This window comes from Cryptotermes secundus, unplaced genomic scaffold (assembly GCF_002891405.2).
Source record: "Cryptotermes secundus unplaced genomic scaffold, Csec_1.0 scaffold180, whole genome shotgun sequence".
NCBI classification, from domain to species: domain Eukaryota; kingdom Metazoa; phylum Arthropoda; class Insecta; order Blattodea; family Kalotermitidae; genus Cryptotermes; species Cryptotermes secundus.
The window spans coordinates 1,348,540-1,492,718 of NW_019718619.1; positions in this window are offsets into that span (position 1 = coordinate 1,348,540).

Consider the following 144,179-nt stretch of genomic DNA (forward strand, 5'->3'; position numbering starts at 1 on the left):
GGTTTTTCTGAGTAATTCGGTTTCCCTGCAATTTCACCAATTGCTGCACGTTCATTAATCATCCTGTCACTCGACACTATATGCCTGTGGTCTCGATATTAACAGTCTTTAAATAACCAACTTAAAACAAAACCATGACTAGTTACAATCACGTCCAGTGACCGAGACTAACGCTCTATAGTGAGCTTATCGGGGTAGGAATCTCTCAGATTTTAACCTTAATGATGGCAACGGAATTTCTTTCCGAAATGTCGTGGTCTGAAAAAATCCCAAGACAATGGGAAATCTCAAAATAATAGACCTCCTTATGGTTGTATACTGCGTGCAATAAATTCGCTATATCAAATAAGGAGTGAAGTTACTTGTCGCGTGACATACACCCAACACGTGACAATATTATCGTCAGAAACATTTAAACAAGTAATTTCCGGAGGTTAATATTGTATTCAGTTTCTTTGTTTCTCTTCGTTATCGTACAGTCAAATATAAAAACTCAGTGAGTTTAAGTAGAACCCGAAACCTACAATCCAGAATCGAAAGTGTCTAGTTCAACTTAGGCTACACGTATGAGAGTCCTATTTAATATTGTCAGTATGTAAATAAATAAGGATATATAATTCTTCCACACACATTTAGGAGTCGGAAATTAAATAGTGATACAAGATACATACCCCGTATGATCCATTGCTCGTAAATTTATAAAGTCGTCAGTATATGCTGTACTGAAACAGAGCTGGACTAGATTAAACACGTGGATCTGTTGTGGACACGTACAGACTATGCAGAGATTAATTATACTCAAATACATGTCCCTACTGGAAATGTGGCTGTTGATACTGACAACATTGTCGATAATGTGGAATAGAATATCTCAGGCGGTAAAGTGACTTGTTATTGGCTCGAATCGGGGTTCGATTTCCAGCAGAGGCAGTAATGATTCTCGCTGTTGCAGCCTGATAATCCGCGTTAGGGCTTCAACCTTCCTCGTATCTAACGCGCAGGTTCGTGGAAAGCAATTTGAGTGTGACATTCATCTCCCATGTTCACCCCATGCTAGCTTTAAAAATGTGTGGAACTTTACCTCCACTCTCCTATGCGTCTTCAGAACGTGATATTTCCTTACAGTGAAAGTTTTGTCTATATAATCATATACATACACGCCCTCCAAACTAACAGAAACATAATCTGGAATATTTTAATAACCCACTGAAATTTACTGTACTATTAAATAGTTCTGTACTAAAAAGACTGAAAAAACTGCCTGATTAAATTGAGCTTATGGAAATGTTTTTGTACAAAGACGGGGTTTTGCTAATAAAATGTGTAATTAATTTTCATCATCCTCTTCCCGATCATGTCGGTCACGGTAGCCAAGCGGTCTAGAGCATGCAATGTCTTCGCTCGCTCGGAAGCAGGGATCTTGGGTTCGAATCCCATTCAGGGCATGGATGTTTAGTGTTTGCATGTGTGTCTTTTCTGTGTTTGTGTACAGAAAGAGAGGCCTTGCGACGAGCTGATCACCCGCCCAAGGAGTCCTACCGAATGTCTAAAATCTAGTAAACAGAAGTGGAAAGAAGAGTTTCTTGGAGGCAGGCCAAGGCCCACATTGGGGCTGTAGCAGCAAAGGAAAAAAGTCCCCATGATAAAGCTTTTGGCAGGAGGAGCTAGACGAAGTTGAGATGCGGATCTATACCTCCACTTCCCACAGGTCTTCATGTTGTGGGGTTTAACTGAAGTACAAGGACAGCGTTTCGTCATTACAATATTATTCACGTTTCTGTGATGACCTCAGAAGATAACTAAAACATCTGTGACCTGTTATGTGAAATGGTAACTTATACTAAAATATGTTAATTTTCACGTGCTAGATATTTAACACCTACAGGTAGATTGGAATATAATATAAAAGAAAATATAAAACTATCCCCGTAAGAAGCCATGGAGGCACATGGGGTTATGAGACGTCGGGGGTCCCACATTATCTAGACAGTTGACTCACAGATGGCGGTAAGGTTGTCAGCCTTACGCGCCGGCCAGTCAGGAAGATTCCTGGTACTCATTTCTGTTAGAGGTTGAGTCGATCCTAGGAAAATAACACGCCTGGAAGGATTAGGTCAATTTAAAAGGACAATGCTCTCATCGGAAATCGAACCTGCGACCTTGCGGCTTGTAGTACAGAGCATCAACCAACTACGTTACCGCATGTTCCCAGATAATATTAGAACAGGTTTTAAAGAAATAGGATGAGAGGATGTTTTCTTGAGTAATCTGTCTTAGGGTAGAACGAAGTAATCAACATCTGATTTCACAAAATAGTGGGAAATTCTTGATCAGTGAAGCAATTATGTCTTTCTGAATAATGATTCTATTCTATAGAGTTAGTAATAAATATGAACCGCAAGACTAATAATAAATGAACATGAAATTGTCTCATGTATGATGAACATTAATATGAAAATACCGTTGCATCTATGTCTGTTTTGAGGGCTATGAGAAGATGGCGTCAAGCTGATTTTGAGGTAGAGCCTAGGTAAAAGGAAATGACGTCACGCTTAACTTGAAGTAGAGCCTAGGTAAAAGGAAATGACGTCACGCTTATCTTGAAGTAGAGCCTAGGTAAAAGGAAATGACGTCACGCTTATCTTGAAGTAGAGCCTAACTGAAAGGAAATGACGTCACGCTTATCTTCAAGTAGGGCCTAGGTAAAAGGTAAAGCTATCCCTGTAATAGGCCGTGAAGGTCCATAGGATTGTGAGACGTCGAGGCCCTCATATTCTCTCTAGAGAGTAGGCTCACAGATGGCTGTAAAGTTGTCAACCTTACGTGCCGGCCGCCCTTTAACCCCCACGAAGATTCCTGGTACTCATTTCTGTTAGAGGCTGAGTCGACCCCAGAGCCACAGTGCACCTGGAAGGAATAGGTAAATTGAAAAATGTAATGGCCTTGTCGGAAATCGAACCCGCGACCTTCCGGCTTGTAGCATAGTGCCTCAAGCAACAACGCTACCGCGTACTCCGAAGTATAGCCTATAGACCTAAAATATACCTTTGACTTTCCGAGAGTATTAATTATTTATGATGCAGCTGTCCTGCTCACATTCATAAGATTTCGTTCACTGACAGGCTGTTCTTCACTGTCTCTCCTGAATATATCCGCGAAATAATCCCCTCTTCTAGCCAATCACAGTGATCGCGAGGTCCTAATCATGAACCGTTTTCGACTGCTCGAACACTGGAATCGTGGGTTCGAATCTCACTGAGGTCATGGATGTCTGTCTGCCTTTATTCTGTATTTGTGTTGTTCTGTGTGTAGGTAGCGACTTTGCGGAGGGCTGATCCCCCGTCCAAAGAGTCTTACGGACTATGTTTAGATTAAGAAACTGAACAAGGGGCCAAGGTCCACAAGGGCTGCAGAGCCATAGAGAAAACAAATTGATATTAACCTATCATATTTATAAAAATAAAATTTATCTTACGCATTAAAATATGCAGTACGTCGAGCATAGTACGAGTTGTTTGAAGCAATAGGACTAAAGGTACTGACTTAGGGGTTTCTTGGTTTTCTTCAGTTCCCTTAGGAAGATTCAAGAATAGTGCCTCTAATTAAGTCACGAATACTTCCTTTCGATTCCTCTCGAATTAATTATTTACTTATATTACCACTGACGCTATGCAGTCTGTGATGCTTATTGCTAAACGAGCCGTTAATTATAGTAAAAAGACAGGAATATGCTTTAATATTTTAATATTGGAAATAGTACTCTTTTAGCCATACTTGAATTTTTAATCACTCATCATGAAAAGTTTGTTAGTATTTTTTTCTTGCTATCGAATTATTGGGGAACACCTCATTCATTCATTCACTCATTCGTTCATTCGTCAATGGCTCTACAGCCCGGTGTTGGACTCTGGCCGTGTTTCAGTTTCGTAATCCTATACGCCGTCGCAAGGTCGCTACCTACACACAGGAAACACAAACACAGAATAAGAACACAGTCATGCATGTCTCGAGTAGGATTCGAACCCACGATCCCAGCGTTCGAGCGGGCAAATAGATATTATGCCTTAGATCCCGCGGCCACTGTGATCCGCACTGGGAACACCTACATCTATGTATGACATCTACTTCTGTCTGTTAACCGCATTATGTTTCTACATGTATAAACTGTTTTCAATTTTGAATTTTCTTACTTTAAAAAAGAATTGAACAGAAATATAAATAATGTTCTTGGTGAAAGCAGGACAAGTCAGCAATCAAGACATTTATCCTACGTAAAATGGCGAAGATATTTAAATAAAAGGAGCCCAATCAAATAATTAAATATATTATCTAATACACCCTTTCAATATTTTTAACATTTTAATTTTATTTTTGCATATTCTACTCTCATTATTAGGCTGTACCTGAGTAAATTGTACAGGAGATATTAATAATTGTTCTACACAAAATTACTAATCACGTGTCTATTAGTAAACAAACTATTTTCTGTAGAAAAATGAAGATTTTGTCTACAAAGCATTTTGTTTGTACCCCATAATGGCGTCCTTAAGATGAATTTTGCTTCTGCATATAAAGGGAAGCGTGCTGCCACCTATCGGTAAAGCCGAAAACTAAATCAAGGTGGTAAGTGTTGAAGAGCGACCCTAGATATCGCCCATCTGCCAGAGGGAGTGTATTTAGAACTTTCATTGTTCTCTTCCCTTCCTCTAACCTCTCCCCTTCTTCCTCTGGATGTAAACGCCAATATCTTTCAGTCTGTCTGTTGCCTCCCATCTTTCTCTTTTCTAAGAAATTTCCCACCTATTATTTTTCGCTGTAGTAACGCGGAACAAAATAAAATCAATAATAGTAATTTTCTGGCACATCTCTTTTCTAAAATAAAAGATCTTATAAGTAGCGTCACAGGAATGCGAATGAATTTTCTTTATTCCTTGTCTGAAAATTGTCACATTCAATTTAGTTATACCTTATGATTAAAGTGGACAGGTCACACGAGGTTTGAGATATCTGAAACTGGAGACGATTTAAGATCCAATTTATATGCTGCATAGTACAAAAGTATCATGGATCTGCCAAGAATGAGGGTACTAATTTAACTGTTGACTTCGTTGTAGGTAAAAATTTATTCAAAATATACCTTCCATTTTTTCTTTATGTTCTTCGACGAATCGCTCGATTAGGAAAATATCAGGATTTTTATTTTCTGAAATATAACAGCGTTTAGTCCTTCGAAGTCAGTCGACGTTTCTGAGGAACATGTCTCCTGCACCTTCAGGGTCGAATTATGAGCCAAGTAAGGAACCAGCATGAAGGCGCCAGCAAGAATAAATTCATGCCGGTTTGTTGCTTGGCTATTTCCGACTTTAAAGATGGAGGCGGTATATTTCTCAGAAACATCGATTGACTTTCAACGGACTACACGGCGTTATATCCTACAAGATAGGACTCTTCATAACCACTTCTGTGAGAATCTCAAATCCTACAAATGTTACTGGCCTGTTGTATATTCTTGTACATTTTGTCGAACCGTCTGAAGTTTGATACAGATCGGCATACTAGAAATGGCGGCTTACACAAGAGCCTAAAGATGGACGGAGAGGAATAGGCCGATCCCTTGGGTCTATCTCCTCTGCAGCCCTGAACGTTTAGGCAGAACACCAAATTTTAAAACGCACAAACTGTAATAAAGACATGAGTGTCCCAAGATTGTTACTCCACACAAACATTTCCTGACTAGTTAATAGGACGAGAAACGGAATTCGACAAAGTGCTCAGGAAATGGCGAACAAATGGGCAAAAGAGTGAGTACTGACTGGAACATTTTGGACTTGACTAAGACAGTGACGAACAAACATGATATAGGCTTGCATATTAAGAACTTATTTCTGTCTACACCGACAGAACAATACATATCGTATAAGCTAGAATGTAAGACGACCCCCCTCCCATTTTCCCAGAAATAAAATCAGATACAGCTGTTCTTTTTAATAAAATTGAACGTGCAATTTAGTTAAGAGTTTTTTACGAAAAATAAATAAAATCTCTACTATTAAGAAGCAACAAATTCAAAATACAACACTTTAAATAAAATCGTAGGTATTTTCACAAATATCATTAGAATTAGCAATTATCACTCCTCATAATCATCTTCCTCATATGTATTCTTAAGGGTCCAAAAATAAACCACCCTCATTTTCTAAGAAGCAGTAGTTCAAAAAACTCTTTATGTTCGATGCACAAGGAATGTTGTCATACCTCAGACAATTCTTCTTCTATATCTGCTCTCACGTCAGATATTAGGTGCTATATGTGACGTGTTAGTGAAGACAGATGTTTGGAATCTTGCTGCCGTCTCTGTTTCACTTATTGATATATTCATTATCTCACGAATTCCAGGCTTGTATATCCGTCATCCATTTACAGAGGGTAGTGAAGGACTGTAATGTCTAGGAGAAAGCCGTTAGCACACTGACCTGCACCAATGATGTCGTTATAGCCGGCAAGAAACATTCATCATTGCTCGGAGAGTCATTAGGCAGAGTGGGCTAGGTCAAGGAACTGTGGCAAGGGCATAGTGTCTCCTGGGACCAATTCCTTAATGTGAAATGCTACAGCAGGTATTAAACACAGAATTACTGGGTTTGGGGACTTTTTCCATTGTCCGGTATTCTAGAGAATAGAAATACGTTTCGGAAACTGGATCTGTTTCCGTCTTCAGGTGAAGGAGAAAGAGGACACCTACTCAATTGGGCCCTTTAGAAACGGTTAATCTCAATCACCGGACCTCTTTCTAAGGGGTCAATAGATTAGATGTCCTCTTCCATCTTCACCTGAGGACAGAAACAGATCCAATTTCCGAAACGTCGTGTTTTCTACTCTATAGAATACCGGACGATGGAAAAAGTCCAAAAATTCCACTAATTCTCTGTGTTATACACAGTATGTCCAGGTTCTGTTAGGACTGTGTTCATTAAAAAATACAAGACGTGAATTGTATTTTCAAAATTTCACTCTCTTTATTCAAAATGGTCTCCTTCTGAATCAATACATAGCTGGAATCGATTGAAAAGTTTTCGAGAACAGTCACTGTACTCCTTTTGTGGAATCGCATTTAAAACTGCGGTACATTCTCTTTGGATGTCCTGGATGGTGTCCCCTTTCATTGCCAACTTAACTTTTGGGAACAACCAGAAATCTGCTGGAGCCAAATCTGGCGAATACGGAGGATGATCAAGGACTGTGATCCCTTTTCTGGCCAAAACATCGCGCACGATCTCTGCTTTGTGGGGTGGGGCATTGACTTTGAGGAGGGACCAGGAACCTTGCTCTCGATATTCAGGTCGAATTCGAAGAATTCTCGCCCACAAACGATTGAGGACTCCGAGATAATAATCAGAATTCATTGTTTGATCTTCTGGCAGAAATTCCTTATGAATGATTCCTTTTGAATCGAAGAAAACTGTTAGCAGTGTCTTTACTCGATTTTTTTTGCATGCGCACTTTCTTTGGTTGCGCCTTCTTTGGGCTCAACCACGCTCCACTCTGCCGCTTTGTGAGATGCTCATATTGAAAACATCATGTCTCGTCACAGGTAACAATCGATTTTGTTAATTTTGTATCACTTTGGGCCGACCGTAACATGTCTTTGCTGTGTTCCACTATGACATGTTTTTCATTACCTGACAGCGCTTGCGGTACAAACCGCGCACAGACCTTCCGTTTGCCCAAATCCTAGGTCAAAATTTGATGCACAGTACTTTTTGGTATTCCCGAAAGCTCCTCAATGAGCCTCGCAGAAACACAACTGTCTGATGCAAGGATATTGGTCACTTTTTTCACATTTTCTTCAGTGCGACTTGTTCTCGGCTTTGATGCAGGTGAAGCGGAGCGTCTTCAATGTCCTCCCTGCAGTCATGAAATACAGCATACCATCGAAAAATATTCGAGCGACTCAAACAATCACTACCGTATACACTTTTCATCATTTCGTACGCTTCTCCGGCTGTTTTGCCCAACTTCAAACAAAATTTGATGTTTTCTCTCTGTTCAAACGCCATTTTCCGACGAGCGTCAGAACAGCACTATTACGTTCAAGGTCAGAACACATGATGCAGCGATGCTTGCGCTTTGAAATTATAGACAGCCACAGCTGAAACTTCAGGAATCTTAATGCCACAACTCGCCAACAGATGGCATTGCAGGACAAAATAATAATAAAAAAAATGAGTCCTAACGGATCCTGGACACACCGTGAACACCATCGCAAGAACCCGAGTCTAAAGATATTAAACATTTTGCTTTGTGCAATTCGCCATATCATAAACAATTGGAGAATGTCAGTTGTTGGGGAAAGTACATTATCCCTAGTCAGTGTCTTTCAGTATACAATTAGGCACCCCTTTTATGGAACCTGAAGGTTCCTTATCGGTCTATAAAACCGAAATTAACTGCCGTGGGGATTCATTGCGCTGACCACGAGACACCCTCTATCCGCTAAATTTGGCACTAACTTCGCAGACAAGCGGCGGACGCTCGGTCGGTATAGTTCGCTTGCGGACTAAAACCACTGAGTTTGTTTTTGTTTTGAAGGTTCCTTGCACTGTTCACAAATGCTTATCTTCAGACATCTGATTCAAATGACATCATCCTATTCTATTTCTTTAAGATCATTTTAATATTATATTCCCATTGACTCAAGCGATCGCTTCCATCCAGATTTATCGACTAGAAATTCATTTGGACTTTCGATTTCGCTTATTCGTGTCACGTGTCACACCCACCTCAATCTTCGTGGTCTGTTACCTCGAGCAATAATTTGGAACATTAAACTTAAAAATGAACACAATTGTTAGTTCTTTTCGTCATACAGTACTTCCTCTCTCTTCAGTACAAATATTTGTCAATGTGAAGATAATATTAAAATGATCTTAAAGAAATAGAATAGGACGATGCCATTTAAGTCAGATGCCTGAAGATAGGCATCTGTGAACAGTGTAAGGAACCTTAAAAACCAAAACAAATATTCAGTACAGTACTCTCCTCAAAATTCTTTTCGCAAATACTTTCCGTGATCATCTTTTAGTGTGAAAGACTAAGTTTCGTAACTCTATAAAACAATAATTAACCTGAAGAATGTCGTTTTTTTGGCGGGGGATGTGGCGCCATCTAGATCTTGTGCGGACCTACGTTTTGGAGGAAATTATTATCTACATCCTCAGGGTAGGAATATCCGCGAGGGAGGAACTAGCGTGAGCAGATAACGCCGTCAGACTTTTCTTGCAACTCTGTTATAGTTACTTGTTGCACCATAAATCTCGGTGAAGTTTTCTATTATTTTTTTTCCGAATGCGAGCTGGTTTCTGCTCTACTCGGAGCTACTCTAAGAACTGACAGGTCTCCAAGTCCAAGTCCAAGTTACATTGCGACTGACGGTCAGTCAGTCTGTCTGTCTTGGTGTCGAGACCCGGCTGAGGCTCATGACCAGATTTTTTTGCTGCCCCCCCATTATGAAAGTTACTGTCCTGTCCATATGGGGTGCCCTCTCTGACGAGAGGTCGGGTCTGTCATTTGTCAGTCATAGTCCTCCGTATTAGTAAGTCCATTGTCAGTATTTACATATATTTACAAATTTATTCTTAATTCCTACTTCTATGTACAATATATACAAGGCCTCTGTCAATGCAGGCATTGTACAGCAGATTATGCCCTATTTCTAGTATAATTCGCTACCACGGCAGTCTAGTCACTTCAACGGTCGTATGCCCGACCGCCGCCATGTTTAAGCCTCTTATTCTTTCTGTGTCGGGCTTCAAGTCAAAGTCAAAGTTACATTGTGACTGATGGTCAGTCAGTCAGTAAGTCTTTGTGTCGAGCCCCATTTGGGGCTTATGACCAGATATGAATTATTACCGTTTGACTGTTACGGTCTTGTTTCTGTGGGCGCCTTCTCTGACGAGAGGACGGGTCTGTCTTTTGTGTATGCTGCTGGCCCTTGCCAGCGCAGTCTTTCTCAGGTCCGAGTCCCTTGGGACTCGCGACCATATTTTACTGTCTCAGAATTGAGACTTCCTTTTTCGTCGCCTCCTACGACTCGTAGGGTCACGGTGGAGGCATTCGACCCCGCCTCCACACAGGATCGTCGGGCTTCGCGTCGAAGCTGGGCTTCTATAGCCTCGGCTGCTGCTAAGCAATGAACTTTCTGTTGTCATTCACCGCTTCGAACAATTCGTTTCCTTTCATCTCTGAGGGAAAGTGTTTGTTGTCCCAGGCATTGGCCCACTGTAATTGCGTTTGTCGCTGTGGGAACTCTCCATGTATTCGTTGTAACCGTGGAGACTCACTGTTAGCTGTTAACTTCCTATTGTAGCCGTTGTGCAGAGATGACCGTAAGATAGCACGTTACAATTTGTTGTTCATCTCACCCATGAGTTCTAAACGTGCCTCCCATGTTATCCTACTTATTTATTACAACCAAACTGACAATTGAAGGCTCCCTTGTACCTTTATTGGTACGACGGCCTCGCCTAGTGACCCGACTCATGTAACTACAAGGTTATCAGAATAAGGAGACGTATACCAGGGATGGGCTCATTGTGTCCATTCCGATTGTACTGCAAAATTTACTGCGCTTATGGAAAATTTAATAAAGTGCAGCAAAACATTTAGCTAATTTTTCTCTATGTAATAAGATTTAAACTCAGTTATAGTTCAGTTATTGTCTACAAAATTTATGATTTCTACTCTTTTATTCTAGTTTATTGCTTTCTCCCCCTCATTCCATGACAAAGCTGAATTGTAATAGAGAGGAAATATCATTGTATACAGAAAAATTCGCCTTTCATTCTGATAACTTTAAAAGGAAGTGACGTTTTGTAGAGGAACGGCGAAGACAGATGGATATGTATCTGACAAAGAGCAGAGAGGCGATGGAATGTTGGGGTAAATTCTTAGGGGGAAATAAAGGGATAAAAATGACAGGTTAGATAAAGGGAATAGAATTGAAAAGCGAAAATGGGAGATAAAAATAGTATAAATATTACAGTAAGTCTAAACGTAATGGAAATAATATTGCAACGTGTTTTGCCACTGAAGACGCCGTTCGGATTGTTAATTGGTTTATTTAACAACCTACAAACAGTAACTACAATTATTTATAACACAGTTGCGGGTTTACCCAATTTACAAACCCTACACGATAATCTTGTCACTCTGTCTTCACGTATTTATAACGCGGGAGCTATACTCGTACAAGTCTCTCCCAATATAACTGTACTACAGCACACACAGTCTTTCAGTGACACAACAAGTCTTCACTGGCTGACTTCTCAGTTATCGCACATTATAAAAAAACTCCTAACCACGTGGTCGGGTCTTCTTCCCGCGACTGCTGCTATATTCCACCTGTCTTCGGCGGCTGCTACATTTTCACTGACTTCGTAGGCAATGCAGTTCTCTTATAAACCCTCCGCCAGACAACGGGAAAACGCCTCGCTTCCTTGTTGCCTAGTCATGTTTACCGATTGCCTACCAACAGTCGTTGCACGGGCTCGCCTGTTGCGTGACGTCACAGTGGGAAGCGCTACCATGTCACCGGGGGGGAGGGGGCGGAGCATTGACCGGCCCTTTGCCGTAGTAGCGGCAGCGCTGTTAAGGCACCGCTGGAGGGGGAGTCCTGCATAGCGCAAATACGTCACAATATTTTAACCTACAAATAAAGAAGTACAGATCCATTAAATCAGCGTATGCATCATTGATTTAGTCCTGCGTTATTATTTTGACGCGTGTGTAATTACGTGCTTTATGTAGCCTCGAGTGGCTGGATTAATGCCTGGAAAGCAGAGCGTGTGGATGAAGTTATTATCTATTCTATGGCGACATTCCCAACACTTCTGGTGTAGGTAGCACTAAATACTCGTACATCTGTTGGGATGAGCTGCCTCGTATAATCTAAATAGGCCGTGCCATACATCATGAAGTTACTAGCCTGTTTTCTACCACGGAAGCCCTTACTCAGTCTCAGGACATATTATGTGGGATTTGTGATGAACTCAGCGGCACTGGGGCAGGTTCTCCCCGAATTCTTTATTATCCCCACTCGACCATCATTTCATCAACAGTTTTACGTTTATTAATCGTCAGATAACCGACTTGAATTTAAGATTGAAAACCCCGAATAAAAAGTAGGAGAGTTTTCCACGACTTCTTTGCTAGTGAATATAAAATAAAAAGCTAAAGGCATCTCTGTGCTTAATTAATTAAGCAATATTCCATAAAGACAATTGGGGAAGTGGTGATGATTGTCCAACATCACGGCTCTGCCGCTCTACCCGTGGGGAAAGAGCCCCCGGTACCCATTTTATAAGAGGCTGTGTGAGCCCCAAAACCAATCTTGACGTTATGGAGAACATAAAGATTTCCTTCCCATACAGGGAATCGAAACACGAACCCTCAGTTGTCCAGTCAGCACCTCAGACGCTATACCGACTGAGCTATCGTGTCTCCTCCGAGCATGTTTATAGGAATGTTTAAATAAGAAGTAATATTACAGATACGTTCTTTTATTACGAAGCGGAAAGTCAAAACTTTCATTACTATTACAAGAAATGCAATTGAAAGACAGTCTTTAGGAGAGACTGTGACGATGTGTACTGGGTGTGTCAAATTCTGAAGAGCGAGCAATGGGGATTCTTTTGGGCACGACAATGAACTTTCGGTTTCCTTAAAAGGCAATCAATTCTTTGAAAAACAAAAAATTAGATTTTCAAGTAAGGTTTTGTTGCGTGGAATTAAGTAAACAAATTTATCTGCACGTTTTGGATGATGCATTTTAAGCGAGCTTAACATTTAAGAGACGGGCTATTTGAATTGTAGTAGTTGTAACAGGCCGGAGTTTATTTAAATGCCCGCCGCTCTAGAGGATTAAATTTGTGATCGTGTTGCTGAAAATGCTGTAACTTAAACAATTTTTGTGATAAACGAACGAAATTAAAGTTTCTTTTATCTAGAAAGAATACAGAATCAGATATTGTAATTGGCAGGTTTTAAAATCTGTAAAAATTCACACACTGGGTTTTTTTTTCTTTGGCGTTTGCCTATAATTCTGCTTATACCTCCTGCACAATACGTTTCAGCAGTATCAATGTTGGTTCCTAGCTTATCAGTTAGTGGGAAGGGGAGTTTATATTTGTTTCTGCTTAATCATATTCTCAGATTAGAGACGTTGCCGGTTCGTTGTAGCTTACTTCGTAAATTCTTTGGACGTTACATCACAGGCTTTTACTGTTCACGTTGTACGCTCTGACCTGAGTCGTCTCTACGTACTTTCAATGGTCTCAATTCGTTTGGAAGATGACCTTGACAGGCAGTTGTGTGATACAGATACGGACTGCGGTACAGATGATTTTGACAGTGGTCACGACGGAAGCTCCGAAAGTGAAGTCGACGAAGAACCATTATCTTCGTCGACAACCTGGGGATCACCACACCATCATGACAGGAGGGGTGTGAATAATTTGTCCGATGGAGCATTGGGGATAATCTCAATGAAGCTCCACACGTAAAAAAGGATTCCTCCCAAGTCTGCGTTTTCATCCTTTACTTCGCAGGAATTATCCAGCTGCTGGTGGAAGAGGCTAACAGATGTTATCACCAGGACCTAGACAGACTTGAAGACGAACCTTCTCCACGCCCCGATGTAACAGACTCCGAGATGTTTCTGTTTCTAGGAATCATCATTCAATTGGGACATAATATAAGGGACAGATTAAAGGATTGCTGGTCAACTGCTGAGCAATTTTGCAAGCCTTTCTACAGCAACACAATGAAATGTGACCGTTTTCTTCACATTCTTTGTTTCATTCATTTTGCAGATAACAATACAGAAATTGACAGGAATGCCGACAGTTATGACCGACTATGGAAAATTCGGACCATCTTCGATACTCTAAATGACGCATATCAAAAATACTGTAATCCTTCTGAACATTTATCTGTTGATGAAATAATTGTCATATTCAAAGGGAGGGTGGTTTTCAGACAGTACGATGCTGAACAGTTTCATCGTGTTGTCATGCTGTGGTGCGAAACTGTCACATCGAGAATTTCATCTCGCCGTTGTGCGAAATATTCTGGAACATGCTGCAAGGGGTCCACCTCGCCCACAACGGCCCATAGGTCGACCTCCTGCTCTGTCATCTACAATATGTCGGTTAGAGGAAGCCAATCGACATCACTGGCCAACTTCCTCAACCACGAGACTAAACTGTCGAGTGTGCTCTTCACGTACAAAGAGGAGACATATCCGAACAAAATGCATAAAACACGACGTTGGACTCTGCATTTTCGGGTGTTTCCAGGAGCACCACACGAAGGCTAGATTCAGTTAGATGATGCACGAGTGAAGCCTGTTTATTTATCAAGCTGATGCCAAAAAAGAATATAAGTAAAACGAAGATTTCTATCTTAAAATTAGTTTTTCAAAACACTGTCCACGCGCATGGACTACACGTCCCATATGGCGCACTTCGACTACACTTTAAATGTCCAATACGGCATACTTCGTCTCTGAAAGGTTAAGGATATATAAAGCCATATAGTCGTATCTGCCCCCACTCTCACGGCTTAGAAATTATTGAATTCAACATAGAAAAAATGTTTGCCTTTACTATTATAAATGTGGTGGCGAACAGTACCTTGTTGATTGAGGGCGGTGTCATAGCTCAGGTGGTTAGTAGCCGACTCTCCATCGCTGCAGCCCGGGTTCGATTAGAGATTGTGCGGGATTTCTAGTGGACCAAATGGCAGCAGGGAAGCTTTCCTGCAAGTAATTTGATTACCGCTGATAATTCTCATTTCACCAACTGTTCCATATCCATTAACCATCCTACAATCGACGCAATGTAGCTGCGTTTTTGGCAGCATTGTTAAACAAGCAACCTAAAAAAGAATAGAAACCAAGAAAATGGGTGAAACGTATTAAAAGATCATTTTAGTTTTGTGTCTTATATTTTTTTAGGTTAGCTTATTACGTTGAGAATATTTGGACCGAAGAGGGATGAAGTGATAGGAGGTTGGAGAAAGCTGCATAATGTGGAGCTTCATAACTTGTACTCTTCTCCAAGTATAATTAGAATGATCAAGTCAAGGACAATGTAGTGTGCAGGGCATGTAGCACGAATGAGGGAGAAGAGGACTGCATATAGGATATTGGTGGGAAAGCCAGAAGGAAAGAGACCAGTGGGAAGACCAAGGCGTAGGTGGGTGGACTATTAAAATGGATCTTAGAGAGATAGGATTGGAAGGTATGGATTGGATTGATCTGGCTCAGGGTAGGGACCAGTGGGGTGCTCTTGCGAACACGGTAATGAACCTTCGGGTTCCATAAAATGCTGGGAAATTCTTGAGTAGCTGCAGATTTGGCTTCTCCTCAAGAAGGGCTCAGCTCCATGAGTAAGTAATAAGTTTGTTAAGTTGGAATCGTCATATTAACCCTTGTTTGTGCTTCTAATGATAACAACTTAAACACAGAAAGCAAGAAAAATTAGGTCTACTCCTATGGAAAACGTTAATATAGTAGAGTAAAAGTTTCATATGAAATAGTGAATAGTGATGTCAGCAACAGAGCACAGAAGTTCAGAAAAAAATCTGTTCATTTTTACGTTAGGAACTCCCAACATATTTATTGATAATAATCTTGAGATTCTGTTAGAATTTTTTTGGAATGGCTATCATGATAATATTATGAAGTATGGTCTCTTACATTTACGTTTACAAACAACAAGCCTTCCACTGATTCTATTATAAACAACTTCCTTATTTAAAAATATGTTCTAATTAATTTCATGAATCAATGTCATTCTTTAGAAGGTAGCAGTCATTCAGGTAGTCAAATATTCCCCTCCATTTGCATAGTCCGAAGGTTAATTCCCATGTACACAAAAACCTACAACTGATCCCTATTCTGAACCAGATGAACCCACTCCACGTACTTACTTACTTACTTACTCATGGAGCTGAGCCCTTCTGGAGGAGCCGCCAATTCTGCAGATACTCAAGAATTTCCCAGGATTTTATGGAACCCGAAGGTTCATTACCGTGTTCACAAGAGCCCTCCACTGGCCCTATCCTGAGCCAGATCTATTCAATCCATACCATCCCATCCTATTTCTCTAAGATCCATTCTAATATTGTCCACCCACCTACGCCTTGGTCTTCCCAGTGGTCTCTTTCTTTCTGGCTTTCCCACCAGTATCCTATACGTATTCCTCGTCTCCCCCATTCGTGCTACATGACCTGCCCACCTCATCCTCCTTGACTTCACCTCCTGCTTCATCATTTTCGGCTAAATATTTTTAATTATTTCTTATATTCTCGGTTCATCCTGCATGACCCCATTCATTATTTTTGATAATGAAAAGCAGAAATTGCGAAACTCATCTTTACGAAATTTTCTCCGTCCTCCCTTATTTCCCCAGAAATAATATATTTCCTTATTACGGTTTAACTAGTGGAAAGCAGTTGTCATTACGACTCAATTTTTATAGCTGAGACGGAGTACAGATGCAAGTTAACAAGACCGAAATTATAAATTGTTAAATATTTCATTGCATGAAATTCATCAGAAGAATATGAAAGACTCATAAAGCCTTAGGTCACTGGTGTGGAGGAATATTTTAAGATATGTGAAAATATACTATCAGAGATGACCTGTTGAATTTCAGTGGGGAATCATTCCTTTCATAACTTCATCCTTCGCTTCTTAACTTCTCTTCCTTTCTCTCCTTCATACTTTTACTTCCTTCTTTTCTCTATTAAAACAGAGAATTTAGGTTATATTTTTGTCCTTCTGATGGCGCAGTTTCGAACATACAGCTGCAACCGACGTAAATCCGTGAACATCACTATTTCGGGGATAGGAATGAGAGCCACGTGACATACTCGTACACATATTTAACCATGACAATTTTCATTTTTTTTTAATTATCTCTGTACGTAACTGCGAGTGAGGAAGTAATGAGAAGTGGAAGTATAGCCTTAACGTTCTTAGCCTCGGGGTTTGATGGAATGGAAAGGTCAGCTTCACGCCCTGGCTACTTTACCTCCAGTTAAGGAGCCTCCCATACTCAAAGCATTGTCGGCTGGGAAGGCCCCAAATTCGGTCTGGACCTGATGAAGATGTGAAGAATCTCCTGCCCCCGTCAGCAATTGAACTTCGATTCCTCGGTCGTCTAGCTGCTTGTCTAGTCGCTACACCGACTGAGATTTACGTTATGTTTCATAATATTTCTCAGAGAGCCATAATTTTCGAAATCAGTAGTCATGTTTCTGTAATGTTCGCCATGCGAACTTACCTTCAAAATAGTTTATTAATTTACAGGAAATATAAAATATTTGTTGAATTTGTTTATTATCATCTTCATTATTGAAACACAATTTGGCTGAAATTCAAGTTAGGTGAATGCAGATCCCTTGTTTTATCCCTTATCTTCAAGTGTAATCAATTAATAATAATAATAATAATAACAATTACAATAACAGTCATTATTTTAGTCTAATTAAAGTTTAAAGTATATTGTTGTTCCTGTGTTTAACTAATTTAGCTCTAGGCCAAAAAGACCTATGGGGGAGTGGATGTATAGATCCATATTTTCTTGAACTCGGCACTAGTTGGGGGTGAGTGGTCAGATTCACGCCCCGGTCGCTTTACCCCTGGGGAAAGAGACCCCAGTACCCATTCTTTAGGATTGTTCAGGAAGGTAGGCAGGCTCTAGAGCCGGCCTGGACAAGGTGGAGAAGTGAACATTTTTTACTGTACCGAGACTCGAACTCCGGCCTCGACCGTCCAGCTCGTACCCAGTCGCTATATCGACTTCGCTATCTCTGCTCTCCCAATTAGAGTTTGCAAATATTTGTTTCTTTCCTTGCTCCTTCTGTTCCATTTTATAGTTCGTTTTTCTTTCTTTCTTGTTTCACTTTTGCCTTTCTTTGTTCAATTCTCTCTCCCAGCGAGCAGTTTCGGTCTAGCGGTAACGCTCCGGACTTGTATTGTGGACAGTTTTCTTGCATTTACCCAGTCTCTCGAAACAAATGCCTGGATAGCACCTCGATCAGGACACAACCGCTTCATTCCGAATTATTTTCAATTCAGTTTTCACCAATAATTCGCTTCATAACTTGTACTCTTCTCCAAGTATAATTAGAATGATCAAGTCAAGTAGGATGGGGTGGGCAGGGCATGTAGCACGAATGGGGGAGACGAGGATTGCGTATAGGATATTGGTGAGAGAGCCAGAAGGAAAGAGACCACTGGGAAGACCAAGGCGTAGGAGGGTGAACAATATTAGAAGGGATCTTAGAGAGATATGATGGGATGATATTGATTTGACTGATCTGGCTCATGATAGGGACCAGTGGAGGGCTCTTTTGAGCAAGGTAAAGAACCTTCGGGTTCCATAAAATTTTGGGAAATTCTTGAGTAGCTGCAAAATTGGCGGCTCCTTTAAAAGGGATCAGCTCCATGAATAAGTAAGTAAATTCTACAATTCCATGCTTTATATTCTGAGACACTGAGAGCGCCGTGAAGTGAACAATTGAACTCACACTGCTTCCTTCTTCTGTTTGTTTCTGTCTTCTTCCTGTCCTTCTGTGTCTTTGTTATGTGCACCGAACGTATCACACTCCAAACCGCCTGCAGACTCAAGCAAACGCCAGCCTGAAAACCAAGCAGGATTTTTTTTTTAGATTTGCTGCTATCCCGTCCCTCTGAGCTGCAGTGTGCAGTTCTGCAGCACAACGAGTCATTAATCAAAAAAGTAACTCTGAGCGGGAGACCGAGACACTGCAGAATTGTGAAGCAGCCAACTAACCTCTAAGTCTTTTCTGTTGGGGATGTTTTTTCGTTCCCTTTCACGGCCTGTTTACAATTCTCCCAGTGGTCATTATGACTTTCAGACACCCTCTTGGATCTTTTCCTAACCTGATCTTACATCCACATTGGAGCTCTTCTCCTTCTGACATCCCTTTCTGTAATCGAATTTCTTTCCTATTTTTTTTTGTGTCTGTTAACTATAACCAGCGCAGTGTACGTTGTTTTACGGTACCTGATATAAAAAGAGTGACAGAAGATATGCCTAACAGTGGAGCAGCACATCCATCTACGTATCTATGGCTCTACAGCCCTTGTGTACCTTTGCCGCTTTTTCAGTTTCTTAAACCCTTACAGTCGATTGGACTCCTTGGACGGGGATCAGCCAGTCACAAGGCCGTTACCTACAAGCAGAACAACACAAACACAGAATAACCCCACACAGACGTCCATGCCTCGCGTGGGATTCGAAATCACGGTCCCAGTGTTCGAGAGGGCGAAGACGGTTCATGCCTTAGACCGAGCGATCAATGTGATTGGTGGAGCAGCATATTCACTTTTCAAATTTCATTCTTTCTGGATTTACACTACTGTTTGATAGCCGTTTTACTCCAAGAAAGTAGGTCAGTAAGTTTTCTTTAGGGAATTTATCCGTTATTGATTTTCAGTGTAATCGTACTTGAATCGAAACATAACATATGCTTACATATATAGTTCCTGTCTAAAATATTTTCGAGGGTACGTTCATGTCGGATAGTAACGTAGATCCTTATATAGTCATTAAATATTTACTAGATTCTATTCGTAACACATGGTTAGAGACCAAATCGCTAACAGGAGGTCTCATTGAACAGACAGGTTTTTCCTTCCTTAATTTTGCCTACTCATGGTGTAATATACACCCAAAGGTGTTTCATACACCATATGTACACACACACACGTACATATATACTTACATAAATACAGACACCCTCAATCATACATGTTGTCACGTGTAGGGGGGGTAGGAGTGACTGATATTGTGTGTTATAGATTTGATTTATTGCGTTTATTAGGCGTCTCTATTACAATTTCACTTGATTACAACTGTTCACACATTTGACTCCTGTATAAAGAATCTCTCACTGTTGTCTGTATCTTGCACTAGCCTCTAATCTTCTCTTCTTTATCCTCCTGTATTCTTCTGTCGTATTCTGTCCTCTTTCGGACAGTTATCTCCTTGAGGTAGGTTCTGGTAGAACCGTATGGAGATCGCCTCCTTGAAGGGTTCTCTTTTTGCGTTTCCGATGTAAGTGCAAGTTTCTATATCCGTTGCCTAGGAGATGTCTCCAACAGTTCATCTGTTGTCGTGATTATTGAGGCCTCCGCGAAGAAGTAACAGAAATTCTACTGTTGATCTTGTTACACTGGTTTTCTAGTTCCATATCTTAAAGTTCTGAGCAACCTGTCACATGATATATATTCTTACAAACATACGCAAGTTCATGTATGCTTACATACGTACATAATGACTGGTTACAACTTCTCTTCCCTTTTTCTGTCTCTTCTCTTACAGAGTAAGAACCCCGACATGTAATGTTATGAAAGGCTATGACGGTTCTAAAAGATAAAAAAGAAAGGTAATAGGTAAGGTTATCCCTGTAACAGGCCGTGGAGGCCCATAGGGTTGCGAGACGTCGATGTTCCCACATCTTCTAGTTAATCGGCTCACAGATGGCGGTAAGGTTGTCAGTCTTAAATGGCCGCCGGCCTTTAACCCACAGGAAAATTCCTGGTATTCACTTCTGTTAGAGGTTGAGTCAATCCCAGAGACATAATGCAGCTGGAAATATTAGGTCAACTGATGAAATCCAGTGACCTCATCGGGATTCGAACCCGCGACCTTCCGGCTTGTGGCATAATGCGTCAACCAACTACGCTACCGCGTGCTCCTATGACGGTTGTAACCTAATCTAACAGAACCTTGACTGAAAAACTGACATCTTGCCGCCCATATACACAAAGAGTTAGAACCCTTTCATGGAACCAGGAAGCTCATCGCAAGAACCACCACCTATCCCATTTTAACATTACCTTCACATCTACATCTAGGTCTCCCGAGAAGTTTTCCGTTCAGATTTTTCAACAAAATTATCATTTCTCCTGTATGTGCTACATGTCATACCCATCTTGAATTCCTGAATCGAATATAATGTGTGGGGAAGAATATAAATACCAAATTTCCAATTTCTACCCCCCCCCCCCCCTCCCAGTCTCTTGTAACTTCCTGTCTCGTACGTCCTAAGTTCCTTGGAACTCAATGCGAAAGAAACATCCTCTTCATCCTCAACAAATCACTTTTACTTGAGACCATTCTCATATTTATTATTCTTTCACAATTAGAGTCCTTCCTGTGCTTAAGTACGCCAAGAAGACATATGGGGAAGACGAGGTACAGATCCACGAATTCTTGAGCTCGGCATTAGTGGGAGGTTTACAGTCAGCTTCACGCCCCAGTCGCTTTACCTCCGGGGAAAGAGCTCCCGGTACCCATTGGAGAGTCGGCTGGGTGGGCCTCATACCCGGTTGGACGACTTGGAGAGGAGAAAAATTTTGCTCTTATCGGAACTTGAACTCTGACATCTAGGGCCATCAAGCCTATAAGTCGATTGCTCTACCTCGGCTTCTTACTTTTCTTACATTAGACTCAATAAAGAAATACTTTCGGCACATACTCGTATATTACAGTATCTTCCTCAAGTCCTTTGACATATCTTCGTCCTAAAGATATGGATTACCATTGTCAGTGAAGAACTACTTTCATATGAAACTAAAGAGACTTTAAATATTGTACTTATGAGGGTGTGTGTTTGCTAACTTTGTCTCCCATTTATTTACTTAAACTCTCCTAAGAGTATTAAAAAGCTGCCGAGCCAGAAGTGTAGGTTTATGTTTGTTTGAATATGGTATATTAACATTTGCTGTGAGTTTGAAGCCATTAAAAAGTGGACCTTGGTACTTATTTGTTTAGTAGAGGAAACAGACAAGTGACTCGGGGAATGCTAGACTTAGAAACTTATCCTTTCATCAGTGCAAGTCTAACAAGCACGTACGAGTGGAATAGATGGCGTTTTAACTTACATCGAAATGAAAAGCATTTAACGCAGTTTTTATGGATTTAATCAAATGTGTTGTGATTATTTACGAATGTGAATTTTGACAGAGGTACAAAATTGTGGATTTTCTCTGTGGATTACTGAATTGGACTAATTTTGCCATTAATTTCCTGGTTCTTTCCTATGTGTTGGACATCGCTTTTTGGGATGCCTGAGGAAACACTAATGTAAGTTACTGTTCCATCTGATCTCTGCTCCATTTTAGTATTTATACATGCGCACTTTTAATTATTCGTGGCGGAATGTAAAGGCTGCCGATCAGAGTGGCCGCGCGGTCTAAGGCCTGAACCGTCTTCCCTCTCTCGTATGCTGGGATAGTGGGTTCCAATCCCTCTCTAGGCACGAACGCCTGTGTGCGTTTACGCTGTTTTTGTGTTGTTTTTTGTGAAAGCAGAGGCCTTGCGATGGGCTGATCTCTCATCTAAGCGGTCCAACCTCTGTGTATAGATTAAGAAACTGAAGAAAACGGCCAAGATCCTCAAGGGCTGTACAGCCGTAGATAGAGATCCTAATTGTTTACTAACTGTTATTACAAGTACTTTATAAATGTTTCCAGTAAGTACGACTTATAGCCAAATTTCTCTATTCCATGAGGAAAGACAATTTTATTACAGGATTTGAGGTTCTCAGCGCCGTGGTTATGAAAAATTCTGTCTCCTGGGATATAACGTTGTACAGATCATTGAAATTCAACTGGAGTTTTGGAGAAATATATCGTCTCCATCTTCAGGGTCGAAAAGAAATCCACATAAGAAACCAAGGTGAATGAGACAGCAAACATAGCACGGCGTTATGTCGCAGAAAAGAGTACTTGACATCATTCTTGTTTAGTAAGTCCAAAATATCTAGCTGATGATTTAAATTGTATATATTAAAGCATACAACATTTAAGAAGGCTTTAATTCACATATTCAAGGCATTTAACTGCGTAGTTGTTGAGGAAATTCTATTTTCCCCTTCCATTATCTCTTGCAAAAGATTTCTCAGTGGCCTAGTCACAGCCATTGGTTAAAATCAGTCTCATTAACGTGTTTTATCGCATGGATATTATTCGCATAATCCTATACAGTGTCGCGTCCTTTGTCTCGGTTCTTCATCCCATGTTGAATTTATTTAACAAAAAATAATTATGTCCTTTGTAATTTCCACTGCGACGTAGATCAGATTATGAAAATTTGTAAATTGTGAAAGATATTTCTGCTGATAGTGCCAAATGCTTCGGACACTCAGACAGTAGAGATCGCTCCCAGATGGGACATATATGTAAAAGTGTATAAAACGTAGCAAGGAAAATGGGGTGGTTCAGTCAAAGATTATAAGATGTACGGGGCATGTGGCACTCATGGGAACGATGATAAATGTGTATAAAAATGTATTCAGAGAAACTGAGGAGCCTTAGAACTGGCTACACTTGTATATGGGAGTAAACCGAAGCATGATAATTTAATTTATATTAAGGAAACTGGGTGTCAGGTTGTTCCCTAAGCTGTTGTAAAATTTTTGATCAACTGAGTCACCATCGGGATTCTGCAGCATGTAGGTAGAATGGACGGGTGATGGGGCGGTGAGAGGAGTACTTGGATGTAAGAATGGGGAAAAAAGAAGGCCGAAGGAAATTACAAAATGAGGAGTTTCAAACTTCATACTCATTTTCAAAATTAGTAAGATGAACAAATTAAGAAGAATTAAATGGGTGGGGCACGTAAATCACATGCATATATAGTTTTGTTATGAGATCCTGAAGGAGAAATCACTTGATATAACTGAGCGCAGATGGGCGATATTATTAAAATGGATCTTAAAACAAAATCAGAAGATGTGGAATAAATTTATTTGGTTTAGGATAGCGACCAGAGAATGCCTCCTAAAACGGTAAATAACATTTAGAATTTGTAGAATTTGAGAGTTGTCACCTGCTTTCACTCCGATATCTTCTTTGGAATATTCGACCGTAAAGATGGGGGCAAAATGTTCCTCCGAAAAGTCTGTTGACTGTCAACGGACTACATGGTTTTATTTCCCAGAAGGAGCATTCTTCAGCTCTAAGCTTCTGAAGAAAGCGCAAGCGCCGTAGACTTAGATAGAATAGAGAGTGTTAAAACCGATTTTAGTGGCAATGATAAAATGGGACAGGTTACATGTCGTATAATTGCTTAACTTTGTTTTCTTTATTGCCAGTGGGTGGGACTAAGTCCTTGTACTGCGGCCACTTCTGACCTATTGTACCAGCCCCAGATGTTAGGTGAGGGTGATTGTGGAGCAATTGGTGGGATGAAGATTGGCAAGGGAAACCGAAGTACTCGTAGAAAACCTGCCTCAGCGTCACTTTGTCCACCACAAATCCTATTTGACCAGACCCTAGATCAACCCTGGCCGCCGCGGTGGGAAACCAGCGACTAACCGCTTGAGCTAAGGCGCGGCCATTGTATAATTCCTTAACTTTGCTTTCATCGTTGGAGAATTCCGCCAGTTCTGTATATGGCACAAATCAGAACACCAACCCGAGGGTAACTGATTCGAACATTTCTGTGACATCGTAAGCATGAGTAAGGATATCAACCAATAGTTCTATCTTCTGGGATATAACGCCGTGTAGTCCATTCTAGGACAACAGACGTTTCGGAGTAACATGTATCCTTCTTGAGGGTTTAAGAATAAGAGCTCTTTGTTACCTGCTTCACGAAGTATTCTTGCTTGGCTTATTCTTTTAACTTTAAACTGGGGGCGGTACATTTCTCCGAAACGTCGGTTAACTTGTAGCATACTACATGAAGTTGCACCACGTAGAGCTCTTCATAATCAGAGCTGTGAGAACTTCAAATCCTACAAGGATATCGCGTGACATATCTGGAGTTTTTGCTTTTTCCTGATCGATTTAACGTCTTATCAAATACAATCTATACTAAGTAGCGTATAAGTATAGGAAGATGTTAACTCTTTGAAGACTGACTGAGAGATTGACTGCTAAATTTCTGCTGGCACTCGTCAGCGCAGTGATTCTTTGCGCCGAGGCCCACGGGTCTCATGACCATATTGCAGCATGTAGAATTTTTGCTAGGCAACGACCGCGATACAAATCAGACAAACAACCGTTGCTAAGCACCACCAGGTAGCCAATGGCCTTTCTGAGTAACGTCCACGTGTCAACCCTAACAGACACAAAAGCAACAATTGTATAATAGAGGAGTGGTGTTTTCTACGTTGTCCGTGCCGAGATGTTATAACTGGGGCGGTTTGGAGCAACGAGGTCAGTGCTCAGTTGAAAGTCAGGCTGTGAAGAAAAGACTTTATGTGTGCTAGAGTTACCGGCGACTAACCGCCGAAGAGTGTTAAGAGTATTTTCATGCATATTTGAGGATCCTACGTTGATTTGTGAGTACTGCTTCAATCCCATCATAGAATCTTACTATTATGCATTATAAAATAAGATGCCTTCGACTGTATTAATTTGCCAAGCTTCACGAAAGTAGCCAATTTCCTTTAAAAGAATTTTCGGAACATAAAACACAGTCTCTTGTCTTGCAAACCAAGTAATTATAAAGTAGATTTGTCCTTGAACTTAATTAATTACACACAACGCCATGAAGACACATGGAGGAAAGGAGGTATAACTCCACCGTTCTTGACAATTTCTCTAAATGGTTGTGAGCGGCAATCTTCACGCCCTGACTGCTTTACCTCGGGGAAAATTTCTCCGGTACCCTTTGTATGGGAGGCTGGGGGGAAACCAGAGGCGAACTGTGGGGCACAGAAAAATTACTTCTTCATACCGGGAATCGAACAGTGGTCATCAAGCCCATAGCTTATTACTATACGGACTGAGCTATTCCAAAAACTTTTAAACCGGACTAAATTAAAATAAAAAATATTCAAGTGATCTGGTCGGAAGTATAAATCTAGTTGACTTTCTAAAATAACATTTTAGAACAGTTGTGTGAACAGTGACATCACATCACATCATGATCCGTCTATTCGCGTCTGTCAATGGACATTTCATTTTGACACCGTTAACAAGCTTCCCAGACTCCTATGGACCCGTCCATTGAATACTTCAGCTTGATCAATACTCCGAGCAGAGCGGACGAGGGCGCATCGCCACGCGCCGAGACGCCAGACCGACGTCCGGGTCGAAAAAAATACTTTCATGTAGAGATGAAGAGAAAAGAGAGACAAGAGTGGGAATGGTGAGATTCACAGCAAAAATACGCTTGGGAATCGAAGAGACGATGTTCCTACAAGGAAAGAGATGACCAAGAAGAATTGTTTTTCTCCGTGAGAATCTTGATGGTCAAAACCGATCTCAAGACAGTTTCATTGACGTTGCTTGTAGTACGGTCTGATTTAAAGTGTCCACACTTTATGAGACAACGAAAATACATCATAATTACTATTACTTTTTTATATCTATATAACCGTCATTTGGGTTTCTGAGACCGCAGTTAAATTAATGCAGAATTTAACTGAATAGTTAATAGCGCTATTCTCAATTTTACAGTTTGGTTTCAAATACATGTAATCTTGCTCGGGCAGTTGTCAATAATGCAGTATGATAATTATTTAATATACAAGAGAAAACCGAACAAGCTGGTCTAGAAGTACGATTCTAGGCTCGTAATTGGAAAATGGCTGGTAATTCTAATTGAAAATATTGTGGATTTCCTCAATCCTTAAGGACACATGCTGGGATGATACTTAAATTAGGCCAAGACAGCTTACTTCCTAATCATTTCTTGTTCATCATGAAGCCCATCATCCAACGATGTATAGACTCGATACTGAAAGCTTTACTAATTAACGCACAGGAGAAAAAACAAGGAAAATCATTTATCAGTATTGAATGTCTCGAAAAAGCAAATGCCTGTGTGGCATAAAGTGATGTCTGCATTTATACCTGTAATCAGAGGCGGCTTAAGACTTTGCTGGACCCCAAGACCAATGCTCAATGCGGGGACTCAGGACGTTGAATAATGTGGCGGGATGTGGGTCTGTGTTAGGCGCTTTATTAATTACTAGTACCACTGAAGATGAGGTCATTGCATTTTTCAATTTACCTAATCCTTCCAGCCGCACTATGGCCCTGGATTCAACTCAGCCTCTAACAGAAATGAGTACCAGGAATCTTCCTGGGGGTAACGGTCTGCCGGCGTGTGAGGCTGACTACATCACCGCCATCTATGAACGGATTGTTTATAAAATACGAGAACCTCGACATCTCACAGTCCTATAGGACTCCAAGGCCTAAAGGATAGCTTTATCTTTCCACTGAAGACAAGGGGCGTGAAACACGTTGCTTCTTTTTGCATCTAAAACTGTTATCTGGTATTGGCTTCTAAAGGTGAAGTCTCCCCTTTTCTCTGGGTTTCTGCACTATCCCCGCGCCTCAGCTACCGGCTTCTAACAGCAACAGCTCACAATGATTCAACTGCAGAAGTCTTCTGACTGACCGACTCACTCACTCACTCTCTCACCAACCTACTCGCTCCCCTTCACCCAGTTCAACTGCACCAACTGAACTCGGTTGGTCGCGTGATATAGCCTCGGAGCCGACCACATGGGAAACATCGCAAAACACTGCGTTTCAGAAATTTATTCTGTTATCGTCTTCAGGTGAAAGGATATGAAGGAAACCTACCATATTCCATGTTTTGACAGTATTTGTTTGTCTAATGGGGTGAGACTGAGTCCTCTTGGTACTGCGGCCACTGTTTGGCCTGTTCTACCAGCCCCAGATGATATATGATAGATGAATGCGGGTGGAATCCGAATTGATAGGGGAAACAGAAGTACTCAGAGAAAACCTGCCCCAGTGCCACTTTGACCACCCCAAATCCCACATGACCGGATCCGAACTGGAACCCGGGCCGCCGCGGGGAGGAGCCGGTGACTAACCGCCTGAGCTATATGGCACGGCCTTGGTTCCACAGTAAATTTACCGAAGGCCCAACAGAGTAACTTTCCTTCTGTATTCAGGTAACGTGGAGACGGAAATAGAACCAATTTTAAAAATTAATGACTCTAATGAACATAGACGGATGGATAAAATAAAGAGTAATATATTTAGCAAGAATTATTGTTGTAAAACACAAAAACATTCTGCATTCTTATTGTTATACCCTAATATATGTAGTATGTTCGGCAGGAAAGAAATTTATGCAAAGAAAGTATTTACATGAACGTTCCATAAAATATGTCCAGTTTGAAAGTTTTGGAATGTTGTAAAGTTATAAGGAGAATGGTAACATCTAATTTTAGGACATATGACGTCTGTAGATGCGTACGTCTTGTCACCGTTAATAACTACTTTTTTTCTTAACAAAAAGACGATTCAAATTTGAAACGTACGAATAACAATGAAATTAATTGTAACTGGCTTATAGCGGAAACGCTTTCCGTCCGAGATAATTAAGTCTAAATGTGCGTTAAGGTAGCCGACGGACGACCGTTGTGGCCGAAAGAGGATTCTTCTAAATACAATCTGCAAGTTTATTTGTATGCCTGTTACCTATTGTCCTACAGTCATGATCTTGATGCGTGTGTTTTAGTGCCTCAATTTATGACTATATCCATTGTAAAATTCCTGAACGCTTGGTGTGATGATAGTGTCTTGTGTTTTTGATACCAGAAATTATCTGCAGCTCAAATATTCCCATTGGGTGAAACCAGAGAACATAGCTTGTTTCTGTTTTAATTACCATAACATCCGTAACATTTCAATTACGACAAGGAATCAAATTGGGAACTCAGCAGGCGTACACAAGGCAAGGAAAGCATATCTGAAGAAACGTCTTGAAAAAGAACATACTAAGATATAGCGATGGGATACCAGATGGACAGCCCGGGTTCGAATCTCGATAGTGAAATATTTTTCTCATATCTACAGCGTCCTATCCTATCTATTGGATACCTGGTGCTCTTTCCCCGGGGGTAATGCGGCAGGGGCGTGAAGCTGACCACTCACCTCCACCTAATGCCGAGCTCAAGAAAAGTTGGAGCAATACCCCTACTTACACATACTTCATGGAGTACTGCTTAACTAATTAAGCACAGGGACAACTTTGTCTTTTACCATACCAAAGACAGCAACATAAATAACCAGTAATGCAGTAGTATACATAAGAAATAAACGAGAAATTAAATGATTTTGTGTGTTCGGATTTGATCGGGGTATGTTTCAGGAATTCCAGAGTCTTACACAAAATAGTGATTTTGTGTATAGACGTGAACCAATTATCGAATGAAGGATACAGTTTTGTGATAATTCTTTGGTTAGTGCCGACATCTGTATTCAGAGCAAACTCAGCTTCTAGTTTCTGGATTTTTATTGCATGTAGAACATAATATTTTCCAAATATGTATTTGTAACCGAAGGCAAAGTGTTTTTATTGCTAGTAGGGTGGGACTAAGTCCCTTGTACTGCGGCCACTTCTAGCCTATTGTACCAGCCCAAGATGATAGGTGAGAGTGATTGTGGAGCAATTGGTGGAATGAAGATTGGCAGGGGAAACCGAAGTACTCGGAGCAAACCTGCCCCAGAGTCACTTTGTCCACCCCAATCCCGTTTGGCCAGACCCGAGATCGAACCCGTGCCTGAAGGCAAAGTTAAAATTAAAGCTGTCCCTGTGCTTAATTAATTAAGCATCACGCCTTAAAGACAAATGGGTGAGGAGTCCATCTTGCTTGAACTGGTCACTAGGGAAAGTTGAGCGATCAGCTTCACGCGCCGGCCGCTTTAGCTCCAGGGAAAGAGCCTCCGGTATCCATTTGAAGTAGATTGGATGGGTACTTAGAGTCAATCTGGACGCTGTAGAGAAGATAAAAACTTCTTACCTCTGCCAGGAATCAAACTTCGGCCCTCCAGCCCGTAGCTAAACGCTTTACTAACTGAGCTACCCCGCCATTTTTACGATGGAAAGTGAATATAAGTTATTTTATTTTGCGTTTTATTAGAACTAGGAGCTCCGCTTCCCGTACCCTGAATCCAGTCATAGAAAACAAACACACACACACACACATACACATAAGAACAAGTTTAAATAATCTGTTATAAATAAGCATTTTTCATGAAAATTGCAGCAGATAATGACAGAAAGACTCAATGTCAGACCCACTTGGCGACAGAATTAGTATGAATACTAGTTCCTACCATCGCATGCGTACTCATAATATCAGGCAGCACCATTACGATTTTATGATCTGCAGATACATAGAAAAGTATCGAGAATAAGAAAATATAATTCCTAAATTTGTATATTAAGTATGAGTAGATGTGCGGTGATCAAACATATTTTTGTCCGGCGTGCTCTGTTAATCAGGAACGCACTTTGTGAGAATGAAACACATTTTTGTAGCTTCAGCACTACTGAAAGATATCTCTGACTTATTTGGCCAGGATCCTTGTCTCTGTAGGTTGAACTGTCAACTGTCAAAACAAGACGAGATAGAGAAGGATATAAACCATAAAGACGAGACGAAACTTAAGAGGTCAGGTAGAAAGAGATAGAAAACGACAGGAAATGAAAGACACCCAAAATGACTTTGAAGAAAACTGGATTCAGGCAGTTACGGCAGATGTCAATACGAAGAGAGGAAGATAGAAAACGGAATTCATTTTACGGTACTTGAACATCACAAAAAAAGGGAACTTCAAAAAAAGAATGTTATGCTATTCGGTGAAAAAAAAATGTTTGAAATAAACGAACAGGATTGTGTTTTGTTCACATAAAGTTCAAAAACCAAACATTACGACGTAAGAAATATTCTTAGATATACAGGCAATTCCATGTTGATAACTTAAAGAAACTGAACTGTAGCACTTCTTTGTTATTTAAGAATCCAGATCGGTTCTGGGGCCCACCTATCCTAAGGGTACAGGGAGTTCTTTCACCGAGGGTAAAGCGACAGGGATGTGAAAGTAATCACTTACTTCCATCTAGTACCAAGGTTAAGAATAATAGAGCTACACCTCCACTCTCCACAAGCGAACATAACAGTGTTTATCTACTCATCTGTATCTTTACATATAAAGGAATTTTGCTGCTTTTGGGGACAGCATTATCCACCCTATCTATAAAGGAGAATGATCTAATAGGACCTACTCTGTACATAGCATATAATAATTGTAACTTAATATAAGTATTTCATTTTATTTTAAAATTTTTATTCCTTTATGGAAATAAAAATCGTTTTAATTAGTAGATGTTCTATTATTCCTGATTTATATGCTTGCAGGTCAGGCTTAAGTATGCACTGAATAAAAATGTTACTCTTCCTTAGACAACTGAACTCATAATCAGCTTTCCACACAGTTTTATATGTTCTGTCCATTGCAAGATCTTTCTCAATAATATAGATGTATTCTCTGTGTAACTTCTTGACCCTAACCATGTCGCAACCCAGCTTAATCCATTTTGCATCACGGTAAAGTAAAAAGTAAGTAAAGGTATCCTTATAACAGGTAGTGGAGGCCCATAGGGTTGTGAGATATTGAGGCTCCCACATTTTCTAGACAATCGGCTCACAGATGGCGATGAGGTTGTCAGCCCTACGCGCCGGCCGCCGTTTACCATCAGGAATATTCCTGGTACTCATTTCTGTTAGAAGCCGAGTCGACCCCAAGACCATAGTGCGGATGGAAGGATTATGTAATTGAAAAATTCTACCTCATCGGGATTCCCTTACTAATCCGAAATTGGTATGAATGAATTTCTGTAGGTACTTTTTAGTTACTTTGAAGTAAAATGGAACCTAGATTATTCTGCAGAATTAATTAGATTTTTGAGACAACAGTGAGTAGGAAAAATAACGAAGTTAACGGATTGTGGACAAGAATTCTATTCTATCACATTTATGAAATTCAATATGGGGAACTAATTTCTTTTAGTATGTGATAATATACCTTAAAATACTATATTTCGTGGCCAACTAGAATATTTTATATGCATATGAAATATATTTTATCATAATACCTTACGTACAAATATAAATAATCATAGGAAGCCAGCTGTTTAATAACTTATCAATTCTAACCTCCTTAATTTTCTTGAGAATCCGAAATGTACTCTTGATCGAGTAATACAATATTCGTGGAGGAATATTTTTTAGACTACTGTGAATACAGAGGGTGCATGAGGTAGCGTAGTTGGTTGAGGCACTGTGCTACAAGCCGGAAGGTCGCTGATTCGAGTACCGATGCGGTGGATTTTTTTCAATTTACCGAATCCTTCCAGCCTCACAATGGCCCTAGGGTCGACTCCGACTCCAACAGAAATGAATACCAGGAATTTTCCTGTGGGTAAAGGGCGGCCGGCATGTAAGGCTTGATTTCACGTTGGTATCTTACTTGGATGATTCGATCCTGAAGATGGAAGCAATATATTCCCCCGAAATGTCGGTTGGCTTTCAACGGATTTCACGGTGTTATATCCGACAGATAGTACACTTCATAACCACCGTTGTGAGAACCTCATATCCTACACACTCATATAATACTAGACTCCAGTGTAACAGTCGCAATGGAAATTGCTTCCTGTCCTCGACAGCACAGTCATCCTTGGTTCTGAGTCCCGCGGGACTCATGACCATAATTTATTTTCCCACGATTTTGGAGACGTGCAACTCATCAGTGTAACGGTTTATGTAGATCATTTTATATACCTGAAGATGGACCTGTGTGGACGAAACCTGTCGTAGACTAAGTGGTGATTTCGACAAAGACTGTGTATATCTGTATGTATATATATATATATCAATTGATCAAAATGGTGCAGCATGATGCTTAAATACAAAACCACAAAAGTAATTCAACCACGTTAAAATCCAAGATTTATATTATATCCTAACTTACAGATATAGATATAGAATATATTTATATGAATGCGGTAAATTTTCAGACATCTGATAATCATTAAATGATCAAGGGAAGAATTATTTGATTCTTTATAACCATCACATATTGCAGTACTTCAAGGTATTTAATAATTATAAGGAGTTTAAGATATAAGATCTAAAAGTTCGTAACAATGACATTTTAAGTAGTTACTATAGGATTCTGACGATGGTGTAGAACACACTGATATGTTGGGATTTTGGACTTTATCCATCGTCCTGGTTTTTAAGATAACAAATAAAAACACGACGTTTCGGAAACTGGATCTGTTTCCGTCCTCAGGTGAAGGAAAACGCCTATTCAGTTGGGTCCCTTAGAAAGAGCTAGCCTCAATCACTGAACCAGTGAACCCAACAGGCAAGATATCTCACCTGAGGACGGAGAGAAGAGTCCAGATTCCAAACTTCGTTTCGAGTGAACGAAATTAAGAACATAGATAGTGTTCAGGAAATTCGAACATTGTAGCATAAATTCTATTTAGATTTAAAAGAAGTAACATCAGTGTATAAACTGAATGCCAATCTTTGTGGCCGTGCGGTCTATGGCAGTGGGGGTCTAACTTTATTAGACCGCTGTCCGGTAAATTCTTTTTTTCTATAAGACTAGGGCCTAGTACGATTGATAGATAGATAGATAGATAGATAGATAGACAGACAGACACAATTACAATAAAGGCTCATCACAAATGGCGCAAGATGTTTATTACTTTTTTCAACCAATACGCTATCGGATCTGAGAACACAACTACCCATAATTATTTTGAATCCATTTACCGACAGAATTTTTACCAAATATAATTTTTTTAAATACGTAGTGAAAAAATGTAAATAATAGCCTTCCAAAGTATTTAGAAATTTCGTCTGTATCCCTCAACTTTGTCATAGAATTTCCCCATAAATGATTAGAGGCGTTTCTTTCTCCATTGTCTCCATCTGTTACCAATGTCTTGAAGTGCCTAGTTTCATACGACCCTGAAAGTACATCTTTTTTAACAGGCTCCGGATCTGACACGTTGAGTGACGTAATGCCTTACGACAGCGAGAGCAAGAGCCTGGTAGCAATTCGTTGGGAACTTGTCTTCAACTGAAACTTGGCATCTGGAAAGTCTTAATCCTGATTTTGAATCTTGCTACATTTCTAACCACCAACGAGTATTTTTGGAGTGTTTCTCGTTAATTTGGAGTACTCTGTATTCTTCTCTTATGTCCTGCAGAATCTCTTGGCCATATGCATGTTCTCTATGCATGTTCTGCTGTGTTCACTCCTGAACAAATTTGTTAAGAGACGCAGAACTTCATGAAATGCAGTCATTCTTGAGAAGCTTGCAGGATTAACCCCTTAGATGGTTAAGAATACCTCCACCTTTTATGGAAGGCGATGGTTCGTTACCCTGTTTTCAAGTATCTGACACTGTCCTTTAATTTGAGCAACTTGAATCCAGTCCATAATCTTATACCTTTAAGTGCTTTTATAATCTTCCAACACCTTCAAGGTTTAAGACTGAAATTTCGAATCATTTCTCACCTCACACAATTGAGAGGATATTAAAATGGACCACACAGGTTGTGACGAAGTTTCTTGGGTTCAAATGGCTCAGGATAGGATCCAGTGAAGAGTTTTGCGAAAATAACAATAAAAAATAAACCCATGGACTCCAGGAAATTTTGGACAAGAGGTGTAGTTGTGAGGTTCTCGTGAAATAGTCCCCTCCATGAAGTCATTTACTTTGGAATTCTGATGAGATCACATCTTTTTAGGTCTCTGTCTTGACTAAATTTATTCTTCAATTGAATTTGAAATTGTAAAATATGATTATTTTACATTATTCATTTTTTCTATGAAGTAAGAGAATCCAGGCTCTACAAATAGTATCTTAACAGAACTGAAATGTTTTTTCTGTGCGAGTCGAAGTGGCAATAAATCTGAGATAAATTATTCCCTACCCATTAAAGTCGTGGAGGAGATTGTTTCTTCAGAAGCTGATAGTCGCTCTGGTGTTCAATAAATTCCACGTCTCGTACGAAGATTTAAGGTTCATTTTTCGCGTCCAGGTGAGCCCACCCGCAATTGCATTCCGAATCAAACGGATTCAGCCGACAATTCAACGATTTCATTCTTGTTCTTATTTCTAACCTACGCCTCATTTTCCTAAATTTCTTGAGTTTATGGCACGATGAACTTATACAGTTTTTACCGTCAAAGGAACAATGATTTATTATTTATTTATTTACAAATAATAAATAATTATTACGCCTCAGTTTCCTAATCAATTTCTTTAATTTATGTCACGATGAACATATACAATTTTACCGAAAACACAACGTTTTATTATTTATTTAATTGTATAATATATATTTTATTTATAAACAAATAAATAATAAATTATTGTTGCGTTGACAGTAAAAATTATACATGTTCACTGTATGTACGCAACAGGATACAGTCCTTAAAAATATTATTGTACGATACAATTGTAATCCATGATTTCCTAGATAACTTAAGTTAAAACAAATTAAACAGCTTAAAATGATAGACTCCAATATTAACATCGACAATTTATACTTTCGGAAAGACCCTTTATATTTTAAACACCCCATAAACCTAAATATGATGGGGATTATTGCAGATCCATTTTGTATTGTACATGTGAGTACGAAATCAGACAACTCTCCATTCCTGTTCACAGCAGCAGCAGCAGCAGCAGCGTAGCTTGCTGTGCCGTTGTCTGTCTCTCTTCCTCGCGTCTCTCTAACTCTCTCACGAAAGGGCGCGCGTCCAATCACCGCTGGACTATGTTGGATCCATACAGCATCCCAGCTGCACAAGACGCCGGGCGTCAACCCACCCCTCTACTCCTCTAAAGACGACGACGAGGAGGGGCGTCGACCGACGACGTCTCCAAACTACTGTGCTTCTATCTGACGCCACAGCCGATGCGGCGCTTATCTCTCGACAGTAAGAATTCAGTTTATATTTAGACACACTCTTGGATAAAATTGTCAATAACAGAGAAGAGCATAACTTCTCCAGGGTGTTGCAAATATAGTTTGGTCTTCTGTATGGTTAATAGGGTGGTCGAAACCATATGGTTGTGGTCATTTTCCAACGTGTGTGTTTCAGTGATGTGCTATTTGCAATGAAAATTTGACAATTGTTTTAGATTTCAAAACTTAATTTTATTGAAGTATATGCGATTGTTTATCAAGTAGGTATGTTACAAATTGACAAGGAGCTCATTACATTTTCATCTGGCAGAAGCAGCCATCTTGGACATCTCTAACTTCAACGCTGGATTCTCTTAAGCAGGCCAAATAAATGAAATATTTAATCAAATATGTGTTAATTATAATTTCGAAAGAAACATAATATTTTGCATTATTTCTTGCTTATATGCGATTTATTTTACGCACAAATTAAATTTGATTACTTACGATTAATGTCATAAATATTTATGATATGAAATGGAAGTTTTGCATGTTCTTTCTTTATCGTTTTTTATGTATATGTTATTTTAAATTTATCAGTTTTGTAGTTGCTTGATTCGAGTATCGATTTAGTGAGAGTGCATCTATTCTGCATGCTGACAGCGCCCTTCCGTTTTCTCGTTTATGCAATATTTTTGCTTACTTATTTTGTTTAAAATGTTTCATATATATGTATGAATATAAAATTATTTATTTTAGATATTTTTAATTTCCCATTTCCTTTATAATCGTATTTTTCCATGTAGTGTTTTATGTACATCGGCTTATTTAGGGCGTATTATAATCCTTCCTTCAGACATTTTTCACCTTACTGGCTTTGCTAGTTTTTAAGCACACCCTTCCTTCCTGTTCCTATAATGTATATATTATACCTGTAAATATTTTTATGTCATAATAAAATGCACTAGGAATATTTTTGAACAAAATTTCATCATTGTTTCAATTAGTTCAGTTTTTATGTTAATTACTATTCCGTATGGATTTTACCACGTAAATTACAGATTAATTATGAAGCAAAGAGTACAGGAAACACCTTTCCACAACACCTTGCAAAATAATTTGTTAGAGGGGCATGTATGTATGTATATAAATAAATAAATAAATATATTAAAATGTTAATACTAATGAAATCCGTTTTGTAAGAAATATATTGATGTGTTTATATGATAGCTGCAACTAAAGAAGCCGCTCCACAGATCTTAATCATTTCGAAGTATAATGAAATAAAATCGAGGATTTTTTTCCCTTGGCACTACAGCTCCAGTGGGTCTAGGCCTACCTCTATGAACTTCTCCGTTTACTTCTGTTTTTCTAGATCTTAGACATTCGGTAGGACTCTTTGGGCGGGTGATCAGCTCGTCGCAAGGCCTCTACCTGTACACAAACACAGAAAAACGCACACACACAAACTAAACACCCATGATGTGAGTGGGATTCGAACCCACGATCCCGGTTTCCAAGTGAGCGAAGACTGTACATGCCTTAGACCGCTCGGCTACCGGCAAAATCGAGGATTAGGGTGCTAAAATTTCAGTTCTGTGCCCTGATACTAATTGTTCTCTATTTGTCCCTTACAGCGCATGCTCAGAACGTGTTTCTGCACACAGTCTCTGCTGTTTGAACAGACCTACACTCTACAGGCACGCGAAGATTAAACAAGTGTGAATTTGCATGTCGTTTCAAGGTTATTTTGCTTCCGTTTTGAAGAGATCTTTCTTGTCGTTCTTACAATTTTCACTTCAGCTGTAGAGCGTGCGCCATAAATAGGAATTGTTTTATATTGTACTCTTCTCGGTTAAACGTCATGCATGTCTGGCAAAAGGCACCAACGTTCAAACACACTACCCCCATCGAGAGGCCTGAAGATATTGTAGACAAAATTTTCTTGGTTAAAACACGGAGACCAGGTCCGTGAACACTGACAGAGTCTGTTTTTGGTAGCCATTTACCAGACTACATGGAGTCATAACCGAGAAAACTACGTTATGAAAGTTCACCTATATGAAAGCCTCAGATTTTGTAGAAACTATTTATAACGTACAACTTTACATGGGCTGCTTCAATAACTTCCCATCAAGCCGGTTCAGTATAGAAGAAGCTTTGCGAAGAACTCCCGTATGGTACGTGCCTTGCTTGAAATGTTTCATTCTATATGGTGAGGTTTCTTTTATTGCTAGTGGGGTGGAACTAAGTCCCTTGTACTGCGGCCACTTCTGGCCTATTATATCAGCCCCAGATGATAGGTGAGGGTGATTGTGGAGCAATTGGTGGAATGAAGATTGACAAGGGAAACCGAAGTACTCGGATAAAACCTGCCCCATCGCCAATTTGTCCACCATAAATCCCACTTGACTAGACCCGGGATCGAACCCGGACCGCCGCGGTGAGAAGCCAGCGACTATATGGTGAGGTCAGAAAGTACTGATATTAAAATTATTATCGGCAGTTGCCACTTTCTATTCACAATTTACACCAGAACAGATTCTGGATATACACCTATACATTCAGTCAGACATGACCTTAAGTTTTCTCACTGTTTCAGAATTTGTTATAATAGTTTGCAGGTTAACAATATGTCATACAAATTTTGAAGTACAGAAAGCTAATATTTTTAGAAGATCTCTTAGCATGCAAGATGCCAGGACCCTGAATTAAGCACAGTGCTGTGTTGTTCCTATCTCGGAAAATCATACGATCACCATATTATAATTATTTAATAGGAAATTAAGAAGACTTTGAAGATGCGGTTGTCTCTAGTGGCATGATGTTCGAACCAAATTTCATGAAAATAGTTTAATCAGTTCCGAAATTATCAGCAGAACCACATGAACGGTACTAAAGACTCAAGTCTATATTTCCTTAAGGAATATAAGTTATAGTTTATAAATCAGAATTTGCTAATTTTTGCGGAAAAAAAATGACAATCAGGAAGCAATTGTTATAGAGAAGAAGGAAATGCTTAGATTTAATTATCAGAATTAAATTGATTGAAGGAGCTGAGATAGTAACGAGACTGAGGATGCAGGACAGCAAATCGATTCCTAGCAGAAACGCTAACCTTTTTATTATTCAGCACATCCAGCCACGGTCTGGAGGCACATCGACCACAGATTCAATGAGTTTCATGGGCTCTTTTCTCGGATGTAAAGCGAGTGGAGCGTGAAGCTGACGACCACTTCCATCTAAATGTTCGAGTTAAGAATGTGTGCTCGTGTCCATCACAAAGTTGTGATGTGCAAAGGGAGAGATTACTGCAAAAATTTCAACTTTCACATTCGAACTAACATCGAAAGATTGGGTGGAAATTCATCATCACCATCAAGTTACCACCTCACCATCACGTGGTCCTCGTGTGCGTTTCACGTTGCAGTCTTGCCTACTTACAAAGGAAACTCAAGGCACTTGAATATTTTAATCATTCCAGAAGTTTTTAAATTAGTAGGGGTACGTCTAGGATTTCAGAGGCACGTGGTAGCGTAGTTGGTTGAGGGGCTATGCTACAAGCCGGAAGGTAGCAGGTTCAAGTCCCGATGAGGTCATTGGATTTTTTCAATTGACTAGTCCTTCCAGCCGTACTATGGCCCTGGGGTCGACTCAGCCTCTAAGAGAACTGGGTACCAGGAATTAATTAAATAATTTTCCTGGGGAGTAAAGCGCGGCCGGCGCGTAAGACTGACAACCTCACCGCCATCTTTGAGCCGATTGTGTAGATAATGTGGGACCCTCAACGTCTCACAACCCTATGGGCCTCCTCGGCCTTGCACCGCGACCTACAGTGGTCTATTGTGCTTTTCACGGCCTCTTTCAAGGATAGCTTTACTTTTTACTTTACATCCAGGTTTTCGACGGGTAGGGCAAGAATTTGTACTTCTCCGTATCGTCTAGAATGGCTCTGGAGCCCACTCAGCCTCCTACCCAATAGGTGCTGCGTGTATTGTTGCGTGCGGGCATTACCTAGCAGCGACTGTTTCTATGGCTCCACCGTTCTTGCTTTGAGCCCATACACCACAATATTAATAACATTAACCTCCTTGTCCATCTCTAGACACGTATAACTCTGCTCTGAATGAAAGCTTTGAAGTTCCTTACTCAGTCAAGTGCGTAAGTTGTAAGAGATGGAATTTTGAGAGGTTTTGTGTTCTCCCGGCGATTTCTGTGAAGCCAGAAAGTGACACAGTGCAATCTGGTAGGTATCTACCGCACAAGAAAGCAGCAATATTCAGAAGATATTTTGATCTAAATTGGACAGCACGGACTACAGTTCTACATGAAGAACTAAATGACAATTTTGTTCACTCCTACAACCTGGCGCCAATTTATGCAAAAGAGCCAACGAGTCTAGGAATATTCATCCTCAATATGGCGACTTCTTTCTGTGAAGAAATGTCTCTAGTGGTCTCTACTTCTGATAGAAACCACTAGGAAGACCAAGACATAGATGTTGGTTAATAATAAAATGGATCATAGCGGGATAGGATGGGATGGTTGGGACTGGACTGATTTGGCCTAGGATAGGGACCAGTAGAGGGCTCTTGTGAACACTGTAATGAACCTACGGGCTCCTTAAAATGCTGTGAATTTCTTGAATAGATGAGCGACTAGTGGCATCTCAAGAAGAGCTCAGTTTCGTGAAGTTAGTTTGTTAGGGCTACTTCTAGACAGTCCCAAGTCAAAGCTACAAAATAGACACCGGCCCCAGAAATCCATTATAAAAAATTATAAAATGCATTTTCAATAAATTAAAATAGTGACCTAACCAAAAGATAGAAGTACGAAAAACATGTTATCCATTGTTTTCATATGACGTGTTTTATTGAGATGTTGAAGTGAAATATTTAATTGGATTTGTAGGTATGATCCTACCTCTTTGTAATACGTTCGACACTAATTTTGTTCTTGCTAACGTATTCATGTCTTATATACTTCATGAGCCAAACATTGGTAGTAATTCGCTTAGTGGGGGATGGAGTCCAACTGGGGCCAATCGGCACGGCGGCCACTGATTGGCCTGCTGTAGCCTGCCCCGGGTGATTATGATGGAGAATTTGGTGGAATGAAAATTGGCAGGGGAAACCGAAGCACTCGGAGGAATTCCGTCCCAGCGCCACTTTGTCCACCACAAATCCCACTTGACCAGACCCGGGATCGTACCCTGGCCACCGCGGTGGGAAGCCAGCTACTAACCGCTTGAGTTATGGCGCGGCCTAACATTGGTAGTAAGCAGCAGAAGTATTCCATAACATGTCCATTATCTGTAGTAAGTTAAGGTTAATTTGTCCTTGCGCTGAATTAATTAAGTACCACGACATGAAAAGGTATGGGGGAGTGGAGGTAACGCTCCATCATTCTTGAACTCTGCACTAAATAGAGAAAAGTGGTCAGGTTCACGCGTCGGCCGCTCTACTCCTGGGAAAAGAGTTTCAAGTACTTATTGAATAAGGAGATGGGTGAGCCCCAGGGCCGGTTTGGACGCTGTGGAGGAGGGCTTGATTGCAGTAGAATCCCGGGCGTTCGGCCCGTACGTCATCGCTATAGAGACTGAGTTATCCCTTCCCATGTTATCTAATGAATAAATAAAATATATATGCACTAAATAAAATCTGCTGATAGTGGCTTCATGATTTTTGCTATTACGAATATTTTCCTAAACTCGAAGTCGGTGGCTGACATCGCAACATGTACAATTACTCTTCATACCGGACTAGCTTTATGGAGAGCAATTTACAGAACTAATTTGGGCCTTGTCCCTTTACCCCTTTCAATTACCTGTTGAAGAAGATAATTTTTGTTGTTTTATTCGCTGTTCCAATTGAAAAATCAGTATACATTTTATCGATATATTTGTGAAATATTTTTTCATAGCGATATAGTTTTAATCTTGTTACACATTTTCAATCTGTTGTTTTCTATAAATATATCAATATTTCTAACTTCTCGGAGAATACTTATCTGGAACCTAATAGTTCCTCAGCTGTAAAGAAAATTCGAATATTCATTATTGTATCCATAATGGCCTTGCTGCCAAATCCTAGGCCAGTTTGTAAAAATTTATATGCAGTGTGGGTTTCCTCCTAACACAAACCCTAACCTAGAGAAACACCCCTTATCGGCTGTTCATGACTACTTCTTCAATATATTCGCAGCTACACTCCATGTACGAAGGCCGTCACCTTCGTCTTGAACCTGAGAATGTTAAACGCCGTGGTAACAAGGCACCTACTTACCGTTTATTTTATGTAGGTCTATCGAACACAGGCTGTTCGGCTCATCGTAAAGAATTATGATGATTAGCCCACTCTTAATTATGGTTATGGTTATAATGGTCGTGCACGGATCTGAAATAAAACATTTAATTTATATTCCTTGGGAACTGGTAAAAAGCACAATTTATGATAAAAGCAGTATTGTCTTGTTTCAAGGAATTTATGACTATTCTATATCTATTTATTTGTTCAAGAAGTTACTGACAGGTCCTCTATTAGACCAAAAGAACAGATTTTAGGAAAGTTTATTGGCAGATCTTTCAGCTGTTTTGCGGCGCTCTAAGGTCGCATGAAAAACTCCGTGGTATTAGTCCGCAAGCGAACTATACCGACCGAGCTACCGCCGCTTGTCAGCGAAGTTAGTACAAGCTTTTGCGGATAGAGGGTGTCGCGTGGTAAACGCAACGAATCCCCACGGCGGTAATTTCGGTTTTCCAAACCGGAACCGCTATTTCCTTGAAACAGTTCCTCAATTATCCTCACGAAGCTGAGTGGACCCCGTTCCAGACCCACTACTTCTCAGAAAAAATCTGGTAGCTCCGGGAATAAAACCCGGGACCTTTGAATCTGTAGCCAGGAATTCTGACCATTAGGCCACAGAGGCGGTCTGTAATATCGCGTTAAGGATAAATAATTTGTTATATTGCTTATGGACGATAGGATGGGGAAAGGCGGGAGGCTGTAGTTGTCAGCAACTTGAAGCCACTCTTTCTTCATATGCCTGGAATACATGAGGAAATTATTGTAAGACTTTAGTCACATTAATCAGATCCCCGGCCACGAACTGAACCCCTAACTCCCAAGTGCTACTGGGACGCAACACCGCTGAACTAACTACCTTATTCGGTGCAATAACTCGCTATGACCTTGATGATTGCTCACAGGAGGGGAGATTTCCTTCTCGTACACCGCCTCCAGATTCAGTTTGGGGCCCGCCTTCTTGTGAGACAGATGAATCCAGTCCACATATGCTTTTCTTTAAGATTAATTTTAATGTTATTATTTCATCAATGCCTAGGATACCCAAGTGACCTCTCTTGTCACACTTCCTCACCATAATTTTGTATGTCTTTCTCATCCTTCTCCCAGCATCACTTTGTCCACCACAAATCACACTTGAGCAGACTCGGGATCGAAGTGGGAAGCCAGCTGCTATAACCGCTTGAGCTATGGCGCGGCCTTTCAACCCAATAACATCTGATGAAGGAGTACAAATTATGAAGCTCTTCGTTAAGCAGTTTTTCCTGTTACGCCCTTGCTCTTACGTCCAAATATTCTCCAATGCATCCTGTTCTCAAACACCTTCAATCAACGGCCCCCTCTGCCAGTCAGAGGCACAAGAGATGTGGACTCTTGTCGTTACGATGTCCTCACAACACAGGATGAGCCGACAAACTTCCAGCCTGCAATTACGGATGGTCCAGAACCAGAGAATCCGTAAGAATTTAACGCCAGATGTCAGTCGAAGTACTGATACAAGGGACGTAGCCCATCTAGAGAGAACATACATGTGAAGCGGGCACAAACATGGACGCCGCAAAGAGAAAAAAGCGGAGAGAACAGAGAGTTTCGTTCCCAAACAAACGTATTTTAGTGTGAACAACGATAATGCAACAACACGGAAATATATTAATTTAAGATCTAGTGCAGTGGGACGGTTTCAAAAAGTGAATATTTACTGAAAATGGCCAATTATGGCTGAAATATGTAGCAATTGATGTGATTTAATATTATTTTAATTAAAATAAATTGCGAACATGTTTAATTTGCATTAAAGATAGGGGTGAATGATTGAAAGAAGTACTGATAATTTCGCCGTTGTACGAGTATAATTACTCGTGGTAGGGCTGCAATCTATAGGAATCCAAGTTCATTTTGCTATTAACTCTCGCATTACAAACCATGCACACCGTACGTAAGCATAAACTCACATGACGCCTTATTTTACGTACGGGGGAGCGTCACTTCTTCAGAAGCATCAGAGTTGCTAATTGACTATATTGGATATGAATGTTGGGATAAGTTTTCTGTCATTCATGATTCAATTCAGGGCTGTCTAACTTGAAAGCTCTTATGGGCCACATCGTACATTGAGTACTTACCTATGGGTTGCATTTTACAAGAAAATATATATAACCTCTAGGTAAAGACAAATTTGTCCCTGTATTTAATTAATTAAGTACCATGCCATGAAGAGGAATGGGGGAGTGGAGGTCTAGTTCCCTCTGTTATCTGCACAGCCGTCATCAGATAGATGAAGTACCAACGCATGAACGACAATTAGATTCTAAATAAATTGCGTCATATTGCTCCGTGTGTACGTCGGTACTTCGAGTTCTTATCTCCTGCGTAGAACGCAAATGAATATTCCCTTGTTTCTTATACATGTATGATACAGCAGTCGCTATAGCGACTGGCTACGGACTGGACTGCCGAGGGTCGAAGTTCGAGTCCTTGTAGGGGCTGGATTTTTCTCCTCTCTCCTTTGTCCAGACCTGTTCTGGGTCCCACTCTACCTCCTATTCAGTGGGTACCGGTGCTCTTTCTCCGTGGGTAATGCGGCTGGGGCTTGAAGCTGACCTCTCACTTCCAAATAGTGTCTAGGTCAAGAAGACATGGATCTATAATCTACTCCCCATACGCCTACGTGGAATAGAACTTAATTAATTAACCAAAGGACAATGTAAGTTTTGAGGTTTTCACGGCGATGACAATGAAGAAAGTCGTCTTCTGGGTTTAGGCGCCGTATATTCTTCGTTTTGGCCGACGTTTCGGAGGAACGTATCGCCTCCATCTTCAGAGCAGTTGAATGGCTGCTACTGCTGCTGCTCTCTGCAGTCCAAGCCATTCAACTGCTCTGAAGATGGAGGCGATACGTTCCTCCGAAACGTTGGCCAAAACGAAGAATACACGGCGCCTAAACCCAGAAGACGACTTTCTTCGACCAAAGGACAAGTTTATCTTATTACAATTTCATCTTCTTAGCCCCTTTAATTTTGCTAAATTATATCACCATTGCATAATGTCATGTATCCACACTAATTCCATGCTTTTATAAGTAATTTAATAGATTCTTTGTGAAACCAGTTGACAAATTACGTGGAATATTTTTAAAACACATTTCTTAAAATATTTCGGTATATTTCGGCTCCGTTTTTAAAGAGGATCAAAGAGTTAACACACACGCATACTCATGTGTGTGTGTGTGTGTGTTTGGAAAGGGACAATAATCTTGTGGCCAGCATAAAACTAACTGGCGGGCCTCATGCGGCCCAGGTGATCAGTTAATTGACTCTGATTTAGAAGCACGAAAAGGGTGAACTGTGTGTAAATGTTATACACAGTTGCAGTTAATTTGTGGCATGTCTGTACCCACAGCAGTGAGTCTAGTCGGTACTCCCAAGTTGCACGGTGTCTGTGAGCCCGCGTCATGTGCGTGGAGATTAATGATGTGAGAACTTCATCCTTGTGTCAGTCTGTCCATCACGCACAACACAGGTCAGGTTTCCAACTTCTCAGTAACAAGGGACTTGTTTGCTGTGTTTCTCCCTTCCTACTGACTTCCTAAATGCTTTCGTCTCTTCTCCTCTCCTCATCTCTCCCTCCCAAGAATGTATATTGGCGCACCCTAAATTCCTTCTTCATAAATGGAGCGAAAGAGCACACGCACACCGACTAATATTAATCTTAGCAAACAGAAGAAATGAAAAGCTTTCTCCAAAGAACAAACCTACCCTCTCATATTTGTTCTTGCAGATGATTTTATGCATTAGATATATAGCTTATACGCGCACAATAATTAAAAGATAAAGTTGTTCCTGTGCTTAGTTAATTAAGCATTAAGTCATGAAGATATAAGCGCGAGTGGAGGCATAGCTCGACCATTCATGAACTCGGCACTAGCGGGAGGTAAGTGGTCAGTTTAACGCCCCGGCTGCTTCACCCCCAGTGAAATAACCGCGCATATGCATTGAATAGGAGGCAGGGTGGGCACCAGAGCCAGTCTGGACTCTTTGGAGTAGAGAAAAATCGCTTATCCCTGTCGAGAATTGAACCGCGGTCGTCTAACCCTTAGCCCGTCTCACCGACTGAGCTATCCGGCTCCGTATAACAAATAAATTAATACATAATTAAATAAATATGAAATGTGTATGTACACTATGTGTGTATGAAATATATTTAAGTATCTCGGCATGGCAATGAAAATAAGCAGAAAAAGAAACGAGACAAAATCTTCTAGTGGAAGTGATTAAAAAGATTACTAACTTCTAACTTCTGGGATGTGGTGCTGTGTAGTCCCGCAGTTCGTTACCAACGTCTTGGAAGAAGGTGCCGCTTCCATCTTCAGGGTGGGTAACGATCTATAGATCTACCAAATAGCATGGCGTCACATTTCAGAGGACAGTTTTGTCAAGCATGTAACAAAATAGAGAAAATAATGTATTCAAGGAATCCTTGTTATAATCAACGCAAAATATTATTATCATTACTCCTATTTATCGGAACACTACAGATTAAGACACAGAGAAAAATAGTTTGTTTTGTGTGATTATGAAACTTGTGTCTTATATTGAAAGAAGAGTGTAAGTAACTTTCATTATTAGTAGAGCTGTCTGCCCGCAAGTTAGTATCAACAGCATCCTCATACCCATCAAACAGGAAGTTAAGTATTTAGGACTCCACCTTGACGAAAAACTAACGTGGAGAAAGCATATAAAAGCTAAGAGAAGACAACTAGAGCTCAAAACCAGAAATATGAATTGGCTAATCGACAAAAAATCACAGCTATCTCTTAAATACAAAATAATCCTATACAAAACAATAATCAAACCAGTCTGGACACACAGGATAGAGTTATGGGGATGCAAACCTTCCAACACAAAAATTCTCCAAACGTTCCAATCCAAAACACTAAGAAAACTAGTTAATGCTTCCTGGTACGTATCAAACGCTACCTTACACAATGATCTAAGCATACCATATGTAACAGAAGTCATCAGAGCATACGCGGAGGAACACAAAAACCGGACAACTCAAAGCAAGAACCAACTAATAAAAACTTCTTCAACCAACCAGCAATAGAAAGAAGACTAAATAGAATGTGGCCAGAGGATCTCTTTAGATAGCACCAGAGAATCATCGGAGGATGATACCTGCTTCAGTACTACACACATCCATCCCTTTTACTAATTACTCTATGTATAATGAGTAGATTGTAAAAAAAATTGAAAAAAAGAAACTTTCATTAAAGAAAATTCTGGGAGAAATATTTGGAGTCGTAATGGAAGATATTACGTAAAAGGGTTTCTTTGCTTAAATGGGACATCTAATACACCCCCCACTGTTATCAGAATGAAACAAAGGGGATTATGATAACAGGACGTAAAGGTATCTGCAATGGGAAACGAAGTACGTACAGACTTCTGCCTGTGAACTACCTTAAAAGTGGTCATGTAGAAGGAAGGAAAGCGAAGGATAATCATAGTAATGATTTATACGAAACAGTTCATGAGGAGAGGCAGTAGCGACGGGCTACAGACTGAAAGGCCTGGATTCGATTCTCTGCAGACGGAACTGATATTCAACTACTCCGCAGCGTTCAGGCTGACCCTTAGGCCTACCCAGCCTCCTACTCAATGGGTACCGGGGGCTCATTCCCTGAGGCTAAAGGTGTCGGTGCATGAAGCTGACTACTCACCTCCATCTAGTGCCGAAGTGAAGAATGATGAGCCTATACCTTCACTTCGCCATACATCTTCATGTCATGGTGCTTAATTATTCAAGCACACGGACAACTTCGCCTTTTCTTGCTTTTAAAAATAGGTGGAACGGGCCCCGAATTATTTCTCACTAATGGGCATTCTCTTAATAGGGTTGGACCCTCACGTTCTGCCGCAGCAGAAAAAGGTAAAGCTATCCCTGTAAAAGGCCGGGGAGACTCGCAGGGTTGTGACACGTCGAGGCTCCCATATTTTGTAGACAATCGGCTCAAAGATGGCGGTGAGATTCTCAGCCTTACACCCCCAGGAGGTTTAGTGATATTAATTTCTACAGGGTGAATCTTATAGAACCGGCCCGATGAATTTGCTAATAATTCCGCAGGAGATGCATATAACCGCTCACAATTACGACATAATAATCCGTGGGCCGTGCTGAGTCGAATGGTGTGCTCATGATCCGGCAAGAGGCAGCCCTTATGCTGTAAGTTCAAGGACAATCCCGAAACGTGTCTGCAGTGCGCAGGCGAGAGTCATGGAGTTCACTGTTGAAGAGCGAGTGCTTCTAGTGCCTACTTGAAAACGGCGGACACTTTCAACACCTGCTCTGATCACGGCACACGATCCAAGATAAGATATGTGTAAATTACTTTAATATCTGTATGGTATATTTTATATTACACCTCATTTCGTCGGGCAGGTTCTATATGAATCACCCTGTATTAGAGTCTAAGTCAATCACAGGGCCATATTGCAGCTGGAAGGATTAAGTCAATTGAAGAGAAACCAATGGCCTTATGAGGAGCCTAACCCGTGACCTTCCGGCTTGTAACACAGGGCCTCGGCCAATATCAGTACCGCGTGTCCCAGTTCTGCTGCAGTATATTTTGGTAATTTATTACTTAGTTATATTTTTAGTCTCTGTGTGAATATCTTTTTGGATAGGCAGACGTAAAAGGAGCATAAATTTATAGCTGTAATTTTTAACCAGAAAATTATTAAGAAATGAATATTTTGTTCCGATCCAATTCCGCGTGACGTAAGATCTGCAATAATATGTCTTGATTCTGCTCTAAAGGCCCATATGGACGTCTTGTTACGTCCCACTCTTTCAGCCGTTACCTTGTGCTTTTTTTTTTTTTTTTAAGAATTAAAATGTTTTAAAAATCCACCGACTCATGACTGATCTGTATTTTCCTCCTCACTGTATTACTGGACCCATTCGTTAAGACAGTTAATATAAGATCGAACCTTCCTTACATTCCAGAAATTACAGCTCTTGAATTCTTAGGGACAACACGTCTGCTTTCATCACAAATAGGATACTTACGTGCATTCAAATATAGGAAGACAGCGTCGAGTCTTCTGGGACATAGGACTAACAGAATCCAAAGTAATCCTCTAAACTGTCAAGATATACCACATGAGGTAGCAAATAATACTGTGTGAGTATGATAAGCATTTACATTTCAATGGCAGAATATGTACTCCCTTTCGTAATCTTACACGAAACTCACATCTGCAAACGTGTGGGGGGGGATTAGCATTGCAGCTTCGTATGTGGCGGTCCATATTTGAATCTCAACAGAGAGACCACATAACCTCATTGAGGTTTTCCGTAAATTTCATCAATTTCATAGACAAATATTTATTCAATCGATCAATCGCTTTCATTGCACTAATCGATCCTACAACCCATAAGAAGGAAATGTATCATTAAATAACCTCAGAATCAAACAACCATTAATTCACTCACTCACTCACTCACTCACTCACTCATGGAGCTGAGCCCTTCTTGAGAAGCCACAAATTGTGCAGCTACTCAAGAACTTCCCAGCACTTTATGGAACCCGAAAGTTCATTGCCGTGTTCACAAGAGCCCTCCACTGGTCCCTGTCCTGAGTCAGATCGATCCAGTCCATACCATCCCATTCTATCTCTCTAAGATCCATTTCAATAATGCTCGCCCATCTAGGTCTTGGTCTTCCAAGTGGTCTCCTTCCTTCCTTCCTTCCTTCCTTCCTTACTTCCGGCTTTCCAACCTATATCTTATATGCATTCCCCTTCTAGCCCATTCGTAATACATGCAATGAATTTCCTTCCTTCTTAATCTTTCATTAAATGCCACCTCCAGCTGTCCCATGACATATACAGGGAGGCATGGTCACAGTTTGATGGCGTCTTGTGCTCAGTATTCGAAGCACAGTCGTCATCCTGACTATATCTTATTTCTTTCGTTTTGCAATTTAAAGTTAACAAATAGTTTCTCTTTGCACCAAATTTCACTGTTTTTCTTGTTGCCCATGTACGTGATGTGTTCAAAAAGTATCGAACCTTCTTTTTTTCCTGGGTAAACCAATTAAGCGCGGGAGGCTCCCTTCGGTGGAGATGTGGAGGGGACATTCATGTGCAGTCGTGAATTTTTTTCCGCCCGCAGAAAGCGTCAATCGCTGGCAGTCGGCCTATGAATGAGGATCTGTAGTGAGTGCTCGTCGGATTCCAGTAAGGTGTAAAATGACGGAACAACATGAGCAGCGATATTGCATCAAATTCTGCCGAAAGCTTGGCGATACCAAGTGGAAACCATTCGCAAGATTCATTAGGCTTTGTCAAGGTCATGTTGGCCCTTTTCTTCGACTCCCGTGGGGTTGTGCATCATGAGTACGCACCACAAGGCCAAACCAGCACAAAGGAATACTACCAGGAGCTCCTTCATCGCCTTCGTGATGGTGTGCGGCGCAAACGACCGGATCTGTGGGCAGCAAAATCTTGGCAGCTCCATCATGATAACGCACCCGCCAATTCTGCGCATCTGATTCAGACTTTCGTCGCCAAACACAACATCCCTGCGGTTCGTCAGGCTCCCTACTCCCCAGACATGGCTCTGTGTGACTTTTGGCTATTTCCCAAGCTGAAAATGCCGCTGAAAGGAACCCGATTTGAGTCAAGAGAAGACATCATGCGGAATGCGACGGTCCGGCTGATCACCATTCCAAAAGACGCGTTCCAGAAGTGTTTCCAACAATGGCGGAAGCGCTAGGAGAAGTGTGTGCATTACCAAGGAGACTACTTCGAAGGGGATTAGGGTTTTGTACCTCCAAATCAATAAATGCCTTTCTGCCGACCAAAGGTTCGATACTTTTTTAACACACCACCTATACTGCCTCAGATCTGCTCCCGTGTTTACTCTTAGTTTAACTGTATCTATTGTTCACAACTGAGAATGAACGCCTTCCAATTAATGAACTGTAGTTAACATTTCGAACTGAGTATCCTGACTGTTTTCTTCAGTAACTCTAGATATACTAGCATACTGAGGACCTTCATATTATCTACTCTTCGCTATATATAATTAGAGTCAAGTCAAGGAGGGTGAGATGAGTAGGCCATGTAGCAAACATGGGGTTGAGATGACTGAATAAAGGTTTCTGATAGGAAAGCCAGAAGAAAAGAGGCCATTAGGAAGACCAAGGCGTCGGTGAGAACTTAACGTTAAGAAGTACCCTAGAGAAATAGGGTGGCATAGTATGGACTGAATTCATCTGGCTTGGTATATGGATCGGTGGAGAGCTCATGTAAACACGGTAAGGAACTTTGAGGTTCCTAAAATATTGAAGAATTCTTGAATACCCAAGCGACTACCGGCTTCTCAAGAAGTACACAGCTATATGGAGTTAGCTAAATAACTCACTGAATATTCCAAGAAATGCCGATCACGGTGGTCGCGCGGTCTAAGGCATGAACTGCCATCGCCCGCTTGTACATTGGGTTCGTGGGTTCGAATCGTACTGGAGTCATGGGTGTCTGTGTGCGTTTATTCTGTGTGTAGGTAGTCGCCTTGCGACGGGCTTATCCCTCATCCAAAGAGTCCTACAGACACTGCATAGGATTAAGAAAATGAAAAAGGAGCTTAGGTCCAAAGGGCTGTAAAACCATAGAGAGAGAGAGAGAGAGAATCCAGAATATAATTGTGAAAGTATGTTACGATCACTACTTCAAAAATTAAGACTCAGTATGAAGATCATGGTAAGAAATCTTAAGAAAATTACAGGTCTTGAAGTCACAGAAATAACTTTTGTATTGCATTCAAATGGGGTAAATTGCACGTATCAAGATGAATGCAATGCATCACAGGTGTACTCTTTTTTCACCTTATCTCGAAATCAATATTGACCATTTTAAAATGCAATACACTAAGATGTTCCTTGTTAGGGAATGATTGTTTTATAAAGCCGTCATCAGTAACAGTTTATAAACGCAGTCCAGCCAGAATTATAGGCCTGTATACACCGCCAAACACAATTCTCGGTTCTTACTCTGTCCACTTTTAAGTGTTCAAACACTTACTTGTATAGGCGATTAACAGCCTAGGTCCCTTATATTTCTGAAACATTTAGCCATCATATCTTCAACGGTTATTTGTACGTGATGACACATAAATTTAAAAATCGTTAAACAATCTAAGGGCTTTAAATGGCGTTGTGCTTAATTTGTTAAGCACAGGAACAACTTTAGCTCTTTATATACTGTTTATGTTTCCTATAAACTTTAAAGGCAGACGAATCACATCTTATAGGTCTAAAGTAATCTTGTTCTTAACGAGTCTAAGAATTTAAAATTGATGCAGTATCTAAGTATATTAATATGAATATATGTCTATATAGTATATTATTTACCGAAATTTCAACGTAGAGTGGATATACGAGTAATTCCTGTTTCATATTCGTGAGATCCTAGGTCACAGTCTCAGTCCCGACAGAGAGTATCCAAACAGGTTCTTCATTGTAAGTTTTGAGGTTTTCACGGCGATGACTATGAAGAAAGTCGTCTTCTGGGTTTAGGCGCCGTGTATTCTTTGTTTTGGCCGACGTTTCGGAGGTACGTATCGCCTCCATCTTCAGAGCAGTTGAATGGCTTGGAATGCAGAGAGCAGTAGCTGTAGCCATTCAACTGCTCTGAAGATGGAGGCGATACGTACCTCCGAAACGTCGGCCAAAACAAAGAATACACGGCGCCTAAACCCAGAAGACGACTTTCTTCAGGTTCTTCATTGTTTTCCTGTGCATTCCCAAACAGACGCGGTAGTTCCACAAATTAGGTTGCAATCTCTTCGGCATCCCTCTCGGTTCATTGTTAACTAGTCAACCGTCATGCAACGCAATAAAGTTTGAACTTCTGCCAGCATTGTTGAATAAATTATAAATAAACAGATGAGAAGAATTACTGAGATGAACTAACCGCCTACTTGTGCGACATAAGCCGCATAGAAAAGGAAGGAGAACCAATGAGTGGCTTAACCTTGACGCTGGTCATTCTGAGCCCTTATTTATTCGGATGATTATAGATGACCATGAAATTTATTTCTAATTAATTCTCGGTAATTTTAATTTCAAAAGTCTTATGTTTCGATATTACTGGAACTTTATTGTGATCTTTAATATCGTATTTCACTGTCTGGGACGTGCAATACGGTGTTTATGTTGAAATTTTCTAGATTCTGGCAGAACCAAGAAGTCCGGAGTTATGACATTTACGAGCAGTCATAAATTTAGCTCGGGTACAGGGAACCTGACGCGCCTAAAAGGAAGGTCAGTGAGGACAGGTCACAACTTGTTACAGTTGCCTGTGAATTAGGGCCAATTTGATTGAGTTGCCTCGTTCAAGCTTCCTACGGAAGATGGAATGAAATGTATATGTCCACACCATGTAGAATTCGAATTCTTTCGAATTCCAGGCGTGGGGTGTGCAAGCCATTCCACAAAAGGGAGACTTTCACCATATTCCGAAGTGAACGGACGTGACCCTTGCACACTCCGAGACCTAGCTTGCAGATCATGTAACGCTATAACTCAAAGCAAAACGATACATAAAGTTAACAGTGGTTTGGAGAACAAAAGGTGAATAAACGTCAATTGGATCAACTCCCAGAGTACCGCTTTCTTCGGCATCGCTACCCTGATACTCATGCAAATCGACCCAGCTAGTTTCCCGTACCTATACCGATCTTCCTTAGTTTGATCTGTGAGGACAACTTACAGTGGCCATCATAGAGTGTCCTAAGGTAGAAACAGGTGTAGCAGGGATAACACCATTCCGACTGAGCTGAAATTCTGACAAATGCGGGTTGGAGAAGAGCGGTGTTGACCTGGATACATGGAGTAACATCAGCTGCTATCACTCACTTCAGAATCTTTGTCTTCCCTTCAGCTCTTTAAAAACGAAAATATTAACACATAAAAAACTGAAATTTTGCCTGTAGTTTTGTTTGGGTATGAAACTTGATCTCTGAAATTAAAGGAAGAACATAGACTGAGGGTGTTTGAGAACGGGATGTCGAGGAGAATATTTGGACCGAAGAGAGTTGAAGTCACAGGAGGTTGGAGAAACCTGAATAATGAAGGACTTCATAACTTGTACTCTTCGCTCAGTTTAATTAGAATGATCAAGACAACGAGGTTAGAGCATGTGGCATGAATGGGGGAGAAGCGGAACGTACTGGCAGGCGAGCTAGAAGGAAAGAGACCACTAGGAAGACCTAGACATATGTGGAAAGATAATATAAAAATTTACTTTAGAGAGATAGCATGGGATGGTATGGACTGTATGCATCTGGCTCAGGATAGGGACGAGTGCAGGGATCTTGTGAGCATGGTAATGAACATCGGGTTCCATGGAATGTTGACATTTTTTGAGTTGCTGAGCGATTGGCGGCTTCTCAAGAATGGTTCAGCTCTCTGGAGTTAGTTAGTTAGAAAGTAATCGAAACTGTTGGACATCAGTTCGTACTAAATGCAACTTCACAGAAATTGCATTGCAGTAAGTTAGCAGAGCAGGAGACTTAGATCATAAATGCTGCATAAAATTACAACGCTATGATGTGATTAGCTCGTCTGCTTCATAGTTGGAATATCCGGGACTGAATTTTTGACACGGAAGTTAGCTATTTTAACAGAGATTTTTCGTGTTTTTTTTTTACCTCCACTAAAGAAATTCAGGGTAGCAGGCTACCTCTAATTAGGCAATGATTGCGTCCGTTTATATCCTTTCAAAATCACTACCTGCTAAATATTCTAATTTCGATCCAGTGTAACCCGAGTTAGTGAAATCATCGTTAAACAAACAAGGTTTATATAAAGAAGTAAAACGACGTTAATTTGGCTTATTTGATTGATAATTTTTCATGGCTCCTCAGCAGCTCCAGAGAAATTCCGGAAATGAGTTATCTTATATTTGGCCACGACCACTTCCTTCCTCACCCTTTCAAATTGATTACAAGGTAATCATTCTATTAAAAGACATGTAAGATTTGAGGTTCTCATAGCGGTGGCTACGAAGAGTTCCATCTTATGGGAAATAATGCCGTGTAGTCTGTTGAAAGACAGCTGATGTTTCGGAGGAACATGTCGCCTCCATCTTCAAGTCGAAGAGTAATGCAAGCAAGAAACAAACGTGAAGCAGGAAGAGAGCAGTGCTTATTCCTTGAACCTGAAGTTGGAGGCGAAATGTTCTTCCGAAACGTCGCCAGACATTCAACGGACTACACAGCGTTATATAACAGAAGATAGAACATTTCATTAGAAGCCCTGTTAAGAGACCCATGGATGAATAAACATGAACGATGGTAATTTAGTTGTAACGTTACCCATATGCGTATATATCTGGCTCTTATTCTAACGAGATTGTTTACATTTCAGTCCAGTTTCGTTTCGCAAGACAACTCACTGCTGACGTCATTATGTCGTGGTGACAAGAGGACAGCCACCACAAGTTCTGCACAAGTGAACTATGCACAGCTGAAGATAGCAACTACAGCTTGCCGCTCAAGACGTCGAGAAATGAGCCTGGAACAGTAGAGGTGATCTGGAAACAAGAAAGGAGGGTTCCATGTAGAAAGTTCTGCATCACATCACTATAAAGTAGTTAATAATAAAGTACGGGGCAGGTGGTAAAGTAGTTGGTTGAGACACTATGCTACAAGCCGAAAAGTCGCTGGTTCGATTCACGATGAGGTTATTGGACAACCTCACGGCCATCTGTAAGCCGATTGTCTAGAAAATGTGGGAACCTCGACGTCTCACAACCCTATGGATCTCCACGTCCTGTTACAGGAGTAGCTTTACCTTTACCTAATTCTGTTAGACATATTTCCCTTGCGTTTGGACCTTCCCTCTCAATTTACGAACTGTGAATTAGCACTGCATGTACATATTACGTAATTGAAATGATAAAAATTACTATTGAAAGAACGTGTATTCGAAGGTATTCGGTTCGAATCTCGATCAGATATGGACTATCCTCAATAATGTTTACATAGTTTTTCTTAATCTCTCCAGCAAATGTCAGGATGCTGACTCGATCAGGACACTTCACTTTCTTCGAAATTCCTTCCAGCTCTTCATTTAGCATTCAAACCGTCGTCCGACGCAGTGCAATTTGAGTACCAACAGCGTCGCTGAGTAACCTACTAATGAAACTCACGAAGAAAGCCCCGTTCACTGGAAACTATTGCTACATTATATATTATTATTATTATTATATTGCTCGGTACATCAGAGATTTTGCATTGTTCAATGTTTGCCCTTTATTTAAGAATTGTCCCTCTGCTAGGTGTGCAGCAGCTGCTAATGCTGTCTGCAGGGAGGTTGACGTATTCAGAGCCAGGAATGTTCTACCCAAACAAATTTTAAATACAGTATAACTGTTAGTATTTTTATTATTTGCATGTTCAGTAAANATGTAATGTAATTCAGTCATCTACACTGTGCTGAGTCTGTAATTGGCCTTGCGGCTGTTGACTCGGCACATTAATAATAAAGAATTGAATTGAATTGAATTATTATTATTACTTAACTGTGGTCTAGTTTTTCTTTTTGCCTCGTACATATTTGGGGTTCCGTAAAAATTTTGCGAGTTTGAAAGGATTCCGTGCCCAATTTAATTTTGAGAAAGTTTTGTATGTTGGCATAATGGTTTTATTAAAATCCGTCCAGATGTTTTTAAGCTGAAATATACGAATAGACAGACAGACAGACGGACAGACAGAGAGACAAGGCCAGAATTATGCGTGTTCACTTCTTGCACATCGTGCAAACAACTCATAATGGGAGATATTATGGATAACTTATCAATAAATGACATGTGAATTTGAGTAGAACTTGTTTCTAAGCGCATCCGCAGTTCCGTAGTCCCAGAGTATTTCCAGAAGTCGCTCTCTTCTGCTGTTTAATTAATGGTTCTATCCAGGAAAGAAATTGTGAAGAATTCGGCTGTCTTGTACATTGCATCCGGCCGGTCCTAAAGGTGTTACAAGGTTCATCAGAAAGTCATCCCCTTTGTTAGAAATCTGAATTAGGTTTTCATGCATACTGATCCTATTATACTCGTAGACACACCTGTCGAATCCAACGTAGCTTCACACTAGACGATATTCCGAAGAGATAACTTCAACACGTCACTGATTCCCGACTTTTAGGGCACCTTTTATAGTGTAAATACTCATAGTTAACGTGTGCCCCGTTGCCTTGAAAACTGTCTTCTCTCTAACCTTATTCAGTTCTACTGACTCATGCGGTACACACCATGCTAAGAGTTACACATGTCGCTACAGTACGTCTGTTTCTATGCTACATCAATATAATGCAACCACAATCGGTCTCTACACAAGTTTCAGGGGAAGGTGAATGCAGAATGATATATCCTATATGAAGTATGGTATGCACCGTCTGCACAACAACAATCAGTGTTCAAAACAAAGAAGATACTACTCATCAACATATGCTTTTATTGTGTTTATTAAAGACGCAATATGTTTCGACCTTTTCATTGGTCATCATCAGGCATACAAAGCCCTAGTCTAAGCTGTTGAGTTGCAATCAATTGTCTTTTATTCATCGAATAAGGATTGCAACTCAGCAGCTTAGACTAGTGCTTTGTATGTCTGATGATGACCAATGAAAAGGTCGAAACATGTTGCGTCTTTAATAAACACAATAAAAGCAAATGTTAATGGGTAGTGTCTTCTTTGTTTTGAACACTGATTGTTGTTGTGCAGACGGTGTATTCCATATTTTTTGTATCTTACTTATGACACACAACAGGATGCACAATATTAAGATGATATATCCTTTTTAGATTATCATTATCATTATCATCATCTCGTTCTTCTTACTCATGATAACTTTCTAATTTGCTTCTAAGATCTTAAGTTTGCACGAAAATAAATAAGAATTTAAATGAATTACTAGGGCCTTTGGGCTGTTAAGTTTATACGTAAATGACTAAGAACTTAATTATTATTATACATATAATTTTATATAGAGATATTGTTTCCTTGTGCATGTTACATTGCTTATCAAACCTGTACAGAGACTTTCATTTATCGTGATAAATGCATGAATATTGCTTACGTTCAATTAAAATGTCCTCCCCTGTTTTCCGACATCGAACTCAAGTAACTTGTTCGAGTGTTTATTATTTAGTATCCTGTAATTCTTCTGCTATGTTCCGAAAGCAGTTTTTGAAAATATTTTTGTCTGAAAGAGAATTGTGATCAGGTTTCAAACAAATAGATTCTAAAGGGTCTGACAATTGTCTATAACACTTGGAATTACCGGGTTTTTGGTCTTTGCCCACCGTCCAGTATTCTAGAAAATAGAAAACACAGCGTTTCGGAAACTGAACCCGTTTCCGTCCTCAAGGGGTGAGGGAAGGCATCTATTATGTAGGGTCCCTAAGAGAGAGCTAACCTCAATCACTGGACAACCTATATCAGTTTAACTACAGCTACATATTCTTATTTTCAGGTTTGTGCACAATTTATCACAATGTTTATCGTACCGTTTTCCGGTTATCTCCCACTGACAAACCCTGGTCTCAGGTGTTGTAGTTGTTGTACTATACTGACATAAGTTTTCCAGTGACTGAGGTTAGCTCTTTTTAATGGGGCCCAACAGAGTAGGTGTTTGCTGCTTCACCAGAAGACGGAAATATACAGTTTCCGAAAAGGTGTGTTCTCTAGTGTTTTTTTAGAATACCGGCCGATGGACAAAATTCAAAACCATAGTAATTCTAAGATTTTAAAGAACACTTTAGGGGACACTGCATTTATATATCAAGGGTTATTAAATACTTAAGTGGTGCTGTCTTCTCGTCTCTATGGGATTATTCTTTTCTTTGTAATTGCAGCTAATTTATATATGTAGTTCTGAAATATAGTTTCCCGAAGAAAATTTAAATTAATGAATTATTTGTTAAAATTAAATCAATTTCGATGAGGTAACTGTATTAATGTAGTAATGCATTACGTGTGTCAGTTACTACAACAAGAAGAACAACAGGAATAATTTAATAACATTCTTATTTTCCGAAATCATCTGTTGCATATCACAGAAAATTATCAATCTACTCTCCTAACTTCAAAAGATCAGAAGGCAGTTTTGTTATAACTAATTACATATTATTTATATCTCCTAATATGTTTAATTTATACTGAATTTATGTAGAAATAATGTCTTCATTTTCGTGCTGAAATTTGTAGTTAAGCTATTTATCTTTCCTGAGCACCAAGGCCATACATGTGTTTACTGCTCTAATGTTTTTTGCTATCACGCCACAGTATTGTGTGAAAATACAAGTGATTTCGCACTTAAATGTCATTTTGTAATAGATATCGAGTTATTTTAACATTGTATTGGAGTGTCGTGTTATGGAAATTAATGTGTTCCGTAAACACAACATAGTATAAAATTAATCAATTTGGTGAATGTACAAAATTTATTAACTTTATTCCACCTTTTTTGAGTGACCCTCTAAAACTATAAATTGTATTTGGTCTATTATTGTTTCGTTTTTTAAATCAAATACAACAACAATTTTATGTTATGAAATTATATTACAGTACAGGATTTAATTAGGATTGATCAACATATGTACGTAGCTTGTTAAATTTTTATGTAGGCCTAATGCAAATACATACGTGACAAATAGCATTTAAGAATACTAAGAGTTGAATTTTCTATCTTAATATGATTATATCAAATAATATGAGATATTTTGAAGATTCTGTTTGTGAGGTATAATATATTATGCATAAACATCTATACTTAGTCGGCCTTTTGATAATGTGACAAATACAATTACAGTTTGTTCAAGCAGAATGGTCTAAAATTACATATACATCATTAAGTTTGTCGAGTAAAAAATGACATGAACGTATATTAATATGTCAGTTAAATGAATTGGAATAAATGTAATTGTGGATTAGATTATACTAAGTAGCAACTGAGTTTTCATTCCTTTTTTCGTGTTACCACGTAATTTTAGAACACTCTGTAAAATTGTACGAGTTCTTAGAAAAATCTTAGCTATTAATATTATTCAATAATGATAATAACAATAACTCCAGATTTGTTACATGTTTCTACTGTAACATATCCATTTACTATGCAAACATATAAATAAGGCACATTCGTAATCTACCCTGTAGATCCGGGCTTTTGTAGAACCCATGTAGATATCAGAAGCTCGTCTCTACAGGTATCTTACGGATGGGAGACCTCACACCTGCGATGGAAATCTTGGTCATCTGGAAGCAGAAGAAAAGGCACAACTTTGAAAATAGATACAACCGTCAGACCATTGGCCTCACCTTTGTAGAATACAGAGACTGGATAATAGTAGAAATTATCTTAAGATAAATTTTCATTTATGTATATTTGTAAAGTGTAAAATTTAAAGATAGTAAATTTAATGCAAATGATTTCCCCTCAATCGCACCAAAATTACTTTCAGTGTTTTCTTATTATTCTATTGTGGAAGGGGAATATTTTGAAGATTCTAGAAGGGTTATGGGATGGTGATAATTATATTTAGGGAAGCAAAAATAAATATGTATTGCTTGCTGCAACCATTAAGATTTTACATGTACATGCACACACATAGTGACAAAAATCATAAAATGTCTGACATAGAAATGTAGATCATTTCAAATTTCTTATCGCATGGCTAAATAAATTCTGTTTCATGCTTATAACTTTGAAAGAACACCCTGTAAGTTCTTAATAAGCCATTATTTTATTACATATATCGCTGTGGAAATTTCAGGTCTTACATGAGGAAATTTTGTAAATAATATTTAAAAAAACCGAAGAAAATTTATAAAATGTCAGTAATCTTAAATGCATAATGATATGTGTGTGGCAATTTTCTTCTATTTCTTGAGCCATAAAAATGAGCCTGAAATCAATGAATATGAATATTAAGATATTATAAAGGTACTAATCAGGTTATGATTTGCACATCTAAATCCGACGACATAGGCTGATAATGTTATTGAAGAGTGCATACCTTGCATGTAAGTCTGCTATTGCGAAATCTAAAACAAATAAAGTAAACAGATTCAATTTTTTGCTTGTAGTTAATTGGACCTTAAAACTGTGTTGGTGAACAAAATATCACAAACTGCTCCGCAGCGATATTAATGTGCAAAATGTAACAATGATTTCTAGGAAAATGAATATAAAGATCTAAATAAATTATTGTTCAATGTCACTTCAGCATTTATGATACATTGTAGTAATACAACATACTAATACTGAATGTGATACAAGAAGCTTTTTTATATACTGATGTTGGTATAATTTTGCTAACTCTGTAATTGACTCTTGTAGTTGTTGAATTAGCGCATAAAGGCTGTTATTCTATAAATATTTTAGATTTAGAAGCTGTAGATAGTGTCTCGGCTATATTACTTTAAGACTCATATTACAGAAAATATTAATTTTTAAAAGGCGATATTATAATAACTGGAAAGTGTGTACTTGATGTACGAAGCCTTCAACAATCTTTCTTACTTATAATTACTTTTCCCCTTGCCTTTATTGTGACCCGAACATGAGAAATCTGTTTATAATGTTAAACGTAAAGTTCACTGAAGGTCAGCTTCTCAGTGGTTTGTTTTTAACCAGACTATAATTTCATTATGCCATCTCATATTGAGCGGTCATTCTCATTAAGTATGTCAATATATCTATAGATTACTACATGTGAACCTTTCATTAGAAATTTAAATTTAATAAAAAACAAAACAAACTACTCGGCTTTAGTCCGCAAGCGAACTATACCTACCGAGCGACCGCCGCTCGTCGGCGAAGTTAGTGCCAGCTTTAGTGGATAGAAGGTGTCAGCTCAACGAATCCCCACGGTCGTTAATTTCGGTTTTCTAGATCTGAGCCGCTACTATTTTCATTCAAGTATCTCCTCACTTATCCTCACGAGGCTGAGTGGACCCCGTTCCAGGCCCACTACTTCTCAGAAAATCTGGTAGCGCCGGGAATCGAAACCGGGACTTCTGGATCTGTAACCAGGAACTCTGACCACTAGACTATTATCTTTTTTTTTATTATTCTTAGTGAGGTGAGAGCGAGTCCCTTGTACTGTGGCCACTACTGGCCTGTTGTACCAGCCACGGATGACAGATGATGGTGATTGTGGAGCAATTGATGGATAGAAGATTGGCAGGGGAAACCGAAGTACTCGAAGAAAAACTGCCCCAGCGCCACTCTGTCCACCAGAAATCCCAAATGACCAGACCCGGGCTCGAAATCGGGCAGTGGCGGTGGGAAACCAGCGACTAACCGCCTGAGCTATGGTGCGGCATAAGTACCTGTATTATTTAAGTCTCGGTGTTGTGTTGTTGATAGCGCATGCTCTTGCTTTTTCTTTTAATTAAACATTTTAACGATCACCATTGTTCACTACTTAACTTCAATCGTAAGACGCAGTTTGCTCAGAAATCCACCAGAGTCTCGTAATCGGTACGTTCCCTTCTAATGGCATTTCTTACGGCAGACAAATGAAGTAGGTTTCTCTGTCTTGGACGTGTAACACTGAAGAAACACAAAAGAAAGAAATACAGAGATTTTGTTGGGAAATTTACCGAAAAGCAACCACTTGAAATGAAATACAAGGAAGACATTGAAAAATAATCTCATTTAATAAAGTGACTGGGCAGCGGACTGGAAGACTGACGAATCTGGGTTCAGTTCCCAGGAGCGTTCAGATATTTTTCTCTTCTCCACAACATCCAGACAATCTCTAGGGCCGAGTTAATGAGCTATTCAATAGACACCAGTTGGCTGGTTGTGAAAAACACTCATCTCCATGTGGTGCAGTATTTACGAATGCGTGGAGCTGTACCTCCAGTACCTCTTATGTTCTCAGGACCTGTTGCTTAATTAAGCACAGTAACAGCTTTACGTCTGTCTTTATATTAGCAAGGGAGTCGGGATAGCGCAGTCGGTATAGCTACTGGCTATGGGCTGGACGACCGAGGGGTCGGAGTTCGGGTCCCGGTAAGGTGAAAAATTTTCTCTTCTTCACGTCATCCAGATCGACGCTTGGGTCCACCCAACCTCCTATCCAATGGGTAACAGAGGCTCTTTCCTCGGGGGTAAAGCAGTTGGGACGTTAAGCTGACTACTCTCCTCCAGTTAATGCCGAAGTCAAGAAAATATGGATGTATATGTCAACTCCCCCATACGCCTTCATGGCGTAGTGCTTAATTAGGTTAGCGCAGGAACAACTTTACCTTTTACCTTTATCTTTAAAGGAGCATAACATTGAAGCTGAACCTATTCAAATAGGGCCAGAATATAAACCGGAATGCTCTGGTTTTAATGGCTGCAGTGGGAGCCCTTTTTGTAGGTACAGTTGAACCTTTCGAGAAAATTATGATCTGTGAGGTTTTCTGCATATATTTCCCTTTCCTAAACAGGCAGAATATTTCGTAGTCATTTATGAAGCCATAGAAACAAACTAAACGTCACAATATTAATAAATATATCACCGGTGGGCTAATAACTTATTATAACCTGTACAGTTAAAGCTGTCTTTATGCTTACAAAATTAATCATTACTTAATAAAGACATTTGGGGAAGCGGAGCTATATCTGCACATTCTTGATGTCGGCACTAGCTGGAGTTGAGTGGTCAGCTTCACGCCCCGGCCTCTTTAGCCCCAGGCTTCGGCACCCGATGGATGGAAGGCCGTCGCAACTCAGTAGGTATTGCAACTAGGCCATGGGCTGGACGACCAAAACGTCGGAGTTTGATTCCGAAAAAAGACCTCTATCCTCCACGGAGTCCAAATCGTCTCTGGAGCCCACCCAGCCTCCTATACAAAGTGTGCCGGAAGCCATTTGCCAGGGGTTAAAGCGGTAGGGGCGGGAAGCTGGCCACTCAGCTCCATCTAGTGCCGAGGTTAAGAAATGGTACAGCTATACCTTCACTTCCCCATACATCTTCAGTGTTGTGGTGTTTAATCGATTAAAAATAATAACTTTATTTTCATGCATTATAACAAGTAGCCATGTTAAAGTTATGTTTTGTTCTCGTTAATCAGATCTCATTCAAGTAGACGAGGAGTCCAGCTGCATAATTGTTGCCCTCACCCGAGCTATTAGGCTCAAAGCAATCACATTATTGAGGAAATGTGTACATGTTACTGAGTGTGACTGTACGCAATCCATTTCTTCGCTGTCATATTATACAGCTGATCAGTCATCCAGTTGTCACACAAGTGATGTTAAGATTAACATGACTCCAAATGTACTCATACTTCTGATGTCTATTGTTGTAATATAAACACACCAATTCAACAATACTCAACAAAGATCATTAACCGTTAAGTTTACATAATCAATTGACGGTGTCAAATTTCGTTGGGTATGTTGAAGTGTTCTGACGAACTCTTTATGATATGTGTATATGTGTGTGTGTGTGTGTGTGTGTGTGTGTGTGTACAGACAGAGATGCCAGAGTGAAAGCTATACGGCATTAACACCTGGGGAGAGATATAGGCTATGTTATGTGCTTCATTATTCCTAGTGTTTAGAACCTGTCCCAGATGGAATTACTTTGTTTTTTCATAAGGTTCAACTCTCATTTTTGTAATATTAAGATATGTTCCCTAAGTTACCAAGAGAACGCCAATGTGGCATACCCCATTTTCTACATAACCTGAATGGAGTGTATTGATTTTTAAATTGAACAATTACAGAATAAACAATTTTCATTATTAATATTATCACAATTGCATTGTAAAAAGACATTGTTGTTAATGTGTTGCTTGATATTTTAATTAAATATTCAGAAATTAATACAGTTCATTGTTTTGGTAGACTAGTGTCAGAAAATCTTGTATATTTGATCGTGTTTACTAAACTACGTTTATGCTAACTAAGGCTATATAACACCGTATAATGGCATACTTTGTGAATAATGAATTAAGAGTGATGTGGTAGAAACGGGACCGCCTCTGTGGTCTAGTGGCCGGAGTTTCCGGGTAGAGATCCAGAGGTCCGGGGTTCGATTCTCGGCACTACAAGATTCTCTGAGAAGTAGTGGGTTTGAAACGGGGTCCACTCAGCCTCATTAGGATAATTGAGGAGCTATTTCAAGGAAATAGCGGCTCCGGTCTAGAAAACTAAAATTAACGACCGTGGGGATTCGTTCCGCTGATCATGCGACACCCTCTATCCGCTAAAGTTGGCAATAACTTCTCCGAGAAGTGGCGATCGTTCGGTCGGTATAGTTCGTTTGCAGACTTAAGTCACGGAATCTTTTTGTGTGGAAACGGTCTTATAGTTTGAGGTACTATACTGACATTTACTGGGTGTCTACGAATCTACGAAGAACTACAGTCAGAATAGTTTCTTCCGAAGTGAGAAATGAAATCGAGACCTCCCGGATACGAAGCTCGATACTGAACACTCTTACAGCCACATTAGATTACGAATACACTCGTCCACAAACACTCACTAATACACCAGTGAGGGTTCCTCCTGTACTTCGAAACCTACCAGCACAGACACCAACCCGAGACTCGGGTATATTTCATTGCATCACCCAAATTCCAAGCACACATATACTTCACTACACTACACAATCGACCTCTAAACATCAATAGTTCAATTGCTAACTCCACTGTGACTGAACATGATTCCAGAACGTGAATTCGGATGCGAGAGTAACTGGACAAATATTTGTGTCGTAATATTTCCTTTTTTTTTAGTGGGGTGGGCCTAAGTCCCTTGTACTGCTGCCACTTCTGGCCTATTGTACCAGCCCCAGATGATAGGTGAGGGTGATTGTGGAGCAATTGGTGAAATGAAGATTGGCAGGGGAAACCGAAGTACTCGGAGAAAATCTGCCCTAGCGCCACTTTGTACACCACAAATCCCACTTGACCAAACCCGGGATCAAACCAGGGCCGCAGAGGTGGGAAGACAGCGACTAACCGCTTGAGCTATGTCGCGGTCCTTTAACTTATATAGCCCAACATGTTATTACACACAGACTTAACATAATAACTGGATCGGATGGTTGTGTTGTTCTGTGTATAGGTAGAGGCCTTGTGGCGGGCTGATGCTCCGTCCAAGGCGCCCTACCGACTGTGTATGTAGAATTAAGGAACTTACAAGGGGCCAAGGATCAACAAAGGGCTGTAGAGCCATAGACAGATAGATAGATAGATAGCTATTTAGCCAGCCAGCCAGAGAGACAGACAGACAGACAGACATAGATAGATAGACAGGCAGTTTTTGCAGTAGTATACAATACGTATTTGTGTTTCACTTGATTATGACCGCATGCGGTCGAAACATATAGCGGGAAGAAAAAAAAGTTCCCTGTTGCACGCTTATGAGACAATGGTTGTGATATACATAGGCCTTTATCTTATAGAAGACAAGCAGAATACAATCCTACAAAGTGGCATGCATGTTTGTGTTATGTAATTTGTTTAATAACCAGTAATTTATACGGCCCCGAATTTCCTGTATAAGTAGAAAAATAGTCTCATAGTGAGCCCCGTCACCAATTTCCAGAGTGAGATAACATTTCCTACTGTGTTTCCTTGATTGATTAGGCTTATCTAGCGTATTGCTGGTTTTGTCCTGTATCCTACTCGTAGGACGTACTACACTGTGAATAGAGTGGATTATGTTAGGTATTCAGTATTGTTTAGCAGTGAAATTATAGGTTTATCTTTGTATTAACTTAATAACTGCCGTTATAATGGAACGTATTCAAGTGAAAGAAATCCGGTCTCAAGTTATGTTACGTAACTGAAAATATTATTAAAAATATATCTTGTATAGTAATTATTAAATATCTTGATTACAAATGGTGAAAGTTGAAATTATGGTAAATGCAGGCCTGTTCTCCTGATCCTATGTTGTCTCACGTATATACCTCGAAAACTTTGTGCCATATCAGATGGTATCTGAAAATATTTAAAAATACAAAAATAATATTAATAGGTAATAATAGCCGATATTAATTAGTGTTCTAGTGATCAGAGTGTTTGGTTACACATCCAGAGGTCCCGGGTTCGATTCCTGGCGCTACCAGATTTTCTGAGAAGTAGTGGGTCAGAAACGGGGTCCACTCAGCCTCGTGAGGATAACTGAGGAGCTATTTCAAAGGAAATAGCATAACGGTCTAGAAAACCGAGATTAACGGCCATGGGGATCCGTTGTGCTGCCCACAAGACACCCTCTATCGGCAAATGTTGCCACTAACTTCGCCGAAAAGCGGCGGTCTCTCGATGGGTATAGTTCGCTTGAGTACTAGAGGCCACGGAGTTTTTTTTTTGTTTCATCCCGACGTTTCAGGAGGAAAGGTTTTGTAAAAATGAAGCAACTATATCTCTACACATTCTTGAAAATTATGATGCAAATTGCATCTGTTGTAAATCACCCCTCTTCCAATTTACATTATACAAAAAAACTTGTGAATCAATTTCAGATAATAAATATCCTTTCTTGTGGGAAGGAAACACCAATATTAATTGTCAAATGAAATTAAAATTGAACCATAGTTTTGCGCAAGCTAGAAGAGAAATATACTGGAAATATGTAATTAGGCCTATAAGAATTTTAAAAGTATCAAATAGCATATATGCAATCTGTAACAATTCCTTCATTTGGCAAAATATTTAGAAATTAGCTACACTAACTGAACGATGAACCTAAAATATAAAAGCAAATATCTTTATAACTAGGTATTCCATGGAATATCTAATCTAAAGCAATTCGTGTGTCTAATTAAATTATGTTTTATGCATTTTGTCTTACCTAACTTCACCTACTATAGAACGATAGTATAATTAAGACCTAAAAATTTTTGATGATGGTACATTAGTACAATTATTATGTTTCTGAATATTTTCCATCGTCCTATTTCTATCTAAATCACCACACTGTTTATATTTAAACACAACGTTTCAGACACTGGATTTTGTCTTGGTCTTCAGATAAAACCTACTCAGCTGGGCCAAGTCAATAGAGCTAGTCCCTCTCTCAGGAGTGGGATAGTCTTACAAAAGTGTTAGAGACACCGGACATTCTGAGACGGTAGAGGGGGACCGGATCAACAGCCATTGACAACTTCTATATTGCTGGCGACCGTACGTCTTTTGAAACTTCTGTGGTATATTTTACACCCGTGACCAACAAATCATTTTTTGCCACAGGGCTTTCTAAATGTGTTTAATCTAGTCATAATTTCAATTAGGTTATATTTGTCGAAATAAATTAACGATTTACGAAATACTGCAAGCCGGAAGGTGGCGCGTTCGATTTCAGTTAGGTTCACTGGATTTTTCAATTAACCAAATCCTCCTAGCAGCAAGACGGCCTTGAGGTCGACTTATCATCTAACAGAAATGAGTACCAGCAATCATCCTTGTGGTAAAGGACTGTCGACGAGTAAGGCTGACACCTCACCGCCATCTGTGAGTCAATTTTTCAGAAAATGCGGGAGCCTCGAGGTCTCACAATCATATGGGCCTCCACGGCCTGTTGCAGGGATAAATTTACTTGTATAATATTTTAAAATATTTTTCGCATAGAGAAATGCAGTTGTTTTTATTTACGACTTAATGCACTTCCCGCAATTAATATGCCTCAGTGGTTTGTTTCACAATCTTAATTAACCAGGCTTTATTAGTTAAGTGTTCAGGAACCAGGCTTTATTAGTTAAGTGTTCAGGTAGACATTCTTATTAAAATTTGTGTCTTGAATTGAAAGCTATTTCGAATTTGAGCACCTTCTTATATTACTTATGGAAATGGCGTTATTAATTATAAGGACCAAGTTGACGTGTCTTATAAATTGGTATTGTCAGTTTGGAATTTGCACACAGGTTTTGCAAAATAAATAAGAATTGGTACCACTTAAGCGAAACAGACAAGAAAGGAAGAATTTCAGGGATCTCTGGTGTGTGGTAAACTCGATGGGGGTTTTGAAGGACACTTTCAATTGTGCTATTTGATGGAAACAAGTGTGAGGTACAACTGCAGTTGGCGCCGTGCATTTTTCTTTGTCGTGTGTAAAGAACTGAAAGAAAAATTACGGAGTCACTTGTAGCAAGGTTGTTTTGGTCTACAAATGGCGTAAGAGGCCCTGGGATAGCTTTAGTGGTATCAGGGTTAACCTGAATGTGTCCTCTTAGATTGAAATCGAATAAGTTATGGACATGAAGTTCAAAGTGACGAGATACATTCTGGGGGCAAAAAAAAAAAGCACACACACACGAGGTGCTACAGTGAACCAAGGTAAGAATCGTGATTACTCTGTCCTGTTGCATGTTTATCTTTTATTTCTCTACGTTACTATCCACGTCTCGTCTCTCCGAGGCGATGTTGCAACAGATTTTCCATTTACAGGTAACCGTAAATTGTTTCTCTCTGTGTTGTGTTCCTGTAGTCTATAACAATTATTTATATTTTAAAGAGAATTAGTAAGTAGAAAAATCAGTATATATTGAAAATTTAATTTTTCCTGTTTTGAAGGCTCACAGGCAGTGCCAACTCGTCCTTGTGGTAGACGTACTTTTGAGGTAGGGTAAAGCTTTAGGAAGTGAAAAAGGTAAAGATTTAGAATATGGACCTTTTACGAACAGAGGAGAGAAGTTGAATAAAGGCTTTATTGTGTGTGTTTGGAAATAATTTGATATAATCTTTGGAAGGGATGCATTGTAGCGTAATTTTAATTTAAAATTGGGAGTGCTATATGAGGGCAACACCAATCACAGTGGCCCCACGCCTAAGGCATGCACCGTCTTCGTTCGTTCAAACACTGGGTTCGAAAACGGGAGGCATGGATATCTGTCTGCTTTTATTCTGTGTTTGTGCTCTTCTGTGTGTAGGTAGCGGCCTTGCGATGAGCTGATCCCCCCTCCAAGGAGTCATCCGACTGTGCAAAGAAGATCAAGAAATTGAAAAAGCGGCCAGGATCCAACAAAGGGCTATAGAGACATAGATAGTTACAGAGATAGAATTCAACCAGTTTTCACAATGTGTGATCAGCGACTCACTGGTGGTCCGTTGTATTTCAGAGTCCATATAGCATTGTATGACATGACACAAATAAACTAATTTAGTGATTAACTGTCAAGGAGGATTAAATTGGAATGGAATTTAGCACGCATGGGGAGAAGCGGAATGGTATAGGATTTTGAGGGGAAAACCAAAATGAAAGTGACAGCTGGGAAGACCTAGACGTAGGTGGGAGGATAATAATAAAATTATAATATTAGAATTAAAGAGATACGATGGTGTGATTTGGGTTCGATTAATCTGGCTGCTGTGAGGTTGTAAACACGAAAATGAGGTTTCGGGTTCTGTAAAATTCTGGGAAATTCTTGAGTAGGTGAGCGACTGGCGGCTTCTCAAAAAGGACTGAGATCTATGGAGTTAGTTAGTGACGAAAAATTGTTTAAAAATGCTTTAAATCGGCGTATAAAAACAAGAGGTGTATGGCCATTTGAAGAGTATTTTTTCTCTTATACACAGAGAACAAGAGTGATTCATGCTCTTTACGTCTAAGGAGAATGTTATGGTAACTGTGTGGCCAGCGTGTGTGCTGATCGCCCATTTTGGGGACTGCAGCTGCCGAATATTTGTGAAACATATGGAACATGTAATCTGCATTTAAACCTGTACCAAACAAAAGAGGAAACTATTACTTCTTGAAGTGTCCTCGGCGTTACACATATGATTTTGGTTGATGATGCCTCAAGCTTGGAGAGGTTGGATGACAGAATGAAATAACATTAAGGTATAAATAACGCACGAGTGCGTATACAAACACACAAGTATACCTAACTGCATATATATATTAGCAATTAGAATTAAATACATTCTTTAAGCTAATTTGCTAATTTAACACCGTCCTCGTGTGCTTATTGTATCGTAATGAGGGCTCCTCTTACGAGAGATCCTCTTAAACCATCAAGTAGATCTGCGGGCCATAATTTCTTTAGCCTTCTTCGTTGTTGTTGTTCCAGTAGGGGCTGCAGTAATGTATTGCTATGGTGTCCTAGTTTATCGTGATGTTTTATGCTTTTTTCTTGGATGACTTCTTTGATGAATGGTATATTGAGATCATCATGTAGGGTCTGATTAGTCACATACCAGGGTGTATTTGTAATCATCCGCAGTATTTAGTGCATATATATACATGTATATATATGTACATGCAGACAATCATAAATATATTGTCACGTGTATTAGTGACTATAAACGGGGTTTGGGTCGGTGAATAGATTTATTGACCACTTGTAGGTCGTAGCTACAAATAGCTATAAGAACATTGCTGATTCCCACACTTCAAATCACTCCACACCAAATCTTCTCACCCTACTTCTACTAGTCTTTGCTTGGTAACAGCTATCCACAACGTTTTTTCCTCTGCATTGTCTTCACTAGAATTTTCTCGGTTGAGATTCTTCGGCTTCCGTTACCCGCTGGTTAAAATTCCACAACTTGAAGCTTCAATTTCTTATAGAGTCTACTGACTTCAAGATTACTCATCGGGGCGGATCACACGGAAAACACAGCCTCGGTGTGCAGAGCCAAAACTAGGCACTGACATTGATTGTGTTGTGAGGGTTTTAATAAAGAAGTTATACAGACTCTGCTGTTAAGGAGGCGTTCTTACTGATTCATTGCCTAGCAATGGACGTCCTATACTTGCGCGCGTTGGCTCGCAAGGGAATGTGACTGCCGAGTCGTCGCCTAACAATGGGTGTACACGTCACAATACACATAAACTTGATTGTCAGTGCCGAAAAATATGACACGGAATTATACACATTATATGACCAAATAACGAAGAAAATTGACCTTGGTAGTTGTTGAGGGAGAAACAGTTCCTGAACAGGACAACTCAAACTTGCGTTTAGCTGTAAGCATCATGAACCGAAGCAACAAATATTTTTGTGAGGATGTGACTTATTCTTTACCAATTCAACACGCAGTATCTGGTATTCTGTTTACTAACTGCTTTTCTTTACAAGAATATCTTAATGTAGAAACTGGAGAAAACACCATTCAACATCATACGTGTATATTTAATACATTTATCGTATCTCAATCCGTCAGTGACTCAATATTATGTAACTAGTTACCCGGAAGCCGGTCACGGTAGCCGAGCGGTCTAAGGCATGTACTGTCTTCGCTCACTTGGAAACCGGGATCATGGGTTCGAATCCCACTCAGGGCATGGATGTTATTTTGTGTGTGTGCGTTTTTCTGTGTTTGTCTACAGGTAGAGGCTTGCGACGAGCTGATCACCCGCCCAAAGAGTCCTACCGTATGTGTAAGATCTAGAAAAACCGAAGTGAACGGAGACGTTCATGGAGGTAGGCCTAGGCCCACTGGGGCTGTAGTGCCAAGGGGGGAAAAAGTTACCCGCAAAGCAGAAAATATCACTGAATCCTTTTCTGTATTGGTGACTAGGTCTAGGAAGGAAGAAGTTACGTAAGGATGGAAAAAAATGCACAGTGACTGGATTCACAGTTGTCCTTATTCACAAGATGTTGTTAGGGCAAAGAAATAAAGACAAATTGAGATGGGAGGTGTATTTTTTGGCCTACCGCCCATGAAGGAGAAGTATGGGAGGTAAACAACTTGTTGTTTACCTCCCATACATTAAGTACAATTCTCCGTATGATGAGGCTCCAACTATTCCATTAATTATTGGGCCTCCTATACAATTTTATAATGAAACATTGAAATTTGTTATTTATCGACGGATACGTATGTAAAGTGGAACCAACTACTGATTCGATGTTAAAAAAATCAATCAAATTTTAATTCTGTTTTTATATATGACTTTTATTGGTTTTAAATAACCTACTTGTTGTATTCTTATTGCAAATTATCTTAAATGATTTATGACATTGTATCAAATTTTGCGTACTGCAGTTCAGTGGTGTACGTTTGTTGAAGTGTGTTTGCCTGATGATGGACACTAGTGGCCGAAACATGTGGCAGAACTCTATCTGGGCAATGTCCTTGAAGTTCTTTTATTGTTGTGTTGTGACGGTCAAATAAACAAGATGTATATATATTGTAACACAGCAGGATGCATGAAATAAAAATCATAATTATATAAGCTAGAGTCATATAAAATTGCAAAATTGAAAAGCTATAAATCGCCAGGTAGTGATCAAATTCCGGCAGAACTTATTCAAGCAGGAGGCGAAATATTACGTTCTAAGATCCACAATCTAATTACTTCTATTTGGCATAAGGAAAAATTGCCTGATCAGTGGAAGGAGTCTATTATTTTACTAGTGCACAAGGAGGGTGATAAAACTGACTGTAGTTATTATCGGGGGATATCACTGCTATCAACTTCGTATAAAATTTTGTCCAATATTCTTCTCTCAAGGTTAAGTCCATATATACATGAAATTATTGGGGGTCATCAGTGTCGGTTTCGACATAACAGATCCACTACAGATCAGATCTTTTGCATTCGTCAGATACTGGAGAAAAAATAGGAGTACGATGAGACAGTACATCAGCTATTCATAGACTTCAAGAAAGCCTATGATTCAGTTATGAGGGAAGTATTGTACAATATTCTGATAGAGGTTTGGATACCCATGGAACTAGTTAGGTTGATTAAAATGTGTTTAAACGAAACGTATAGTAAAGTCCTTGTAGGTAAACAATTGTCTGATAAATTTCCTATCCAGAATGGTTTAAAGCAAGGAGATGCCTCATCACCACTCCTTTTCAACTTTGCTATAGAATATGCCATTAGGAAGGTCCAGGGAAACCAGGTGGGACTGAAATTAAATGGGACACATCAGCTGTTGGCCTATGCCGATGATGTGAATCTACTGTCTGATAATGCAGATACCATAAAGAAAAACACACAAACTTTAATTGACGCAAGTAAAGAGGTTGGTCTAGAAGTAAACACAGAGAAAATTAAGTATATTGTAACGTAGAAGTACCTGCCTCCCCAACAAGGATGCATGAAGAATGAAAGTGAGGGATGAATGTGAAACAACGAGATTACGAATTCTGGACCACGGGAGTGCTCGGGACGAGCACGACTGAAGAGAGGGGCGGATGCGGTGAAGTGGACGGCGCAATAAGACGCGCAAAGGACACCAAGGCCGAATGCAGACGTTGCCAACAGAACACCGCGGAATCGAAACCGAGGGAGAACCTTTAGGCTGTTCGGGGATGAACAACCTTTAGAAGGGAGCNTCAAGATGAAATTAAGAGGAGATTGAACTCGGGTAATGCTTGCTACCCTCAGTCCAGAACCTTTTGTCTTCTCGTCTGCTGTCCAAAAACATAAAAATTAGAATATACAAAGTTATAATTTTGCCTATGGTTCTGTGTGGGTGTGAAACTTGGTCTCTGACATTAAGGGAGGAACATAGACTGAAGGTGTCAAGGCCGCGCCATAGCTCAAGCGGTTAGTCACTGGTTTCCCACCGCGGCGACCGGGGTTCGATTCAGTGTCTGGTCAAGTGGGATTTGTGGTGAACAAAATGGCGCTGGGGAGGGTTTACCTCAAGTACTTCGGTTTCCCCTGCCAATATTCATCCAATCAAATTCTCCATCATCATAATCACCCGGGGCAAATACAATAGGTCAATTAGTGTCCGCCGTGCCGAGTGGACCCAGTTGGACTCCACCCCCCACTAAGCGAATTAGACTGAGGGTGTTTGAGAACAGGGTGTTGAGGAGAATATTTTGACCCAAGAGGGATGAAGTGACAGGAGGCTGGAGAAAACTGCATAATGAGAAGCTTCATGACTTGTACTCTTCTCCAGGTATAATTAGAATTATGAAGTCAAGGAAGATGAGGTGGGCAGGGCATGTAGCACGAATGGGGGAGAAAAGGAATGTATATAGGATATTGGTGGGAAAGCCAGAAGGAAAGAGATCACTGGGAAGACCAAGACGTAGGTGGGTGGACATTATTATAATAGATCTTAAAGAGATAGGCTGAGATGGTATGGATTGGATTGATCTGGCTCAGGATAGGTACCAGTGGACGGCTCTTGTGAACACGTTAATGAACCTTCGAGTTTCACAAAACGCTAGGACTTTTTTGAGTAGTTGCAGATTTGGCTTCTTCTCAAGAAGGGATCAGCTCCATAAGTAAGTAAGTAAGAGTCACATACAAGGTCAGGCAAATACGTTCCGAGACAAATTTTATAAAAAAATTGCTTTAAGAGCTGCAGGCAATATTCACCTAGATTCTTTCAATGTAATCTCACTTCAGTTATTTATAATGTTCCTAGCGCTTCGGCCTTATTTCAAAACAGTTTCTAAGAAACCTAAAGAGAAATGTCTGTCAAAATATTTTCACAGATGATTTAATGTCCTCAACGTCTGAGAAACGCTTCCCTTTCAGCACGCTCCTCAGTTTTGGAAATAGCCAGAAGTCAGCTGAAGCCAAGTTAGGGGAATATGGCGGACTATCCATTGCGGAGGTACTTTTCCTGCTGAAAACTGCTACACCCGAAGCGAGGAACGTGCCGGCGCCTTGTCGTGTTGAAGAAACAACGAGTGATCTCTCCACAGCTCCACTTGCTTGCGCCTCACAGCATCAATAAGCCTTTTCAACATCTCCACGTAAAATGTTTGATTAACAGTGTTCTCTTCGGGTAAAAATTTAAAGTGGATGATATTCCCGATGTCGAAAAAGCAGATCAATATTATTTTGGTCTTGTACTTTGACATCCGTGGCATCTTTGGCCTTTTGATTCACCATAAATTGATTTCATTTTAACATCTATAACCTTTTACTTGTTAATTTCTGCAGTTTGATACAAAAATTCACATTCCCTCTCTGTTCTAGCTTACTCTCCATTTTCACGTCTGGACAGGGATGAGAGGCGACAATGATCTAACGGGTACTGCTCAGTGAATAATGAAAGCAGCTTACCCAGACTTCCCACATGAGCTCTGTCTCGTTGTGTCACCTAACAATCCAAATAACAATAACCCGGCAAGAAACAAAAATGAGTCTCGAAACTTATTTGTCCTGCCTTGTATAACAGGACAGAGACAAATTGGCTGTTGTGAAGAAGGCAATATAAATTTTTAGTAGATTATCATAGTCTCCAGACCGAATCTATTCCAAGACGCTAGCGATTAGTCAGTTAATATTGTTGCACTTTACAAGGACTGGAGCATACGGAGATTCAGCATACTGTTATAAATGCTGTTGCTTTAAAATTGGGTGTCAAGTGTAAGTAGACATTTCTGTGTAGCATTCTCATTTTCAGTGCTGCGGTTTCGCACAGCTATAGTGCTTCGCTCATTATCCCTGCTAAATGGCGCATAACAATGGCTCTTGTGCGGTTTGTTTACAGTGTTCAGTCTTCAGAGTAGGCAGACATTCACTGACTGCAAGGACGTTTTATGGACTGAAGCAATGAAGTATCCCGAAATGGGCTTGTTATGTGCTAACCTGCAAGAACTTGGCTTAAGTTGTAAGCTTGTAAATTGTACACAATAATAACTTGTTTTCCCACTTTAGGAATCTTCTTGAATGGCCAGAGAGACCTTTTCCAAACAGCCTCAAGAGGATATTGTTGGCTCAAATTTTTCATTAAGAATGACATTGTGTACTTGGGTTTTAACTATTGTGCTTTTTACTTAGGACAAAAAATTATCTCCGTTTATGCGGAGCGATTTCATTATAAGATTTGCGGTTTTCACGGCAGTGACTATGAATAACGCCTTCTTCTGGGATGTGGCGCCGTGTAGATCTTGTGTAAACCGATGTTCCTCCAGCGCCACATCCCAAAAGATGGCATCAATCGATTCGATTTCCTTTTGCATTAGTTCGCGAAGATAGGCACGAAATATAATTTAGTCTCCTAGTATTAACTTTCCAGTTTGCTAAAATGCTCCATGTAATGGTTACCAAGGAATTTTTCTCGGGTTGTAAAGTGGAATGTATATTTGACCACACATCCATGCCTACTACAGTGGTTTAGAATACGTGGATCTGTACGACCACACATCCACGCGTCTTGAGATCATTGTGCTTAACCACATTAACAAATGTATCTTTACCTTATCCTGTCAAAACTATTCCAAAATTAATTTATACATGAAGTTCTGTGGAGAACTAATCGCCTATATTTTTTAATGCGAGAAGGACCGCATATAAAACGATGCGTCCAACAATTCGTCCACTGTTGCTAGGGCATTCCTTCCCATGGAAACATTGTTATCGAGCCGTTGCCTAGTAATTATAAGGGGTTACACACACAGACACAAAGATAGCAAGATGATACCATAATCCTACTTCTATTTATTACAAAATAGAGAAAGTGGCATAAAAATGAACGTTCCTAATAGAGACTGTCACGTGTTTGGTGTTGGTAACGCGACAAATAAATTCACGCCGTTTTGGATCAAGCGAATTTATTCCACATTCGCTCTTACACTTACACAATTCACAGTCTCACAACTACTGCCATCTGCAGTATCACAGATACTTCTCCTGCTGGAGTCATTTCCATTCACTCGATACAACTCAACTCGTAGCTGCTGCATTTGAATTCATTCTGGATACTAGTAACTAGCTCAATATTCACTTCTTTCTCTCTTATTTTCTCTCCTCTCTGAGTCTGGCAGAAATTAACATACTCTGTAAATTTTAGGAACTGTAACGTACAATCTACTCATGGGTGTTAAAATTAATTCCAATCTAATTTAAGTACACATATGCACATATTTCATTCAAATATCTCCAGTGTGGAGACTTCTATATTCTGGGATATAACGCCGTGTAGTCCGTTGAAGTTCAATCAATATTTCGGAGGAACGTAAACTTCCAACGGACTACACGGCGTTATATCCCAGAATATAGAAGTCTCCATAACCACCTCTGTGAGAACCTCAAATTTGTTTCACTAGGATTCCCTCCAATATTGATTTTATACTAAATTTTCTATGATGTTTGGTAATTGGTTTAAATGAATTGTAGAGCCTATTAAGTTCGAGAATCATATTGTGAGCACACTCTTTACAAAATAATCCATTTCATCACTTCCCAAGTATTTCATTTTTTCAGAATATTTATTTTAAACTAAAGGACATGTACTTCAATCGACATCCTCTTGTAAGGTCTTGCACAAACACAGTTGACGTGAAACATTAGGTATTCACGGAGAGAACCATGTTTTAGGTTAACACATGACATAACGCAAATCTATACAGACTTTCATGGTTCATTGAGGTATGCACGAGAACCAGTCACAACACCGAGTCCTGAGATAGTTTCATCTGGTTTAATTCTTGTCATCATAGAAAATAAGAACTAATTTGAGTAATATCGTAAGCAGACTGTGGAAAGAAAATATAACAAAAATATACCTTCAAGAGCAGTAACAATAATAAAAAAAAAAAAAAATTCTGGGTCGGAGTTATAATGAATGTATGACGGGAGGGTAGTTGCCCCGGCGGGTTATTTCCCCTTCAAAGTTCTCTCTCGCATGTCTCCCGCGCCGTGTGTTCTTCCTGCATTGTGTTCTTTCCGAATGATTTATGATCCAAACAAAGACAGAAAAGGAGGAAAATATCTTTTTGAGTGGCGAAAATAAGAGCTGTGGGTATCTGGGGACCTCCCTTGACGTTTCTTTTGGTCACCGCTTTTATTCTTTTATCTTCATATTATTTCCCTTTATCATCTTTCTTCTCTTTTCACCAGGCGCATCAGCTACATGTTCATATCCCTACTTACTGATTCATTTCTGAAAGTAAACGGAACGAATATTTACGTATTTATAAAAAGTGGCGCATTCGAAGTTGCGAGGAGGAGGTCCAAGTTTTTAAAGCTTTAATATTTAGCGATGTAATCAGTCATGCCTCAGTGAAAGAAGGCGAGGATGAGTCCTATTCTTTCTGTTAAGTACCTTATATCTCCATTTCACCCAATGCATGAAGAATATTTTCCAGACTACAACAATATTACTCTCATATTCATCCCCATGAAAGATAATTTATATGCAATAGTCTACTTACTTTTTATTATTTTGCATTTACATTGTAGTAAATAGTATTTTACACAACGATATATTTTATATAGCTAAATTAGACCTCACAGAATAACTGGGTTTTTGGACTTTTTCCATCGTCCGAAATTCTAAGAAATAGAAAACACGACGTTTCGGAAACTGGATCTGTTTCCGTCTTCAGATGAGGAAGGAAGACACCAACTCAGTTGAGTCCCTTAGGAAGAGCTAATCTCAATCAATGAAACGTCGTGTTTTCTATTCCCTAGAATTCCAGACAATGGAAAAGAAAAAAAAAAACAGTAATTCTGTGTTATCCACCATTGCCAGAACCCTTTAGAATCTAAAGTAAGCCTATTGGATAATTAATTTAAATACAATTGCAGGTTGTTATTCCTTCTATGTATGATATTGAAACAAATTTTGCCCTCTACACAAGCACTGAATTTACAGGGGAAGTTGAAGTATAACTCCATAGATTCTTAACCTCTGTACCAGATAATTTACCACAAGTGCTGAAATCAAAATTAACACCACTTTTATGTTAAGCTGACAGATATACTGGCATGGATACTGGAAGGGGCTGGAAAACCAGGCACTTATCCCCTTCTCCTGGATTACAAAACAAAAACAAAACAAAAAAAACCTGAAACCGAGAAAGGAAGAAAATATACCTAAATATTAATAACAAAACTTATCGAATATTTTGTGGTTTGATTAAACGGGCACACATCACCGAAGGAGTTACGTAAAATCATACCTAAACAGTTTAAGCGTTAAATTCTTATGCAAATTTTTTGAGTGCTCCTTTGTGGAAGAAATCCTGGCAGCCCGCCATTACAGATTGTCCTGTGTGTCTTTTTTGTTGGGCGATGGAGAATGTCCGGCGCACATGTTAACTTAATAACACACCTTAGTAATAAAGGTCTGAATTTATTTTTCTATTTAATAATTATAAATATATTAAAGTGATCCGTAATGCTTATGTAATGTTTTATCGAATAAGATCGGCTTGGTCGTTTAGCAAAGTATGTTGCAATGAAGGAACAGTTCTGTTCACACGTGCGCATGCTTACAAGCCATGTGATTATCACTCAGTTTGCAGGCTCAATGAGTGATTAGGCTAGTGTCATTTGCACAACCGACTTCAGGAACAAGGTGGCTGTTTTGCTATATTTCGCACCTGGCTTCGTGGGATAATTTTTAGACTTTCCGTAGTCTCCTTTTCGCCGCAGTGCATGAAAGTGGAAATGCAATACACTCGGAATATTTAAATATCCACTAATATGAAGCGTTCAATACTAACAAATGTTCAACACATACGAATGTAATGTACTCGTATAACACAGAACAACTAACGCATAAAATGCTAACATCTAAAACACATTTACTCAGAAAACTTGTTTCTGTCTCGAGATAAAAAAGCTGTCGCATAGTAACCACTGGTAGACTCAGGCGAAACTTGTAGTGTAATATTAAAAAGAACATTAAGAAGCATGGTACGGGGATCTGGATTGAATTCAAGTGTCTCACTATAGGATTCAGTGGTCGGCTTTTACAAACAGAGTGGTTAAGTTTTCGGGTCTGTACAAGGCGCTAAATTATGTTGTCCAAGCGAATGATTTGCAGGTTTTGAAGACGAAATCTACTGCACACAGTATGCATGATCTGTTGTTTATTTCATGACCCTGTCAATATTTCACATTATACAGCATCCAATTGTAAGATGATTGGCGAACAAGGAATTGGAAAGGATTTAGAAGGAAACAACTATGGCCTAATTTGTTACTATCCCGTCATTTAATTCAGGATCGTTGGTGTTTCCTTCGAGATTCAAACTCAGCACCTCGCAAATAAACGTCTGGAACGTTACTTCTACACTAGTCTGTCCGGTGTATCTGGGAAATGATCACACTTTTTTTGCAGATATAATATTGTGCCCATATCTGATTCTCTTCTGGGAGTGCGAACCAAATGATCAAGTGATTCGCAAGAAATGTAAGCTTGGTTACAATACGCAGCCTCTCAATGGTCACGTTCAGCAAGTTCAGGGAAACGACCCAGTTTTACAGACGGCCGAGACCAATACCAATCAGACATAATGAGATGAATTCTCAGTTCTTTCTACGAATGCCGGAGAATCTCAAGATTGGACACGAAATCTATTCAACAAAAAAATTAAAATTTTCTGGCATTATAAGGCCTGCAAAGATACTTAAAAGAAGAATTGAAAGGAAAATAGAGGATGTACTTAGAGAAGATCAGTTTGGGTTTAGAAGAGGAAAAGGAACCAGGGATGCAATTGGGATGATGAGAATTATAGCGGAACGAACTTTGGAGATAGATGAAGAACTGTGTGTTTGCTTCATAGACTGGCAGAAGGCATTTGACCCGGTAAACTGGACCAAATTAATGCAGATCCTAAAAGAAACAGGTATCGATTGGCATGAAAGAAGATTGATTAGCAAATTGTACATGGATCAGAAAGTTAGAGTACGACTGGACAGAGGGGAGACAGGAAGTGTGCAGATTGGAAGAGGAGTTCGACAAGGATGCTGTTTATCACCAATTCTGTTCAACTTGTACAGCGAATGCCTTACCAAGGAAGCTCTGGATGGGCTCGGTGACTTCAAAGTAGGAGGGCAAATTATTCAAACTGTGAAATATGCAGATGACCTTGTGTTAATGGCTAAGGAAGAAACTGTGCTACAGGGCATGATTGATAGACTAATTGAAATTGGAAGGTGCTATGGCATGGAAATGAATGTGGAGAAAACAAAAGTAATGAAAATTTCGAGACAACCAACCCCAGTCACAATAAAGATAGACCAAAAACAACTGGAGAATGTGAAATGTTTTAAATATTTGGGTAGCTTGTTAACAGATGATGGAAGGTGTACTAGTGAAATTAAATCCAGGATTGCCATGGCAAAAGCTGCATTTAGCAAGAAGAAGAATCTTTTTACCAGCAAATTGGACTTAAATTTGAGGAAGAAACTAGTGAAATGCTACATTTGGAGCATAGCTCTGTATGGGGCTGAAACATGGACACTTAGGGCAGTAGATCAGAAACATCTGGAAAGTTTCGAAATGTGGTGTTGGAGAAGGATGGAGAAGATCAGTTGGACCGAGTGTGTGATAAATGAAGAAGTGTTAATTAGAGTCAGTGAGCAGAGGAATATCCTACACGAAATAAGAAAATGGAAGGCTAATTGGATTGGTCATGTTTTGCGCAGAAACTGCCTTCTAAAAGAAGTTATTGGAGAAAAGATAGATGGGCGGATAGAAGTGACAAGAAGACGTAAGAAGATGCTGGATGACCTTGGGGACAGAAGAGGATACTGTCATTTGATGGAGAAAGCTCTAGATCGCATTAAGTGGAGGAATTGTTTTGGAAGAGACTGTGGACCTGTCGTCTTGACAGATTACTGATGATGATGATGATGATGACAAGGCCTAAGGATTGTGAACTAAAACACGGCGAGTCTGAAAACTCCACTCGAAGCAATACGAGTCAGATATCAGCTGCTTTCATTCAGTAGTAACAAAATAAACATTTTTTAATGTAATACAAAATATATCTTTGAATATGTACAGGTAAGTGTAAGGTAAGTTAAAAGTATAGTCACTCCTGTGTTTGACTAATTAAGCACTACGCCATGAAGGCTATGCGAGAGTGGATGACTCCAGATTCACTTCACCTCGGCACTATCTGGGGATGAGTGGTCAACTTCACGCTCCGGCCGCTTTACCACGGGGGGGAAAGGTCCCCGCTATCCATTGGATAGGAGGTTGGGTGGACCTCAGAGCCGATCTGGACGACGTGGAGGAGAGAAAATTCTTGATCTTACCAGGATTCGAACTCCGACCCGTCAGTCGTCCAGCCCGTAGCTAGTCATTTATATGAACTAAACTATTCCCGCTCCGGATAAGCAGGTGTAAACCTGCAATTTTTTCAGTGCTTATCAGAGTGGGATATTTCAACAAGCTCTGGCATCTGACATGTAACTCCAGCTTTCTTTATATTCTACAAAATTATTATCTGAGCGAAAGTTATAATTTCTTCGTGGCTCTGTTATCACACAATGTTTTTCTGGATCTTAGACGAAATGGCCCTAGCATCGCTCCATCTCACGATTTTACACTGTAGCTATGTCGATATTATTAACCTAAACTATAGAGATGATTCCTTCTTGAGAGGCTCATCATAATCGTTTAGTTGGCCAATAAATTCCTCTGTTGTTAATGCAATGGCAACAATCGGTACAAGGCTGTGGCGTCTTTTGGTGGTATGTTATTCATACCAATTATCATGAAAATTCGCCAGCTGGTTCAAAGTTTCCAAGAGGGAGAGACGTGTAGATGGATAACCTAAACCCATCTCAGCTTATAAAATACGCATGAATTGTTAAGTTACTTTTGGGCTCAATTAATTAAAAACCACAACATGAAGACGTATGGGAGAATGGAGGCGCAGCTCCACCATTTCTAACGTCGACAGTAGGGAGACATAAGCGACCAGCTTTACGGCCCTATGCTCTATCTCCAGGGAAATATTTCACAGAGTCCATTTCATTGGAGGCTGAGCGAACTTCAGAGCCGGTATGGACGTTACGAAGGAGAGAAAGATTTCGTTTGCCGAGAATCGATATAATAAGCAAACTATGTTAAAGCCGATGAGAACAGCCGTGTTTCAACATCTTATATGACATTAGAGAACCATAAATTTCGAGGTTGGAAGCCCGAACGGGGGGGGGGCAAGACGGGCATCTGTGCTTGCTGGGTTTTTCAGGAAAAAGTCAAAGTTAAAAAAAAGACAGAATGCCCAGTATAAACAACACTCTTTGGCTTAAACGTAGGTTTGTAAGTATATCCCCGTTTGAAAGGAATCCTAGCAGTGCCCAAAGATTCAAAGTCGCCCGTTTACCCGGTTTCGGAACTTTTATGCACATTTGACAGTGTGCAATGGGAGGATCATGCAGTCGCAAGGACCCTACCTCCACAGGATAACACAAACACAGAAAAATGCAGACATACAGCGAAACTTCTCCAACAAAAGATCGTTCCGCCTATAAGCGGTCTCTTAAAAGGGTGGTCTCTGAATAAGGGGTTCGTCGATGTGGGGATGGGTGAGAATCTGAACAGTACGTTATAGTAAACGTCACATGTAAGTATTACATAACATTGTAACGCAAGTATTAATTGTCTTTGATATTACTTTACATGGATATGCAATAAGACACTTCAGCCAAGAAGCAACAATTAAATAGGCATGTACAGTTGGTCGTCGACTTACGTCCTATACGACTTACGACCGGCCGCTCTTACGACCTCAAAAAATGAAAAATAAAAGATGATTAAAATGTAAAAGTTTTTAAAAATAAATTATAAAGATGATAAAATGATTCGAAAGGTTAAAAAATACTGTTAATAAATATTTGGGCAACATGCGACCAGACCGACTTACAACCTGTCAGACAGAATTGAAGTAGATCGGAAGTCGACGACCAAGTGTATGTACGTAATACATTTACTGCACGATTAGTGTGTTGGCTTAAAATATACCCTAATGTTTTTGGGTTGCAGTTTTAATGCTGTTTTCTACAGCTGTATTTTCACATTTTCACGGCCAGAGGCCGTAATTTCTGTTGAGAGGTTATCTTTCTAGAAGGGCTTGGTGGGATACGAGATACTTAGTTGAGGCACTGTGCTACAAGCCGGAAGATCTTGGAATCGATTCCCGTTCGGGTCATAGGATTCTTCAATTGATCTACTCTTTCCAGCCGCACTTTGGTCCTGATGCCGACTCAGACTCTAACATATATGTGTACTAAGAACCTTCCTGGAGTTGAAAAGCGGCCGGAGCCTAAGGCTGACATCACCGCCATCTGTTTCAGGGATAACTTTACCTTTTTAGAAGGATTTTGTAGATACCAGGCATGGTCAATCGTCGGGGGATGAAGGTGGATTCTGAATAGGGGTTACATTACACTAAATTGTCCTAAACCGTAATCTGTGTTACACAAGTACTCTCTCTTAAAGGGGTAGTCTTCAAAGAAGTTACATGTACATCCATACTCCGAATTGAATCTGAACTATGATCCAAATGCTCAGGCACTCGCCTTAGACCATGTGTTCAGTGTGATCGACCGTATTCCAGTATGCTATAACATAGATTAATAAACACTGCCTTCGGGTGAAGTTGGGATAGTTCAGTCGGTATAGCGAGAGGCTACGGCGTAAACTGCCTAGGTTCGATTCCCATCAGTGAAGGATTTCTCTCTTCTCCATAGCGTCCAGACCGCACCTTGGGTCCACCCAGTCCCTTCCCAATGTGTACCGGAGTCTCTTCCTCTGGGGGTAAAAGCGACAGGAGAGTGAAGCTAACCATTAACCTCCATCTAGTGGCGAGGTCAAGAAACGCTGGAGATATACCTCCACTCCCCCGTATGTCTTCATGGTGTAGTGCTTAACTAATTAAGAGTAGGGAAAACTTGCCTTGGGGTAAGGGAAACATGTCAGATAATGAATGCTTGAACGGTAAGGGAGGCCACAAAGACACAACTTTGGTTTACAATTTTCCTAAAATATTAAAGCTGCTAAATGCCCAGGATTCAGTCTGTTGCTTCCCGTTGCGCCGTCTCACACTCGTGCACGGCACACACGTAATTAGATTCCTCTCGTGAGCGGTCAAAGCCTCTGCGTGATAGTACGCACTCCAAACGGTGACGTCACTGCACTCTAATTTCATATCAAGATTGATGATGTTCTCTGCCGGCTGATCTCCATCGCAGTACCAACCTTTGAAAACGCACGCCATCTGTCGCATTTCAAACGTCTGTCCATGAAACAAGCCTGACTCTCTCATTTCCTTCAGGTGAATAATGGTCTAGTTCCTAAATTCAGTGTTGTATAACTTCTCATGGGGGGCACGCGGTAGCGTAGTTGGTTGAGGCGTTATGCTACGAACCGGAAGATCTCGGGTTCGATTCCCGAAGAGGTAATTGAATTTTTTCAGTTAACCTAATCCTTCCAGCCGCTCTATGACCCTGGGGTCGACTCAGTCTCTAACAGAAATGAGTACCAGGAATCTTCTTGGAGAGTAAAAGGCGGCCGGCGCTTAAGACTGACAACCTTACCACCATCTGCGAACCGCTTGGCTAGGAAATGTGGGAGCCTCGACGTCTCGCAGCCCTATGAGCCTTCATGGACTGTTACAGGGGTCGCGTTATCATTTTATATAAAATTTTCAGGAAGAAAGAAGAAATATTTTGAACCTAAATCAGTTTTGCAAACGGTAAACAAACAACGTGAATTTTAATGTTTAAATGTGTTCATGATGTACTTCATGAAGCTCTTCAACTTGAAGATATATGAGGGAGTGAAGGAATAGGCTTCACGTATTCTGAACCGCGGCTCTACTAGATGTAAGTAGTGAGCTTCACGCCCCGACAGCATTACTCCAGGAAAAGTAATCTCTGGTACAGCTTGGAAAGGTGGGCCCATCTGAAAGCTGTGCAGAAAAGAAAAAATCTAAAGCACTTGCTGGAAACCTAAGTCCAATATCTCGACTGCCAAACCCTTAGTGCAACTTTGAAACAGGCTGAGCTATATGATTCATGTTTTATATTCTTTAAATGCAGATCTTTCCCTTTCTGTCTTATTTTCCAATTCAGATGCTGTACTGTATGCAAAGTTTTGCACTGAGTCCTTAAATTAACAAACACCGTAAATCGGAGTCACTAAGATAATTAGGAAATATCTCGTCTTAACGAGAACAGGAGGTTCGTACCGAATTCACAAGAGCCCGCCACATGTTCTTTTTTCCTGAGCCCGGTGAATCCATTTCACATCCGCACAAACCATTTATTTAAGATCAATTTTGATATTACATATTCTTCCACCTCTGGGCCTCGAAATAGATGCGTTCATAATTATCGTCTCTCACATACGCTCTGCATTCCTCTCCAATCCGGCCCCTTTTGATTTGATTACTCTGTTACTTTATGAACAGTGCCAATTATGAACCATTCATTATTATATAACACAAATAATATTAACACTTTGTACCTAATAAAAATACACGATCCTGCAGTGCGAATGTAAATAAATGCGCGACTCTTTGTGAGACATCTAGTGGCGAAAAGGAGGAATCAGTAATCGCAGTTACTCAGCATCATCTTCCTCTCGTAGAACAGCACCTCTTTAGCACCCCATCTACCTCAACAGGGATAAATTAGTCCCTTGCGCCTCATTGACTTCGTAGCTCGAGATTTCGCCGCTAGAGTGCAGTAGCGTGCAGATCCTGTTCAGTACCACAGCATCCAACAGCCCATACTCCTCGCATCGGGCGCCCAGTACTGAATCAGCCTCGAGCGGTTGGTTGTCTTTCCTTCCTCATGGGGTAGTCAGCATTAATTTCTCAGTATCGGAATACTGTTTGGGCCACTTGCGGTAAAATGTAACAGAAGTTTTGGGAAGAACCAATCTCCTACTTTCACCTCACCAAAATTCGTATATATGAATGAAATAATAGCCTTATTTCCTTGATACGACGCGGACCGCAGCGAAAATGACGTGTCCAACAATTCTATTTTAAGTGTGCATTCGTTGCCGTGGTAACATTTTTACCGAGCCGTTGCGTAACAGCGATATGGGGATACACATATAGACACACAGACTGATGCGAGGGATTTAGGAAGTACGCTGTTGAAACTAGGGCAGGCGTCGTAGTATGCATACCAAGTTTCATAAAGATTGTTTCAGATATTCAGAAGTTAAGAATGGGAACTCTGAGATACACAGAGGGCATGGAAACAGCAGAAGCTTACTTTAAGACATTAGGCCAAAACACTAAACATTTATGTATAAGGAAGTTCATAGAAGAATATTAAAATATGATGATATTAATGAATGGAGGTATTCGATGAAAGTGTCTCATGTGGCATTATTTTCATTTCATTCACTTTGTCCACCACAAATCCCACTTTACCAGACCCCGGGATCGAACCCGGGCCACTGCGATGGGAAGCCAGCGACTAACCGCTTGAGCTATGGCGCGGCCTTCATGGCAACCGGTTCACGCAATCAAGAAATATTAAGGTTACTGCCTTGAAGTTACAGAGGCTGCAGTGTTTGTGTTGCAGATGGGAGACATTTATAAAGTACGCCGCTGAGATTGCCTCATATGGTACAGACCTACCAAGTTTCATGACGTCGGATTCAATTATTCAAGTGATAATAAGGTTATTTCCTCAACAATTTGTGACTGTGTAGTGTTGATATTACCGATGGGGGGATTCATGAAATATGCCGTTGAGTTTTCCTCAAACCGAGTTTTAATGATGATCGGTACAGATTTTCGAAATATGTTAGAGGAGGATACACACAGAGATACACTGCAAAATATTTTCATAAGCACAATTTAGTTTTTTTTAAGATAATATAATTAATGTGCAAAAGGTGAATTCACTATTGCACTTTAGTGGTTAGCTTCACGCTTCGTTCACTTATCTCCGGGAAAACTGTTTTTGATACCTATTGGATAAAAAACGGGGCACGCGGTAGCGTGGTTGGTTGAGGCACTATGCTACAAGCCGTAAGGTCGTGGGTTCAAGTCACGATGAGCTCATTTATTTTTTTTTTTCAATTAGCCTAATCCTTCCAGCCGCACTATTGCCGTGGGGACGACTCAACCTCTAACAGAAATGAGTACCAGGAATTAATTAAATAATTTTCCTGGGGAGTAAAGAGCGGCCGGCGCGTAAGGCTGACAACCTTACAGCCACCTCTGAGCCGATTGTCTAGAAAATGTGGGACCCTCAACATCTCACAACCCTATGGGCCTTCACGGCCTGTTATAGGGGTAGCTTTACTTTACTATTTTTATGTTGGATAAAAAACTGGATGGGTCCCAGGGACGGTTTGGCAGGCGGTGTGAAGAGAAAAATTACCCCCTAACCGGAAATAAAATTCTGAATAATAATTCTGAAGGCTTATATCGCGGTATTATCGAGGCACTGTCGTACTCTTCGACCGAGGAAGATCCCGAAAACCTCAGGCACGATGGCCGATGTCCTGTCCGAAAGTCGAACCCAACACCTCCCTATTATAAATGTAGGTAGAGAGAGATACTGTTAAGCCAACCCAATGTAGAAATATTTATAGTGATATTCTGATATAAGACTATTACGTTTATTGGTTGCGTGGTGATTTATAATCAGCGATAAATTTATATCCAATTAATCTTATGTTTCGCCATTCATATCAAAATACAAATGGTAAAACCATCTCCAAACGTGGACTATATTTACTGTTTTCGCTGTATGTAATCCAATTATCTACATGCCCTATTAATTCTTAAATTATAATCTCAGAACCTGCCCTAGCACGCGATTCTCTGCCTGACTGGAAACTAGCGTGAGTAAGTGGCTGGTCGGTTCACACAAGATCTACAAGGGGGCCGCATTCCAGTAGACGGCATTCTTCCTAGTCAACGCCTTGAAAACCTTAAATCTCACATAAAACTGATTTGTCTCTATACTAGGCTATTACATAATAGAATTCCCAAATTATATGAAATATGGAAATGAATATGTTCATATGCCGGTCACGGTAGCCGAGCGGTCTAAGACATGCATTGTCTTCGCTCGTTAGGGAACCGGGATCGTGGGTTCGAATCCCACTCAGGGCATGGATGTTAATTTTTGTGTGTGCGATTTTCTGTGTTCGTGTACAGGTAGAGGCCTTGCGACGAGCTGATCACCGGCCCAAGGAGTCCTACCGCATATGTAAGATTTAGAAAAACCGAAGTGAACGGAGAAGTTCATGGAGGTAGGCCTAGGCCCACTGGGGCTGTAGTGGCATTTAATATATATATGTATATATATATATAGTGCTGAAAAAGGCACAAGAACATTCATATATTGGGCGGGACTCGAATCCAACTTTCAGTCATTAGAAGACCTTCGACGTCTTAAAAATTTGGCAAATCAGATGTTGATCAGAAATGTATTATTAATTTACAAAGACTGCTAAAGTTGACTAATTTATAATCAATAAAAATTTCTTGCGGTTAACACAATGCACAAATGCATATGGAAACTCGACTCACCATGCTCCGTCTGTTCTCTGTTATCAGTTAGAAACGAGGGCATCAATAAACTTTCGTAAATGAATATAATTAAAATCAATTTGAAGAGTACTATATTCTGAAATGGGTCGCCATGTAGTTCCGATAGAAGTTCATCGACGTTTCGGAGGAATTTACTGTTCCATTCCTCAGGATTTAAGAGCGTGTCAAGCAAGCAAATGTAAAAAAGAGCTCTCTGATTTCTGCTTGATTCTTGTTGGTTACTTTTTGTCTCCGACTCTAAAAATGGAGGTACTTGTTCCTCCGAAACGTCCGTAAATTTCTCCCTGTCTGCATGGGACCACATCCCAGAAGATCAAAGTCACTGGAGTGAGAACATGAACTCCAATTTGTCTTTTGTTTTCATACAGCCGTGACACACAACGGAACTTAGTACCTTGCGACTATGAGCAGATGAGCTCAGCGATAAGGCTTTTACTCTAGACGTACCCAGTCCAAATATTTCCGGTATATCGTTAGATTCTAGGAGAATGCCGAACTAAATTCATGATTATCTTCACATTCTCTCTGATGCTACATTACCACCTCAATTATAGAAGTAGTACACAGACTCGACCTAGAATCATCCGCTTGTCGCCTCTTACAAGTTTTCAGCGTTAGACAGGACTTATCCTCGTGCATAAGAATCCCAAACAGATATCTCATTGAACAAAAATAACACTGGGATATATAAATAACTCAGTCGTTATAGTGACTGGGCTATAGACTGGAATACGGGGGATCGGGGGTTCGATTCATGGCAAGGACAAGAGTCTGTCCTCTTCTCCTCAGAGGTCAACCCAGCATCCTATTTAACGGGTATTGGTGGCTCTTTCCCTGGGGGTAAAGCGGTATGGACGTGGAGCTGACCACACACTTCCATATACTGCAGAGGGCAAGAAAGTTGGAGCTGTACCTTCACTCCCTCCTACTTCTTCATAGCCTGGTGCCTAATACAACAAAGGCACAGCTTTTACAATAACAAATAAATAAATGATCAGGACTTTGTCTTTGTAATTTGAGAGTAGCTTTTTAACTAAATTCATTTTGGATCTTGACCAGACAAACCCATATGTTTCACAACACTTGGCTGGATTAAATTTCTGTGAGGTATTAACGGCTATGGGGATTCGTTGCGCTGACCACGCGACACACTCTATCTGCAAAAGTTGGCACTAAACTTCGCCGAAAAGCGGCGGTCGCTCGGTCGGTATAGTTCGCTTGTGGACTAAAATCACGGAGATAGTTTGTTTTGTATTCCAGTTTCACCTTCCCACTGAAAACTTGTTTCACAGTCATTGTAGCTAGATAATTTCCCAGCTGATACACTGTCACTCAGGCCAACGCACCTCAGGAAGAAGAAAGGTGAAACAAAGGAAATGTGTGAAGTGAACAAATAGTGTGTGTTCAGTGATGTACATTCGCATTAAATATTCGAAAACTATAAATTAAGAAAACTAACTACAAAGTTGACCAATAGATAAAATGACAGTCCATGTAATACGGCAAAGGAAAATATGTTCCTGTGCTTCATTAAACATCAAGTCATGAAAATGTGTAGTGAACTGGAGCCTCTCGTATGGATCCACCATTCATGACCTCGTCGCTAGATGGAAGTGAATTTTTAGCTTCAATTCCTGGGAGAAAAATCCCGTGGAACCCATTGCAAAGGAAATTGTGTGAGCCCCAGAGACAGTCTGGATGCTGTCGAGTAGAGAAAAATTTCTTGCCCCTGCCAGGAATCGAATGCCGGCAGTCCAACCTGTATTCCTTTCGCATAAAATTACTGGATTTTTGGACTTTTTCCGTAATCCGAAATTCTGAAATAAAGAAAACACAACATTTCGGAAACTGGATCTGTTTCCATCCTCAGATGAGGGGGGGAAGACACCTACTCAGTTGGGTCCCTTAGAAAGAGCTAATCTCAATCTTTCTAAGGCATCAAACTGAGTAAGTCTCTCTCCACCTCGCCTGAGGACGGAAAAAGATCCAGTTTCTGAAATGTTGTGTTTTCTTTATTTTAGATTTTCGGATTATGGAAAAAGTAAAGTAATTCAGTAATTTTGTATGTTATACTCGTACACCAATGTTGGAACCTTTTAGAATCTACTGTATCCCTTCGTTATAGAGACTGAACTATCCCGGTTCGTACATAAAAGAATATATATATATATTAAATAACACAAGTGGATCATTTCGGCCTATATGTATATTAACGCAAAGTACAAGATAAAATTGTAATTAAAAATCTGACCTGAAGATGGCACACGTGTGTCGAAACATGTCTTAGACAAGTAATACACTTGCTGAAAGTAATGTTGTGTTGACAGGAATATTATTAATATTGTCAGTTTTGTATGACGAACGTTACAGAGTGTACAGGTGTCGCTTGAGGAACGCAATTGCGCTTCAATCACGTAAAATACACAGGCCTACATTTTGTTAGGCATATGACTGTACTTTTCCGACCAAATGCTATATCCTGCCTGTCTTTCAACGATCTCGCAATGACGGAAGAACAATTGAACGAAGCTGTCAACGTGGAAATGTGCACGTGAAAACTTTTTGTGTTGCTTTTTTCATTATTATTTTTTGATGTCGGAACAGTATATATCTAGATACATATACATTCCCTCAGTTGCACATATGCGTATGAACCTTTCTAAGCCCAGTTGATCGTTTGCCTAACATTTCGAGCGTCAGAACATGAACTAAACAATAGACTGCAGTGGCAGGTGGTTTTGTTGGCTGAAAAAAAGGAGTAAACAAAATGTAGTACAGAAAAAATGTGCTACCTCTTTTTTGGGGTGGGCAAAATACAAAAATAATGAAAAGATGAGCTTCTGTAACAATCATGTGATGAAACCCGGGCTAGGGGAAGCCCAGCACTGTACATTCTCATACCTCTGCCACTGTAATATTTTGAATTGAATCCGTCCATAGCAGAAGGCATGGCCAGCCTGTCGATGTGACCATAAATAAACACAATGCAACTAACTTCGAAATGATCGGATTAAAAGTCAATGATTAATAACACATTCACATATTCACATATTTATCTGTTTATTTGTGATCTATATTTACTAACAACACGGATAAATATCTCATACAATTTTAGAAATAAGATAATATTTGACTTCAAAATTTAAAAGCTTTGTTTTATTTTAGCAAATATTTTGCAACTCATACACGCGAGCTAATATATTTTGAACCTGTTTGCAATAATACTAAATTCAATTCAACTGCAGGAGAAAAACTGCAATGAAATAAACTAATTACTTAACTCCAGGGAGCTGAGTCCATTTGAAGAAGCCTACGGTCTCTTAGTTACTCAAGAATATCTCAATATTTTAAGGAACCCTAAAGCAGAAGGGTTTATTACCATGTTCACAAGAGCCCTCTAGTGGTACTTATCCTGAGCCAATAATTCCAGTCCATACTACCCAATCCTATTTTCCTAAAGTCCATTTTAATATTGTGACATGACGCATGAAACCCGGATGTTTCGGGCGGCCTGTGCAGCACGCGTTGCTATGCAACGGCGCTGTAAATATTTCTCTGTAGTAGAGAATTTAGTTGAGTTCCAGAATTTCAAGCGAACAGTTGTCAAGAATTGAGCCGAGTTCCGCCGTTGGCAGGTGCAGCAGAGAATTGAGGGTCTCTGCAGTTGGCAGGTCCAGCAGAGAATTGAGGGTCTCTGCAGTTGGCAGTTTGCAGAATAATTGAGAAGAAATGACATGAAAAGGAATTAGGTTGAGCAAAGAAGACTTCGTAGTGTGCTGCAATTACAGTGATACTGTTATAAATCCTTTGCTAGGAAACGGAGTGGAGTGTGTGATAGACTGAGGACACTACTGTGCAATAGTGAACTGTAAAGTGTAGAAATAGCGAGAGCGCTATAATTAATTGTAGTTACGAGTTGAGTGTATAACGTGTCAATAAATCCAATCATTCAGTCCTAACCCCGTCTATTTAGTCACCCACACCTAATTCGTGACAATATTATCCTCCCACTGACCTTAGGTCTTTGTAGTGGTATCTAATCTTCTGATATTTCCACCAAAACCCTATATGCATTCGTCTTCTCCCCGTATGTGCTACATGTCCTACCCATCTCATAATCTTTGGCGTAGTCATTCTAATTATACTTGAAGAAAAGTACAAGTAATGAAGGTCCTCATTGTGCAGTTTTCTCAAACCTCCGGTCACTTCATCCCTCTTCGGTCCAAATATTCCCCTCAACATAATGTCCTAAAAAACCCTCAGTCTCTGTTCCTCCCTTAATGTCAGAACGCGAGAAGGTACGAGTAGAAAGAGGAATGAAAACTAGAATTGTTAACTACTGATTGTGCCGACTGTTCGTCTTAATTCTTGATTTTACTTATGGTTTACTTAACGACTATGTATGAGGCACAACAGATCACTGTGGTCGCGGTGCAAGGGCCAAGAAGGCCCACCCCTTATACATACATTCATTCATTCATTCATTCATTCATTCATTCATATCGACTATGTCGGGAAAGCAGATCGCAGTGGTTCTAACAGTGGATTATTAGCGAGTAGTAATGAAATAAGAAAGAAGAGGAAGAAATTTGCTGCAGGTTAATTTCAGGTACTGAAGAATAGTACCTGAAGGCAGAGACAGAATCCAGCCTCCGGAACGTCGTTGTGTGAAATATGAAGGGGACTATGTTTTCGATAAAAGCAGGACGATGGATAATGTTCAGAAACTTAATAAGTATACATTTATTTATTACTTACATCCGTGATACCAGAAACTAATCGCTTTATGCATTGCGCAGTTGCCAAGATCGGTGAACATGAATCGATTTATGTACGTATACTATAACAACCCGTTATTGTGTTCTTCTAACTTCCTACCGTGCTGGCCCAAGTCCTTTCCCACGTCCAGTCGTTTGGTATTTTTGGTGGACTTAGTGGCACTGGGGCAGTTTACCCTAAGTACTTCGGTTGGAAGCACCAGTTTTCATTCTTGCGAATGCTTCGTACTCATCTGTCTTCCGGAGCTGCTACAATTCGCCCGCCTGTGGCCAACGTAACAAGTGGACTCAGTCTCACCCAAAGGCATGAATAAAAATAGATTATGGACTTTTCTGAACTAAATCACAAATGGGCAAATAGAGAAAACTTCGGGGACCAAAGTCCAAAAATAATAGAACTTAACTAAATCTAAACAGTAATCTAAACTAATCTAAACTAAATCTAAACAGTAACTAGACAATAATCTCTTCTGGGTTGTAACGCCGTAGAGTTCAGAAAAATCCCGACGTTTCGGATCATCATATCGTCGCCATGTTGTTTCTACTGGATTTCTGCTTGAGTTATAAGGAAGGTAAGCAATTGGAAGGGAGCCGCCATTCAGAAAAACTTGAGGTTGGAAGCAGAGGAATAGTCAGTATTAGAAGATGTTACCAGGCAACTACTGCTGAAGACACGGAGGGTTGGAAAAGACTTAGCGTGTGCTCTGGTAAATTTTGAAGTTTGAAATTAACAACAGCGCTTTAATTAAGTGCAATTACGATTTGTGTGTTAAAAGCCGCCAATAAATCCAATAGCCAATCCAAAATCCCTCCGAGAATCACACTCATACATCTGACACTATTATCGTTGGTAATTTATGTTTATGTTTGGGTAACATTAATTAATTTAGCTTCCTTTGGTTATGTTATATTTTAGTGTCCTGTTGCACTGACTCATGTCCATGATTTATGCTAACCGTCTTACAGTGCATACACTTTTTTCACCTTACTCTTCTCTTTTGCCCTACATGTTTCAGCACTAATGTGCCATCTTCAGGTGCGTTTTCTCTACGTAAGTCGAACTACTGCATTGCATGCCATGATGTCTTCATACTAAAATTACTAAAATATATATTCGTCATATATAATAATAGATTTTAAAAATTAAAACTTTTCAGGATTCATCATCCTTACGTCGTATCTCAATACGTGAATCATGCCAAACCACCTCTGTAGGAGCACTCTTCCTACATTCATGCGTATCTGTAATGTGAAATTGTTTTTATTAATACCACATTCTGACTTTTATCTATTACGTGTGGTTTTATAGTGTTTAATACTCACTGAGCTCTTTGTTGTGTCTTGCTCCTGTGACTGCATGCGTTATACTACAGCATATGTGTATGTGTGCTGTCTTCGTTTTGATTGAGTTATGATGTTGTGGGGGTAGATGTGGTGGGGGTAGGTGGTGGGGTGTTGTTATGTTGTTCTGTGTAGATAGTGTGTAATTCGTGGTATATTGGGTTATATATTTCTTTATTTATATTGTTCATATGCGTGTTTTTCTTTGTAGTTCTGTATATATGATAGTTCTCCAATGTGTTCTAGTATTGCCCCTTCCTACCTGTTGCTATGATATTCATAGTGTTTCTATAGTACCACATGCATGTCCTGTGTGTAATATGTGTTCTGAGTATCCTGTATTGCTGTTATTGTGTCTTATGTCATGTATGTGTTCTTTATATCTTGTATTAAATTTCCTCCCAGTTTGTCCTATATATTCCAGGGGGGCAATCTAGGTATTTCATACTATATATGCCACTATTATTATATTTATTTATTCGTGGTCTTGATTTTAATATATGTTGTAAATTGTTCTTAGTTCTAAATGCTATTTTTAATTTTGTGTCTCGAAATATTTTTGTTATATTTCTTGTTTTTTCCCTATGTATGTGAATGTTGGTTTGCTTTTGTTCCCATGTTTATTTGTATTGTTGTTCAGTGTGTGTGCTGACTCTGGAATTTTCCCCTGCCTGTTGAATTTAGCAGGTACATCATTATGTTATTAATATTGTGGTTTTTAATATTCAAAATTAAAAACTATTTATGTAACTCATGTAAGAACACGAGAATCACGTTTTCTATTTTCAAGATAAAATTGGCATAGGAAGTTATATTAAACCTAAGCTATGGGAAATTCATTACAATACCTTCTTTGTCATACTTAGAGGGCTTCAGGTTTCTACGTATTTTAACTTCATACCATAATTATTTAGGAATATCCAGACGGATTTGTGCTAGGACACTCAGCAGACTACCAAGTAAGGGGAACGAGAAGACGTCCTAATGTCTAGGATTTTGTTGGCAGCAGGACTCTGATATCAGCGCAACTCATCTCGGAGTGCGAATCGAGAAGTGCAATTCCGAGAACGTGTTGTAAGGAAAGAAACCAACCCCTCCAGGAGCCAGAATACACAGTAGAAGATCTGACGTGCTGGAGAGAGAAGAGGGATTAACCTACAAGAGAAACAAAGAGGGGTGCTTGCTTGTGGGTAGAGGCGACGTCGTCTTGTAAGACGTCGGGCGTCGTCACAACCTCCACACTAGCGCTTCACCTCGCCCCCTCCCCCCCCGCCACACTCCGGGCTGTCTGTGTCACCATACACACAGACAGAGAGACTGCCACCGTCTCCAGAACATAATCCAACAGAAATCTCACGAGATGGGCTTGTTTGTAAAAACCCATATCACCAGTACACGGGCAACAAATAGAACTAACGTAAGATGATTTGGCTTGTCAGAATTTCACCTGAAGTTTGGTGGGACTTACTTTACAGCAGCACCCATTCAGTATAGTGACGGTTTACGGCCCGGACGACCGGGGTTCAATTACCGGGAGGGAAAGGAATTTTTCTGCCTCCAAGGCATCCAGATGAGCTCTGGGGCCCACCCAGTCTCCTAATCAATGGATACTGGGGGCTAATTCTCCGGGAATAAAGCGGTCAGAGCTTAAAGCTGAGCACTGACCTACATCTAATTCTTCAAGAAGTGGTGTTTAAATGGTTACGTAGAGTAAAATCTTTAACTCTTATCTCACAGTTCCTGCGGTACGAATATCTCATTGCACGGCGCAGAATTTCTGTTCGAGAACCCAGCAGTCACTCAGCTATTTAGTGGTACCCGATGGTACCCGAAATGTACTGCAGGAGCCCACTACTGATCCATATACAGAACCAGGCGTATCTAGTCTCCCATGGGGCGTAATTTTTATTACGTAGTAAATTTCTCTCTCTCTCTCTCTCTCTCGTCTGTTGAGTTGATTTACTTTTGAGAAACATAATGAAAAGAGATTTTTACTAACTCACCTGAATCATTACTAACTTGCGTAAGAAGTAAAATAGCCGATCACAGCGGCCGCTCGGTTGGAGGCATGAACTGTCTTCTCTCGCTCGAAAGCTGGGATCGTGGGCTCGAATCCCAATCAGAGCATGGATGTTTGTCTGCGTTTATTCTGTGTTTATGTTGTCCTGTGTGTAGCTAGGGGCCTTGCGACGGGCTGATCACTCGTCCAAGGTGTTCTACCGTCTCTGTAAAAAAGATTGCCAAACTTAAGAAGAGACCAGGACCACTGTGATCGGCGCCTTCTATAACAGTCTCCTTAAGAATACAGGCCATAGTGAAACAATGAAAGTAATTTTGATTGCATAACCATACATCTAGTAATGGTATTTTGTCCTGCTCTATACTTTTCTTTACTTTTCATTCCTGCTCGGTATACAGATCGGAAGGCGTCTCACTGTACCATCCCCGAGTGATAGACGAGAGAACGGGAGATTGATGGAATAATAACTGATAGAAAAAAACTGAAGCACCCCAAGAGAAACCTGACCCAGTGCCACTCTTTCAACTACAATTCCCACATGCGCTGAGACTGAACCATGTACTCGCTTGTGGGAAGATGTCTGAGCTATGGTGCGGCCTTCTGTCAGCTTCGGACAGACAGAAGAACTAAGCATGCGGCTGTTGATTCCTCACTGTCCATCTTCCAAAACAATCATAAATATATCGTAGAGTGTAAGAAACTGCTGTTAAAATGTTTCTTAATAGTGAGCTTATAACTCGTGTTTAACAGGGTTGTGGACTGTTTTATTCATAAAATAAATTGTGTTCATATAAATATACATAGCCCTATATATTTGCTTACATACATACTTAGATACGTATATATGTATACTTACATGTAGATACCAGAAATTCGAGGCTTACGCTCTCTCCTTTTGTCTCATAATAAGAGGTTCACTATTTATAGTCTCAGTCTTATGCCTGGCTGTCGTGAGATTCAGTGATTCATTCTGATTTTCCTTAGTTCATCGAGTCTAATTCCAGGACAGTACTTTAAAATTAACAAGAATTTCTGGAAAGAAATAATGGAATATTTCCCTTTCACTACTTATTGGATATTTAATGCTACACGAACCACATAGAAAACATTGCGTTCAACAGTTTTTGTATATTTAGTTGTGTATTTGTTGCCTCGAGAACGTGTTTACTAAGCCGTTGTCTAGCAACGTCAATCTATTCTGGCTCCACTTTTTCGGCTTTCATTCATTATGAGGGACACAATATAAGGAAAACAAGGTTATAAGAGTCAAACATAGTTATCTACATAAGTTTAAATTCATACGTACATACAAATATACTCGTACTTATATTCTGTGAATATACCAGTCAATTATACATATATCTTTACATCCTTGTGCATAATATACAAATTGTAACGCAGTGAATAAAGGGAGACATTCTCATGCGGTAAAGAAACCAGAATACCTTATGTTCCCATTAACTTCCTCGGATGTTCTAGGTACTTAAATATTAATTACCTCATGGTTACCTATCGTTCCTAATCCCTTTGAGAGAAACATATGTTCAGACTGGAGATGTGTTATGTTTTCTCAGATTTCCTGAGGATGCTGTGGAGTGGCTGACGGTGTCTCCAAACAAGAGGGTCGAGCTGTGTGTAAGAGGTGGATTGTGGTGATTGATTGTACCGGCCCGTCACATCGCAGCCTACACGCGGCCGGGCTGCAACAATTGTGCTACTTCACTCCCGAAACAATGCTAACGCAGCAGCGAACAGAAAAGTGGTTCTATTTTTAACCAACTTCGTATAATTAGTGAAATTGTAAACTAATTTCTTTCATATAAATTACTAGCAATGTCCACTCTCAAATGCATTTACCTGTAGCCATCGGCAAAGATAGTCCAGCCATTGGACTCTAACGTTAGCATTCATAAGCTGGGAAAAAAGGGATAACCCTTATAAGTGCGGATGTTTTTATAATAGTCCAAATATTTAATTAATATTAACACGTAAGTGGATGTAAATGTGTTACTACTATACATACCCAATTTGTCCATAATAAATACGAGTACAATTAAAGAAAGCAATGTATCAACTCGTAACTTTTCAAACAATCAACGTTTGCGACTCCATATATTACCTTGTTCTGTGGTTAGCGATCGAGTTCAAGACTGGCAAGCGCCATGCCGCCGGTCTTACAGCGAGCTCTTTGCAAGTGCCTTCTCATCGTTACATTCCACTCTTATGTGTTTACAGGGATTATGTATATGCCATGCAAGTTCGTAAAGTTATCCCTGTGCTTAGCTAATTAAGCACTACGCCGTGAAGGGATATAGAAAAGGGGATATATAGGTCTATATTTTCTTCGCCTCGGCACTACCTGGAGGTGAGTGGTCAGCTTCACACCCCAATCCTTTACCCCCGGGGAATGAGCCCCGGGTATCCATCGGATAAGAGGTTGGGTGGATCCCAAAGCCTGTCTGGACGACGTAGAGAAGAGAAAATTCTTGAACCTATCGGGACTTGAACTTCGACAATTCGGTCCTCCAGCACGTAGCCAGTTGCTATATCGACTACGCTATCTCGACTCCTGGTAGTGTAGTTGGTTGTGGCACTATGCTGCAAGCCGAAAGATCGCGGGTTCGATTCCTGATGAAGTCATTGGGTTTTTTAATCGATCTAATCCTTCTAGCCGCCGATCACGGTAGCCGAGCGGTCTAAGGCATGTATTGTCTTCGCTCGCTTGGAAACCGGGATCGTGGGTTCGAATCTCACTCAGGGCATGGATGTTTAGTTTGTGTGTGCGCGTTTTTCTGTGTTTGTGTACAGGTAGAGGCCTTGCGACGACCTGATCACCCGCCCAAGGAGTCCTACCTAATGTGTAAGATCTAGAAAAACCGAAGTGCACGGAGAAGTTCATGGAGGTAGGCCTAGGCCCACTGGGGCTGTAATGCCAAGGAAAAAAAAAAGATCTTTCTGGCCGCATTATGACATTGGGGTCTGCTGAGCCTCTAACAGAAACGAGTACCAGGAATCCTCCTGTGGCTAAAGGGCGGCGGGCCCTTAAGACTGACAACCTCACAGTCATTTGTGAGCCGATTTTCTAGAAAATGTGAGAGCCTCGACGTCTCACAACACTATGGATCTCCACGACCTGTTACAAGGATGTTTTACCTTTTATGCACGTGCCATTTGCTTAATAATATTTATATATGCCTATATTTCGAAGGAAGATACTGTGCTTTTGTAAACCTTCAACAGCATTCCTTACAACGTTGTGAGTGTATTACTTTATTTTACAGTGCAACTATTGCCTAAGTTAATAAATTTACTTTTATTGTGCCTCATCTGATCAAACTAATGTAGAGATAATCATATGTATTTTAATAAAGTGCACTTATTCCAATAAGGAGCCGGAAGAGAGCAGTCGGTACAGCGACTGGCTACGGCCTGGACGAACAAGGGGTCGGAGTTCGAGTCCTGATAGGTTCAAGAATTTTCTCTTCTTCGCGTCGTCCAGACTGGCTCTGAGGTCCACCAAATTTCCTATCCAATTAGTACTGGGACTTTTCCCCGGGGGTAAAAGCGGCCGGGGCGTGAAGCTGATAACTCACTTCCAGATAATGCCGGTGTCAAGAAAATGTGGATCTATATATCCACTACCCCATACGCCTTCATGGCGGAGTCATTAATTAGTTAAGGACAGGGACAACTTTTTACCTTCTGCTTATTCCAATAATCACATTTATTTTAGAATGTCCTGAACTTATTCGAAATATTCTACATTTCATTCCCACATTCATGTACACACATATACACAGAAGCTTAAATACGAAAATAAATAATTACATAATTTGAAAATAAAAAGTCATACGGTTATATAAACTCTAACAAATTAATTTCAAGTTTGAAAATAGGATATCTCCGTGACTCTCTTTGCGTCTGAATATAGATTTAACCCTTTACTGTGCAAATGAGGCCTACTTTGTAATTTTACTGGGCTGCTAGTCAATGGGTGTGGCGAGTTCTTGTGTGATTCAGAGATACGTAGTAGAGTCACAGAATTCAGATTCTGATAGTGGAAATAAAAAGAGAACATCAACGCAATTACATTCTGCTAACCACTATAATTAGAATGATCAAGTCAAGGAGGATGAGATGGGCAGGGCATTTAGTACTAATAGGGGAGAAGAAGAATGCATATAGGATATTTGTGGGGAAACCAAAAAGAAAGGAAGCACTAGGATAACCAAGGCGTAGGAGTTTGAACAATATTAAAATGGATCTTGGTGAGATATGATGGGATGATGTGGATTCCATTTATCTCATTCAGGATAGGGACCAGTGGAAGGTTCTTGTGAACACGGTAATGAACCTTCAGATTCCAAAAAATGCTGTGAAATTTTTGAGTAGATGCACAATTGGCGGTTTCCCAAGAAAGGCTCATCTCCATGAGTGAGTGACATTTTGTTAACCAAACATACCTGTACATCTGTATTTAAGTTACTGTTTAAACTGTTTTCACAGGATTCATCTATAAGACAAAATTCGTTTCTCTCCACAGCTAACTTCCCTCCGTGGTGTCCCCCTTGTTTCTAGATTATATAAGGCTTAATACATAACGTGTTTTATTTGATAGTGACAAGATGTATCACTAGGGAGCGCCGGTGCAGTAAGTATTATAAAACTTGTCATATATGAAGTGACCCTTCGATTTACGAACTATATATAAAAAAATTAGCAAAAATAAGTAATAATTTTGTCCTTCTTGGTATTTAAAGTTACACATTACTGCTCCATTGATAAAACACTCCAAAGAAGGACAGTGATCTGTGATTCGATGGTGTGAAATTTGTGAGGTTTGCAAATAAACGACAAATTACGTAGAATGGCAGTAAGCGTACAAGCCAGAGGAATATTTAGGAGTTAGTGAAAGGAGGGCGTCTTTCATTCGTATGAGAGTTTTTGGCAGCCATTGAGTAAGTAAGGCAGAAGCAGATCCATCAAAGTGTTCGGGGGCATCATACTAATTCTCATTCCTTCTGGCAATTTTTTTTTAAATGGGGAATATTTAGAGAAATCTCAATGTAAGAACTACTTATGACTTCTATTTGAATAACGAAATTTACGAATTTTTCGAACAAATGGCTCGAAATAATGGGCTGTTATTACTCTAAGTAGGCACTTCTCTACGTAAAATTTTAGTCTTCTGTCAAAACTTATAATAAAATTACTTTTAATGTTCTATTGGCATTCAAGCCAATATGACCAGAGTCGGGATATCGCAGTCGATATAGCGACTAGCTACTGCCTGGACGATCGAGAGGTCGGAGTTCGAGTAGGGTAGGGTCCAGAATTTTCTATTCTCCACTTCGTCTAGACGAAATGTGGGACCCACCCAGCCTCCTATCCAATGGAAACTAGCCGCTCTTTCCCCGTGGGTAAAGCGGACGGGGCGTGAAGCTGACCTCTCATCTCCAGCTAATGTCGAAGTCAAGAAAATGAGGATCTATGCATCCACTCCCCCATACGCCTTCATCGCGTAGTGCTTAATCAGTTAAGCACAAGGAAAACTTTACTTTTTACCCATATGACTTACAGAAAGGTGGTCTGAACTGAAACAAGAAATCGAGAGACTCGTGTTAGGAGGATATGGATTAGAGAGTTTACTTGAAGTAGACGGTTGCCAAATGCGCACAGCAAATTACAAATTGTGTGCGACAATAGTACCGCATCGATCTTGAGGTGTCTGACCTTTTTCAATGGCTACAAATACATTACATGGCAGCAAATGTTCCGTAGTCACAATTCACAGCAATATTCTTAATGCATGAAGTAAGGAAGAAAATAAAATTAAGTAAATATTCTGAAATAAATTTACTGCCATTAAATGTATACATTTCCTTAATATATCAGACAGGAGACAGCGGTCTACATGTTAGAGTTTCGCCTTAATTTGCGACATAACAGATTTAAATCTCGTCCTTGAGATCGGTTATCCTGACAGTTGTTTCGCTCTTCCGGTACATCCAGGCAAATGCAGGAATATTATTTCCAGTTAAGCTATTGCCGTTTCTTTTCACATCCTTCCAGTTCATTAGTCACTAATCTTTCGACGCTATATAATTTGAGCTACTGATAGCGTCGTTAAGCAAAATATAAATTAAATTCCATAGCTTGCAGTCTAATTTCTAGGCCCTGCTCCCAACCTTACTTTCCTTCTTCAGGTTGTGCCTTGACTTACCTCCGTCATAAGCACTTCGATATTCTGTACTCTACAAATATATCACATTACTAAAGGCAATTTGTGTTTCAAGACATATTTATTGAACTTCCTGTAATAGTTCAGTGTTTTTTTATTGCTAGTGGGGTGGGACTAAGTCCCTTGTACTGCGGCCACTTCTGGCCTATTGTACCAGCCCCAGATGATAGGTGAGGGTGATTGTGGAGCGATTGGTGGAATGAAGATTGGCAGGGAAACCGAAGTATCGGAGAAAACCTGCCACAGCGCCACTTTGTCCACCACAAATTCCACTTGACCAGATCCGGGATCGAACCCGGGCCGCCGCTGTGGGGAGCCAGCGACTAACCGCTTGAGCTATGGCGCGGCCCAACAGTTAAGTAAAAAGTAAATTAGTCCCTGTGTTTAGCTAATTAAGCACCACGCCATGAAGACGCATGGGGAATGGATATATAGATCGGTTTTTTCTTGACCTCGACACTAAGAGGAGTGGTAAACCTCACGCTCTGGTTGCTGTTATACCCCGGAGTAAAAACTTTGATACCTATTGGATGGGAGGCTGGGAGGAACCCAGGACCAATGTTGGCGACGTGGAGAGGAGAAAAACTTGCCCCAACCGGGACTCGAACTATGACCTCCTCGGCCGTCCAGCCCATAGACAAACGTTCTATCGGCTAGTCGGTACAACAGATAAACTATGTTCCTTTTTGCAGTTCATTTCAAAGGAGCTTACACTGCTCGCAGAAGTAAAGCAGTTGGTAGCTGAACAGACATCACATATGCATAATCCTTGTTCTTGTTTGAGCGCATGACATCATCTGATATTCTCGGACTAGGTGGAGCAGTGGTGGACACGGAAAGGCTGTCATCTTTCTAGATTATGGAGATTTCATTTCACGTCACAATTTCCTGAGAAACAACGTTTTAGATATTCCAATAAAATTATAAAAAAATGTTCCTCTCTATAATAAATTTACAGGCAATGAAGTCTTAGGAGGGAGTGGAAATTTAACTCCATGCAAAATTAACCTCGTCACTAGATGAATGATCAGTTTTCTGCCATTCTATCCTCCAGGAACCTCCAGTGTCCACTAGATATACGGCTGGTTGGTCCCAGAACCCGTCTGTACGCTGTGTGAAACAGACATTTTTTTGACTGTCGGGAATCGAACACCAGTTATTCAGTCTTCAGCCTGTAACCTAATAACTATACTGACAAAATATCCAGCCTCATACATACCCAGATATGATCGTTCATTATAAACACAACACAGTTAATAGAGGTATTTGTAAATACTTGCCCATGACCCACATACAGACTGCGAACAAAATACCTGTCAGGAAAGCCTGTCATATTGACTTTGTATTCTTTTCTGCAAGGAAATTGCTATACTCGTTTTAACTTACAGTCAGTTAAAGTAAAATTTTGTAGGATATCACGTTCTCAGAGCGATGGTTATGAAGAGTTCTATCTTCTGGGATATAACGCTATATAATCCGTTGAAAATCAACAGACGTTTCGGAAGAACTCTGATGAACTCTGATGATGGAGGCGACATGTTCCACAGACTCGTCGGTTGACTTTCAACGCACTACAGAGTTGTGTCCTAGAAAATATATTTTTTCCCATAAAATTCTACTTATTGCTGTCGTTATCGTTTATAATTTCCTCCTAATTATAATTATTGACCTTTATAATAATCTGAAGCTAGTAAGAAAATCAGGAAAGCTTATTGCCTCCTTGAGAATCCAATGGGGCCTGCAAGTATTCTTACATATGTCCCTTTTCGAAATAGTCCATTTATCTAAGTTTTGCCTTGTGGTAGTCTATTAACTGCAGAGATAAGCAATGAATATCTGTTAATCCTTTAAAAATCCCTCTCTAACGATAAGTTTTCATTGAAGACTAACAAACTGTTCCGTTTTCTAACGTCACTATTCTGCCATAAGAGGACCAGCTGCTCACATTACACACGCCACTGCTTTATTTAAAGAGTAACCTTTTCGAAGCAACTCCTTCTAAGCACTTCATAAGAACTTCTCTTTATGTGATCACCTGCCCAGTGAGTCTAGGCATCCTAGCAGCACACCATGTTTCATTATCCCTTCAGTCTCACGCATATCAACTTCTTCATAATCTACATTATCCTTCAGTACATACTCGTCCTGCATCTCAGACTTTGTTCCACTCTTCTTGTTACACGCTTATCTCCCCCGTCCGTTAATGGTATGACAGTTTTTAATCTTGGGTTTCCCCCTTGTTGATATAGCTTCACTTCTTATGAGTTTTCTTATCTGTTACATTAACGCTGAGTTCTTTCATAGGAGGATTTTGTAAACGACACCGGTGTTCATTATTTGCTGTCAGTTCCAATGGTACAGCTCTGTGGATTTTAAGGTTATGTAACACTGCAAGACAAATTCTATTCGAAAATGGGCTCACGGCAATTGCCACACAAAATTACCTATATTGGGATTAGACCTCGACCTTCTTGCTCAATATAACTTTGGTACGTCCCTCCAACTACGAAATCCGAACAGACGTTAATATTTGTTTTTCCTGAGAATGAAAAGAGGTTTCCCACTTATAGGTTTAACTTAGAGGTATCTTTTTCGTATTTTGCGTAATTGCTGCACGAACAAGAACCCAAAATTCGACAGTCCTGCTTAATTACAATCCCCGACAAGAGAAACTGTTCCTCCATAAACAAAGCAGTTCTGAATTGTAAACCAACGTTTCAGAGATCTCCTCTGTCTCCATCATCAGGGTCGATATCAGGCCGAGGAGGTCTTCGAATCTTCGGTTCTTAATTCAACATTGACATAGTAGCCTGGGAAGATTTTGTCTTATTTATTTGCAGTGAAATCTTTAAATTTTACATAAACAACAACAGATATTTTACATGAAGATGTACAAGCTATTCTGTGCTCAATTCGAGCGTTAATCATTAAAGATTTAGGATCAAGAAAAGGTTATGGACAAACCTAGGAAAAGAAAAATTTAACGCACGAATTATGGCTATTACATATTTTTCGTATGCCTTACTGTTTCCGAGATAATTTATTCAAAGGTACAGAATTGTTGTAATTACGAAAAAATCGTGTTTGTGTTTGGGTATGTGTGCCTGTGTTCACACGTGGAATCTCACGTCCAGGCACCAGCGACCGAATGGGCATGCACAGAAGTCAAGGCCTAAAGGAAAAAGCGTATGCTTCAAAAGTGACGTGGTTGAAACAGATGAAACAGGAAATGTCAGAAGACGCAGAAAACATTAGTGTCTACTCAAGGCACGATAAGGCGCACTTGGTAAGAGCTGAATTATAAATTGGACGCATGTTGGGTCTTAAACGGATCCCATATGAAAATAACAAGCCCAAAATATAAAAGCGTAACAATTGAATGACTTCATTATTTATCACAATATTACGTACAAGACTTCCTTTTGTATCTGTGTAATGATTAGTTCTTTCTTTCTTTCTTTCTTTCTTTCTTTCTTGGGTTATATAAAATTATTTACATAAAATATTTTTGTCAGTTATTTCATATGCATGTGAGAAGTCCCCATGTTAGGTGGGTCCCTTGTCACCACGGCATGGAGCGTCCTCAGGTTGCGTGCGGATGGAGGAGACATCCTCCAGTTTGGAGGGAAGCTGCGAATATATTGAATAAGCAATCGCGGACAGCCGACAAGGGGTGGCCACCAGCTTTGGGGTTGGGCTTGGGGCGAACAACTCCTCACCGTAAACAAATCATTATGTTACGAAAATGAGCACAGAGCTTCGGACCTGGACGGATTCCTTGGACAAACGACCTAAGCTAATGAAAATGGATATGAGATTTGGCACTTGGAATGTACGAAGTTTCTATAGAGCAGATCCGCTCAGGGCAGTGGCAGAAGAAATCTCAAAATATAAGTTAGATTTAGAGGGACTACAGGAGGGCAGATGGGATGGAGGTGGCATCGCACCAGAATGGTGATCTGCTTGCAGATTCCCACAATATTTTGAATAGGTGGAGGAACTACTTATCTCAGTTATTGAATATACATAGGGTCAGTCATGTTAAGCAGACATAGATCCACACAGCTGAGCCGTTAATACCTGACCTTAGGCCTTTTGAGGTTGAAAGTGCTATTGCAAAATTGAAACGGTATAAATCACCAGGTAGTGATCAAATTCCGGCAGAACTTAGTCAGGCAGGAGGAGAAATATTACATTCTACGATCCACAATCTAATTACTTGCATTTGGCATAAGGAAAATTGCCTGATCAGCGGAAGGAGTCTATTATTGTACCAGTTCACAAGAAGTGTGATAAAACTGACTATAGTAATTATCGGGGGATATCACTGCTATCAACTTTGTATAAAATTTTGTCCAATATTCTTCTCTCAAGGTTAAGTCCATATATAGATGAAATTATTGGGGATCATCAGTATGGGTTTCGACGTAACAGATCAACTACAGCTCAGATCTTTTGCATTCGTCAGATATTGGAGAAAAAATGGGAGTACGATGAGACCGTACCTCATCTATTCATAGACTTCAAGAATGCCTATGATTCAGTTAGGAGGGAAATATTGTACAATATTCTAATAGAGTTTGGGATACCCACGAAACAAGTTAGGTTGATTAAAATGTGTTTAAACGAAACGAAAATAAAGTCCGTGTAGGTAAATATTTGTCTGATAAATTTCCTATCCAGAATGGTCTGAAACAAGGAGATGCTCTATCGCCACTCCTTTTCAACTTTGCCTTAGAATATGCAGTCGGGAAGGTCCAGGCAAACCAGGTGGGACTGAAATTAAACGGGACACAATAGCTGTTGGCCTATGCCGATGATGTGACTCTACTGGGTGATAATGTAGATACCATAAAGAAAAACACACAAACTTCAATTGACGCAAGTAAAGAAGTTGGTCTAGAAGTAGACACTGAGAAAACTAAGTATATCTTACTGTCTCGTCACCAAACTGCAGGGCAAAATCATGATATAAAGATAGGAAACAGATGTTTTGAAAATATGGCACACTTCAGATATCTGGGGACAACGATAACAGATCGAAACTGATTCTGGAGGAAATTAAGAGGCTATTGAACTCGGGTAATTCTTGCTACCATTCAGTCCAGAACCTTTTGTCTTCTCGTCTCTTGTCGAAAAACATGAAAATTAGAATATACAGAACTATAATTTTGCCCATGGTTCTGTATGGGTGTGAAACTTGGTCTCTGACATTAAGGGAGGAACGTAGACTGAGGGAGTTTGAGAACAGGGTGTTGAGGAGAATATTTGGACCGAAGAGGGATGAATTTACAAGAGGTTGGAGAAAACTGCGTAATGAGGAGCTTCATAACTTGTATTCTTATCCAAGTATAATTGGAATGATCAAGTCAAGGACGATAAGGTGGGCAGGTCATGTAGCACGAATGGGGGAGACGAGGAATGCGTATAGGATATTGGTGGGAAAGCCAGAAGGAAGGAGACCACAGGGAAGACCAAGGCGTAGGTGGGTGGATAATATTAAAATAGATCTTAGAGAGATAGGATGTTATGGTATGGATTGGATAGATCTGGCTCAGGATAGGGACCAGTGGAGGTCTCTTTTGAACTCGGTAATGAACCTTCGGGTTCCATGAAATGCTGGGAAATTGCTGAGTAGCTGCAAAATTTGCGGCTCCTCCAGAAGGGCTCAGCCCCATGAGTAAGTAAGTAATGTGAGAAGTCCGTTATCTTGAAGGCAGAAGAGAGTGTTAAAGTGTGTGAAAATTTAATATTAAGGTAAATATTTTATTCTAGGATATGAAAGTTTTTTTTTTATTGCTAGTGGGGTGGGACTAAGTCGCTTGTACTGCGGCCACTTCTGGCCTATTGTACCAGCGCCAGATGATAGGTGAGGGTGATTGTGGAGCAATTGGTGGAATGAAGATTGACAGGGGAAATCGAAATACTCGGAGAAAACCTGCCCCAGCGCCACTTTCTCCAACACAAATCCCACTTGACCAGACCCAGGCTCGAACCCGGTTCACCTGGGTGAGATTCCAGAGACTAGCCTCATGAGATATGGCGCGGCCTGGATATGATATTTTAAGAATATTGAATTAAATTATGTAATGAGAGTAAGCACCTGGAGAGAATATATGACTGAACAATAAATCTTGATTTAATTCCTTTCGGCACCACACAGGTGGAGTGAGAAGAGGGTTACGATTCGGTTAGAATGCGAAAGAATACCGCCATGTCTTATTCGAAGGAACTAGGGATTTATGAATTTTCTAGGAGGGTCCAAGTGTAGTTACTAGGAATCCAATCAGTAAGTCCAAACTTCGGACCAAAATTTAACCTGAAACTCCAGATGACAAAAGAGCATCTTTTACCATTTGAAGCGAAGTTAGTTCGAGACGACAGGCGGCACAGATGCTGGAAGAGAAACTGAGAATTCTGATAGGAAGTAACTAGGAAACGGGGAATGGAAGTGGAGGAAAATATCAGGTTCTACATATCACGGATGGCTTTATTTTTAGAGTAACCTGGCCATTTGCATTTCCAAGGAAGTGTACCGAATGGCTGTTCTGCAAACGAGGAACAAATGTGTGTTTGAGCATCCAAAGTTTCTCAATCATTATAGATTCTTTATAAAACATTAAGTCATGAATTTCTACGTACAATCTGTACTAACTCTATGGACCAGACTGCTTAATTAGAAACTGGTAATCATTGTTGTTTTTGTTTTTGTTGTTAAGAAATTTCCCCGTCATTTACCGAATACAAAGTTTAATTGTCGTGCTCACAACGGCCCACCAATGGCCCCTGTCCTCAACCAGATACCACTATACAAGATCACAGCCTATTTTTAATAATCCACTTTAATATTATCCTTTGGACTACGACTATGTCTTCCAGTTGGTCTCATTCCTTCATGTTTTCCGATGAATCGAGGCATATTGTATACATTTTTCATCTCTCCAATTCATAACACCTGTATGCTCCACCCCTCTAGTCCCACTTTTCATAATTTAATAATATTAATTGAGATGTACAATTTATAAAACTCCTCATTACATAACTTTCTCAATCCTCCTGTAACTTCTTGACCCTTAGGTTCAAGTATTATCCTCAGCGCTTTATTCTCAAACACATTAATCTAAGGCTTATTTTCTTTCCATTAGGGCTACAAACCATTTTACACACCAATGACAAATAAGCGAAATTTCTATTATACAAATTTAGCAGTGGAGACATAAGCAGGAAAGCGCGACACGGGCGCTGAAGGTTCTTGCAGTAATTAAAGCATTGCCTTCATTCAACTTCATTTCCTATCTGAGCGAAAAGAGCAACGTTTCTTTAATAAACATACAAATTTGAAGAAATGCTTTTAACATTTAAATTTGAAAGTTCAATGTCCGATTACTTTATTCAATCAATCTCTTTTGGGTTCGAGGTTCTCACGCCGATTATTGTGACTTCAATTTTTGTTTGCTTCATTGGCTTACTTAATGTTTCACCTAGAAGAAGGAGGAAGTAAATTCCTCAGAAAAGTCAGTAAACTACTACCGGACTTCGAGGAATCCATTCCAGAAGACATTAATTACCACAATCAGGTTTATTGGCCTAAAGTACAGAAGTGAGTGTCGTTTCTTTGTGAAACTCCCCTAATGCTAGGGTGCATTAAGTATTAATGAAAATTAGAGGTGCTGGATCGTACAATTTCGCATTTTAAAAGAAATGTCTGTCACTGATTTCTGTCTTTGTACTTTAGAATTTCGAAATAAAAAGCAGGAATAATGTACTTGGTTTTAACTTTCATTGTTAGTTTGAATAATATATCCCCACTGACCTACATTCAAGGTGTCCCACTTTGAAATTCACAGCAGTCATTATCACTGAACACTGCTCTCCAAGGCGGACATATTTATGACCCCATTTCTGAACAACTGTCAAACGAAAGAAAACGGAGGTTAAAAGCCAAGTATTAATGGTGCTGTACTGAACGGGGAAATAGGAGTATTATTCCACCCTTTTTTCTTTCTTCTCCCTACGTAGGAGTTTGACTGTAAAACTGCCCGTTCCGTGGGACAGACAACTCGCTCTACTAAATTTATAGTTGCAGAAATTAACCCTTTCAGAAGGCTGTTGGTCTGTGGAATTTCGGTACAAGTGCTTTCTTTGCAGCTCTAGTTGGTCGGCTCAGTGATACCAACTCGTCGGACAGCAGGATTTCACATTCTCACAGTGAAGTCTTCACTTGCTGCCTGCTTTATGCTGGATTCTTATTTGGCCTCTTCAACACTGAAAATGGAGCGATTTTTCTCCCACGCGTTGGTTGAATTTCAACGGACTACTAGTTGTTATATATCTGTAGATAGAACTCTTCAACTAATTACTGGCACAATGCTGATATTCGTTAAGTGCATTCTGAGATACTTAAGAACATATTCAGATTTACTCTTCCGAATAATACTATAATTCTGAAAGTCAGGGAAACATAAGATTACTCATGATCCTGTTCCAAGCACTGGAAGAAGTCTTGTGAATACAAAAATACTACATGTGACCACTTTCTGCTCACTTCATACTACAAACCCGTTTTGAGAGTCTGTTCAAGTCCGAGATCCTTTGTAACAACATTTAATGTCTAATCCTTCTTTTGATGTGACATGTTAGTAGCTAAACGCTCGGCTTTCAAGCTAGATAACCATCGCCATGGATTGTCCACGAATTAATTAGTCACAATTTCGCAGGTGTCCTCAGTAACAGATATATTCGCCTCCTTTCGCCAACTCAGGACGTTCAATGCCGTGGTGGCTACGGACCAGTATCATACAAAAATTATCTCAATAGCTATTTCCATAGGCAGAGACCTTCCTGAAAAACTGACAGCCGTTCAGCTGTTCAAGAAATTCCATGCCCTTTGTGAAATCCGAAATGTCAGTACCATTTTCAACATAACCTGTACACTGGACCCTTATCTGACCTAAAAATATCAACGTAAGAGACCATGTTTCGCATTCATAACTCCAGGGAGGAGAGTCGTCTCTGTGAAGCTGATATTCATGTTCAAGTCTTTCGAGCTTATTCGGACCCAAAATCCAATAGGATGCTCAAAAGAACATGCATTTTGTCCCTGTACTTGACTTATCCATTCTACATTCTCCAAAACTAATTTTTAAAAAGTAGTTACCATTTAATATTGTCCCATCTACTCCTAAGACTTACAAGTCATGCCTTTTATTCAGAGTTTCAGATCAAAATATTTTCTTACTTCTTGCCCCTTGCATCGTACATTCTCTGCCCCACCCATTTGATCATCCTGATAAATCTGGCTAAGACTAAAAAGAATGAAACCTCATTATGCAATATTCTACAGACTCCTGCTTCTTTCTCTCTCTTAGGGCCAAAATTTGTCATAGGTGCCATAGTTCTATGTATCTTAAGTCTATGTTCTATCTTTAATGTGAAATTTCAATTCCCGAATTACATCCCCTTGATAAAAAAAAATAGCTGGATTTGTAATTTTGTGTACTTTAATATTTGCAATGTTATATAATAAACGAGAAGACAAATGTTTTTGAGCCGAAAAATAGGAGTTCCCCGAATTGTATCTGTGACTTATTTCTGTCTGAATTCGATACTTATACCTCTGTCGTTAGCAAATATTTTATCTACGCCACTTCCGCGAAAAACTTATAACAATATAATTATCGCAAGGATACATTTTCGTATAATTCGCTACATGTTGATCTGTTGTAGTCTGGAAAGTGGACTGTGTGATAAAAATTTTGTAACTGAATAAAAACCAGCATTTCCAGAACTTATTCTCGCGTAATTTCATCACTAATCAAATTTGTAATTATTTGTGTTGTTTCTGTATCTTTTGCTCGTATTCGCAATAATTCTCGGATATATGTGCTAAACATACCGATAAGATTCATATTTATTATGACTTAGTGCTGATTCCTTTTCGTGTAACTGTTTTTCCTATATTTAATACCCTGTAATAGGCCGTTGAGGCACATAATGTTCTGAGATGTCGAGGCTACCACATTTTCCTGATAATTGGCTCACAGATGGTGGGGGCAAGCCGTAGCATATATGGTTGAGGAATTATGATACAGGCCGGAAGGTCGCGGGTTAAATTCCCTTGAAGTGATCACATTTTTTAAATGACCTAATCTTTCCAGCCACCCTATGGCTCTAGGGTCGACTCACCTTCTAACAGAAATGAGAGCCAGAAAACTTCCCGAGGCTCATAAGGCTGACAAACTTACCACCATCTTTGAGCCGATTGTCTAGAAAATGCGGGAACCTAAACGTCTCACAACCCTATGGGCTTCCACGGCCTGTTACACGGATACCTTTACTTTTATATATATATATTTAAATCCAGGTAAGTTTCTCTGCAACCAAGTAGGAGAATTTCTGCGTTTTTCTTTGTCACAGTGCGTTTTGCTCCAACAAAAATATATTACCAGCATAGGCCTACTTGACTCAAGCCATTCAGAGACCTTCCTTGTTCTTTTGGCACTACTGGTACTGGGTAGCTATTACAAATAATTTAATATTCTCGATTTTGTTTATATTAATTCGACGAATGTGGTACTAAAGCTATCTTAAAAAGCATCCCATATGAAAGATTGCTGTCTTATGTAATATGACGCCGTGTAGTCTGATAGACTGTCCGAGACGGTTCCGAGGAATGAGCTAGTACCAAATTTTTTTGCACCCTGAAAATGGAGGTCAGCATGTCTTTCCGAAACGCCGACAAATATACGTGTGTACCAGAATAGAAAGCAGTATTCTTCACTGTCACCACCGGAGACCCTTGAACCTCGCGTAATATCCCTTGTATGTATCTTAAACTGAGGAACTGTTTGATATTGTCAGACTGATAAACCGATTCATTAATATCAGTGGCACTCAGGGTCTTCTGTTCTGAGAACCGTGTGGATTCCGACCCACGAACATTTTTAAATCACGTAAGAAGGCTGTAGCCACATGCTCACGCTGGTTCCTTGCTCGCGGGTTTTTCTACTCTGAAGATGGAGGCGATACGTTCCTCCGAAACGTCGGTTCACACAAGATCTAGACAGTGCCACATCCCAGAAGACGGCATCCTTCATTTTCAAACCAAATATTAGATGACGATAATATTATTATTATTGAAATTACTCTGTCATTGTGTATACCTATGAAACAAGTTAATAATTTTCTGTGGGGTAGTTGTACTTAGAAATTATTTATATAAGTCATATTTCTACATCGATTGTATAATTCTGCGATATAAATACAGTACATCACAATGCGATTTCTCAAAAGGAACGTGTTATATTCGTACATCCACCGCGTAGGAATTGCTTAAAAGAAAGGTTTTTTTCATTGCTTAGTGGATGGATTTTTAAATGCGCATTTTAAATGGCGCGTACCAGAGTGTCTCGAGAAATTTCTGCATGAGCGTGAAAAATACTGGGCTTGGTATTTCGGGCAGTCATCTTTGTCTTCTTTCCGGTCGCCTCCCGTTCTTTCTTATTTTCCCTTCATCTTATTTCGTCTTTTTTTCCTTCATTTTCCTTGACATGTCTACTGGAGGAAGAGCAGTAACTTCTACTTCTTTTCTACATGTCTGCCTGGCGTCCTGTGTGCATGAGGCGAGTGATTAATGAATTTGTCCGGGTTTCCTTCACTGTTCCCTCACAACCTACTCATGAGCTTTCCATTGTAAAAGAAACAGATGATTTCTTTCCACTACTGAGACCCCGCCGCTCTAGTAGTATAGTTTTTTCTTTTCTGCAGACCTCCTCAGTTCCCTATTTTGACGATACAGCCTTCTGCAAATACTTGCAGCTTGTGCGGTTCAACGGCTCTGATTATACCTATTGTAGTAAATTCTTTTCTACTGAAACTGACATTTCTGTATTCTCCAAATTTTCTCTGACCTACTTTCAAATTGTGTGATGTTTAGCTCTTGAAACGTACGACTAAATAAGTTATATTATTGCAAGTTCAAAATCGAAATTATTGCTTTAAATGTAGAAATATTCTAGAAATATTTCAATAAGCGTTAATCGATGGAATGTACAAAATTTCCTTCACGAATTCTGTGAGACGATCCCTAAGACTGAAATCAACTGAAAACACGATGATATATCGTGATATTTTCATATTATATTAGCTTAACCAAAACTTTTAATGAGCAAATTATTTTGTTTGAACTCTAAACTAATTAGACAGGAATATTTTTGTTCTCACTATAGATATGTTTGAGATATTTATGCAAGGACCGTTCTCGCCCAGGAGCTATTATCAACGACAACTTATATACAGTTTACATTCATATTTTTGGTTAAATTTCGCCGTCACAAATTCTTTGTCATTTGGGATACCCGAAGAGACTGCTAAGGAATATTAAAATTTTTCAGGAAAAAAAGTGGATTTACACGCTTTAACACGTTAAATTAATCATTAAACTTACATTAGCCTTTTCGTATTCGACATCAAAATCAGACAAGAGTTCATAATCGCCTCCTTACAAACAAATGAAATCGGAACAAGCTCGGTCGAACAGGATGTACGTATTTTACATGAGAGTAAAATGGAGAGGAAAACAAAGTAGTCACGTGAGACTTAACATGTGTTCGGACTCTGTAGCCCATTTATCTACCAGAGTATTCAAGGATTTTTATAGATATTAAATCTAAATTTCCCAGAGAAATTAAGAACAATATTAAGAATTATTTGATTTTGAGGAAAGTAAGTTTGAAATATGAAAGGTGGTATGTAAATAGTGAAAATATCTATAGTACTGAAAATTTGTAAAATACATACATTATTAAGGGAAGCAACTTGTTTTTGTCAACTTTCCAATAAATAAAATTCAGAAAATTTAAATACTAATTGTTTATAAAAAGTAAGCTAGGTTATAGCTATGTACTGTACTAAGGTAACTTCAGGAGTTTTCGGGTCAGTTTTCAAGGCTGTAGAGATTCACATTACGGCATCCTGTTATCTATTGCCGTGTAGACTACATAAGAAAATTAAGCCCAACGGACTATAAATTTAAGTTAACCAGTGTAGATATTCAGCCTTTGGCTTCTTCACATGTCACACTCATTTCCTTTTTTATTGTAGGTAGTTCGAAATAGTCTAAAATATTCTCTTTTATTTTATTATTTTCCGTACATCCTCAGTTATCCCTCAGTTCAATCACATTCCCAGACTATTTCCAAATTATAGTAAAACTTTTCATTCTTGTAAAGAGAAAGCTAGTGAATCAAACATAATGGAGAGATCTATTATAGGATCTGATATTCTCGGAGAGGAGGTTAAGAAGAATTGTCTCATCTAGGATATGAAGCCATGTATTGCATTGAGAGGCAACTGATATTTGGAGAGGATCCTCGTATTTCGCTTCTGCAACCCAGATATATTTTATAATATGAGGAAAGCATATATCTTATTTTTAATTTGTAGGTCTAATCTGTATTAAATTTTGGCTGGATTCGAGTTTTAAATTTTAACATCTATACTTCTGTTAGTAGGAGCTATGTTTGTGATTGTGATTTGAAAGGTTTGATTTATTTTCGTAGACGCTTTCTTTTCGGACTGCTGTGTATGTGAAACACACAGAAGGGGTACGCGGTCTGTCTGGACTTTCAAGGTTAAATTAATTCCATGCGATCAGCATGTCCAGGGTATTAGTTAGGTCTAGTATCCGTATGTACAGCCAATCAAGTTCAAGGTTAGAACAAGAACTGCATGTGCAAGCAGTGGCCCGAGAACATTATGTTCCCAATGTTTATAATGTTGCTGTAGAAGCAAACATTTCTTCTTTACACTTTACTATTAACGGGAGATGAAGTGACGGAAGGTTGGAGAAAACTGCATAATGAGGAGGTTCATAACTTGCACTCTTCGCTAATTATAATTAGAACGATAAAATCAAGGAGGATGAGATGAGCAGGACATGTAGCACGAATGAGGGCGAATAAGAATATATATATATATATATATATATGATATTGTGCTAGAGCTATGAAATTCTTGATAATATCTTTCTGATTAATTTGTTTATATGTTCATTTTAGAGGGATTTCCGATAAAAATAATTCCAAGTCCCTTCACGTTATTTTACCAATAAAACGAAAGGCTGAGTCATCTGAATTAGATTGATGCGTATGTGAACAGGGCTGAAATTAGATGGGACACATCAGCTGTTGGTCTACGCCGATGATGTGAATCTACTGGGTGATAATGTAGATACCATAAAGAAAAACACACAAACCTTAATTGACTCAACTAAAGAGGTTGGTCTAGAAGTAAACAGAGATAAAACTAAGTATATGTTACTGTCTCGTCACCAAAATGTAGGGCAGAATCATGACATAAAGATAAGAAACAGATGTTCTGAAAATGTGGGACAGTTCAGATATTTGGGAACAACGATAACAGATCGAAACTTGATTCAGGAGGAAATTGAGAGGCGACTGAACTCGGGTAATGCTTGCTACAATTCAGTCCAGAACCTTTTGTCTTCTCGTCTGTTGTCCAAAAACATAAAAATTAAAATGTACAAAACTATATTTTTACCTGTGGTTCTGTATGGGTGTGAAATTTGGTCTCTGACATTGAGGAACATAGACTGAGGGTGTTTGAGAACAGGGTGTTGAGGAGAATATTTGGACCAAAGAGCAATGAAGTGACAGGAGGATGGAAAACTGCATAATGGGGAGCTTCATAACTCGTACTCTTCTCCAAGTATAATCAGAATGATCAAGTCAAGGAGGAGGAGATGGGCAGGGCATGTATCACGAATGGGTGAGAAGAGTAATGCTTACAGGATATTGGTGGGAAAGCCAGAAGGAACTCACTAAGAAGACCAAGACGTAGGTGGGTGGAAAATATTAAAATTTATCTTAGAGAGAGAATGGGAAGGTGGATTGATCTTCCTTCGGATATGGACAACTGGAAGGCTTTTATGAACATGGTAATGAACCTTCGGGCTTCATATAATGCTGAGAAGTTCTTGATTAGCTGCACAAGGGGCGGCTTCTAAAGAACGGCTCAGCTCCAGTAAGTAAGTAAGTTACTTATATCAGGATAAATACCTTTAATTCACAATCGTGCTTACGTCTTAATGCATAATTATGTAGAACGTTTAATATTTTAGAGCGTAGTTGATATGTCATCTTATATATTCTTCGCAATTTGAGAAATATCCGAGAAGAAAAATACTGGGTAGACGCCTGAAAGCCGGTATAGCGAAGCCAGAGATGACTTTCATTTCTAGACGACTCCGTATACTGGTTCCTGCGGAAATGAACACGCACGTAACAATAGAAGAACTGTAATTTCTATGCAATGGCAAGGTAAACACACCTCTATAACAATTCAGGAACTATTAGGAAACGGTGTTTTCTGTCGGGGCCGACCTGACGCTATATAAAGAGGAACGAAGGCCGGCTGAAATAGAACTGGGGGAGTCCCTTAAGACGGCAGTCTAAGATGACTGAGAAGAGATTGCAATGAATTCAGTTGAGAGTTGAAATACAAGCAGTGAATAGAATACTTTGTGTATGCTATAGTACAGTGATATTTGGAGCGCGTGAGTCAATGAGATGTTATAGTTTTTGTTTTAAAATCCATTGCCAGAAAACAGCTAGTGGAGTCTGTAATAGACTGAGGATAATAGTGTGTGTAACAGTTGAGATTAGCTGTAATGTTATAATTACCTCTAGTTAGCCTCCGAGTTTTGTGTATAAGTGGTCAATAAATGCCATCATCCAATCCAAACCCCTTCGAATATTCACTTCATACACTGACAGTGTTGTTCGTGTGCCTATGCATCCGAGCAGACTGGGAATGAAGCTATAGTAACATTCATTCTTAACCTCGGCAATAAATTGAAGTGAGAGATTAACTTCAGGCTGTAACCGTTTTACCCTCGACTAGCACAGGCTGGAAGAGACTGAAATTGAAGAGGGTATATCAGCTGCTTATCTATAGTGATGAATTGAATCTATTGGTAGATAACATAGATATCACAAAGAAAAACACGGAAACTTTAGTTGGTACTAGTAAGGAGGTTGGTCTAGAAGTAAACGTAAAGGAAACTATGTATTAGTTGCTGTCTCGTCACCAGAATACAGGACGAAATAACGACATAAAGTTAGTTAACAGGCTTTTTATGGGAAAGCCAGTAAAGTTCACTAGGAAGACCAAGATATCGGTGGGTGGATAATTTTAAAATAGATTATGGGGAGATAGGGTGGGGTGGTATGGGCTGGACTGATGTCGCTCAGGATAGGGAACAGTCGATGGCTCTCGTGAATACAGTAATGAACCTTCGGGTTCAATACACTTTTTGTGGAAGTTCTTGAGTAGTTGTACAACTGGCGGTTTCTCAAGAAGAGCTTATCTGCATGGAGTTAGTACGAGTGTGTTTCTTCATATATCTGAGCATATACTGTAATGCTAACAAAAACAATTAATAAAAATATATTTAGGCGCATAAGTATTTAATTTCTTATTATTTAAAATATTGTAACGAAATTTCGGTGTGCATATAAATAAAAAATTGTATTACTTTTCTCATTCCCTCACATAACCCATTGTCATTATCTGGCGAACTTGTGGAAAAAAGTAACACACAATCCTAGTCTACTTTTCTATATTGATATCACTTTAATCTTCTGCTGCTGTTATGTATGCACTCAAACACATATACTCTGCACTGAGGGACGGCACACATAATGCACTCCACATTGAAATGTTACTGGAGGAATTTCATTCAAGCTCATACCGTTAGAACATACTTTTGTGACTTCCATTTTATATTAGTCTCCTAACTACGTCCTCTACTTAAAAGTGGACATTTCCTGTGAGGTTTTCTACCATATACGTAGACGCGCAATTTCGTGAAGTGTATTTTATTAGCACCATGCAATTCTTCGCGTGTCCGATGTCCCTGCTTCTATACCACTTACTAGCATACATCATATTCTATGAAGTTTATAGAAAATGATACTACAGAACATGAAAGGGTGAGGAGAATGTCGTCTTCTGGGATGTGACGCCGTGAATACCTCAAATCTTACATAAAATTGTAATTGTCCCTGTGCTTAGATACACCACGTCAAGAAGACCGTATAGAGTAGCGGAGGGATAGCGCCATCTAGCCTTAACTGTGACAACGTAGGCAACGGAAGTGACTGGTCAGTTTCATGTCTTGGCCGCTACTCCCCAGGGAAGAGCATCCACATACTCATGTGGATAGCACAGTTGCCCCTGCCGGGAATAGAACACCTCGTTTGTCCAGCCCGTAATCTGTTCTCTGTACCAACTCAGGCTGACATATAGACCACAGAAGAATGGGTGAAATTAGTGCCATGTTTTGACATTTCATTTACATGTCGTGGGAAAAGTTTATTACTTAAACTGCAGCGTCTACTTGAACTCCGCAAAAGCCAACCCGTTTTCCTGTTTTTGTAAAACCTTCCAGCGCCTTCCCACATTTTCCCCTTCCTTCCACTGCCCGCGTTCCTCCCCATGGAAATCAAGTACACGAGATCTATCCGCTTCAATTTCCTGAATATTACGAGAAAGGATACACAGGCTTGTTGGCAGGAATGATGAGAGAAAGAGACTACGAGATGAACAAGGAGAAAAGAGACAGAGACAAGAAAGAATCGTTCCGTGACTACGTCATGGCTGCGTGCTGATGTATTGTGCTTGTATGCTGTATTCTCCAGGATGCAATGTACTTAAGATTAGATATGTTAGCGCGATAGTGGCGCCTGAGCACGTGGTGAGGGCTGAACCAATCGGCGTCAGTCAGACTTTGCTATCGGTACTGTGTGCTTCCTCTTGCGTGTCCATTGAACTGTCAAGCTGCAATGTTGAGGCACGTTGCGCTGGACTTAGAGATTGCTAGCGATAGGAAATCTAACCGAAATACTGAAATTAATGCTACGCAATAGAAAATCCGTAACATTTATAATTACTAGGGGCAACAGTTGCATGATATTCTTAATTCGTGACAATATCAAGTGAAGTAATATCACAAAAACGCCATCTTACGCTACTAGCTGTCGCTTTCCTGCTGTTTGCTTTGGTTCTGCACTGTCGAAGACAAAATGTGGCTGTAGTCTTAATGCAAAATACTGGTTACATCTAATTTTTAGCATGCTTTCCTAAAGTATACTTATTCCATGCTATGTGCCTGTGTGTGTGTCTGTGAATCCCCCCCCCTCTCCATACTGTTAACTTTTGAATGCCTGAACTTGTTATATCTGTCATGGCACTTGGGCCCATCTAAGAGGCGTGCTTCATAAGTCCCTCTCACCAGTCTGCGTGTTTGTATCCCTCCTATAGTTGCTAGACAAAAATACGGCAAACTCATCGCTCCTTCAGTTGCTAGTTTTTGTCGTAACATTAGCCAGTATTTCAGCCGAAACACCACATATTCTTAGTTCATTTCAGTTTCATGACATATTTAACAAAGCTGTCTCAAATTCCTATATTTTATAGAATTAAATGAAAGATGATTATGAATTACTTATTATGTAGAACTGATGCTTATGTTATACTACGCTGTTTCAGCTGGACGTATATACAGCGTTCAATCAGGTGAAGTGGCCATAAAATATAACCAGATAAAGTTTCGCTTATTTTGAGGCGCTGCCCTGGCGTTTGTTTTGGAGAGTCTGAGGTAAAATGCCAAGATAATACCAGGTCCTTCTCACATGCAAGTCTCGCGCATAACCTGTACTACAGTAACTTCAGTTACTTACACAGAAATTGTTGTCGCCTATTTCAAGGAATTGCCCTTGAGCCAACGAGGAAAATGCAAACACTGTCATGATCGCCACCTCGTGTCGTGTGAAAGTGAATAAACTTCTTATTTCACACAAAGAGATGTTTTTGAATTAGGAGAAGAAAATATGTACATATTATTACATAATAACAGTGAAATATAGGAGTACATCTTAATTGAATCTGTTCTTTATTGTTCAAAAAGATATATGTTGCTAAGATGGTAAATTAATCAACGATTTAAATTCTCTTACATTATCCGTTGAAACCGAAAGTTTCATACTCAGATAGTTTCCGTTTCAGTCCCACGCGACCTTTAATTACATATGTAAGAAGAATAAGGAACCATCACGTCAAACAATTAGGTAAGTAACAAGTTCTTTGCTTCATTATTTGAGTCTTTTGTTCATTCTTGCCTCCTCTTTTTTACTCTTCGCTGTCGTTTCGTTTACATTTCGTCCCTTCTCTTCCCCTTAATATTCGCTTATTTTACTTCCTCTTATTTTCCTGAAATATACTGTGTTTCTTCTCCAAATACGAAATGAGACAACGCCGCCTTCCGGAAGTAGAGCAGCGACACTAGAACGCTTCCTAAGATGGCCGAAGAGAGGGAGACTTCGACGATATTAAACATGAATAATGTAAAGGAGGAGGCAGTCATAGGACGGTGTTCACGGGGGAAACGAAGGTTGAAATGAGATCAGACCGTGTTTAGCTTCCTGTGCTGATGTGTGCGTCATCCATATTGAAACAATATTACTGGCATGAAAATTAAGTTATTACCATGTTTGCACAAAAGGAAGACTTCTATTTTTATATATTTTTTCTTCAAAAGCTATATTAGACGTTGGGTTTAAAAGATAATGAATCTTGTTTTACTGAAAGTTGATGGGTAAAAATTTCTGATGTCACATGTTAATGTGAACAAGTTATTATTCTGTAAGTTTCGTTATACTAATTCTTCTCGTTGATGGATCGTGTTTGTTCCAAAGATAATGGATCATTTGCGACGATACTGGTATCATGTTTTTCCCTTTACAGCTGTCAGCAGTCAAATCCGAATTTCAAATCACTATGAGATACTGTCTTAATGGTTAGTCTGGGGATAGATTTCACAACTCGGAGATATCAGTTTAATGTTATGTGTATCCTTTTTCAATCTTCAGTGGATCCATCCTTTCTGTCTGGGCAAACTTTATGTATCACGTATCTCTAACGCCCTCTAATACTTTTAATTTTTTTTCCCATGCCCATATTACGAACTATCTTGCTGGTAACTATTTACATGCAGCTTAGTCTTTCTTGAGAACCCACCAATCGCTCAACTACTCGAGAATTCCCCAAAATGTTATAGAAATCGAAGGTTTATTACGTGTTCAAAAGAGCCTTCCACTAGTACCTATCGTAAGTTCATTTTAATATTGTATTCTATTCCATGTTTAGATCTTCCTGGTAGTTTCTTTTCTTCTGGCTTCCACACCAAAATTCTTATACATCCCTCTTGTCCCCCATGCGTACTACCCGAATTTTCCAGATAATTCTCCTTGACTTGAACATCCTAATTATATTTGGTTAAGAGTAGAATTTATTCACATTAAAAACTTAATTTCAGAATTCAAAAACATGTATCGTCATTGGAATTCACAAACCTAACAGTTCACTTATTCATATTACGTTGGCAAGAAAATGCATTCTGCTTATGTAGAAGAGTGAATAGACTATTACCAGCAAGTATTATTATTATTATTATTATGTATACCTCAAACAGGTTTTTAGCTCAATTGAAACATATTTTCCGGAAGTAACATTATCTGAATATTATATCACTTTATTTTCTTAACTGTACATATCAAACGCGTGAAATTTCCATTTTTTTAAACGTCGTGGTATAATGTTTACAGTTTATACATTGAACTTTGAATTTCCTACATTGCAGCCTCGGTTGGAGACGTGACTTGACGTTTGCCTAAAATAATTCTCTTCAGTCCGTCTAAGCAAATGCTCTCACAGTATGTTAAGCCTCCACATGCCTCACTCATTCAATTCTGAACTACTTCAATATTCACAACGAACTTTTATTCAAAGAAATTGTCTAACTCCTTCTCGAGAAACGATAGTCGCTCAGCTGGTCAAGAAATTCCACAATTTTAAGGGATGTGAGTATGCCATAAGATTATTCCGTTCATTGAGTGGATATTAAGATGTGAAGGAATCCATTAATGGAATTCATTCACTTTCTTCACATGACAGTGGTAAACGATACACATTAAGAGTTAAGTTTTTTTTTTAAAACAAATGTTATCGTAAATTATATAGTATGTAGTAAATTCTATCGTATATTAATGTATCAACTACAAATGTTGTGTATGTTACAAAGCTCGAATTATTCATTTTTGGAAAAGGGCCTCCATTTTTATTTAAGTAATTATTGAAGACTTTTCTTACAACATACACTTTCCTGAGGTTAAGATAAATTTCTGAGAAGTTCAAACCTCTATAAATTTTCTGTTGTTTTCCACTCTTACTCTCGGGCTCTAAGATTACTGCTAGGAGAGATAATTAATAAATATGGACCATTTTCCAGGTGATGGAAGCACGGACGCCAAAAAAAAATTCAATTGATTTAAATTTTTCGGTATTCATCCTCATAAGGAAGAAAGACGCAGACTTTGGCCTTAATATCGGTTCGGTATGGCGAAACGAATTGAAGAATCTAAAATTTTCATATCCGCCATCAAGAACAGGCAGTTTCACTGTGAAAGCAGTGGTAATACCAGAGTGGCATGGTACGAGAAATGGTAACAAACTTCCACATTTAGACTAAAAATAAACCTACATCTTTATAGTAGCACTGGGATAATCATAAATCCCATAAGATATGAAAATATTGCTGCCCAGAATGCACTTACACTCTAAGCACTACGAGATGGTTGCTTTAGACGTAACAATTATGACTTGTATCCCTGGGTTCCGGGCTCGAATCTCGGCTGGGATACCCAACTAAATGACTGATATTTCATGGTTCATGAAGTTCCATGCTCCTCTGAGCAAACGGCAAGATAATACACTAAATTATGCATTATCGCTTCCTTCAAAAATCTTCCTAATTTTTATTACTATCATCTCTCCATCCGAATTTGCATAGTCTGAGTTACTCTCAATGTGATTACATATATTTCTGACAAAATAAGCAAATCATCTTCAACTGCTTCGAATGTGTATAATATTGTAGTATGTAAAGACCCGTTGCTAGGTAACGACCGAGAACCAAACAGCGAAACATGTCCGCTGCTAGGTTAACGAGGTCTTAATAACCAGCAATTGAACAACAAGAGAGGAAAGGTGTTTCCTGTGCACGTCAGCTGGAACAACGAGTAGAATTGTGGTGTGATATTGGCTAGCCTGCAAGAACGTGAGCACGGAAGATGAATCTTCATAGGTAGGATCCCTAGAATGTCTAGTGAAGTCTGTAACAGACTGAGAAAAATAGTGTGTGTGTGTGTGTATAACACTAAATTGTGAAGTGCAGTTACGAGTTGTGTGTATAAGTGGCCAATAAATCGAGTCACCAATCCAAACACCATCTACAGTTACACTCCATATACGTGAAAACGTAAATGTAAGGAAATTGCTATGGTCTAATAAAGGCAGGTAGCTGGAAGGACTGAAGAAAAATCTACCAAGATATTTTATTTGGACCGATGTTCGAACCCAAGACCCCCCTAATATATAAAGAATGTTAATCACTGGACTGTCACAGTGAGTCTTGTTGTAACGATATGTTATATTGTGACACGTCAAGGCATTGCCAGGCAATGGGTTGGTAAACAAGTTCCCGTGAAGACAGATTTTTGGTAAACAGTTCGTTACTAGGTTATGCAGTAATAGAGGAATGTCCGTAAACATTCTCATGGCAACGAATACAGGCAACAATAGAAGAACTACTGTTTCTATGCGACGGTCGGTAAATCCCACCCTTAAGAACACGACAACAATATAGGGGAAAATGTTATCTCGTATGTGGTCCGAGCCAAGCAAATACATGGAAAAATTAGACGTCTATTGCCAGGCAAGGAAGCTCTAACCACGCATCCTTAATAAAAGACGACGGTATTTTCCGTGGTGTCCGTGCACAGGCGTCATCTTGAAGAAATCGACGCTACGAGTCTGTCACTTCTCGCTAGGAGATAGCCACGGGAATTTCTTAGTAGAAGAAGAATTAGAAGTCTGCCTGTGAGGACTTAAGGTGTGATTTGAAGACTTTCTGTGTGCTGTAGTACAGTGATATCTGAAGTATGACAGCTATAGTTCCGCGTTAAAATCCGTTGCCAGGAAACGGAGAAGGAAAAATTTGCTGAGGAATAGCCACTGTTTAGATCTGTTACCTAGCAACGACTAGTGTAAGTAGATATAGAAAACTTTATTTATGTGTTATAATTACAATAATCCTGAAAGTGTTATATTTATTTGCAGTTATGAGTAGTGAATATCCAGTAAATTGATTCATCGATCCAAACCATCTTTAGTCGCTGATACATGATATGTTTATTTAACGCAAAACACAATTTGCAATCAAAGCTTTTTATTTATCGCAAGAAAGATGATAGTTCATTGAAAGGTCAGAGATGAACACTGAAACCTCCTCTAAAGTTTATCGTGTCTTATTTTATTTACAATGGCATAGCTGATGAATTAAATGCTGAAATGTTATCATGTATTCTGTATCTTTTTTCTATTTGATTAGTACAGTAACGGCTCGCCAACCAGCGATCTAGGTGGAGTCTAGTAGTACATTTGCAGAGGGCATGTAGTTTGTGCGCGTCTAGATAACAGGATGACAGCAGGCAACACACCGTATCTTTCATTCCATGGGAATGGACATACCGTGTTCCCCTGATGGACAGGTCGCACACTGCCTAGGGCCCCGGAGCAACTGTGGTTCACACCAGCAATTCCAGTACACTTAATAACTAATTCCATGTATCAGTCCTTGAGAAGATGCCAGTCGTCCAGGTACTCAAGGTTTCCCCAACATTTTAATGAAACCCGAAGGTTCATTATCATCTTTTCAAGAGCCCGCTACTAGTCCGTGTCCTTAGCCAGATCAATCCAGTCCATAGCATCCCATTCTTTTTTTCTAAAATATATTTTAATATTATTCTCTCACGTATGCTTAGAAGTTCCTAGTGGTCTCTTTCTTTGCGTCTTTCCCACCAAAATCTTATGTGAATTTATCTTCTTCCCTATGAGTGCTACATACCCTGCCCATCGTATTCTCCTTGAAATGATCATTGTAATTATACTTGGAGAAGAGTACAAGTTATGCAGCTCCTCATTATGCAGTTTCTTCCACTTCCTTTTATTTCATCCCTCTTGGGTCCAAATACTCCCCTCAGCACATTGTTATAAAGAATGTCCCAATATATGTACTACTAAATATGATTATTTACGCAGTAAAGTTTAGCTTCTTTTCATCTCATTTAATATGGAAATTTGTATATAGTCTGTATGTTATATATTGAAGTGTCCAAACATAATTACTTTTACACGTTCCTTTCTTCCTGTAGTTACTAAGAGAACATGAGATTACAGCAGCAAAGACAGGAAAGTGTATTGTGACGGTATACGACAATCTGCTGGGCAACGCTGCAGTAAACACATTCCCGAGCTAAAGCAGTCAACAGCAGAAACTCGGTTGCTTAGTAGCCATCTTTCAGTAATCATGTTTTCGTAATTTACATGGATTACCTCAAGCAACAAACGATTTCCAAGGATATGAGCTAGCCTATATAAGGAGACGTGCAGACCCTTCAGGAGAGTTTCGTCAGACACACGTCACTCGAATCAGTTCAGTGTGTGAGCAAGGATTCGTCACAGGATGGAGAGAAGACGCTCATGGTCCTGTAAGGAATGAGACGAGCCATGGGCAGTCATTAATTGTGAGCTGTTCTAATTGATTGTAATTCTAAGGAAGTGCCAATAAATCCAATCATCCTATCCAGAATCCATTATTATTAGTCACGGAAGCCCGGACACGTGTCAATATGTATTCTCATCTCTTTCCAGAGCTGTGTATTTTGTCTGAAATCATTTATTAGGCTTCGTGTATATCAGGTTCATAGTACAGATTTTGACCGAGGGTTAACCATACTTAAGCATTATGCCGTTTTTCCCAGACAATTCCACAGAAACAGGGGACTGGCTTTTAACTTACACCATGAAATACTTAAGTCCATGAGCAAGAAATTAAATCCATCAAATATAAAAGTCTTATTTTATTTCGGACACTACTGGTCATAGTCAGAAGGCTTAGCCAGCACTACAAGGACTGATTCCTTTCGTACACTTTCCAGTTCATTATCATCTTAACATCAGCAGCTCTAAAACGTAACATGTGAAAACCTCGATAAATGAGGCAAAACATAAGAATGAATTAATTTCAATTCTATTCTTATTGTGGCTCGATAAGCAGATAATATTGTGACATGTTGCGCAAAGAAGAACCCCCCCCACCAGCAGTGACGCGGCGGGTGAGTCAGCGCTCCCCTCCCCCTCCTCCGCACGGTAACGTAACGGTGACGCAACAGGATTGCGAGAGACGACGGTAGTAACAGCGGTTACTACGGCTAGCGTTGCTAGCAACACAGCGCCAGGCAACAAGGGTGCTTATTACGTGGCCGTTTTCTGTATTGTCCGATCGAGGCTACATGAGGAGCAGCGAAGGCTACTCACAGTCAGTCCTGGAGCTACCTACGAGTGAGTCCTGGAGCTACCTCCGAGTTAGTCCTGGAGCTACCTACGAGTCAGTCCTCGAGCTACCTCCGAGTTAGTTCCGAGTTAGCCAGCAGTCAGTTGTATTCTGGTATTTGGAGTGTACTAATTGTGATACTGCAGATAGCAGTAATCGTAAATCTGTAATTTGGGTGATTGTAAGAGCGGATGTGAAATAAAATTCGCTACATCAAATACATCGTGAAGTTATTTGTCGCGTCTTACGCCCGACGCGCGACAATATAAAAGAATGCTGTAAATATACATGCATTATACCCTTCGAAATTATAGGCACACACACACACATATAAATACATGCACTTTTGCAGTAAAAGTACTTGAATTTGTTCGTTTGACTTAAAGCTTCATAAATTCGACTGTTTTTCGGTTATTTGAGGACACTGATTTGCTCCAACACAAAGATTGTTGGTCTAGTATGAATGAAGTTTACACTTCCATACATCAATCCATCAGAATAATGTTCTTGTTTATTTACGTGCTAATTTAACAACCCAAAGGCCAATTAAAATTGAACACGATTAAATAAAAATAAACAAAGTACAAAACAAAATAAAACAGGGCAATTTATATAATTTCAATAATAATAACTGCGATAATTACATTAACACAGTTCAAAGTCATTGTCCAATATGTTACGGGTATCTCCGATAAATTCAGACGTACACGTATTGGAAACCTTTTCAATATCAGGACTATTACCAGAACTAAACTTACACTCCGTGGGATATTGTTAAAAACTGGACCGGTTAGAGATGCCCAGTAGACGAAGCAGCGTGTGCACAATATCCCATGTGACTGTGGCAGACTTTACATCTGCGAAACAAGCAGACCTTTAGAGGTAAGTATTAAGGAGCACAAAAATCAAAATCAGTCCAACATGCATACGAAGAAGCGAAGGTCTTCCAGATTGAACCAAACACCACATACAGGAAATACAAGGAACCCTCCCAAATGTCTCTGATAGACCATCCCATCAGTCAACCCAGCTTGGACATCTCTCCCGTATGGACCCCTGTTATCGCAGCAAAGTCAGCAAATTACAACTCCGTCCAGTGTAGACTGAGTGGGAATATTAACTCTGGTAGATAGTTCGTCTGTGCATGGTTTTGTATAATCTATCTTATGTTGGTACTGGTGTCAGGAGATATGGACTAGCTATATCGACTGCGCCCAACAACTTAAGTTTCACCTGAAGACGGAGGCAGAATCTAGTCTCCGAAACGTTGTGCCTCAAATGAACACAGGATGAAGGATAACATCCAGAAACATAATACTTATATTATAGTATCATCATCACAAACTTTTAGACCCTATTTACATCGTCTTTCCTTTTCACAATGGTAGTATTTCTTGCAGTAATCTTTCGAAACAGTGATAAAAACAAAAAGTCTCGTAGGCAAGTAAAGTCCACTTTCCTTTCTGGACAACATGGCAACCATTACTAGCTTCAGACTGAGTGCCTATTCGCTCTTGTATGTCTGTCTATACACAAAAACACGAGAACCGTTGGACAGATTTTCATGAAATGTGATACTGCAGAACTTCATAACAAGTTGCTGTGCCAGCTAAAATTTCATTTTCATCAGACAATTTTAATGTTCACTTTATCTGATGATGCTAATATCACGAGCCTAACTTGCCAAATGGTCTTACTTAATCGAGCCAAACGAATGCCACTAGAGGCATGAATGTCTGTGTGCGTTTCTTCTGTGATTGTGTCATTCTGTGTGTAGGTATAGGCCTTGCGATGGGCTGATCCCCCGTCCAAGGAGTCCTACCGACTCTGTATAGGATTAAGAAAATGAAAGGGAGGCCAGGGTTATAGAACCGTAGATAGGTAGAAATATATGATTGGATGAATTAACAAATAATTAAATGGCTAATTATACTCGTATACGCATAATATTGAAATTAAAAATATATATTTTGTGAGGTGTACAGAATTATTACTTTTATTTACCATCCCCTTAACTGGCTATGAAATAGTTTATGTTTATATCAAATTGCACAAATTAATATCTTTATTACACATAGCTGAGTCTATATCCTGACCGAACTAATTATTAATGGCGTTTTACTTATGTCTCCTAATATGCAAAAGCAGCGAGTCAGTCGTGTGTGAAGAATTTCAGATAGTTCACTTTTACATTTTATACTCATCAGGCCCTACGGCCCGCGGACATTAGAAATGGGCCCATCCGGTCGCTGTAAATATAACTGGCCAACTTTGCCTTAAGCTGTCGCCATGAAGTGAGGAGAGAGAATATTGAGCTATAAAGTTAAGCGAATTACCTTCATTAGTCACCCCATATCGAATTGTTACAAGCATAAACCGTTAAACTAATTAGCAAATTAGAAAGTGTGCTCAATTATACAGTGTAAAGACTTTCAAGATTTACTCAGTTTGTAGAGCAACGAGGTACTGGCGCGACGGCCAAGGAATTGGGATTCGATTCCCGATAGGAACAAGAGATTTTTCTTTTCTCCATATCGTCTAGACAGGCTCTTGCACTCAACTTCTGGGGTAATATAATTTTCTCTAAATATTTTATATGAAAATTATTTATATGTGTGATTTCCAGGATGTCGGCGATGCTGAAATCTAAGATGAGGATCTTCAGAAAAAATGGAAATAGAACCTATAAAATGATATATTGTCCTGTTACTACACGTATGTCTCAATTGCTGTATGTTTATTGGTTTTAATATTTGGTCGAATTATTTGCAAAAATGATTTTGTGAGTCAAAAATATTCACTAAAACACATTATTTGTCTGATCCAACTTTACAATTTTCTTTCAAATATTATTATTTATTTCGGTGACAGTTCATTAAAGGATTGAAACAAAGAATTATTGAGAGTTGGAGTGTAAATTTGGACCTAATATTTTGCAGATAAATTTTAGCAAAATATTTCCTTAATAATATCAGTAATAGTCGAAGCGAGCAGAGTAAAATTCCTCATGGAGAAGTACCCATTCTTTCATGCATCTACCGTTTTTCTCGGATTTAAATAAACCTTCATTTCTTACAATATCACATTCTGTAATCGCGAAATGAAATAAAAAATCACAAAGGCATCGGAAAACAAAATTTCTATCCATCGTTGTGTAAATGTAGTAGCACCGAATAGTAAAGAGTAGGGGAAGAATGAGGTGTAAATATGAAATTAGTAATAACTAATATTTTACTACGATTTGGCAACTAAGCCTTCTCCACCAATCCGACATAACGCTTGTACTTGAAAGTTAAAAGGTTACCTGCATTTCAATGAATATAAAGAAATACTGAAAAAGAGGGTAAATACAGCTGTCATGAGTATATCGCGCGAATGTTAAACTCTACCCACATAACATGACTCCTCTTGTTGGTTAAAAGGGTTTACGGTGTGTACATGGATTGTGTCATTTACAGAAATCACGGACAGGTAGTTTCAGTGTAGTGCAGCCTGGCAAAAGGCATTTAATGAAGAATAATAAATATCAGATATATTAGAAAATATATATTCCATTTTATGTCATATGACGAGACGAAGAATATTGCGAACACATGAAAAGACAATAATAATAATAACAATAATTATGATAGTAATAATATTATAAAAATATTTTTATATTATTATTACTATCATAATTATTGTGATAATATATCACAATAATATTTTTATATTATTATTACTATCATAATTATTGTTATTATTATTATTGTCTTTTCATGTGTTCGCAATATTCTTCGTCTCGTCATATGACATAAAATGGTATATAGATTTTCTAATATATCNCACCAATTATAAGAGTATTTAATTTATATTTCACCATAGAGCAATTTTACAAAAGTCAAGGGACACCAGTTAAAAAACAATTTCCTTGAAAATATTTTATGTAAAATGTGGACTTATGTGGACTTATACGGGAAATATTCTTAAAGATAGAGATGAATACTTAAGTGTAAGGATGACCTCTAATATTGACCTGAAGTAGTTCATCAAGCGTTACACAAGTAAGAGCATTCAATTGCTTTCTCTCGTCCTAATGCATGTTATCTGTTGAATTTTATCTTCAGTACCGACTCATGGTAAAATTGGTACAAATGCGCCGTAGGTCTAATATTGTTAGCTACAGTTAGTGTGTAAAAACTTGTTTCATTTATTCATTTACAAAAGAATAAATAACAAAATTTGGAAAGACAACATTTATTTAATAAAGTTGTACAATGTCCATCTTCTGTTGTGAAATATTCTTAATTTGCATAGAGAAATTTGCATTATTCTCTCTTCCTATATAATGTGATGTAGTGGCTGAAAGCCGGAATAGCGGAACCAGAATTGGAGGCTGTTGCTATTCAACGGCTGGTGTACACCCCCTCGCGTCAAAAAAGAAGCAGGATATCGCTAGGCAGCAGCCAGCTTACACGTCACAAAACAACAGAGAAGTTGGAAGCTGGGTTTTCTGTGTTATCCGTGTTGAGGCTACACATATAAGGAGAACTATCGAGGAAGAAAGTACGAAAACCTCCACCTCCCGATGGGGCCCGAAACAAAGAAAGCCTGTGTTGGTCAGGCCAGTAGCAACTTACTGAACTGAATTCAGTTAGGTGTGAGACGGTACCTAGCTGGCAAAGACATGATCTCGGAAGTAGAGTAATATCCATTGTTGGAAGCCGCTGCCAAGCAATGGCTAGTGAAGACATATAAGGCTTTATGTGTCTTAGAGTTACAGTGACATTTAGAGTTCATAAATGGGCGAGACTTCCACAGCTGCTAGTAGTTGCGAGTTGCAATTGTTCGATAAATTCACGTATCAGTGTAAACCGCGTCTCTAGTTACTAACAAGTGACAAAACAAAGAAGAGACAGTATGTACAGAAAGTAGTGTCTTAAAGAAGAAAAGGTCCCCACCAGTAATACGTACGCACTCCCTATATCATGTCACTTCCCCCCCCTTGGCACCACAGCCCCAGTGGGCCTAGGCCTACCTCCATGAATCTCTCCGTTCACTTCGGGTTTTCTAGATCTTACACATTCGGTAGGACTCCTTGGGCGAGTGATCAGCTACTCGCAAGGCCTCTACCTGTACACAAACACAGAAAAACGCACACACACAAACTAAACATCCATGCCCTGAGTGGGATTCGAACCCACGATCCCGGTTTCCAAGCGAGAGAAGACAATACATGCCTTAGACCGCTCCGCTACCGTGACCGGCATCATGTCCGTTACTCTACAAAATAATTTTCTGAATCATCGCCTCATTTCAAAGCCACGTGTTCTGCAAGTAACAGCAGGGCATATTCGCGACACTTGTCACTTTCGGTGAATAATTCATAATCATATCTCAGTGACATAAAATACGATAAGCGATGGTGTTAAAATTAATGACTGAATTTGAAGGTTTCGTATATTGACTACGATAAGGGCCAACTTCGTGTTACGCGTGCTGTAGGTTAACGCTTGTTGAGTAGAACGAAAATTCTCATCGGTGCCTAGAATCTCTGTGACCATTGCGCCGTTCTCCTTGTGTTCATTATTGAGACCAGATGAAAAGTCGTCTGTCCATGGCTGCCTTTGTGTCAACGTCTTTCAAATCCTGAAGTTGGATAGAAACGAAACTAGTGTAAAATTCTCTTTGTAAAATACGTATTATAATTATACTGTCACGTGTTAGTGATTAGACACGTGGTTTGAACTGATAATTGGATTTGTTGAATTCTTATAACTCGTAACTACGTATACAAGCCGGAAGTTCGCGGGCTCAAGTCCCGATGAGGTTACTGGATTTTTTTTTTCAATTGACCTAATCCTTCCAGCCGCACTATGGCCCTGAGATCTACTCAGCCTCTAACAGATGTGAGTACCAGGAATTAATTAAATAATAAGGCTGACAACCTTGCCGCCATCTTTGAGATGATTGTCTAGATAATGCGGGACCCTCAATGTCTCACAACCCTATGTGCTTTCACGGCCTGTTTGAGTAGGGTAGAGTAGGGTAGGGTAGTGTAGGATAGGGTAGGGTAGGGTATAGTAGGGTAATGTAAGGTAAATCGCTGCTAGCCCTCGCCAGCACAATCATTCTTCGTTCCGAGTCCCGCGAGGGTTATGAACATATTTTATTCCCTCTCGACCTCCGAACTCAGAGTCAGAGTTTAAGGGTACGACAAGAAATTACACCTTCAAGACTACCCCTGCAAATTACAATTATTATAATTATATACAAACTTGAGCCACATCATCAAATTAAGGCTCTCTTGGAAAAATCTGAGGTATTCAAAGCGGTGACTAAGAAGAATTCCGTCTTCTGGGATGAAGTATCGTGTAGATCTTGTGTGAACAGACGTTTCGGAGATACGTCAGTTCACACAAAATCTACATGACGCCCCATCCTAGAACATGGCATTCCTCTTGAGAATCTCTTGTTTGACGACATAACTGAAAGCCCGGCTTCGTATTGTCTCATAAAAGGGCCCCCACCCCTTCCCCGTGAATACATCTCAGTATCTGATATCCTTATGTACGGGTGTCCTGTGTGGGTGCACTCATAGTGCAGCGAGGTTAGGAGGCTCATCACAGTGTGCGTGGGTCCAGAGAAACGTGTGCTTCTAGGAGGACCTCCCGTGGAGTTGCATATCGCGAGTGAGACTCTGTTGAGGAGGCGAAGCCCACCCACTGGCGCGTCAGTTGGAACAGCAAGGCTTTGCAACGTAACATTTCATATCTTACAAAAACTTGACTGGCTCGCTATCATTATTTGTTGTTTCGGTCATATTATAGGCCAATGAGAACCTTGCAAGAACATGGCTCCCTGTGGAACGTCATAGTCGATATGGTTTTGCGAGTTTTATGTAACTAAACGTAGGACGATAAGTCGAAAAAAATTAGTCTCAACTTCTGTCGAAATATCGATTTTCTACAAATTACTCAAATACACGTAGATATTCCCGGGAAGGAATAGCCGGGATAGCGCAGTCGGTATAGCAACTGACTACGGGCTGCACAACTGAGGAGTCGGAGTTCGAGTCCTGGTAGGGTCAAGAATTTTCTCTTCTGCGAAGCGTCCATACCGGATTTTGGGTCCACCTAGCCTCCTATCCAATGTGTACCTGGCACTCTTTCCCCGGGGGTAAAGCGGCATGTGCGTGAAGCTTACCACTCACCTCCAACTAGTGCCGAGGTCAAGAAAATGTGGATCTATACATTCACTCCCCCATACGCCTTCATGGAGTAGTGCTTAATTAGTTATGCACGGGGAAAATTTACTTTACTGTAGAAAAGGTAACATAACGACAGATAATAAATTAAAGTATAATCACGATGTATGTGACAATTGTTACTTGTGAGAAGTTCTCTTAAATTTTATTACCAATTAATCTGTTTATGTTCTCTCTGAAAATCTACTGTGCCTCCCCATTACGCGTGGCACACGAGTTGCAGCTCGTTAATAGAAAAGAACTATACATATGTCTTTGTCAGAGTAAACTTCCAGAAACAGAGGAGCTACAAAGCCAGATGCAGTCAGCCTTCATATTGTGATTTATAGACCCGTTTATAGGCAACGACTTGATGAAAATCTTCGCTTAAAGACTTATTCTGGGTATATATCCCGTTGTTAATTAAAGCCTAGAGCAATACGCGACAACAGTAGACGTCAATTGCTGGGCAATGGACGTGTTTTATATGGAGTCCGCCCCTAGGCTATAGGAGTAGGCGGCGAAGAAAGGGGAACCCAGTGCAGGTGATGTCTATCCCCATGCAGTAGAATCCATTATGAGGCTAATATTCGTTCAGCAGTCAAGAAATCGCCAGGCCTTTATGGAACGCGAAGGGCAACAAAATATCCACAAGAGCTCGGCAATATTCCAAGTTCTGAATCTGTTAAATTTAGTCCCTATGCCCACAACCTGTGTCAATGAGTTCAATTTTAGCATTGTCCCCTTATTTTTATTGGGAACTGGGATAGCTCAGTCGGTGTAGCGACGGGCTTCGGAATGGACGGCGAAAGTTCAATTCCTGGCAGGGCCCATTTTTCTCCACTCCACAGGGTCAAGATCTGCTCTGGGGCCCACTCCAATGGGCACCGAGGGCATTTTACCTGGAAGTAATGCGGCCGGAATTCGATGCTGACCACTCACTTAATAATGGCTGTTTATCTGGCTCCACAGCTCCTGCACGGAACAAATACACCACAGTGCATAAGCAAGCAAGTAATTAATATTTTCTGTGCTTAATTAAAAGAGCACCACGCCTTGACGACTTATGGGGAAATGGAGTTCTACTTCCACTTTCTAGCTTATGCACTGTGGTGTATTTGCTCCGTGCAGGAGCTGTGGAGCCAGATAAACAGCCATTGTTAAGTAATACAAACATGCTACAATAGAACAACGGGGCAATGCAACCAATTTCTAAGCAACAGCTCAATAAACACGTGTCAGCAGAAACGAACACGAGTGCAAAAATGGAAAAGCGATGTTTTCTGAGGCGGCCAGCGCTGCAACTCTTGCTATGCGACAGTGGGATAAACATGCCTCGTCAACAACACAGGCTGCGTTTTCTGAGTTATCCGTGCCGAGGAATTATCTGGTAACAACTGACACTGGAAGGCGGTGTCGAATAACTGCAACGTGACCCTACGAGTCATAGGAGGCGACGAAAAGGAAAGTCTAAAATTTGAGACAGTAAAATATGGTCGCGAAACCCAAGGGATCAGTCCAGAGAAACCTGGGCTGGCAAGGGCTAGCAGCATATGGAAAAGACAAGTCTCGTCCTCTCGTCAGAGATGTAGCCCCACAAAAACAAGATGGTAACTGTCAAAAAGTATTAAATATCTAATCATGAGCCCCAGATGGGGCTCGACACCAAGATTTACTGACTGATTGATCATCAGTCACAATGTGTCTTTGACTCTGAAGTGCAGTTACGTGTTCAATTGCGGAGGATTAACCAGTGGGCAACGGAAGCGGAAGAATATCCATCGCTAAGATTCGCTACCAAGAAACGGCTAGTGAAGGCACAGCAGAGGAATTGCCATTGTTGAGACGTTTTACTACATAAATACTAGTGAAAGTAGACTGAGAAGACAGCGTGGAGTTATACGTAATAAGGAAATAAACAATAGCTTTATAGTTGTTTGTAGTTACGATTTGTAAGTGGTCAATAAATATTTTCACCAATCGTAACCCTATGTATAGTCACTAATACACTCGACACAATGTTTAGGTTTTCCAGAATGGCTCTTCCCTTAAGGTTTTCAGATTAAAATTTTGTATTATCTTCTCACCTTCCCTGTCCTGTTAACCTTTGATATAATCGTCTTAATAATTAAATGTTAAATTTAAAAATTATGAAGCTTCTTCTTCTCCCCACATCGCCCAACATTTTCTGATAAGCCGTTTTGAACAAAGAACAGGGAAACAAGATATCAGCATAGTCACACTCTCTCTGAATCATAACAAAAAATTGAGTGCTAGTTCTCCTGAAAGTTACCAGATTTCTATCATAATGGTCGGTGAGTCAATATTTGTATGTAGAGTAGGTGGGTTTCAAACCTGTGAATCAGTGTGACATTCAGCTGTAAAGAGGAACTCGTTATGAATACGAGAGGTCGTGCTAGTCAACGTATTGATCTAGATCTGAGTATGCTTGTTGTGGCCACGTGGTCCCGTGCTTTGGCGTTGGATCGGTAATCGATTATACTGAAGCAGAGTGATGAGGTGGGAGGAGACGTTCCGGGGGTTGCATTAACAACACTAGCGAGACGATTAGGCGTGGTTCCTCATCAAATTAACGTTTATTGTGAAGTACCTGATCACGTAACAAGGAATGGCATTAGATAAAGCTATGCAATAGCAACGCGCAAAGAATTATTATATCCGTAAGCGGCGGTGTTTCGGAATTCCAAACTCATTTAATTATATTTATTCTTGTACCTGCAATTATAATACGAGCCGTATAGCTCAGTCGATATTGGAATTAGGTTACGAAAAGAATTAACGACTATTGGGGTTCGATTTCAGATGGGAGTAAGGGATTTTTAGGGGGGCCGCCCCATAGCTCAAGCTTTTAGTTATGGCTTCTCACCGCGGCGGCCGGGTTCGATCCCGGAGTCTGGTCAAGTGGGGTTTGTGGAGAACAAAGTGGCGCTGGGACAGGTTTTCTCCGAGTACTTCGGTTCTTCCTGCAAATCTTCATTCCACCAAATGCTCCACAATCACCGTCACCTATCATCTGGGGCTGGTACATTAGGCCAGAAGTGACCGCAGTACAAGGGACTTAGTCCCACCCCGCTAGCAATAAAATAGAAGAGATTTTTAACCCTCTCGTGGCGTCCAGACCGGTTCTGAAATCTACCTTCTGCAGTGGACAATGGGACTTTCCCTTTGGTGATAAAGCGGCCAGAGCTTTCAGCTGATCACTCACCTCCATGAAGTGTCCAGGTTAGAAAAGTAAAGTAAAGTAAACAAGCAAACAAACAAACAAATGAAAATAATAACAATACTAATAATTCCATTAATATAAATCTAAGTGTTATTAAGAACTGAGAAATGAAACATAAATATTTAATTAAGAAATGAAAAGTATAGAGTTTCAGAGAGGACAATAATAATAATTCAGTTTATTGTTGTTTATTGTACATGCAAATAATAATAATACTAAAAATTATACTATATTTAAAAATCATTTGGGGAGAATATTCCTGGCCCCGAATACGTCAACATCCCTGCAGACATTAGCAGCTGCTGCACATCTAGTAGAAGGATAATTTTTAGATGAGGAGCAAAGATTGAACAATGCAAAGTCTCTGATATACCGAGCAGGAACTCGGAGACCAATAATTTCCAGAAGAGAAGGGCAGAATTTTGAGCCAAAATAAAGGTGAATAAGAAAGAGAGCATCAAGGCGATGTCTCCTAGTACGTAAAGTAAAATAATATTAATAATTATTCAATTCAATTCGTGTTTATTTATGTGAAAACTTAACAGCACAGAGGCCAATTATAAAGTTAGCAGGAATAGAGAGAAACATACAAAAATAATTAAAAAACAGAATACAAACTCTGATAGACTACATTAATTACAAAGTGAGCAGGAATAAAGATACAGAAAAAGACGCACACACACAAAGCCACAATTTGACAGCGAACAAAAATTCGAGTTTCAAATAGAGCAGTATATAATGATACTAATAATAATAGCAATTCAATTCAATTCAATTCAATTCTTTATTATTAATGTGCCGAGTCAACAGCCGCAAGGCCAATTACAGACACAGCACAGTGCAGAAGAATGAATGACATTATACACAATCTTATTAAAAGTCGAATACAAATTACAATAATAATGAATAAAGTAAAAGTAAACAAACAAATAGCTGATAATTATGACAGTAATANCAACACACATTGAACATAGGAAAATTTCGGATATATCGAACGGGGTCCCTAAAGCCAATAATTTCCAAAAAGAAGGGCAAAATATAGAACCATAATAAACTTGAAAAAGGAAGAGTGCATCAAGGTGATATCTCCTCTTTTGCAAGGCGTGTAATTTCAGTTCTTCTAAAGCAAAGTCATACGCTAATCAACTTGAGGAAAGAAATATTTAAAACAGAGATTCGTAAACCTCTGCTGAATGCGTTCCAGTTTGTTTGCATCAGTTGATGTAAGGGAATTCCAGACTACTGAAGTGTATTAAAACTTGGATCTAAGTAATGTAAAGCCGGTCACGGTAGCCGAGTGGGCTAAGGCATGCACTGTCTTCCCTATCTCGGAAGCCGGGATCGTGGGTTCGAATCCCACTCAGGGCATGGATGTTTGTGTGCGTTTTTCTGTATTTGTCTACAGGTAGAGGCCTTGCGACGAACTGATCACTCGCCCAAGGAGTCCTACCGCATGTGTAAGATCTAGTAAACCGAAGTGAAACGGAGAGTTTCATAGAGGTAGGCCTAGGCCCAAATTGGGGCTGTAGCGCCACAGAAAATAAAAACTAATGTAAAGTGTATTGTGGACATGCATCCAAGGTTGAATAGTTAAATGTGATACTGCGAATTATAACTAGCATCTTAATACACTATGAAAATATAAAATTAACATGATCATGAAAATGAAGTTTAGAATCAAGGTATATGCCCAGGTCTTTGACTGAATATGTTCGAGTTATACTGAAATGAAGAAGTATGTACGCGTATATCAAAGAGTTAATTTTCCTGGAGAACCTTATAACTTTGGTTTTGTCAGCGTTGAGTTTCATATAGTTCGCTGCAAACCAGCTACGTATATATTCAATGTCAGATTGCAGAAGATTGCAATCTTCAGGAGAGCTAATAGCACGGTAAATTTTAATGTCATCTGCAAAGAGTAGGTACCTGGAGTGCTTAATTGAATCACACAATTCGTTTATATATAGATTTTGAAAAGCAGAGGCCCAAGAACAGATCCTTGTGGAACACCGGACAAACTCCTAAGGGCGATGAAATAGTTTCACCAATACGGACCCGCGACTGTCTGTTGGTTAGGTACCTGCGTATCCAGTTTACATAAGCACCAGAAAATCCAAGGGCACTCAGTTTGTGAAGAAGCAAGACGTGGGGAACGAGGCCGAAATCAGAAGTTAGGTCAAAGTAAATGGCATCCACTTGAAGCTGAGAGCCAACTAGGGAAGTAATAAAATCTAGATACGTTACTACAATGGTGGTGATTGGTGGTGATTGTGAAACCATGCTGGTAGGGATCTAATTTCAACTTAAGGTAGTGTGAAACATGGCCATGGACAACATATTGAAATAATTTCGAAAAATTGTTAAAGATCGAAATAGGTCTATAGTTGAGTGAGGCACTGTTGCCTTTCTTAAAGACGGGAACAACTGCCGCTTGCTACCATAATGCAAGAAAACACTGCTGAGATAGACTGAGATTGAAAATATGCTTCAAGACAGGTGCAAGTATAACAGAACACCCCTTAATGACAAATCCAGGGATGATACCAAGACCGACAGATTTGGATGGTTTCACACGTGTAATGGCTTTAAAAATGTCTGAATCTGAAACAGGTGATAAAGATAGAGATCCCAAGGATGCTGATGAAAGAGATGGGAATAATAATAATCTTCAATATACTCGTATTTACAATTGCAATCAATAAAGTATATCCTCCTGCGTCTGAGTCCAGCCGGCCAACCTATACGCTAAGTTGCATTACGTATATGTACTGCTACTGTGATATAGATTTACCTTAGATAAACATAACACAGCAATTCCAGATCAGTCGTAATGCGAATCTGTGGGATAATGAAGTAATTTTATATTAAGATAACGATTTTTCGAGATGTGATATTGTATAGCCTGGTATGTCGTTACAAACTTTTCGGGGGAACGTGCTGCTTTCTTCTTCAGGGCAGAAAAATGTGATATTTTGTTTTGTTCGAAATAACCTTAACACCCACGAATGCAAAGACGACACAACTCCCTAAGACTTATCATGATTCTGAATCACCAAGAGAGAAGCTTAGGAGAAAGTAAAATTACACCCATGTTTAATTAATTAAACGCCATGCCACAAAGACGTATGAGTAGAGGACTCATAGTTCCACCCTTCTTGAACTCGGCACCAGATGGAGGTGAATGATCAGTTTCACACCCCGGCCTCATTTCCCAAGGGGAAATCGCCCCTGATACCTATTGGATACTAGGATGTGTGGATCCCAGAGTCAGTCTAGACGTTGTGGAGAATACAAAAATATCGAAAACACTAGGCAATGCGAAGGCCGACACGGAGAATATAAGAGGCTTAAACTTGACGGCGGTCAAGTACACGAACGCTCAAGTGACTAGACTACCGTTGTAGCGTGAGCTACTTAAGCTCGGATATGATTTACTGTCTTCAGCC